This window comes from Phaseolus vulgaris, chromosome 1 (assembly GCF_000499845.2).
Source record: "Phaseolus vulgaris cultivar G19833 chromosome 1, P. vulgaris v2.0, whole genome shotgun sequence".
Taxonomy (NCBI): domain Eukaryota; kingdom Viridiplantae; phylum Streptophyta; class Magnoliopsida; order Fabales; family Fabaceae; genus Phaseolus; species Phaseolus vulgaris.
In genome coordinates, this window is record NC_023759.2 from 47,265,069 (window position 1) to 47,404,966 (window position 139,898).

General features: G+C 32.7%; 18 protein-coding genes, 4 long non-coding RNA genes and 1 pseudogene across 28 annotated transcripts in view; 17 read left to right on the top strand and 6 right to left on the bottom strand.

Annotated features, from left to right (window-relative positions):
- The window catches only part of LOC137814822 (uncharacterized), a 12,159-nt gene extending 332 nt beyond the window's left edge, over positions 1-11,827 (top strand). Inside the window, exons 2-20 of the mRNA XM_068617740.1 lie at positions 1-245; positions 340-457; positions 536-618; positions 1,591-1,808; positions 1,902-2,016; positions 2,932-3,014; positions 3,667-3,867; positions 4,008-4,367; positions 4,802-4,973; positions 5,460-5,651; positions 5,807-6,013; positions 6,131-6,223; positions 7,548-7,762; positions 7,836-8,396; positions 8,512-8,592; positions 8,726-8,811; positions 9,566-10,273; positions 10,637-10,787; positions 10,860-11,827. The exon at positions 1-245 is cut by the window's left edge and continues 9 nt beyond it. Of these exons, the coding sequence (XP_068473841.1) occupies positions 1-245; positions 340-457; positions 536-618; positions 1,591-1,808; positions 1,902-2,016; positions 2,932-3,014; positions 3,667-3,867; positions 4,008-4,367; positions 4,802-4,973; positions 5,460-5,651; positions 5,807-6,013; positions 6,131-6,223; positions 7,548-7,762; positions 7,836-8,396; positions 8,512-8,592; positions 8,726-8,811; positions 9,566-10,273; positions 10,637-10,787; positions 10,860-10,923 (3,953 nt within the window). The 3' untranslated portion in view covers positions 10,924-11,827. The remainder of the gene's footprint in view (positions 246-339; positions 458-535; positions 619-1,590; positions 1,809-1,901; positions 2,017-2,931; positions 3,015-3,666; positions 3,868-4,007; positions 4,368-4,801; positions 4,974-5,459; positions 5,652-5,806; positions 6,014-6,130; positions 6,224-7,547; positions 7,763-7,835; positions 8,397-8,511; positions 8,593-8,725; positions 8,812-9,565; positions 10,274-10,636; positions 10,788-10,859) is intronic.
- Positions 11,828-17,054: 5,227 nt separating this feature from the next.
- Positions 17,055-19,407, top strand: LOC137814823 (S-adenosylmethionine synthase 1-like; annotated as a pseudogene).
- A 7,310-nt stretch (positions 19,408-26,717) lies between these two features.
- LOC137814824 (S-adenosylmethionine synthase 1-like) lies at positions 26,718-29,441 on the top strand. Its single transcript, XM_068617741.1, has 2 exons — positions 26,718-27,059; positions 27,954-29,441. Exon 2 carries the CDS (start codon positions 27,962-27,964, stop codon positions 29,144-29,146), a length of 1,185 nt encoding a protein of 394 aa, XP_068473842.1. The 5' UTR covers positions 26,718-27,059; positions 27,954-27,961; the 3' UTR covers positions 29,147-29,441.
- A 3,193-nt stretch (positions 29,442-32,634) lies between these two features.
- On the top strand, positions 32,635-35,904 carry LOC137814825 (pto-interacting protein 1-like). Of its 3 annotated transcripts, none has more exons than XM_068617742.1 (8): positions 32,635-32,807; positions 33,353-33,448; positions 33,572-33,822; positions 33,902-34,028; positions 34,256-34,529; positions 34,832-34,964; positions 35,070-35,156; positions 35,604-35,904. In XM_068617742.1, the coding sequence occupies exons 2-8, from the start codon at positions 33,364-33,366 to the stop codon at positions 35,730-35,732; spliced, it is 1,086 nt and encodes a 361-aa protein (XP_068473843.1). In that variant the 5' UTR covers positions 32,635-32,807; positions 33,353-33,363; the 3' UTR covers positions 35,733-35,904. The 3 variants fall into 3 exon arrangements, with proteins under 3 accessions (XP_068473843.1, XP_068473845.1, XP_068473844.1); XM_068617744.1 differs by having other exon boundaries at positions 32,641-32,807; positions 33,297-33,448; XM_068617743.1 differs by having other exon boundaries at positions 32,645-32,807; positions 33,356-33,448.
- Positions 35,905-38,938: 3,034 nt separating this feature from the next.
- On the top strand, positions 38,939-46,974 carry LOC137814826 (probable sugar phosphate/phosphate translocator At3g17430). The gene is made up of 10 exons (XM_068617745.1): positions 38,939-39,069; positions 39,898-40,006; positions 40,120-40,227; positions 40,414-40,445; positions 40,523-40,573; positions 41,543-41,604; positions 41,724-41,985; positions 45,024-45,289; positions 45,375-45,460; positions 46,440-46,974. The coding sequence occupies exons 2-10, from the start codon at positions 39,905-39,907 to the stop codon at positions 46,593-46,595; spliced, it is 1,125 nt and encodes a 374-aa protein (XP_068473846.1). The 5' UTR covers positions 38,939-39,069; positions 39,898-39,904; the 3' UTR covers positions 46,596-46,974.
- Positions 46,975-48,787: 1,813 nt separating this feature from the next.
- Positions 48,788-51,176, top strand: LOC137814829 (uncharacterized). The gene is made up of 3 exons (XM_068617747.1): positions 48,788-49,182; positions 49,262-50,252; positions 50,491-51,176. The coding sequence occupies exons 1-3, from the start codon at positions 48,924-48,926 to the stop codon at positions 50,693-50,695; spliced, it is 1,455 nt and encodes a 484-aa protein (XP_068473848.1). The 5' UTR covers positions 48,788-48,923; the 3' UTR covers positions 50,696-51,176.
- Positions 51,177-52,775: 1,599 nt separating this feature from the next.
- Positions 52,776-54,410, bottom strand: LOC137814830 (uncharacterized). Of its 2 annotated transcripts, none has more exons than XR_011081684.1 (6): positions 54,230-54,410; positions 53,979-54,071; positions 53,405-53,515; positions 53,301-53,324; positions 53,075-53,207; positions 52,776-52,983 (listed from the first exon to the last, which is right to left on the bottom strand). XR_011081684.1 is itself a non-coding variant. In XM_068617748.1 (6 exons), the coding sequence occupies exons 1-6, from the start codon at positions 54,293-54,295 to the stop codon at positions 52,929-52,931; spliced, it is 402 nt and encodes a 133-aa protein (XP_068473849.1). In that variant the 5' UTR covers positions 54,296-54,410; the 3' UTR covers positions 52,776-52,928. The 2 variants fall into 2 exon arrangements, 1 of the variants encoding a protein (XP_068473849.1); XM_068617748.1 differs by having other exon boundaries at positions 53,485-53,515.
- A 1,791-nt stretch (positions 54,411-56,201) lies between these two features.
- On the top strand, positions 56,202-58,164 carry LOC137814828 (probable pectinesterase/pectinesterase inhibitor 13). The gene has a single exon (XM_068617746.1). The coding sequence runs from the start codon at positions 56,315-56,317 to the stop codon at positions 58,031-58,033; it is 1,719 nt and encodes a 572-aa protein (XP_068473847.1). The 5' UTR covers positions 56,202-56,314; the 3' UTR covers positions 58,034-58,164.
- Positions 58,165-63,443: 5,279 nt separating this feature from the next.
- LOC137814831 (putative pectinesterase/pectinesterase inhibitor 28) lies at positions 63,444-65,400 on the top strand. The gene has a single exon (XM_068617750.1). It carries the CDS (start codon positions 63,551-63,553, stop codon positions 65,267-65,269), a length of 1,719 nt encoding a protein of 572 aa, XP_068473851.1. The 5' UTR covers positions 63,444-63,550; the 3' UTR covers positions 65,270-65,400.
- Positions 65,401-69,433: 4,033 nt separating this feature from the next.
- Positions 69,434-71,388, top strand: LOC137814832 (probable pectinesterase/pectinesterase inhibitor 13). Its single transcript, XM_068617751.1, has one exon. It carries the CDS (start codon positions 69,542-69,544, stop codon positions 71,258-71,260), a length of 1,719 nt encoding a protein of 572 aa, XP_068473852.1. The 5' UTR covers positions 69,434-69,541; the 3' UTR covers positions 71,261-71,388.
- A 1,512-nt stretch (positions 71,389-72,900) lies between these two features.
- LOC137814834 (peptide chain release factor 1, mitochondrial) lies at positions 72,901-77,380 on the top strand. Its single transcript, XM_068617753.1, has 11 exons — positions 72,901-73,128; positions 73,324-73,424; positions 73,716-73,814; positions 74,423-74,606; positions 74,735-74,783; positions 74,872-74,950; positions 75,151-75,225; positions 75,311-75,388; positions 76,112-76,270; positions 76,797-76,892; positions 76,977-77,380. Exons 1-11 carry the CDS (start codon positions 72,996-72,998, stop codon positions 77,166-77,168), a joined length of 1,245 nt encoding a protein of 414 aa, XP_068473854.1. The 5' UTR covers positions 72,901-72,995; the 3' UTR covers positions 77,169-77,380.
- A 3,092-nt stretch (positions 77,381-80,472) lies between these two features.
- Positions 80,473-81,579, bottom strand: LOC137814836 (uncharacterized). Its single transcript, XR_011081686.1, has 2 exons — positions 81,501-81,579; positions 80,473-81,029 (listed from the first exon to the last, which is right to left on the bottom strand). It is a non-coding gene; the product is annotated as an uncharacterized lncRNA (long non-coding RNA).
- A 1,330-nt stretch (positions 81,580-82,909) lies between these two features.
- LOC137814833 (pentatricopeptide repeat-containing protein At2g13600-like) lies at positions 82,910-85,083 on the top strand. The gene has a single exon (XM_068617752.1). The coding sequence runs from the start codon at positions 83,028-83,030 to the stop codon at positions 84,711-84,713; it is 1,686 nt and encodes a 561-aa protein (XP_068473853.1). The 5' UTR covers positions 82,910-83,027; the 3' UTR covers positions 84,714-85,083.
- Positions 85,084-85,326: 243 nt separating this feature from the next.
- On the bottom strand, positions 85,327-86,726 carry LOC137814835 (uncharacterized). The gene is made up of 3 exons (XR_011081685.1): positions 86,461-86,726; positions 86,162-86,318; positions 85,327-86,079 (listed from the first exon to the last, which is right to left on the bottom strand). It is a non-coding gene; the product is annotated as an uncharacterized lncRNA (long non-coding RNA).
- Positions 86,727-89,360: 2,634 nt separating this feature from the next.
- On the bottom strand, positions 89,361-91,851 carry LOC137814837 (two-pore potassium channel 5). The gene is made up of 2 exons (XM_068617754.1): positions 90,702-91,851; positions 89,361-89,837 (listed from the first exon to the last, which is right to left on the bottom strand). Exons 1-2 carry the CDS (start codon positions 91,805-91,807, stop codon positions 89,690-89,692), a joined length of 1,254 nt encoding a protein of 417 aa, XP_068473855.1. The 5' UTR covers positions 91,808-91,851; the 3' UTR covers positions 89,361-89,689.
- LOC137814838 (uncharacterized) lies at positions 89,833-92,330 on the top strand. The gene is made up of 2 exons (XR_011081687.1): positions 89,833-90,515; positions 90,641-92,330. It is a non-coding gene; the product is annotated as an uncharacterized lncRNA (long non-coding RNA).
- Positions 92,331-94,943: 2,613 nt separating this feature from the next.
- Positions 94,944-96,545, bottom strand: LOC137814840 (uncharacterized). Its single transcript, XR_011081688.1, has 3 exons — positions 96,406-96,545; positions 95,148-95,629; positions 94,944-95,060 (listed from the first exon to the last, which is right to left on the bottom strand). It is a non-coding gene; the product is annotated as an uncharacterized lncRNA (long non-coding RNA).
- On the top strand, positions 94,961-97,339 carry LOC137814839 (acyl transferase 4). The gene is made up of 2 exons (XM_068617755.1): positions 94,961-95,458; positions 96,278-97,339. The coding sequence occupies exons 1-2, from the start codon at positions 94,961-94,963 to the stop codon at positions 97,157-97,159; spliced, it is 1,380 nt and encodes a 459-aa protein (XP_068473856.1). The 3' UTR covers positions 97,160-97,339.
- A 2,982-nt stretch (positions 97,340-100,321) lies between these two features.
- LOC137814841 (ABC transporter B family member 11) lies at positions 100,322-107,333 on the top strand. The gene is made up of 13 exons (XM_068617756.1): positions 100,322-100,479; positions 101,795-102,131; positions 102,315-102,369; positions 102,488-102,663; positions 102,808-103,029; positions 103,156-103,394; positions 103,474-103,999; positions 104,100-104,373; positions 104,708-105,567; positions 105,665-105,931; positions 106,007-106,270; positions 106,367-106,660; positions 106,816-107,333. The coding sequence occupies exons 2-13, from the start codon at positions 101,817-101,819 to the stop codon at positions 107,170-107,172; spliced, it is 3,849 nt and encodes a 1,282-aa protein (XP_068473857.1). The 5' UTR covers positions 100,322-100,479; positions 101,795-101,816; the 3' UTR covers positions 107,173-107,333.
- Positions 107,334-108,071: 738 nt separating this feature from the next.
- On the bottom strand, positions 108,072-110,541 carry LOC137814842 (uncharacterized). The gene is made up of 7 exons (XM_068617757.1): positions 110,358-110,541; positions 110,154-110,228; positions 109,963-110,020; positions 109,661-109,716; positions 109,330-109,392; positions 109,076-109,144; positions 108,072-108,466 (listed from the first exon to the last, which is right to left on the bottom strand). The coding sequence occupies exons 1-7, from the start codon at positions 110,412-110,414 to the stop codon at positions 108,209-108,211; spliced, it is 636 nt and encodes a 211-aa protein (XP_068473858.1). The 5' UTR covers positions 110,415-110,541; the 3' UTR covers positions 108,072-108,208.
- Positions 110,542-111,879: 1,338 nt separating this feature from the next.
- On the top strand, positions 111,880-117,940 carry LOC137814843 (protein transport protein SEC23 A). Its single transcript, XM_068617758.1, has 7 exons — positions 111,880-112,238; positions 112,342-112,406; positions 112,571-113,056; positions 113,183-115,003; positions 117,057-117,173; positions 117,256-117,327; positions 117,498-117,940. The coding sequence occupies exons 3-7, from the start codon at positions 112,589-112,591 to the stop codon at positions 117,633-117,635; spliced, it is 2,616 nt and encodes an 871-aa protein (XP_068473859.1). The 5' UTR covers positions 111,880-112,238; positions 112,342-112,406; positions 112,571-112,588; the 3' UTR covers positions 117,636-117,940.
- Positions 117,941-119,685: 1,745 nt separating this feature from the next.
- Positions 119,686-124,321, top strand: LOC137814844 (proline--tRNA ligase, cytoplasmic). Its single transcript, XM_068617759.1, has 13 exons — positions 119,686-119,902; positions 119,987-120,051; positions 120,141-120,226; positions 120,382-120,474; positions 120,649-120,765; positions 121,124-121,311; positions 121,838-121,904; positions 122,245-122,367; positions 122,454-122,606; positions 122,689-122,973; positions 123,080-123,298; positions 123,778-123,871; positions 124,059-124,321. Exons 2-13 carry the CDS (start codon positions 120,009-120,011, stop codon positions 124,121-124,123), a joined length of 1,533 nt encoding a protein of 510 aa, XP_068473860.1. The 5' UTR covers positions 119,686-119,902; positions 119,987-120,008; the 3' UTR covers positions 124,124-124,321.
- A 9,099-nt stretch (positions 124,322-133,420) lies between these two features.
- Positions 133,421-137,314, top strand: LOC137814845 (probable polygalacturonase). 4 transcript variants are annotated; one of them, XM_068617760.1, is made up of 8 exons: positions 134,023-134,163; positions 134,271-134,379; positions 134,692-135,006; positions 135,249-135,369; positions 135,442-135,616; positions 135,761-135,831; positions 136,093-136,767; positions 136,869-137,314. In XM_068617760.1, exons 2-8 carry the CDS (start codon positions 134,299-134,301, stop codon positions 136,889-136,891), a joined length of 1,461 nt encoding a protein of 486 aa, XP_068473861.1. In that variant the 5' UTR covers positions 134,023-134,163; positions 134,271-134,298; the 3' UTR covers positions 136,892-137,314. The 4 variants fall into 4 exon arrangements, with proteins under 4 accessions (XP_068473864.1, XP_068473863.1, XP_068473861.1 ...); XM_068617761.1 differs by having other exon boundaries at positions 136,872-137,314; XM_068617763.1 differs by lacking the exon at positions 134,271-134,379 and having other exon boundaries at positions 133,421-134,163; positions 136,872-137,314.
- Positions 137,315-139,898: the final 2,584 nt, after the last annotated feature.

Below are 139,898 nucleotides of genomic sequence, written 5' to 3' on the forward strand. Positions count from 1 at the left end.
CTGAAATTGCGGTCTATGATTTGGAAATGAGTAAGAGAATTAGGTCCTTCTCCGTATTTGAAGGAGTTCGCGTCCACGGAATCGCTTCTAGTTTTCCTCGCGGGACAATGGTTGCTGTATTTGGGGAAACGAGAGTGAAGCTGTTTAGCTTCGAATTTGATGGCGTTTCGGGGAGCGCTGAGCTGACGCTAGTTCATTTGTTGCCGAAGTTTGGTCACTGGGTTTTGGATGTTTGCTTCCTCGAGGTCAGTCAGAATAAGTGCTTAACAGATTTGGTTTTGAATTGAAATGATGAATGCTTGTTCTTCTTACTTGTGTTCGTTTTTTACGTGGTAGTAGGGAAGCTTACCTCATTTCAATTTGGAGGATCGTTTTCTTGCTGTAGGATGTAGTGATAATTCAGTTCGTGTTTGGGATATTTCTAACTCCGTTGCGGTTCTTAAGGTTCAATCTCCAGGTTAGTTTCAACTTGGATTGTTTATATTTTTTTTTTTGTAATTTTTTTAATGAGGTTATGTTTGTCGTTGGATAACAGTACGGTGCCTTTTGTACTCAATGCGATTATGGGGTCACAATCTTGAAGTTCTCCGAATAGCTTCTGGTACAATATTTAACGAGGTGAGAAATCTGCTGATGATTAATCTTTACAATTGATTTTGAAAATGGCCGACTAGAGTCACAAAAATTATGAAGAATTTATTCTGAACATTTTTGTATCCACCATGCAAGTATATTATTGTTTCTTTCCTATATAGAGTCCTGATCTGACTAATCTGTAGCGGAAGCATTTTTGGCTTATGTATTTCATGCCAATTCACCAAAAGAATTCATTCACCCTTTGTTTTTCTTTTTAAATGATGGTCAATGCTTCGTATCCTCAATGATGGTAGAGAGAGAAACTGAATTCACAGATCATGCTTTTGAAGACAATCATATATACCCATAGAAAGATATTTTTTTCCTTTATGTTTAGTCTCTATCAAATGCTGAATATCATGTTGCAATCCAACATGGAAAGGTTAGGTACGTGGAAGAAGTGAACCAAGACTGAACTGATAATAACATAAATCCCCCTTTGTCCTCATTCAGGGAGCATTATTACTATTATTTCATTATCTTCCATCTGCTTTGATATTTGTTACTCTGAATTCAGCTTCTGAAGATCCACTAGGCTAGTTGCTGGAAAAGCCTTCATAATACTGATTAAATAGAATCTTTGTACTATCAATGCAATCCTGCTTGCAGACTAGAACCAAAGACCTCATGTGAAAAAAACTCTCAAAATAGTTAAAGACAATCCCAATTATCATCTTGAAGGATAATAAGTATATAAACATAACTGCTGTAATATGAGCATAATATAATACTATATGATTACATTAATTATTTTTATTGAAGCACACACATGAAGGATCTTTTTTCTGCAATGTATGTATCTCTTTACTTTATGGTTTTCTCCATATTAGTATTGTACTTAAAATACTTACCATTATTGTTTTTAAAGGTTCCTTAAGCTTGTTATGGCCAGATGTTTAATTTGTTGATGTTTCTATTTTCTTTTAATTACTTCAAAGAGTTTGGTTCGGGCAGATTATTGTTTGGAAAGTGACCCGTCAACAAAATAAATCTTCAAGTCATCAAGAAAATCATGATCACGAGAGCATATCATCTTCTGTTTGCTGCCAACTAAAGGATAAATTGTTTGAGGCTACTCATGTATGTAAACTTATTGGACATGAAGGTTCAATCTTCCGAATAGCATGGTCGTCTTGTGGATCTAAATTGGTATCTGTTTCTGATGACCGGAGGTGAGCTAGTTCTTGAGTCCTACTGTATCACTAATTTATGTTCACTCTTAGAGATAATGACGTGTCGTGATTGGTCTCCTTTTGTTAATGCAGTGCACGTGTCTGGGCTGTTTCTATTGAAAGGGAACATACATTCTGCCAGGATTCCATTGCCCTTGTCTTATTTGGACATAATGCTCGGGTTTGGGACTGCGCTATTTCTGATAATGTAAGCCATTCAGTTTTTATTTTCTTAGGTTAAATAGTATGTTTCAATAAATAAAACAACCAAAAAGAAAGATGCCCTTTCATTCATATATATGTGAACAATTTATCTTCAAGAAAAGATCTTTACCTCTATCTTTAACTTCCTATATTTTTAATCATTGTATCATATTGTGCTTCTTCATAATATGTAGTATCATTTCATAAAATTTTCCACTTTGTATCAATCTTACTGTTTTCCAAATTTTTCCTTCCAATGATCACTATTAACTAATAAACCCATTATTCTGTTTTGATTTATTTGATTTGATTGGAATGTCTATTTACCTTTGAGGTAAAAGCTTCTCCATAGACATATCTTATTGTCAATGTAGACAATTTTTACTTTTATTTGTCTCCCTTATTCTCTGCAAGTGACTTAGACTGTGGTCTTCTTGTTAGCCATTCCTTCAATTATTGCTGACTGGGAAATGCTTAAAAATTGAAATGCATAATAATATTTCTAAAGATGTTCATGTGCCACTAGCTTAAAGTTTGTGGATGGTTATACTTATTGAGTTGTCATTTTGTGACCTTTTGCTACTAAGAAGTGAGTTATTTTGACATAATCAATTATTATTTTCACCTGTCTGATAATTTTTACTGATACTGATAAATTTCACTTATTGAAATAATTTTGATAAGCTATTTTACTTGTTAATGTATTTTTAATTTTCTAGTGACTGTTTCATAAATATTAATACTATCTTTTACAAATGATAATAGCATCCCTCATAATGTGGTACACTTGTCCTCAATTAAATTTACAAGCATCTACAGCTGCACCTTTTTTTAATTTATTTGACTTGACATCATAAAGATTGTACTGATACCGTGTTTGCTTTGATTTCCATTTATATTGGTCTTTTTATTTGTGCAGTTTATTGTCACTGTTAGTGAGGATTGTACATGTCGAATTTGGGGAGTGGACGGTAAACAACTGCATGTCATTAAGGAGCACATGTAAGTTATGTTATGAACATGAATTCTTGATTGTCGAGTTAGAGTATTAATTGCTACTATTTGTAATTTACTGTGGTCCTAATCAAACAAGCATTGAAGATTATATGGACTTTTGACATTCTGTGAACTGAGTATCTGCAGGGAACAACCATCGGTAGTATGTTATCTTGAGTAACTTTGAAATTGTGATAAAAAGGTGCTAATCATATATTAACCCTTAAAAGACCTGACTCAAAAAATATCTCTTGCTTCACTTTATTTTGAAAATTGTCTTCTATACGAGGTTTAAAAGTGAACCTAGAAATTTCATAGCCTGCATTTTGGATGTTCCTACATACAGATGTTCCAATTCTGTCCTTTTTAAAAGTAAAATTAATTGGATGTGTGATACAATGTTGCACAAGCAATTTCTGTTTGCTTTGTATCTTACAATTCTAGCATTCTACAACTCTGGTAACACAACTGCGTAGGTATGTCTTCACAGCTTATCCTTGAGGAATCTACTGCTTCACAGGAGTCATAATCTGAGTAGTTGTTTTCTCTGTTAGACAGTACATATGTCCTTATTGTCTCGTCTTTAAGATTCTCATAATTTCACTTATAAAAGGAATCAGAGACATGATCAAATATTTGCATTCTTTGCTGTATACAGTGGAAGAGGTATATGGAGATGTTTGTATGACCCAAATTCATCACTGCTTATAACTGCTGGGTTTGACTCTGCTATTAAAGTACATCAACCTCATACATCTCTGCCCATGGGCTTGGAAGCAGTACAAGGATCCCCTAGTAGAACAGAGTTGTTTTCGATTTGCATCCCTAATGTGTCAGAGCATATTGGATTTATAGACAGGTTGGGCTATTAAAATATTATGAACTCACTTGGGGCTTCTTACTAACTTTACAAAATTTGGAGCTGATTTTGTTGTGTTTGTCTATTATTGTGTATGCTGATTTCCATGTTGACTGGCCTTGCCTCCTTTTTTGTTGTAGCAAGAGTGAATATGTTCGATGTTTGCGCTTTTCCTGTCAGGATTCTCTTTATGTTGCTACCAATCATGGTTATCTCTACCATGCTAAATTATGCGATACTGGAGGTGCTCAGTGGAATCAACTTGTCCAGGTCAGCAATGGGGCACCAATTATCTGTATGGATTTATTGTCCAAGGACTCTGTTGAACATGACTGTGGTGCTGATGATTGGATTGCTATTGGAGATGGTAAAGGAAATATGACAATTATTGAAGTTGCCAAGGATGATTGCACTCCTACAGTGAGATTGTGCTTTACTTGGCCAGCTGAAATGGAGAGACAGCTCCTGGGTACTTATTGGTGCAAATCTCTGGGATGTAGGTAATGCATTTCTTAAATCATGCTTAGATACGCAATACCTGTTGATAAGGTGTGAATCCATCCTTTGGTACTCTTCGATGAGTGTCCTTCCTGGCATTCTTATTAAAATGAGTGTAATTATAGAAAAAAATATACTCCACACCATTATGAAACTTTAGTCAGGGAAGAGAATTGCACTTGTTGCTAATGTAGTTCAAGTTGTCCCTCTTTGGTTGACAGGTCATAAGTTCAAGTTTGTACTGTGTTAAGCATACTTATCTTGTAGTCTCATCTCACCATATATATCACACTGTACTATCAAATGGGAGATCCTAATATATTACACCCTTCTTTAGCTTCTCCTTCCATTTCTTAAACTTTTTTTTATTTGATTTTTATTTAATTTTTTTCTATATAATAAAGTATTATGATTCTCTGGTGACACAACTGTGTAGGTATGTTTTCACAGCTGATCCTAGAGGAACATTGAAACTCTGGAGATTGCCTGATCCTTCACAATCTGATCTTCAGAGCTCCATGAGGAGTAACAATTTATCACATATAGCAGAGTTCGTATCAAATTATGGAATGCGGATAATGTGTTTGGATGCATGCATGGAGGAAGAGGTATTCTTCTATCCTTGAATTAGGATCTTCTCAATTTTTTGGTCATGTTATGAGAGAGGCATAGAATAGTTATAGCATAACCCACCATTGTGTAGGCTTCATAATTTTGCTAGTGGCTCTCTCTCATAACATGACAAATTCATGAACTTGCTAGCATGAAAGATCCAGATCCACCTATCCATATCCTACATTTTAGCAGTTTATTCTTTTTGGGGGTGAGTAGATTAAATTTTAATGTGTTCATTGTTGCTTAATTATTCTGTGGAAGACTATAAGATACTTGATAGAATCTGATTTTATAATACAACTAAAATATCATTTCAATTTTTTTTTCGTAGAAATGGACCTTAATTTGAGATTATTCGATAATTAATCATGTGGAACAGAGGCATGGGATGTTTTTCATTTTGAATTTTAAAATATTATGATATGAACATACTAGTTTGCAAATTAAAAATGGAAATTTATCTTGAATCCGAATGGCAGGTCCTAGCATGTGGAGATGTACGGGGTAATATGGTTCTGTTCCCTTTTCTAAAGAATCTGGTCCTGAGCATATCTGATGCAGAAGAAAGGAAGATAGCTCCAGTAAATAATTTCAAAGGAGTTCATGGGATTTCAAGTGTCTCCAGTGTTTCTGTGACTAAGCTTGGTTATAATCAGATAGAGATACGCTCAGTATGTTCAACTTTTCACCCTTTAGATATAGTGACCTGTTGATCCACATTTAAAGCATTTGCCAAATATAATATTGAGAGAACTCTTAATATTCTAACCTGCAAGTGCAGTGTGGTCAATCTTGATTCCAATTGTTGATTTGTATTCTTGTTCAGACTGGAGCAGATGGTTGTATATGCTATCTGGAATATGATAAAGAAATGCATAATTTGCAATTTACGGGAATGAAACAAGTTAAAGAATTGTCTTTGATTGAGTATGTTTCTGTGGATAACAAGTCCGGTGATAGATTGTCAAGCAGCTATGCAGCTGGTTTTGCATCGGTGGATTTCATAGTATGGAACTTAGTGAATGAGAATAAGGTACTTTGACAATCTTTTCCTTTTACTCTACTTAGTTAATATTTTACATTCACTTCTATGTTGCTGCATACCATTAGCACCTGTTATAGATTGGATGATAACAAATGGTAGTAACAGGTGGTGAACATTCCATGCGGTGGATGGCGACGTCCTCATTCCTATTATCTAGGTGATTTACCAGAGATGAAGAACTGTTTTGCCTTTGTCAAGGTTTGCTTTCTGCTTTGAACACTTAATTATTAAATCAGGAAGCATTTAGCATTTCCTTAAGCTTTATCTGTCCTAAAGTACATTTACACCTGCTCATTAGTTATTCAATCCTGCTGCTCAAGCTCAAAGTAGTTATCATTAGTGTTTATTTCTATTTAAGATCATTTAATGAACAGAACTTGTAGATGCGTTCTTGAGATTTCAGAATTTTCCCAATCATGTCTAAGGGTATCTGAAAGGAACTTTTGATCATCTTTGTTTGGCTTCGCTATGTTAAGAAGTTCTAAACCTTGTGTTTTCTGTAAGAACAGGGGTGATTTATATATATTGAGAAAAAGAAATTAGTTAGATAAATAGAGGAGATTTCATATCCTCTGATAAATAAGATATGATCATAGAATAATACGGACATGATCTTGATATTTTTTACTATAAAGATAAAGAGAAGCATTATACAAAACCGTGAGTTTTGTAATAACATGGGTGATTTATTTATATTGAGAAAAAAAAATCAATTAGATAAATAGAGGAGATTTTATATCCTCTAATAATAAAGATATCATCATAGAATAATACAATATGATCTTGATATCTTTTATAATAAAGATATTATAACAATAGGATCTTTTTATATATAATTGTAAAGATATGATATCCTTATTTTTGTAATAATAACAATTACCATCTTGGAATGTTGGTTTGGATTTAACTTAATCTTTCAAAATGAACTTGTAAGGTGAGCTTTGAATCTCACTTATATATTCTATTTTAGCCATATCACTGGTCATCACCCTTAATGTTGCAATAAGACAACTTCCTAAGGTGGGTTAGGGGTGACTGCAATCAAAGAGACTTTTTAATAGTTTGGGATAGTTGTGAAATTAAATTATTTTAATAATCAATTATAATCAGAATTAATTTTCTCTTGAGTAAGTTTATTGATAAATGGTTTTAAGATAATTAATTTTGTTTGGATGTAACAAAGATATCGACTTTTACATAAAAAAGAGCATATATGAAGTTGAAAGGGAAAAAAATTGTTCAGAAATAATTATAAGCTACATTTTCAGACTCATAAAATCAGGTTATTTTTTAAGAAAAAACCTTAATAAATTTCAGCTACTGTCCCAAATATTTAGCTGAAATTTAATCTTAGAAACAGCTGAAATCCTTGAAGTTAATATTTTCAAAACATATTAGCACATTTTTAAGCTTGTTCTGCTGTCACTTTATTAGCTAGTAAGCCTATTTTGTCCTAGATGATTGATTTCTGTTATCACAATTTTTTTCTGAAATACCTAACAAATATGGCCAATTGTTACAGGACGAATTGATACATATACATAGACACTGGATTCATAATAAAGATGGGAAGGTATACCCTCAAAATTTGCACATGCAGTTCCATGGTAGAGAGATACATTCCTTGTGCTTTATCTCTGATGATGTGCTTATTGGAGATAATTTCAAGTGCACCTTATTTTCTAAATCAAGTTGGATTGTAACTGGATGTGAGGATGGAACTGTGAGGTTGACTTGGTAAGACCATTGTTGTCTGCTGTCTGTAGATCTTGCTTGAATGCTTTACACCTAACCTGTCTGTTTTATTTAGGTACTCTCCAGGCACTGAAAACTGGTCCATGTCAAAACTGCTTGGAGAACATGTTGGAGGATCAGCGGTGAGATCAATTTGTTGTGTGTCGAAAGTACACACAATCTCATCAGATATGGGTGATGCAGCTGATGAGAGGATTGAACTGAATGCTGCTGTTCAGAACAAAGATAATCCAACATTACTTATATCTGTGGGTGCAAAGCGTGTCTTAACTTCTTGGATATTAAAAAATAGGAGGCTGGACTTAGAAAATGACTTCCTAATCAATCATCAATACAAATCAGAAGGAGTTGATGACTGTTTTTTGTCAAGTTTGTCCTCATCAATGACGTTCCAGTGGCTTTCCACTGATATGCCAGCCAAACATTCAATTACACATAATACTTCCAAAATTAATTTGGAGAAGAGAGTTGGTGTTGCTGAAAATGTTTCTCATACAAATAATGATGCTGGGATGATTTCTGAGAGTGGAATGGCAAATTTGATCAAAGATAAACATGAAGATGACTGGAGATATCTTGCAGTCACGGCTTTTCTTGTTAGATATTCTGGTTCCAGGTGAGAAAAGATGCCCAATATTTCCTTTCTCGATCATGTATTTGGTTCAAGTCTAACTACTTTCATGCAAAAACAGAAAAACTGAATCTAACCTTCCACTTTGTGTACGTTTCAGGATAACTTTCTGTTTTGTTGTCATTGCATGTTCAGATGCTACACTTATGCTACGGGCTTTAATTTTACCCTTTCGCTTGTGGTATTTTCATTTAATCCTATCAAATTCTATGATATTTTTTTCTCTGCTTTTCTTATTTTTGTTGCTACATTTCACATGCATCTTTCTCTTTCACCTTTTCTTTTATAAGCTTTTCCCTTTTACCTGATGGCAGGTTTGATGTCGCTGTACTGGTTCCTTCTCTGGCACCAGTTTTGTCATTGCAGCATATCATATTTCCCGTGTGTAGGCCTTGTAAAGGTTTGTATTACATCACAGTGATTCCTGGCTAGAGTTCTTCTGTACCTCCCAATTCCTTCCTTTCACGTGGATGTGATATTTTTATTACATTAGCACAAATTATTCTAACTTTGTCTCTTCAAAAGTTAATAGGGTTTTGTTGCATGATAATCAAAATTAATGGTGAAAAACTTAATTCACAATGTACTGGCATTGAGAAAAACCAAGTTCAAAGATGAAATTGTCTCAATGTTGGGTTTAATTTGTGATCCTGGGACTTCTTTTAATAGTCCAAAGGCCATTATAGAGTATAGTTACATGTGTTGTGATAATATTTATGACTAATTAATTTGGCACTCGGTGGTTAGGATATTTCAGCAATTTTCTTGTTCCCAGGTAATTGGGTGTGTTTGGGAAGTCAGCTGATTATATATAGGTATTGGTGGGTTTTCTTTTAGCACATAAGTTTTCTTATTGGTTGTTAGTAGATTGAAGTCTTAAGCTTATGAAGCTTTGATTTATTATATCTTGTGTACAAGTTATAGGAAGCCTAGTCATAGGTTTGTAATACTATCAATAAATTATCAGTTTTTTGCTTTTTGGATGTGCTTTTCCCTTTTGTAGAATGCCCCAACTACAAGCACACCCTGTTTGAAATGATAAATTTGTCATGTAATGACATCATTATAATTTTATGGGCTGTTGCTCATATTTTTGTGTAACACCTGTTTCCTGTATAAATTTGATTCATCTTATGTCTGAACATTTTTTGCAGAAAACATCCAAGCTGGAAATGTTTATATTGTGATTAGTGGGTCTACTGATGGCAGTGTTGCTTTTTGGGACCTAACTGACAGTGTCGAAGCTTTTATGCGGCGGGTTTCAGTTTGTAATGTTGAAATGCTTTTTGATTGTCAAAAACGACCACGCACAGGGAGAGGAAGTCAGGGTGGTAGACAGTGGAGATCCCTAAGCAGAGACTTGTCAAAGAAAAAACAAGACAGCAGTCTGGTCACTTTGAAAGCCAAAGAGAAGACCCCTTACGTGCCAAGTGATTCTGAAGACAGCAAGATGGATTGTTCTCAATCCTCACATATGGCTTCCCCGGAGTTAGAAAGCAAGACTGATGATTCCTCGATGGAAATATGTGAAATACAGCCTCTATGCCTTTTGCGAAAGATTCACCAATCTGGTGTCAACTGTCTCCATGTTTCAGAGATAAAGAGTGGGCAAAATACTGACAGTTGTCAAATGTACAGCATAGTTAGTGGGGGTGATGATCAAGCACTTAATCATCTAGTGGTTGAATTATCACCTAAATCTATAAATTTGAATCATGGGATTTTGAGCCCAGAGATCACTCGTATTGTCTCTGTGTCTGAATATGGAAAGGACTTCAATTTTCAAAATCCGAGCAAGAAATTTAAGATTAGATTCTTAAATAACGAAAAACTACCCTCTGCCCACAGCTCTTCTGTCAAAGGTAAAGAAGCTGTGTAATTATACTCTCTCTATTCCCATGTTTTGTTTGCTTCAGTTATAAAGAATAGTGGAGGCATAGGCTTTCATTGTTTGATTCAATAATCATCTTTTCCCCTAAAAGATATTAGCTACTTCATGTAACACCCATCTTAGAATGTTGAGTTAAGCGTATCCCCATATAATTGTTTTAGTTTACTATACAAGAAATAGATTTGTCTGGTAGATTTGCCAAAAGATTGCATCTCGTTTGGTAAATATTAACATACTTGCGATCCTTGAAAACTATATATCGAGTTTTGAATCACTTAATTAAATTGAAGCTAATATCTGAAAATGCATCATAATCAGCCTTTATTTTATGAAGGTGTCTGGACAGACGGATCTTGGGTGTTTTCCACTGGACTTGATCAACGGGTCAGATGCTGGCATCTTCAGCAGACCAAACTCATAGAACATTCATATCTAATAGTTAGTGTTCCGGAGCCAGAAGCGTTATCTGCTAGGGCCTGTGGCAGGTGATTGTTATATATGGTTGGATGATCAGGTTAGGTTATATATTTTGTTTGTCTGACTCCTGTCTTTTGCAGGAACCAATATCAAATTGCTGTTGCTGGAAGAGGGATGCAAATAATTGATTTTTCTGAATCTTGAAACAAGATTGATGACTGGCTTGGAGAGTAAAGTGATTTTTGTTGTGTTTTTTTAATTTATACGTCCAAATAGTTTATGGGGAGTGCAATGTTGCCAACCTCGTTCAAATGAACCGAATCCTGATGGTAAATTCTCCAGTGTTGGCAGACTGGTTACTCCATCCACCTGAAAAGTGAATTATATTCGTACCAAGTATGGCTATTGATTTTTGTGTGCTCACCCTCATCAGGACATCTCCCCAACTAACAGTGCAGTCTGTCAGGTTAAATTTCTGCTTTTAGCCAAGGGACCATTATCAGTAACATTGGATTTATGCCCTTCTCATAACAACCCCCTCCGTCTATGAGCTTAGGTTCTGCAAATGTCTCTGTATCGAGGTCCAAGGATCGAAGTTGTAACCTGGATACATGGGGGAGAACCAGTCAAGGGTTAAGCAGACTGACCAACAATGACTCAAGTTGCACGTATGGTTTGCTCATTGCACTAGACATTGAAGTTGGGTTTTCAATGTGATGAATTGGTCTCACTAACTTTTGAACCTCGTTCTTGCCGAGGAAATTAGTAATAGCAAGGCGATTGCTTCTGCCCCTTCCGGTGGAACTTGCATCGTTTAATAGATTGCTAGTAGTTTTCCCCGTGAGCTCTCGTTAAGCTTCTAGAAAAGATGGTTTTCCAAAACATAATTTAGGAATATTAGCAATCAGTTTTGTAATTTCACTAGTGATGCTTGGGGAACCAAGGAATTTTTCATGGAGAAAATGATTCCTCTGGTTCTCATTCCGAACACTCCTCGCCATAATTTAACTATCAATTTAGATCGATGCCCGTGTAATGTGTCTTATAAATGCATTTTCAATGTTGTAGCCGATAGACTGAAGTATTTCCTAAATGAGTTCGTCTCTCATTGCCAGGCTACCTTGGTTCTTCGCAGGAATATCATCGTGAAAACATCATCATTGCGCTTGAGCTAGTGCACTTCATGGAGGATGAACGCAATTAAATCTAGTGAAATAGATTCAAAAAGCATATGATCGAATCTCTAAACCCCTTATTCATGATTGTTTGGAGGAGCCAAAGTTCCCCATGCGTGGGAAATATTATTATGGCCTCCGTATTTTATTTTTCTTTTTAACGATTTTCATGAGGAAATTCTCATCTGATTCATGATGCTGTGCACGAAAATCTGCCAAAACCTACTCATTATGTTTGTTGACAATATCCTTATTTTGAGAAAAACTTCGACTCAACAATTGGAAGTTATCTTAAATCTTAAACTATCCATGGGCACTGTGTTCCGCGTAAGATCAGAAGTTAAAGAAAACAGAATATCACCATGTAATTTTTTTTCAGGAATGTTAAACTGGAGAATTAATACCTCATCACTCAAAAAGTGGATTCTTGATGGCTGCATGTATTCTCCTGGACCACTCCCTTGTCTTGAAGAAATGAAAAAGGAAACGTCAGAAGCACCCTTCCGAAGTTGGAGAAGTAGCTTGTTAGATGAAAAAGACAAATGGTTGGTAGAGTCATTTTAATTTTCAGCTGAAACACTCCAAGAAAGTTCTTGTTGGAATTTCCAATGAAATTGGAAAAAGGTAAGAAGCAAAGAACCAATTATGTAGAGCACATAAGAAAACTACTCATAATCACTGACTATGCAAGTGAAATAATGGAAAGAACCAAGAGCATGTCTGCTGATCATAGGGGATTTCCTGGCTCCCTTTCTTAGAACAGGTGGGACATTTTCTGCATGGCAACATTTTTGTTATAATATTTGGTCTTAATGCCTTCTTGGTCAAAGGATGTTGAGCTTGCCTATATCCTTGACATTTGGAAACACATTATGGAAACGACTATTCTATTATTACCAGTATTTTTCAGCAATCACACTTTCACAGGATCTCTCAAAGCAGAAAAATATCATTAAGACATGTATAAAGTGATTAGCCAAGAATTGGAGTACTAAAGTAAGTTAAGATTATGATATTTAGATTAAATTAAAAATGTTTTTATTTAGTATCTTTAAAAAAAAGTGATGTTATTTTATTTCTGATGTGATGTATGTAGAGATACATCATAGTTTTAATTTAACGTGTAGAGGAATTAAATATTTTTTTTAATCTTTACTCCACGTCTAGCCATACATCCCATGTGGATATCACACGCGAAGATTTGAAAAAAAAGACTAGTGTTTAAAAGGGGAAAATGTTGAAGATGGCATCACTCAGCCAAGGATTAAAAACGAAGCACTCGAACCATATTTTGCGACAGCTTTTTATAATTATTGTTTACCAAATTCATGTCATTTTATACATAGAATAAAACATACTAGATATTAATAATTGTTTTTAACAATAATAATATCTACCATAAGAAAATAATTAGTACACCATAAGAAAATGGGCACAAGTTGTGTGTGATGGGTGGTCGCTGGCATGTTGCACGTTACCACATTTATGGTTTTGAGATCCATCCAGAATATCAGATCTACACCTTTGCGTTGAAAAAGAGTAAGTTGGCAGCACTAACACACCTTCACATGCGGAAACAAATGGGACTCTCTATCTCTGTCCACAGAATGTAAAGTTCATTCCTTCACTTCTTCTTATATTTTTCTTTTTCTTTTTCTTCTCCACTTTTGTTCTCTCCATCTTTAAGTATAAGAAGAGACATCATTACATATGTACATTAAATATATGTAATTATTTATAATTTGTAATTTGGAGAATTAATTCTTCTTCTTCCATTATGTTTTTTTATTTAGGTTTCAATTCTAATATATTTGTAAAATATTTTTCGATACTTAAGTAAGTATTAAATATTTGCGTGTTGTTGATATTGTAATAAAGATATAATTTATTATGTCTAATGTGTTTATTTATATAATTTGTAATAGACTCTATTATTAATATGTATTATAATCATAAAAATTGAATGATCTGATTTATCCGTATCCTTATTATCTTAAGGTTTTTACACTAGTCGGATACTAAATGTTACTTGTTTGATTTCGATGATGTATTTAGTATAAATAACGTATATTAGGGTGGTAAAACTTTTCACTACATACTTATAACTTGAATTCCATATTAATAATACTGAAATTAAACACAATTTTTGCATATATTAATCTGCATGTTTGATTGCAAATGGAAAAAGAATTACGATGAGTACCTATTGTTTGTTAAAGAAGAGCAATACCCATTGACGTTCCTTTTATTCTCTCTCGTTCTTTTTGGCTGTGTTGGAGTGGAGAGTAGAGAGCAGCACGTGGTCTGTTCTTTACCCATGAAAGAAAGGAATATAAAATGAAGATTAAAATTAATGATTGTGATTGCGCATTACTATTCAAAAAACGTGACGTTGGTTTTGCTCTGATTGATACAGAGAAATGGTGTCACACTGAAAATGGTGATACTTTTGAATATGATAAACGATATGAGTCTTACTTAAATGTTGTTGGTTGGTCGCCAAACCAACCACTTTTCAAATAATTAACAACCACATAGGATTATGGTTTTTCCACTTGCATAAATGTGTCGGTTGTTTAAGTTAAGATTATTTCAAAGCTTTCTCATTTTTTCTTCTTCTTCAGAAATTGATGAAATACCAAAAAATGTTATATGTGCTTTCTTGCCCAACTTTCATCCCTATATGTGTGGGTTTGTGTTTTAGATATTTTATTTTGAGGTTTCTACTATGAAAAATTATAACAGTCAAATTTTATTATTTTCATAAATATGAAACTGAAAAAATGTTTCTCTTCTATTTACTTTATAAAAAATAACATTTTCCAGCAAACAAGATTTTCGGGAAATTAATTTTAGTTAAGATTTCTATTAAAATATCCCATGGGGCAATGGAGGTGGAAGACTAACTTTTTTTCATTTAAAATAAATCTTTTCCTAAAACAATACTATGCTATTTTTATTGAATCGTGTAATATGGTAAATTAAATATTTTAGTAAAAAAAATACATGATATTTTTTATTTGGCTAAAAGTTATATAAATATTAAGTACACCAACCACGTATTAATTCGCCGTTCCTAAGAATCATAATTCCTAATATTAATCATAAATTTGGTGTATGAAAGAAGAAACTTGGCTAAATTGAGTTAGTCGTTTAGAATTCAACCCGTAATAATACAAGACTACTTATAGGTAACAAAATAATAAAAGAAAAAAAATCATTAAGTTTTATACCTTAAAATAAAAATGACAAATAAACTTGTATTCATTAATATTAATAAGATATTAAATAAATATTTTTAATAAATATTTAATACAAATATTTTAATCGATTTCTTGGTATAATTAATAAATATAAGTATATGGTGTATTGTTGGTTGTTGAGTGATAGGATAATAGATGGTCTTTCAGTTAACTTAAGTTTAAACATAATCTTTGAACATTCATTTAATCAATGTTAAGTCAGTATTAAGGTATAATTGAATCTTTTTATGAACCCAATAAACGAGTCTATGACAATAAGGATCTAACCAAAATGTATAAATAGCAGAAACAGTAAAACACGGTCAAATAAATTTTTTCTCAACTCTAACCTTGACTTCCTTGTAAGAAGATATGATATTTAATACATAAATATATAATATCCGTTACATTTTAAAAAATGAACTTTATTCCTTTTTTAAAATTAAAAATTCAAATGATGAAACTAAAATCTGTTGAAGATCTCAAGTCAACTAGAAATAATGACATTTCATTATATATAAATGGGTGCAAATCTCACCCTCATGAGCCGATTTTATGAGGTTGAGTTAGACTTAGTCCACTTTGTAATATGGTATCAAAGTCTTTGTTGGGTTTATCAGGTCACCTCATCTAACACGTTCACATCCTACACAAAGGAAGTTGGGTGGAAGGGAAAAAATTGTTACTTATAATTATTATTCACGAAAATCAGAAATTTTGGGAATTACTTTTCTTAATAATAAAATAAAGTTCCTTTTGTAAGTGAAAAAAATCACATATAATTTTTAAAGATAAATTTCTTTTTTATAAAAAAACTTAATTTAACTTTAATAACTTAAAAAAATAGCATAATATTTATTAGTTTAAAAATTGTTTTAACTCATGTAGGAAACTTGACCAAATATTATTCCTGGAAAACTTTATTTCCAGAAAAATGTCTATTTTTTAAAAAAGTAAATCAAACATAGAAACCTATTTCTTGATCCATATTTTCACGAACTAAACATTTTTCTTCTATTAAACTAAACGTTTTCAAAAAAAATCAGAAAAATATATGATCGAAAAACACTATATAAGAAAGTCTTAAAATATCTAAGCAAAACACATTAATCACTCATAAATTGATTTCTCAATATTTGTATTTTATATTTTTTTGTTTTTCATTAATGTAAAACTAATGATTCAGATAATTCACGAAATCAAGATCATTATTGTTTTCATTATTAATATTTTTATTGTGGTTTTTCTTTTATGCACAGATTGGTCACAATTATTTTCCCAGATATAAAATATTTTACCTATACAACTTCATTATTTGATTATTTTATGTAACTATTAACTAAAACGATTAATATTAATGAAAGGACATTCTCAATTTCTTATTCCGTTAAAAGCATGAAAAAGAAATCAAAATGACATCTAGGAATTGAAATGTTATTTATTATATTATTAAAGAAATTCATTACGTAAAATTACTGTACTGTCATTAATTAAAGAAAATGCATTCCAAATATAAAGTGATATTCGTAGTTAAATCGAAATATTATTTTCAATAAATATAAAAAAAAACTTTAAAATATATATTTATTATATAAAAGTGAAAACGTTAAATAAATTTAATTACATATTAAAAATAGAATAATTTTGCCTACAATTAGATGCAAAAGTTACATTTTATTAAGAGTATTTTAAATTTTACCAACGATGAGGGTGGGATCTACCTGTATCCTACTGTGCTACCGACACTGACACGTTTTCGGTTAAGGTTTGTGAGTGACCGGCGGTATTCGGTTGTAGACGCGCTCTCGCTGTAGCAAATCGCAATCTCACCGACCCTTTTGATTTGGGTGTCAAATCTAACGCCTCACCGCCAGTTCCGGTATCCAGTCACAAGAGTGAGGCATTGATCACTATAAATAGCGAGACAACGTTCTTTCCCTTACCCTCATAACAATATACCCAGTCACAGGCTGCTTGGTTCTGCACTGTGGTGACTCTGGTTTACTTCCACTCACTGAATTTCTTTCTTCAAAACCTATTATTTCATTCTTTGGAGGTTCGTTCATCACGCTTATCTTCTCTTCTATTTTCCTACTTTTACTTTTCTTCTATAACCTTGTTTTGCTTACAATCCATAATTTATATATGTTCCATTTCCGCAACTGTAAGTAGTGTTTTATTCGCAATGTCTTGTACTTGACTAGACCCTTACGATTATGGATCTGAATTTTATTTATATTATTTTCCTTTTCTTCTATGCTTTTCACTATTGTAGTTTGATTATTTGAAATGGTATGGTATTTCTGTTGAATTTTCGTCTTTTGTTGTATAGATCTGACGTTTCACGAGAATAATATGTTCTAGCTTATTCTGTCTCTCTGTGTCTGTCTGGGTCTAGTTTTTGTGCCTCATGTGATACTGTTCATTTAGTTTTTTCTTTGCCCTTTAGCGTTCTCTTAATTTAAAATGACTTCTTTGAGGGCTAATTTTTCTTCTTTCAGAAATCCAAGATTCGTTTCAACTTGGTGGCCGCAAATCTTTGTGTATACTTTCTTATCGTTTTGTCTGCAATTGGTTTTTTAGGACCATAAGTTTTTTCTGAAAGTAGATCAGGATGAACTATTTTAATCCTACTTGGCATAAACTTTGGTGATTTTCTATCAATTTGTTGTAGGGATTTATGCTTTAATTTATTTTCTTTGGACTATGATCTCGAATCTCAGCTTCCATTATAGCACCGACATAAATTTTTTGCTCAAGCATATGTAGTTTGTAAGACTAAACATTGTGTTTTCTGCAGCTTGATAAATGGCAACTGAAACCTTTCTATTCACATCTGAGTCCGTGAACGAGGGTCACCCCGACAAGCTGTGCGACCAGATCTCTGATGCAGTGCTCGACGCGTGCCTTGCACAAGACCCTGACAGCAAGGTTGCCTGCGAAACATGCACCAAGACAAACATGGTCATGGTCTTTGGGGAGATCACAACCAAGGCCGAAGTAGACTACGAGAAGATTGTCCGTGAGACATGCCGCAGCATTGGCTTCATCTCTGATGATGTTGGTCTTGATGCTGACAAGTGCAAGGTGTTGGTCAACATTGAGCAGCAGAGCCCTGATATCGCCCAGGGTGTGCACGGCCACTTCACCAAGCGCCCGGAGGAGGTTGGTGCTGGTGACCAGGGTCACATGTTTGGCTATGCCACTGACGAAACCCCTGAATACATGCCGCTCAGCCATGTCCTTGCAACCAAACTTGGTGCTCGCCTTACCGAGGTTAGGAAAGATGGTACCTGCGCTTGGTTGAGGCCAGATGGTAAAACACAAGTAACTGTTGAGTACAACAATGACAACGGTGCCATGGTTCCAATCCGTGTTCACACTGTTCTAATTTCCACCCAACATGATGAGACTGTGAGCAATGACCAAATTGCTGCTGACCTTAAAGAGCATGTTATCAAGCCAGTCATTCCCGAGAAGTACCTTGATGAGAAGACCATCTTCCACCTTAACCCATCGGGTCGGTTCGTGATTGGTGGCCCCCATGGTGATGCTGGTCTCACTGGAAGAAAGATCATCATTGATACCTACGGTGGCTGGGGTGCTCATGGTGGTGGTGCCTTTTCAGGCAAGGACCCAACCAAGGTTGACAGAAGTGGTGCCTATATTGTGAGGCAGGCTGCAAAGAGCGTTGTGGCAAATGGGTTTGCCAGAAGGTGCATTGTCCAAGTTTCTTATGCCATCGGTGTCCCTGAGCCCTTGTCAGTCTTTGTTGACACCTATGGAACCGGAAAGATTCCTGATAAGGAAATTCTTCAGATTGTGAAGGAGAATTTCGACTTCAGACCTGGAATGATCACCATTAACTTGGACCTCAAGAGGGGTGGCCACAGGTTCCTGAAGACAGCTGCTTATGGACACTTCGGAAGGGATGACCCTGACTTCACATGGGAAGTGGTGAAGCCACTCAAGTCAGAGAAGCCTCGGGTCTAGGCTTATGGTCAACTTAATCCCTCCCTTCAATAGATGTCTTGCTAAGTATTGATGAATAATTTGCGTGTTTCATTAGTACTACAATCCTAGGTCTAATGCCATTTCCTTATCATACAAAATTTGTTTTTTTACTTAACATTTATTTTTTTGTTCATTCAATATTACTGTTTTGATGCAATTAAATTTTATCTGAATCCCTATTGATTGTAATTTGAAAGGGTGAAAAAGCCCTCTGCAACGTATTTTATATTTCACAAAATTGAAATATTCCCTCTCAAGCTGTCTCTCTCTACTTGGTTCTGATTCGTCTCTCTTCCTCTCTCGGATCTCTGCATGTCTTCTCAAATTAGATAAAGGGTTTGATTCTTCAGTTTGTGTTTCGGCTTTTGATTTTTTTATTTTATTTGTCCGATTTGATTATGGAATTTGCCAATGTTGTTCTAAAATTGTAGTAATCAGGATTTGGATGGTGTTTCAATGATATTTGTTTGGAGCCGAATAATCTGGCAAGCAAATTTAAAAAACTGAATGATATTGCTTTCTGTTACAATCGAAGTAAGAGCAAAATATGTAAATGTTTTCTCTGAAGAAAAAATTGAAATTGCACAAGTAGATCAAATATTTTCTTGACATATTTTTATCCACACATTAAGAACCCAATCTTGTCCATGTGCTTTGATGCATTTTGAATTTAATTAACGTTGCATGTTTTTCAAACCCAAATAAATTATTGGTTGTAATAAAGTTTACAGTGTCCTTTCTCTAAAAAAACACAATTATTATACCATAACAAAATCGTGACAAGTTGTGTGATGATAGCATGTTGCACGTTACCACATTTATGGTAGATCCATCCAGAATATCAGATCTGCACCTTTGCGTTGAAAAATAGTAAGTTGGAAGCACTAACACACCTTAAACGCGGAAACAAATCAGACTTCAATAATAATATATTGAAAAGATTAGAGAGGCATGTGGCCCAATTCTTTACCGATGAAAGGAATGTGTACATATCCTAATTACCACTACTCATACATTCATTCAGATAATACTCCTAATTACGATAATTATTCAATATTTCTTATTAATAGTTTGAGTCCAACTTTTAAATAAGTGATGACTTTTTCCGTAATGGGCACACAAGTGATGACTTTTTCCGTAATGGGCACACTAAATTCTATCTCATCTCATACTCTTAATTCTTTTATTATGTTTTTTTTAACTTAAACATAAAAAATGTATTTAGTTAGAGACTGATTGAAAGTTTGTTTATCAAAGAATATCTTGGCATTGTTGAATTATATTTTTCTGTTTTATTTTTATAAATGAAGATTAATGATTGTGATATGAAGCTCGAACACTTCTCTTAAATAGCGTATCGGTGTCAGATATTCGTATTGACACCGAAATTCATATGATACTTTTAAGACACGTATCCGTGAAATGTCTAATTCAAAAAGTATTTATTGAATTTTTAACAATTCTAATACGATTTTAACACAATTTTAAAAAGAAAAAATACATTAATTTTTGAAAGACTCAAACTTATTGTATAATTTTTTATTATAATTATAAAAATAAGAAATAAATTATTTTGAACCAATAATGAAAAATATCTTTTTATTTTAAAATATAATTTGAAATATACTTGTGTACATAAATCTTTATTTTCAATTTATATAATTAATAATTATATAATATATAGATTTATGTCTTTATGTCTTACATTTTAGAAATTATATGTATCTCCATGTTCCAATCGTATTTATGTTACATAGATCGTGATTATGCGTGATTAATAAAGTGTTTCTATGCTACATACATCGTGATTACGCGTGATTAATAAAAAAACATGGCCTTGGTTTTGTTCTGTTTGATACAGAGAAATGGTGACACAGTGAGATGGTGATACTTTTTAGATGATAAATTAGGCTATTCTTAAATGTAAGAAATCATGAACCACACACTTGACTATTTTTGACCTAGACAAGGCTCATGGGTCGCGGAGTTCATTCTTGTTGGTTGGTCACCACACCAACCACCTTTCAAATAATTAACAACCACATAGGATTATGTTTTTTCCAGTGTCGATTAATTAATAATATCTCTTATCACCCCCACTGTAAACAATAACTACAACTTTAGTCAACACTTCAAATTGATTAAGTTAATTAAGATGATTTTAAAGCTTTCTCATTTTTTCTTCTTCTTCGAAAAGTGACTAAATACCAAAAATTGTTATGTATGCTTTCTTACCCAACTTTCATCTATATATGTGTGGGTTTACGTTTTAGATATTTTATTTTGAGGTTTTCTACTACCAAAATTTATAACAGTCAAATTTTATTATTTTCATAAATATGAGACTGAAAAAATATGTTTGTCTTTTATTTACTTTATAAGAAAATAACATTTTCCAGCAAACACTGTTTTTGGGAAATTAATTTTAGTCATGATTTCTGTTAAAAAATCCCGTGCTGCAATGGAGGTGGAAAACTAAATTTTTATTTAAAATAAATATTTTCCTACCAAAAATACTATGCTATTTTTATTGAATCATTTAATGAGGTAAATTACATATTTTATAAATTACATATAATTTCATAAACGTCAAAATTATTTAGAAAAATACAGTTTTAAAGCATCATTTCGTCTTTTTAAACTTGTTATAGGTATTTTGTCTTTTTAAATTCCTTATGTCTGGAGCTAGTGTGTTGTCTAGACCGAATGATCGAAAGTTGAAAGGTCGGTAACGAGATGAAAAATTAAACAAAAATGAATAAATAATCAAATAATAAAATATTGTGGCAAAACCCATCAAATAGGTTCAAATATGTACAATATGTTTAATAAATGTAAGGTATGAAGAGTAAAAATTCAATTGGGTCCAAAGTCAATAAGTGAGTACTATAAATAGGTGATCAACTCAATAGGTAAGTAAAGTGAATTTTATCGGGTAATTAAGCAAAATCGATCTTGACTTTATTTATCGGAACCCCTTGCATACGTTCGAGAGCTAATTTTGAGCCCACAAGAGTTCAAGTCAATCCAGTACAACAAGTGAGAATCTATAACCTACATCTAAATTCAAGCCTAAATCAACGAATAATGTAGTCGAAAGTCCAAACCCAAACCAGTAACTAGTGTAGTCGAAAGCACAAATCCGAATCAGGAGACCATATGAAGCCGAGAAGTCTTGGGAAAAAAAAAATTTCTTCTAGGCCTTGTAAGAGCATTTAGGAATATGGTATTTTTTTAAAAAAAATACCATGTGTTATTTTTATTGAACCACTTAATGTGATAAAAAGAAAAAGAGTTATGAAATAGCCTAAAGTGATTCTAGTGCTGCTTTCCTACCCAACTGGTGATAATATTCCATTCATTTAGTGAATAGAATTTTGGTATTTTGGCATCCAGTTAGAATATGACTCCTCAGACTCCATTCCTATTAAGCCATCATCTTACCAATCACCTATCAATAACTATTCACCATTCACAATTTGTTAGAATTTTAAAGATAATAGTATTTTATAATATATAAATTAAATACATATTTATTTATAAGGTAATTTTATAAAATTAAATTAAATTTAAAGTTATTTTTTAATACAAATTAAAATAAAACATTGGTAATAGTTTTAGAGAGTTGGTGAAAAAGATAATTATTTAAAAAATTAAAATTGTGAATAAAATAAGTTTTTTTTCATTAATGTAAAATTTCAAAAATATTAAATACGTTCCTAAAAAGAATTTACATCATTCTCGTTCCTTTAAATTCCAAACAAATTTTTAATATCCTCTAAAATTCGAACATGTTTTTTAAATATTTATTAATAACAATCATATAAAAAATATATGTAAATGACTATCTTAGCCTGATATTATTATTAAAAAATAATTATAATATCCATATATTAAAAAAATCATTAACATCGATTTTTCATTTATCGTTATCGTTAATTATGATTTAAGAAAAAATAAAGAAAATAATATATTTTTTTCAATGATGTATTTAATATATTAAAATTTTCATGGACATGTAGATAGTAATTTATCGTAAAATTATTTAATTAATATTTTAATATTTGTACTTTTTCTTTTATCAAAATAAAAATTGAAAACAACATCGTTAGAATTGAGGAGGGAATTTGGACGAAGAGGAATGAGTGAATTTGTGAGAATTAAAGAGGATGTGTAAGGTTATTTAGATTGAGAGATGATAAAGTCAAATTGTAAGGACAATTTATTGAAATTTGAGAATGAGAGGAAATTTAAAAATTATTTTAAAAGTATAAAATGTAAGTTTATAAATTTATCTTTATTTTTAAAAAATATTTGAATAATAAGTATGATTTTTTTTTTAATGTTTGAGTTATGATACATTTTATTTTTTATTATTTACTTGGAAAATTTATTTTCTCTCAAGTCAAACACTCTTCCGATCTCAAAAGAGAGAGAGACAAATATCTTTGATGTGTTTTGAATAAATAAAATTGATTTTTTTATATTTTAATAAAGTAACATACACATATTTCATTTTATTTAAAATTTTAATATTCACAAAACTTAATGAAAGAAATTAAAGTGTTTTATAAAAAATTAAATAGTTTAATAAAGTGAGATACAAGTTTTGTTTTATAAGGAATATGTTTTAAAGACTAATTTTATTTGAGATATTGCAGTTATTGCTGATCTCGTGAGTTTTCACTTACATTAAAAATTGAACAAAAAAAATCAGTTAAAAATTGAAAAATTGAATACAAAATCTCAGTTAAGTATATGGTTTAAAACAATATAAAAAAATAATTTACAACATAAATAATATTTAATATAAAAAAAATAAACATAAAAACAGTAAACCCTAGACCCTACATCAAAATAAATACATAAAACAATGTATATTTTTAAAAAAAACATCACATGATTCTATCAAAACTTACATCTATAAACAATTTTTTTTTTCATATCAAACAGTAAACATAAAACAAAAAAACTATAAAAATTAATGAACTTAACTGTGAAGACTAGTGTCAAACAGTGAAGAAAAACACCACCACCTCAATCACAGAACGAGATCCAACTTGAAACAAGATAAAAAAATAATTACAATTTTTTCAAACTAAAAAAAGAAAAACAAGACAGCTGTATACATTTAAAAGGAATTCAATATCGAGGGAAATACTTATATCCTACTTCTCACCCGGAAACAACTCTCAAAAGATCTCTACTTCTCACCATACCAACACTCAAATGAATGAAAGCACAACATGTTCACGGGCTGAAAAAATTCAAGTCAAAAGATTCCTCAGTGTATGGTGCAGTGTGTGTTGCATTCTTTCGTGCATGTGTTGCGTTCTTTCGTGCATTGATTTCTCACAGTGGTGTCAGTCATGAGACCAATTTTATTTCATGCATTCACAGTTGCAAAGTTATGTTAAGGGTATTAAGGTAAAATACTTATATCCTACATGGACATCTGTGATCATCTCTGCATATATAAGAGAAAAGCAGAATGCATCTAACTCGCCCGTCTGCACCCTCACCTTCAAACACAACATCCTTCCACTCGTTCATTCGCACTGCAACTCCATCAACTGATCCAAACACAGTGTTAATGGAATAGTTTTTATACAGTTAATTTTACCTTATTAGATAAGATAAATATAAGTGTGATGTCACTTATATATTAATCATGAGTATATTTTATAATGGTATTTAAAAGTGCTAGTTAAATAAAATGATATTTACATTATTTATGTATTATGAGTGGGATATATTTCTAATGAAAGTAAAATTTTCTCTAAAATCATAATTAAACACATTTTCTTATTTTTTTAATAAGAATTGACTTCTACAAAAGAAAAGAAAAATTAAATGTGAAAAATGATTTCATTTTCTTAAATATTTATGATATACACACATAGTATTTTAAATATCATTTTTAATATTAATTTAGTAAATGAAATATTGATATTCTTTTCGTTCCTAATAATTTTTTAAAAAATCTTGAAAACTCCTCTTTCATTTTCTCTTGTATCATTTTTTTCTTTTTTACTACTCTAAAAGGCTATAATGCTTTTCTTGTTTTTCTTAAGAAGATTAAAAAATTAAAGTGTTTATTTTATAAAAATGTAATATTCTTAATTGTGTTTTCTACAAATTTTTCTGTTAATAAACAAATAAATGCCATGTCAAACATGTAGTCAAAATAAAAAATCTAACATAAAATGAAACAAAACAAAACATACAAAAACCACACCAAACATACATTAATACTATTATTTGATGGGATTACTAATATTTTTAAATTAAAATTTACACTACAAAGAATAATGATTTTAATACAGGTAAAAAATAATCATAAATAAAAAAGTGGACATTAAAACGTGATTAACGTTTACCTTTCATTCATTAAAAAGTTTACATTTTATACGTGAAAGCTATTAAATCTTCTATATCGGTATATGTAGGAGACGTATCGTGATCAAATAGAGACAAATTATACGATTAATATTTAATAATTTATTATTTTATGTACAAATAGTTAGTCACAATTATTCTCTCATAGATATAAAATATTTTACTTATAACACTTCATAATTTATTTATTTTATGTTACTTTTTTTTTCACTTCTATGTACACGGATAAGGAAAGTTATTAATATTAATAAAAGGAAAAGCTCAATTTCTTATTCCCTTATGAAAAAAAATAAATCCAAATGACAAGTAGAAATTCAAATGAAAATTATTCTAGATCCCAGAATACAGAAGTAAACATTTTTTATGTAACCATTTAATTTATTTGTAAGAAATATTTTTTTATCAGCATTTGCAAGAAATTTTCAAATTCTGATTCCATTAAACACATGAGAAAAATCGGAATGCAAAATAGAAATTTATTAAATACACCCACTAATTAAATTAAATGACCATTTAGACTATTACTATTATCATTAAAATAAAATAGGTACACACTCATGAAAAATAGATCATATATTCCAAAATATAGAAACTACTGTTTGTATATATTAATACAGTTATTGATATTTTACGTGATTATTTTATATTATTAAAGGATTTCATAATGAAAAAAATACTGTACTGTCATTAATTAAAGAAAATACATTCCAATTATATCGTTTAATTAAATAAAATAATATAATTATTTAAAATATTTGTAATACATTTACAATTTTAACCTTTGCAGCAAATACTACATTATATAATTTAAAAAAATATTGTAATTACAGAAAATTTAACATTATTAATTAAACAAATAAATACTTTTTTAATAAATATAAATTAATCAATAAGATCTCACGTATAAGCAGAAAAGATAATATTCTCTATAAACTCAAATGTAAAAAAAGATAATATTTAAACTTTTTAATACTAGTATTCCTAAAGTATCTTTTTATTTAGTTTTAAATATTATTTTCAATAAATATAAATAAATAAATATATTTATTATATTAAATAAAAACTACATGTTTTATCCATATGAAAAAGAGAATAATTTTGCTTACAGTTAGATGCAAAAACAATATTTTAAATTAAAGAGTATTTTAAATTTTAGCAACGATGACGGTGGGATCTACCTTTATCGTACGGAGCTACCGACACCGACACGTTTTCGGTAAGGTTGGTGAGTCACCGGCGGTACCCGGTAATGGACGAGCTCTCGCTGTAGCAAATCGCAATCTCACCGACCCCTTTGATTTGGGTGTGAAATCTAACGGCACAACGCCGGTTCCGGTGTCTAGTCATATGAGTGACCATTGATCACTATAAATAGCGAGACAACGTTCTTTCTCTTACCCTCACAACACTAAACCAGTCACTTGCTGTTTGGTTCTGCACTGTGGTGACTCTGGTTTGCTTCCACTCACTGAATTTCTTTCTTCAGAACCCATTCTTTCATTCTTTGGAGGTTCGTTCTTCACGCTTCTTCTCTTCTCATACGTTTTTTTTTCTTCTATAAACCCTGTTTTGCTTACCATCATAATTTATATATCTTCCATTTCCGGAACTGTAAGTAATGTTTTATTCCCAATGTCTTGTCCTTAACTAGACCCTTACGGTTATGGATCTGAATTTTCTTTATATTATTTTCCTTTTCTTCTATGCTTTTCACTATTGTAGTTTGATTATTTGAAATGGTATGGTATTTCTGTTGCATTTTGATCTTTTGTTGTATAGATCTGATGCTTTAACGGGAATAATCTGTTCTAACTTATTCTGTCCGGGTCTAGTTTATGTGCCTCGTGTGATACTGTTCATTTAGTTTTTTCTTTGTTGAACCCTTTAGCGTTCTAATTTTGTAATTGAAACTAATGTTTGAGGTATATGCTGTGCTTTAATGTTTCTTGAAAGGACAAAAGTTATGTGTAGATCTTTTGCGCTGTTATTGGAGTTTCGCTAATTTATGAAATAAAGGGTAATGGTGAACATAGATTACTAAAATTAAATTCAAATTCAGATTGAAGAACAACGCTAGTAAGTGCATCTAAATTTTCTTCTTTCAGAAATTCAAGATTCGTTCCAACTTGGTGCCCGGGAATATTCGTATATACTTTCTTATCGTTTTGTCTGCAATTAGTTTTTTAGGACCATAAGTTTTTTCTGAAAGTAGATCAGGATGAACTATTTTAATCCAACTTGGCATAAACTTTGATGATTTTCTATCAATTTGTTGTAGGGATTTATGCTTTAATTATTTTAGTTGGAATATGATCTCGAATCTCAGCTTCCATTATAGCACCAACTGAAGTATTTTTGCTTAAGCATTTGTACTTTGTAAAACTAAACGTTGTGTTTTCTGCAGCTTGATAAATGGCATCTGAAACCTTTCTATTCACATCTGAGTCTGTGAACGAGGGTCACCCAGACAAGCTGTGCGACCAGATCTCTGATGCAGTGCTCGACGCGTGCCTTGCACAAGACCCTGACAGCAAGGTTGCCTGCGAAACATGCACCAAGACAAACATGGTGATGGTCTTTGGAGAGATCACAACCAAGGCCGAAGTAGACTACGAGAAGATTGTCCGTGAGACATGCCGCAGCATTGGATTCATCTCTGATGATGTTGGTCTTGATGCTGACAAGTGCAAGGTGTTGGTCAACATTGAGCAGCAGAGCCCTGATATCGCCCAGGGTGTGCACGGCCACTTCACCAAGCGCCCGGAGGAGGTTGGTGCTGGTGACCAGGGTCACATGTTTGGCTATGCCACTGACGAAACCCCTGAATACATGCCGCTCAGCCATGTCCTTGCAACCAAACTTGGTGCTCGCCTTACCGAGGTTAGGAAAGATGGTACCTGCGCTTGGTTGAGGCCAGATGGTAAAACACAAGTAACTGTTGAGTACAACAATGACAACGGTGCCATGGTTCCAATCCGTGTTCACACTGTTCTAATTTCCACCCAACATGATGAGACTGTGAGCAATGACCAAATTGCTGCTGACCTTAAAGAGCATGTTATCAAGCCTGTCATTCCCGAGAAGTACCTTGATGAGAAGACCATCTTCCACCTTAACCCATCGGGTCGGTTCGTGATTGGTGGCCCCCATGGTGATGCTGGTCTCACTGGAAGAAAGATCATCATTGATACCTACGGTGGCTGGGGTGCTCATGGTGGTGGTGCCTTTTCAGGCAAGGACCCAACCAAGGTTGACAGAAGTGGTGCCTATATTGTGAGGCAGGCTGCAAAGAGCGTTGTGGCAAATGGGTTTGCCAGAAGGTGCATTGTCCAAGTTTCTTATGCCATCGGTGTCCCTGAGCCCTTGTCAGTCTTTGTTGACACCTATGGAACCGGAAAGATTCCTGATAAGGAGATTCTTCAGATTGTGAAGGAGAATTTCGACTTCAGACCTGGAATGATCACCATTAACTTGGACCTCAAGAGGGGTGGCCACAGGTTCCTGAAGACAGCTGCTTATGGACACTTCGGAAGGGATGACCCTGACTTCACATGGGAAGTGGTGAAGCCACTCAAGTCAGAGAAACCTCATGCCTAGACGTGTTGTGGACTTAATCCCTTCTTTAATGGATGTCTTGCCAGGTGTTGATGAATAATTTGCGTGTTTCATTACTGCTACGATCCTAGGTCTAATGCCATTTCCTTATCATCATACCTAAACTGTTTATTTTTACTTACCATTTATTTTTATGTTAATGCAGTATTACTCTCTTGATGCAATTAAATTTTATCTGAATTTTGCCCCTATTGGTTGTAATTTGAAAGGGTGAAAAAGCCCTTGCAATGTATTTTATCTTTCACAAAATTGAAAAATTGCCAATGTTGTTCTAAAATTGTTGTAATCATTATTTGGAGCCGAATAATCTGCCAGCAATCTTAAAGTGCCAATTAATCTGGTCTTAGTGGTGTTCTTAATTTTCCGATTTTTTATATCTCATTTTCATGCCTGAACTTGTGAATCAGTTCTCACCATCCATTGTTACACCTTAGCTTGATATTTTTAGTTTTGGCCTTGAAAATCAGACAGTACGAATTTGAATTACATTCTATAGCCATCTGTAAATAATTAAGAATACATTTTTCCTTGGCTTTTCATCGTTTCTAACTTCTCATTCAAATTCAAGAACAAGAAACCAGCGATTCAAGATTGACAATCTTTCTTTTTCCTCCTTGAACCCAACTTTTGAGTAGTTTTTATTTTATTCCGAGTAGGGTTTTCAATATATAAGGAGGTAATTTATGCATTGAGTGTGATAGATCATAGTTAAATAACCATGTAATCGTTTGTACATTATCATTGAATTGTAATTAAGATCAGAAGTATAATGCTCAACAAAATTGTTATCAATTTTGTATTGATTCTGTGAGAACATTTACATCAGGGAGATACAGTAACTGGTTTTATAAGCTTCAGAACTTCTGAAATTGGTCTTTTTCTTAAGAATAAAGTTCCACATAACTTGTATTATGCTTGGACATATTCCATTTCTTCAACAATTCGTCCATATCTAACCTGTGGATAAGCTAAGCAATCACAAAGCAAGCATATTATGTAAGAGAAGGATATGATACCATGTGTATATATGAAAATGGGAATGGTCCAACAGCATATTTTCTAACAATTTTTTTAATGGATTGAAATTTATTAAAAAATATAAAACTTTGGGGTTTATTTTTTTTAATAAGTTTTACTCGTTATTTTGTAACTTTTTAAATAAGTTTTAAAATGTTTGTTATTACTAACCCTTTTATATGAAGATATGCTCAATTTTAAAAAGTATAATTTTTTACAACAACTTTTTAAAAGTGTAATATACTATATATTATAAATTTATGATCTTTTTAGATACTTTCTGAATTTAAAATAAAACTAAAATAAACTCTGCACCTGTATAAATATTGCTTTATATCTATCTTATCTAAAATTTCATTGGTGAACATTCTTTTCTGCTTTAATTCAATATTTTAAGGAATGAACCTTTCAAAAATATTTTAATTAGGAACTTTAATTTGAAATAATTTTCCCTTGTTCGTTAAAATAAATGTAGGGGCAAGGAAATGATAAAAGGGGTGTAAATACTTAATTCGTGTTCACATCAGCAAAGTATATTTTTATTTTAGAATTATCAGATACTTTTTTTTTATTAAAACTATTATTACAAGGTGTTTGAATAGTAAAACAATTTGTTGCGATTTTAAATTTGAAAGAGAAAAATAAAAATAAGAATTAGAGGTTAGTTGTTTGCTCTGGGCTCAGATGCAGATCAGGCCCATTTTTGTTTACTTGTTTATAACTAAGAACTCTGCAATTCCATTCTGCATACAATGGTTTTGAACCTTCCATCCAATTAATTTTGGAAATTTTAAAATTATCCTTTATTCTGAAATTGAAAATCTAAAATTAAAAAATATAATTTGAAATATATTTTTTACGTTCTGGAAATAAAATTCCAGAAAACAAAATTCCGAAATATATTTTAAAAAAATATGGAAAACAAAAATTTAGAAAAGTGTTTTTAGAAATCCAAAATTCTGAAATATATTATGGAGTTTGAAAGTTTGAATAATTCTTTAGCAGTGTTAAATTTTAAATTATTATTTAAGAAAAAAAATCTGAAAGTTTTGAAGTCAATGTATGTAGTGAGAGATAAAATAAGATTATTGAACATATGGAATAGTTTGTTTACTTCACAAGTGATCATTATCTGGAAGTGGAACTAAAATGATGATCACTGGTTATATATGTTTTGACTAATCAATCTTTATTATGAAATATGGAGTTTATTTGACAAAATAATACAGAAAAAGGGAAGGTATATTTGGTCTTATTCCATATCAATTGACTTTTGAATTCCTAGTTTAATATTTAAAATTAAATATTCTTTTAGTGGACTAGGGTTGGTAAAAATCGAAGTAAATGTATGATTTATTTGAAATTTAAATATATTTACATTTTAGAGACAGTATATTTATAGTTAAACACACACAGAGATAATCAAATCAAAAGAAAATATAGAATATTTTTTTTAATATATATACTTTTTATTTTGACTTTTCACACAAAGTTTTCATGAAACATAAAATGCTTAATTACATATTTGATCACTTTATGAATTTTACTACTGAATTTTCAATTGATTTGGAATTCAAAGTGAAATTTGTATTACATTATAAATTATATACTTTATTATTGAAATTTTGCATATTTTGTAAATTTTATTACTGAATTTTTAATTTGAATAATTTCTTTTTTATCATCTAAACTTCTGTGCATATTTTGATCCACACAAAATTAAAATGTGATTCTTAGTCCTCACGATTGAGAGAGAAGTCATTAATAATATTGAAGAGTTTCAATAAACAGGATTTGACTTTTTGTTTATAAGAGTAGAAAAATTAAAATGTGTGAATGATTTTTTCTTCCCATACAATCTCAAACATGTTATTTCCCTCCTATTGGTGGATAATATTCAAATTTTCTCCTCCACATATGTCAATTATAATTCTTTTAAGTAATCTTCTGCACGTCTTAAAAATTAAAGAAAAAAAGAGATTTATTCTCAATTTTATTTATGAAAAAACATTAAATAAATATTACATCTAATGCACGTTCTTATCAAATAAATATTAAGAACTATTAAAGAAACAAGTAATTTAATCCGAATAGTATTTACACAGGACAATTTTTTATTAAAGTTACTAATCCAACCAATTTTTTTTTTTAAATACTGTTTACACGTGTGATTCCATTTGTCATATAAACGACTATATTTGATATATTTTAGTTTTTTTACCAAAAAAAACACACAAACATTTATTAAAAGACTAAAATAGAATATTTTTTTGATTATAGAAATTATAAATATTAGTGATAGAGGTGAAAGGAATGAATTTTTAACATACATGAGCGAATCAATTACATGTTGTGTGTGTAGGTGTAAAGAAGGTTTGTTGGAGTTAAATGTTGGTGTATGTAATATAATAATAATAATAATAATAATAAATAATAAATATCATTACATTCTTACTCTCACCTAATTATAATGATTTCAATTCCAATCTAGTCAAAAGCTTGGACCGCTTTATCCTACGCCCTTCGCCCTGATTATCCTGCGCATATTTAGCAGCTTTCCGCCGAGATCATCCTCCTCCGCGGCGCTATCACTTTCTCAACGACACAATATCCTGTTGGATTTCAGGTATTCTTCGATCTATGTTATACTCTCTTCAATGTCTCTTACTTTTTTTTATTTAATTTCACTATTTATTTTAAGTTTTAAGTTTTTTTAGTGAGTAAGCATTTTCTTCCAAAACTTGTGATGAACATGTGATAATTGGTTTTATTTATGACCGATCCTTGTTGGCTTCCAAAGTCAGTTGTAATTTTACTCTGATTGATGGGAAATTCCTTCCTAGTGATTTGCCAATTAGGAGTAACACTGGTTTTTGTCTTAATATTTACATGCACCAATCGTATGAATGGAATGGAAGTTCAATTACTGGTTCAAGATCAAATTGTGGTGAATTGATAATATTAATCGTTGTAATTGGACAAAAAAAAGCTTTATTATTGCTTTCGTTGTTTATTTCTTTTGAATATTTTAATTTTGCTATTGTTGTCGTCATGGTCTGTCTACGTGGGAGTAGTATTGTTTTCTTTTGATTTTGAATTTAGGCTTTATATTCAGGCTTAATATGTTAGCTATTAACTAGTGGAATTGATGGAGTGGTGAATTATTATCAGCAGAAAGAATCATGAGTTGTTTTAGCTGTTGCGAAGAAGATGACTTCCAGAAGCATGCTGAAAGTGGAGGACAACATCTTGTAAAAAACTCAACAGGTAATTGGGTTTATATTAGCTTGAGGAAGGCCTAGGCATTTAGTTGTCTAGACGCAGTGTTAGTTGATGTTATATTACCTGAGTTGCATTCGATGTAATTAATGTGAGAATTGTGTTGTGCAGGAAATGATGGAAATGGTCGTGCATCTGAAACTGCAAAGCAGGGCATTCAAGCTGTTAAAATTCAGCCCATTGAAGTTCCTGAATTACAAGTAGATGAACTCAAAGAAATTACTGATGGTTTTGGAGAAAGTTCTTTGATTGGAGAAGGATCCTATGGAAGAGTGTATTACGGTGTTCTGAAAAGTGAGCAGGCTGCAGCAATCAAGAAATTAGATGCCAGTAAACAGCCCGATGACGAGTTTTTAGCCCAGGTTCGTGTAAAACAAGGGTTACTATTCAATCATTGAGGTTGTTGAGATCAATACAATTATTTGGTTTTGTAACTTTCAGGTTTCCATGGTTTCACGGCTGAAACATGACAATTTTGTTCAATTGCTTGGTTATTGCATTGATGGAAACTCCCGAATTCTTGCTTATGAGTTTGCATCTAATGGGTCTCTTCATGATATTTTGCACGGTATGTGCTTTTATTTTTGTTTCATGTTATTTTAAATGGGGTATGTGGTTTTATTCTTGCTTCATGTTATTTTAAATGGGGTATCTGGTTATTTGCATCTTATGAATATTTTGATTTTTCCCAGCTTTTAAGGAATTAAGAATATTTTGAATTTTGACATTAGTTGTGCTTTTTATTCCTTTTTTCTTATATATTTTTTATGTTTTTATCATTGTCACTACATGAAGGCAGAAAAGGTGTTAAAGGAGCACAGCCTGGTCCTGTTCTAACATGGACTCAAAGAGTTAAAATTGCCGTAGGGGCAGCCAAAGGACTCGAGTATTTGCATGAGAGGGCTGATCCTCACATTATCCATCGGGACATCAAGTCAAGCAATGTACTCATCTTTGACGATGATGTTGCTAAAATTGCAGATTTTGATTTGTCAAATCAGGCTCCTGACATGGCAGCACGACTCCATTCCACCCGTGTCCTTGGAACCTTTGGTTATCATGCACCAGAGTAAGATATGCATACCAGATTATCAAGAGATATTGCGTGACATGCTTTATTATTTTTTCTACTGGTTAACTTATCATAGACTTCTTGTAGCTCTTGAGCATAATAGGAGGTTATGGAGATTTATTGGAAAAGTAATAGAAAGTTTTCCCACTTCCTAGCTGACTAGGAGACATTGCCAATTTCCATACATTATTTTGAGTGTTTCTCTATGTATTTTGATTAATGATCAATTTGGAAAAATGAAACTATTCTTACTTAGTTTGCTGGCAAATACCTTGATCTGTCTAATCTCGTGGATGCAGATATGCAATGACTGGTCAATTGAATGCTAAGAGTGATGTATACAGCTTCGGTGTCGTTCTTCTGGAACTTTTAACGGGAAGGAAGCCTGTTGATCATACACTACCACGTGGACAACAGAGCCTGGTTACTTGGGTAAGTGCAAACCTCCTCATTATTGTAATATAATTTCCCGTTATTGTAAAAGCAGAAAATTAAAAGTGTTGGTCAGCTATCTGATAGCAGTAACTGATGTTTCAGGCTACTCCAAGACTCAGTGAGGATAAAGTTAGACAGTGTGTAGATGCAAGACTAGGAGGAGATTACCCTCCCAAAGCTGTTGCTAAGGTATTCACTGTGTTTTAGGGTATTTCTCTTTTTTTTTGTTTTTTCTTTTATTATGCCATTTGCCCTTGCTCAGTTGTTGTGGGTGGACTGGTTTGAAACAGATGCCTATGAATTAACAAACTAATCAAAAGTACTCTACATAAGATACCTGAAGACATATGAATCTTAAATTTTGTTCTAATCATAATTTTTCTATGGGAGAAATATTATTGAATAATTTAGTTTGTTGAACAATGGGAAGCTAATGTCTTTCACTACAGTTTTGTTCTCAGTTTTTTAACTTGAGAGCCAGTAAAAATACTTGCATATAAAAATAGTATACACATTATAGTTGGACTGTCTTAGGAAATGGCAGACAACCAGGATAACTGTTCTAGGAAAAATTGATTAATTACTTAGCAAAGACAAATATTAATATATAACAGCAAGATACTTTCTTAATTACAGATGGCTGCTGTTGCTGCCCTGTGTGTACAATATGAAGCTGATTTCAGACCAAACATGAGCATTGTAGTCAAAGCTCTCCAACCTTTGTTGAATGCAAGACATGGACCTGCTGGTGAAACTTCAAACTAATCTTTGACTGTATTTCTGTCTATCTGTATCAATTAGTATGTGCAAAGTGAGCACGCGAGATGTAAGAAAGTGACTGCTTCAGAAGCGGATGGAAGATTGCTTGAACATGTTTATATATCCTATTGTTTACGCAACATTCATTTTGTTCATAATCCATAGGTACTGAGATTTACTTGGTTCTTTTATTTATTTATTTTTATTGTTACCTGCCTATGCTGGGATTATTGCCATCTTACTTGAAATTTTAAAAAATACTTAAGCTAATATTAGTCATCAATTTTTATATTAATTGTACATCTCTTTTTATCATTATTAATATGATTTTTAATTTTATAATTCAATTTTAGTGGTAAAGCTATATAGTGAATTTTATGTACCCCTTGGGTCGACCTAGTGATGTAGTTTGGATAACTAGCATTATATCTTATGTCTTGGGTTCAAACTTCTTTGTCATCATTGTAAAAAAAGGAATTATACTTTGTAAATTGAAAATATTTGATTGTGCTTATTATTAATCTTATCATTGCAAGAATAACAAGTAAGACTATATGAATTAAAATGAAACATTTATGATGAGCCATAAGTTAAAGGAGCAAAGGAAAAACAAGATAGGATTAACAGTTAAGAAAGCATGTATGAAACTAGACATGAGTATCAACCCATTTTTAACCCTCAATTTGTATAAGAGGTTTAACATGATAATGATTAATATGTTCGAAGGTGAGACTAGTCATATTGTTTTATTCTTCGTTATAAGTGTACTATGTACTTAGAATGATACATGCAGTTGATATATACTTTTTTTCTTAATTTCAAATTGCTGCAGTAATTTGTTATATTAAATTATACTTTACTTAAATTTTGACCAACCTGAGTTAAGCTCAATACTATGCAATTTAGCTCCAATGTATGGGACATACAGAAATCTTCCACATTTTCATAACCTCATCATATAATTGATGTAAGCAAAATGATTGAATTAATTTTAAGTTTCTTATGTATGATATGATATAAAATATTAAATTTATTTATGATGATTAAAAAAATAAAACATTATAATTAATGATAAATTCAATATTTGAACATAAAGAACGACAATATTTATGTGTGTGGATTAAAACTATATAGTAAAGTGACATCTTTAGAGATAAATATATTTCATCTATAAAAGTGAGTCATTTAATGAACTAATTTTGTAATGATGAACTAAGTTTAAAGTTATTTTTTATATGTATAAGAATAATTCATAACTTATTATAATAAAAGTTTGTTGGACTTTTGTTATTGAACCACCTATAAATAGTTCCATCAACAAGTTGACAGGTTAGTGTAAAAAGTTGAGTTTATATTATGATTTTATTTGGACATCATCATATTGATGTTGAATCTTAAGAAATTAAACATTTATTAAACATTTTAGACTATTTTTTTTAAACAGGTCAACTCTATAAAATCTTATACAATTAAATTAGTTAACTTTTTTTAACATATAAACTACAAGTAAATCTTAACTACAATATTATATATATGTTGTAAAAAATCGTTAAAATTATATCTATAAGAAAAGCAATCAAAAGTATGTGTCCTAAACTTATATAAGAAGGAAGTAAGTGGACTATTTTCTATATTTTTTTTTCAATCATAGTTTACGAGCTTACAACTTTAAAATTTGACACGTTTAATTTAAAGCTATTAATTATCTATAAGAATTCAATTTAAATATGTTATCAATATCTATATTATCATTCTATTATAAATGGTTAACTATAGAAATATTTTATTTATTTTGGAGAGTCAAAAGTTTTTCACTTTTTCGTTACAGTAGCATATGCACATACAAAAATTGCAGCAAGTGGAGTCCTTAGCCATAATTTGGGATAAGAACCTTTGATTTTCAACTGTAAACACACACAAAAAAGTATCTAATTTGTAAGTAAAAAAAATCATAAATAAAATATTAACTATCGCATTTAGCAGCTCTCCTTAAAAAAACCAGTATTAATAAAATAATATTTTATTTTATTTTTTCAAATTAATATATTTACTTTTTACTGTAAATTAGAATACAGAGTCTAAAAGTGAAATTCAATTATACATTTTTAATATTTATGTTTTAGAAATCTATCTTACACACTGCTTCATAATTAGTAAAAAAACTGTTTTCTCAACTATTTGTAAAATATTAATTTTAAATTGTAAAAAAAATTTCTCTTAAAAATATTTTATACATTGATATTTTTTTATTAACCTACATATATTTTCAATTATCGTAAGATCAGTTACTTTTTTGGTAGTCGTGGTAAAACTTAATTGTTTTTTTATCCTTTTTTACCACATTTTGTTGTCTTTAAAAATATATTTTGAATTTTATTATTATGTAACATTCTTTAAGTATTTCATAAAAGATTATCATAAATAGCACTTACTAAAATTTAAATGCCGTGTTAACATTGGTTTTTTAAAAATTTCAAATTTTTAAATAAAGAACAAATGATATTTCTCTTTGTACATATATGCAAATATTATACTATTATGTCCTGATATGTTAAATACATATTGTAATAATTTGACTTAGCACAGTTAAAAGGTTACCCTCGTCTTGAAATAAATTTGTATTACAATGTTTTCTCTCTTTATGAAAATATAAATTAATTTTAGCATAGTTCATAACATTTATTTAAAAAAAATAAAAGTAAAGATTAGAAGATAATTTTGTATACTTATCATTATATATATATATATATATATATATTAATATTATTGAGTAAGATATAATATAGTTATATTTGTTGGAAAAAGAGAGTGTACATTTAAATGTTAACATAAAAAGAAGATATAGATATAATAATTACATTTATGAAAGATAATGGTGTTAGAAGATATTTTAGTAATAATTTTTAGTAAAACGTTACGATATTTTAATAGAAAAGGAAAAAAAAGTAAAGCACAGTTAACTAATAGGTAAAATCTAGTAATAAAGAAGAGTTTAATTTATTCTAAAATAAACGTTAAATATAGCGATTTTAAAATTTAAAAGATTAAAACATTAAGAAAACAAAAACTAAATTTACTTGCAAAAATAAAATAAAATTTGATAGGAATAAATAAAAAATGATAAAAAACTAGAAGAACTAAAATAAAAAACATTGCACTCCTTTTACTGCGATTAAAAAATATTTAAACCTTTGATTGAAATCTTTACCTTTGAAGCGAAGGACAAAATCTCGGATTTATCGGTTGTGGCTCTCGATGTGGTATTGGTTGCCTTGCTCTGATTCTGATTTTATGTGTTCCAATCTCTGCATTCCCCATTCTTTTTTTCAGATCACCATAGTCGGTAAAATCTCTTTCCATCTTTCTTTCTCCTTCTTTATCTTTCTTATTAATGTTTCCTTTCGCGTTTTTCGTTCAATTTCTTAGCGTCATTCCCAACTATGAATCTCACTCAACATTGCATTCTCTCAGTTTTATTCCTAATTTCTTAATAATGACTTTGTTTATGCCGTCTGAATTCAGTATCACACCGTTGAATGGAAACTGTGTCGGAAGATTCTTAACTTTGTCCGCACATAACGAATCAAACAGTACCCTCGTTCTAGTTCTTCGACGTTAGGTCGTGTGAATGTTGGTCGTTGCAACACTTGGATGATTTCCTCTCAAACAGACATTAGTTCCAAATATATATTAATTTAGGAATCAGTGCGGACTGTGCTTTTCCTAATCCGAGTAAAGCACTTCAGTTCTTGTTTTTCACTTTTTCTTTCGTTTGATTTGCTAATGCATTTTTAACTAAGGAATTGTGACTAATATTGAGCTGCTTGTAAGTCATTTTCATTTCCTTCTATTTCATATTTAATATTTGTTTGGGAGTTTGAAAGGGAAAGTTCTAATTGAGATCTGAGTTGATTATTTGTGGGAACTCATTTTAGTCGTCTCAACTATGAATGGCAATGAAAGAAAACTGTTATATTTTCGTTGTGTCTTTTCTTTCTCATGGTTGTCCATTATTTTTATTCCATTCCCAGTATACACTAACCCGGGTCTTTGAAGCGCAATGACTGCGTCAATGTAGTTAATTGTACAACAATAATAGTTTTTAAATTGTGATAACTGGCTTTCTTATGTCTGACAATTTTTACATGCTGGACTGCATCGAGTTTTGCAGGTTAGATATGTCAGTCACCATGGCAATAATGACCAAACAGCATCTGCTAACCTACATCTACCTTCTAGTTTACATTTCGCTTTCATCAGGGGTTATTCTTTACAACAAGGCAAGGCACAACAGATATGGCAATAAATTCATTCGTTTATGTCTTGTGATTAACCTTGTTTGTAATATATTTTGCTCAATCTCTTTCCTCTTATGGACATTGGTTTATTGCAGTGGGTCCTCTCTACATTATATTTTAATTTTCCATTTCCAATAACACTCACTATGATCCATATGGCTTTTTCTGGTGGTGTGGCATTTTTCCTTGTCCGTGTTTTGAAGGTACAAGTTTGTTGGATTTCCTAATGTCATTAGTTTTAGATTTTTTTTTTGTATTTCCGTAATCTCTCCTTATCATTCTGTTAACTTCTTACTGTTATTCTCTTATTAATATACATGGGTTTTTTTGAGTGTAAAATACTACTGAACTAACCAGATGATGTCTTGTCCCATTTTCAATTGATGCAGGTCGTGTCACCGATTAAAATGACCTTCAATATGTAAGAATTCTACATAGACATTCTGTTTCACTTTTTATTGAATATTTCTGGCTTCACACAAAGTGTCTGATTTGCAGATATGCAACTTGTGTGGTCCCGATAAGTGCCTTCTTTGCAGCTAGTCTGTGGTAAGTATCTGATGTACTTGACCTAAAGTTGTAATTTGAGCAAAAAAATTTGTAAATTCACTAAATTGTAATGCCTGTGTCTGTGTCTTAGAAACTCGTCCATACTGAATTATTCAATTTTAAGCTTAAGTTGATGTCAATTTGAAGTTTCCATCATTTTAGCAAAGTTGAGCTCAACTGTTTCTGTCTTGGTCCTTCTCTCTCTCTTTAATGTTTGATGGGGATTAGGGTGATGTATGTACTCCTACGACTACCCTTATTTTGATTTCAGTTTGTGTTCTTCATTCATATAAATTCCATTTGGACTTATGAAAACCTTTTTGTGTATTCACACTTGGAAATGTGGGGCTATGTAGTATTGTGGCAAAAAATGATAATTATGAATTTTATTTGTAGATACACAAATATTTAACCAACATCAGAGTTTTACAATGTATTTGTTATTTATTCTGTTGTTACCTTCTGTCTTGTTGGAAATCTGCTGATAAAACAAATGGTTTCATCACAAACTTCTTGTTCAAGCAAAATAGTTCCGCACAAATACTATCATCAATTTCTGTTTGCTGATATGAAAACTAAGAAGATTTAACTATGTTTTTATGGGACATGTATGATATGTTATGCATTATGTAGACAACCTGACAATCTTAGGGATTTAGTAGGATATTAGCTGACAAAACTAATGATTGCACAAGCTTTTCTGAGGTTGACAAATTATTTTAAAATCGCTTATTCTATATCATTCAGATTGGATTTTAATGCATTGGATGACTTTTATTCTGGTATCATAGTTTATTTATATAAAATCAAACAGAAATTGAGGTACAGTTGTATTAATAGTGATTATGTATTACATAGCCTTCAAATGAAAAGTTCTATTAGTTACTTTAAAAACTAGTAAAATGCCTCTCAGTCTTGTTGCACGACTGTATTGCATATATTCATTAAATTACTCTATTATCTATTTAGGTTTGGGAATACTGCTTATTTGTACATTTCTGTGGCCTTCATCCAGATGCTTAAAGCCCTCAGTAAGTTAATTTTTGTGTATCATCTTTACATCTGACATTTAAAAAAAAAAAAAGAATTCCTTAGTGAATGATGGTCGCTTACCTGTTCTTGGTTATTTCTTTTAATTTACACTTTACAGTGCCAGTGGCAACATTTCTCGTGGCTGTAACATGTGGAACTGAGAAATTGAGGTGTGATGTATTCTGGAACATGGTGCTGGTCAGTGTTGGAGTTGTCATTTCCTCATATGGAGAAATTCAATTTAATGTGCTCGGTACAGTTTATCAGGTCACAGGAATAGTTGCCGAAGCTTTGAGGCTAGTATTAACTCAAGTTCTTCTTCAAAAAAAGGGCTTGACACTAAACCCTATTACCAGCTTGTATTACATAGCACCCTGCAGGTAGATATGTTCTTAAGTATTTGAAAGCCCATATATAGTTCTGCTTATGCTGGTGGGAGTAAAGAAAGCAAATGAAACCTCTTTTCATCTATATGGGATCTGATGTTGATTTTGATATGTATGTTTGGAATGCCACTGAATATTATGGGATTTGCATCCCTGCCTATGTATTTTGACAAGTAATTGTTTGAATTAGCTTATTGTGTTGAGACAAGCATATAGTCAAAATGCCACATTCATATCAGTCATACCCGTCTGAGAATTCTCTGTGCCTATTTTTCATCATGTCATGGGATAAAGAATGCAATGGTGTAATGGGTTAGACCAAGGATCACAGATAAAGTAATTTAGGAAAAAGCAAATCATAATGATTTTTTTTTGTAATCTTTTGATCTCATTATTCATTTAATTTTAATGATTTTTTTTATCAATATGACTTTTTTCGGGAATCTTTGATTAATTTGGTGCTTATTCTTATGAATCAATGGAAGGCCTGTGGTTTGATATTCTGCTTCACCTGTAAATGATTGTTGTGCTGCTTTCTGCTTGGGTGCTTTATATTACTGCACTGATGGGCTGCCAGCCCAAAGCCTTCAAAGGCCAAAGCACGTAAAGATAAAACCATATTGGGTTAAGGATTTTTGTGGACTGCAGTAAAATTAGTTGCTGTATAGTACTGTTTGTGTCTCCCCAAAAGGGCCAGCTCCCAGGCCCACTAGCCAGTAGGTGCCGTATTTATTTTTTGAAGCTCTGAAGGAATGACATGAAGAAAGATATTTTGCCTCAATTTTTCCATTCTCTTATTGCTTCATATGGTAACCCTAGACGTAGGTACATATAATGATATAACTGCTAGTTCTCTTTATCATTTTGGTACTATCGTCATCGTCTCCACTCATCCTAAACACCTCCAAAGAAATGGATGGAGCCCTTCATACCATTACTGAAAAACTATCCCAACCTAGACTCAGCTAGACACCCAACAACAGGTGAATGACAATTGTCATTCTCAACTCTAACAATTGACAAAATCTCGTCAAAAGCTCCTAATCTTTCCTTAATGATTTCCATGATCATGTCACCACCCAAATCCTGAAAGCTAATGCAGCTAGACCCGTATCATCTACCCTTAACCACTACGCTCACAACCACCCCATTTTTTACTCTTGTTGGATCAAATATTTATCAATAAGCTACAAATTATAGGTGATAGTTAGAGTACAACCTTTCATATTTAAGAGTGTAACAACCAAAAGCTATTATTTGATAGTGACTTGGCTCACCTGGCCTTCGTAACAAGATAATTGATGCAATCCGCGATACCTCTCATCATCTTGGCCTCCCCTAAACACCAACATTTGCAACACCAACACCCACCACTACCTAGTACCCCTACCACCTAGACAAGCCCTACCCCTTTCCCCCCTTTTTCCTAGCCCCAAAATTTCCATTCCCTTCACCACCTTTTCTTTGCTCCCTCAAAATATAACGCAACCATTTTTAAGGACTATATCTCCTTAATTGGATTTTTTAGGCATAAAAACTTTCCAGTTCTACTAAGTTCCTATGGAACAACGTCTCCACATGACATCTTTCTACATGAAAGGTGACACACTTAACTAGTTCAAGTGATTAGCTAAACAAGCCAACTTTGTGATTGTCCTTCATTCGCCCTACCTCGGAGCTACGTTTCGAACCTTCCACCTATGCCAACCACTAAGTAGAACTCTTCAAGCTCCACCAAACATCCATAATCAGTGACTTCCAAGCATCTTTCGAAAAGCCATCTAACAAAGTCATTTACAACAAGCACGAAATAAGAACACAAAAAATTATTTATAACTATTTTAGATTCCTTGTATTCATGCACTCATCAATTACTATTGTGATGAAAAGTTCTTGTTGGGGCACCAATGTGCCTCAATCAAACTCCTCCTCATGGTGGCTAATAGGAGTCCAATCCCCCATTCGTGACACCTTAAAACAAAGCTCCTACAATAACCTCCTTCCACTTACTTCACCCACAACATGAAACCACACCAGGCAACCCCACCTTATCTCACCTTGTCCATTTCCAACTATCTCCTCAGGCACTTTGAGCCAACCATCTCCTAAGTGCCTCAAGTTTGGGCACATCCTCAACCTTTCGACCATTTTTTGATTGACACTGAAAACCCCCACAACATCTTACACCTTGTTTTGCTTCCCTCTTCCTTAGCTTCTTCTAGCGATAGTTGCTCAAAATACAAGGTGTGAAACTCTAGTTCAATATAATACAACCCATCACCTCGAGACAGATGAACACACAAAGGTTGTGAACATGGGATTAGAAACATACCTCAGGTATTTTGTTAGTGACCAGCTACACATCCAGGTTCATTTCCTTCATTTTGTTGAGTATTGGTACAACACTACCCATGACAATGTCATTGGCATGTAGCTTTTCCAAGCTATGGTCAGCCACCACCAACACTGCGTGATTACACCAAAGGCTCAACCAATAACATCAAGCTCATAGCATCCCTCTTTCTATGACAGCAAGTGCTTCATGAACTCCACCACAACTGTGTTAGTACACTAACCCTCCTATCCTATCATACCATGCCATGTGAACACTAACCTTGAAGACAAGGTAAACATATCAACATTGGGGCATTGCTGTGCTGCCATCCTAAAGCCTTCACAGGCTAAAGTGCGTAAAGATAAAATCATTTTGGCCAAGGATTTTTATAGACTAAAGTAAAATCAGTTGCTGTTTAGTATTGTTTGTTTAAGCTCCCAAGCCCACTAACTAGTGGTTGCCCTATTTATCCTGTAAAGCTATAAACGAATGATAGGAAGAAAGATCATTTACCTCTCAATTTTTCCTTTCTCTTATTGTCTTGTAGGGTAACCTTAGACGTAGGTATAAATGGGGCTTTGGCTGGTACATTTTTGGTATATTTGTGTATTGAAAAAGTAATAGTTTATTAAAGTTCAAGTTTATATTTTTGTTTTATCTGCTTGAATAATGACCATTTACACTTTTCTATATGCAGCTTTGTATTTCTTTTTATCCCATGGTACATTCTTGAGAAGCCTGAGATGGAAGATCCACATATGCAGTTTAACTTCTGGATATTTTTCTCAAATACTGTTTGTGCTTTTGCATTAAATCTTTCCACATTCTTAGTGATTGGTAGAACTGGAGCAGTGACTATTCGGGTGGCTGGTGTTTTGAAAGATTGGTTACTTATCACTCTTTCAACTGTCTTATTTCCTGAATCAAAGATTACCGGACTTAATATTATTGGCTACGCTATTGGTATATGTTTCTTCGTTTATAGCAGTTTAATTTCATTCATTGCATGGATTTATTCTAAGCATCTCTTAATATATTTAATTGGCAGCTTTAATTGGTGTCGTTATTTACAACTACCTTAAGGTTAAAGATGTTCGCACATCTCAACTAAGTACCCAAGATGGATCAGCAAAGGTGAGCCTTTTAAGTAACTTGTCTTTGTTTTGTTGTTTGATCAATATTCATGCATTATTTATTGTTGGCATATTCTCTTTGGTTAGAATTGTTGAATGGTGACTCCATTTCATACTTTATTCCAGAAAAATAGCAATTAAATACATTTAAACGTGGGTTTACTCAAACAAACACCAATCTCTTTCTTATATAGAGACCGGAGGGAGTAATAATTATGTAAATATGTAAGTTATAAAACATATAAATATATTGTGAAACTTAATTATTATTCATAGTATCACAGAAAAGTATATGCAGTATTTTTTTTCCCCGAAAACATTGTTCACATTTTTTTTAATTTTTCTTAAAATTGGAACAGTTTCCTCCTTTTGTTAACATTAATTTGTTAGTAAGCTATTAAAAAGTTGAATTCATAGACATTATGCGTTGCAAATTGGGTCTATTTGAGTAAGACTCCCCATAAGCACTTTTAGAAAAATAAAATAAGAAGAAAATTATAAAATAAATTTCTCAATAAGCTGAAAACTTATGCTTAAGTTAAAAATTTAAGTTTGTAGAAGTTAAATAAGGGATTTTTTACCAATTAGCTGTTAGTTTTAATGTTTGAAAATGTATTTAATTTTTAAGTTAATTTTAGTTTAAGAAAACATTTCATTTTTCCTTCTAGGAGTGTTTACAGAGAAGTTCTACCTATTATGGAGTGATTTGTATCATTCAGATGAAGTTTGATCCATTACACATAGTTTTATGTATCAAACAAATGAATAGCTTGGAAAGTCACTCCATTTCATTCCATACTTAGTGAATGAAGAAATTGAGTAAAGTTTTATTTCATAATGGCTTCACATGTGATTGTTGATCTGTTCTCTTTTCTGTCAACGAATTTGTTGCAACTTTTGCTGTTACATTATATTTTGCATCTTTGGTTTATTAGCTCTTCGATCAAGTATGATTTTAACTTTTGTTCCAATAAATATAGGAGCTGCAGACAGAGAAAAAAGCAGTTGATGACATGGACAACAGAGAGGAGACTTTATGGAATGATTCAGTTTCTGTTCCTAATTTTGATGAAGAAGCACCTTTAATGGCTTCGTCACGGATGTCTCATTTTGGAGTTGGACGAAAACCAGCATAGGGGGCAATCTAGCTTAGATGCTGTAAAGAACATCTCATATTGGAAGAAAGCCAGCTTAGCAGCAACCTAGCATTTAGAGACAGAGCTTACAGGAGAGGAACCAAATCAAAGTATGTCTTAAACTTTCTTCCCAAAAAGAACTCAAACGCCTCCTTCCAAAAGAAGAGGGAAAAACCAAAGGAGAAAGAAAACAGAGCCGAGGAAACACACATATTCTTTTAGTTGATTAGTTTCATGTTTGAAATATATCCAGTAGTAAAGCGATTCATTCTTGTATAGGGCTTGGCTTCACATGCTGTGTAGGTTCTGTTTCTTTCAAATGGACCTCTTTTAACACTGCTAATTTTAGTTAAAATTTGAAAATTATATGCTTCAACAACTGCAATGTCTCACTTTCTCCATGATCTGTCTGTATCGTACAATGGTAATTGAAATGTAGCACAAAAAGTATCCCTTGGCGCATTTCTCGAAAATCTTTGACAGCTACTCACTTTCTCGCTGTTTAGATTCCTCCAAGTAAATTTCTCTTCTGAAATTCATATGGAGGAAAGAATTTTTTTGACCTCTTTCCTTCAAAGGAATTAACTGTTTGTTTGCTTCTAAATTTCTCAACTTAGGATGCTTTCTAATTAATGATAAATGGACAACGTTTATTCCAACACTTGTAGATGGTCTTCGAAAATTGAAACAATTAAAACCTAATGACTTTTACTTGGAATTGGTCTAGCATTTGACTTGTTTGGTGTTATGAAAAAATTATTCTTATTAATGCTTTGAAATTTTATTATAGTCAGTAATTTGCATTGATTAAATAATAAACTTAACTACAATAATGATGTTTTACTTAAGATTGGGTTATAGTATTAATTCTCGATACTATATAATTCAATTAATATGATATATTTGCATTGTTTAGGGCTACTGTAAAATAAACTCCCAAGTAAAATATGTACACAACTTGATTTTATGTTTCAATTTTTTTCATATCTTCATGGATATAGTACAACTAAATTGTAACCCAAAACATTGTGGAGTAGAAAAACAATAGTTTGGTCTAAATTATATCAACAGTGATTTAAAATTAAATTTATAAATAATAAATCCAATATAGGTAACTTATTTTGGTATCTGTTATAAATCCAATATAGGTAAAAGTGAATAGATCATTAGAAGCTTATTATTTAAAATTAATAATATTTTGAATTTTTTTTTATCAAAAACACGTTAATCTTAAATTTCTTATTTTAATAAGCAAAATATTGAACCGGGGTTTCTTCTGTTAAGTTAAAGTCAGTTTTATTAAAAAAAATTGTGTGAATGAATTTGTTTACCAAAATTCTGTTCAAAATTTAATTTTAAGAATAAAGTAAATATTTAATTCTTTTAATAATTGATTATAAGTCTATTTTCATTTTCTACTGATATTTAATTACTTTCCATTTTGGTGATTTTTGCACACCTTGTGATCAACTGGTAATACAATAAAGCATGTTTTTTAACCAAAATACTTTTTTTAATTAATTTTTAAACATGAACGAATTAACACAAATTCTAAAACTACATAAAAACTTTTTTATAGAAGGAACAAAACTTCCAAATCCTACAAATATATCAATCTAATTTTATTGCTAATTTTTTTCACATATTGGCACACAATTTATTTTTACGATAATCTTTTTGAATTTTAAGTTTATTTTTTTTAAAAGTACATGTTTTATAAAACCTATCACATAAAAAAGTGAAGAAGCCTGTTTAAAGTTCAGACATTGACTAGATTAGAAAATCAGGACATATGAAAAGACAATCACAATTTAGTGTCACATATGTTTATGGTATGTTAACATTAAAGTTTGACTTTAGCTATAACTCAATTCATATAGAATCATTTAAAAAGAAGTTCGGCACAAAAAGTCGATTGCATTGTACATTGCAAAACATGTTTATGTTTGCTTAATGTTAAGACAGAATAAGATGCCTTAAATAATTAAAACTTGTTATACAAAACAATGGAAGAAATGAAAAAAAGGAAAATTATCGAGAATCAATCAAAATAAATAAATAAGCTAAATATGAAATATAGACATTAATTATTTGAATCCTCGTACTTGCTCATTAACTATTTAACAATTATTCGCAAATTTATTAAAACCGCAGAATGGTTGGCACTTGGCGAATTGAAGAAATCAAGAAAACCGAAAAGGAGCAGTGATAGAAATTAAAAGAAAAAGGAAAGAAAAAAAAAGAAGAAGAAGAGAGGGAGAGCTATAAAATAGGTTGTGACAGTGGAGAGAAAAGAGTGAGTGAGGTGAAGAGAAGTTGTGCGTGTGGATGGGTGGCCATGCAGGCGCAACCAACTTCACGGCGTACACGGAGGCCAAGATTTCGGTGTGGTGGGACCTTCACAACTGCCGCGTTCCAAACGGTCAAGACCCTCACTCCGTCGTGCAGAACATCAACTCCGCCCTCATCAACTCCAACTACATCGGCGCTGTCACCATCTTCGCCTACGCCGACACCACACGTGTTCCCTCGCCCATCATAAACGCCCTCTCCAGCACCGGCGTTGTCCTCAACCACGTTCCTGCTGGTAACAATCACACGCGGCGCACGTGCACACGCGCATACTCTGGTGACTTTTTGTTTGACGGTTTGATTGTGTTATTCAGGTGTGAAAGGGAGCGACATGAGGATTCTGGTGGACATGCTGCTATGGGCCGTGGACAATCCCGCTCCCGCTAACTACCTGCTGATATCCGATGACAGAGACTTCTCCAACGCGCTTCACCAACTCAGTATGAGAAGGTACAACATTCTCTTGGCGCAGCCGCCGCAATTTTCTCCCTCCCTCTTCGCCGCCGCCAAAGTCGTTTGGCTCTGGTCTACTCTCTCCGCCGGCGGCCCCCCTCTCCACATCGTCGATTCTGACTCCGCTAAACCCTCCGTTCAATTCAAACCCAAAACTAAATACGCAATAAAAAGTACCACGAAACCCCCAGTTCCGCCTCTTCAAATACCTGATGAGAGTAGGAGTATAAACAATGATGTACCTAATCCGGAACCACAGAGAAAGTTCTTTATCGGAGCTCCTCATGAGTTCTTTGCTAGTAAATGTAACCAGTCCGTAAACCCAATCCCAGTCCCAATCCCAGTCCCAATCCCAAGTAGTTCTAAGTTGAATAATGAAACTACGATTCCTCAAGATTCACGCCAACATTCTCGGAGGCAAAAGCTAATTGAAATTCCTCGTGCTGTGGATGTTGTTAATCATCAGTGGGATGATTCTAGACCAAGCATTGGCCAGCCTGAGTTCAATGTGGAGGGGCTTATTGATGTTATTGTGAGAACCCTAAACTTTCTCAAGGTTGAAATGATTGTGCCCACCGAGGCGAATATAACCGATTCCATTCGTTATGGGGATCCCGTGTTCCAGACAATTGATGTTAGGAAGGCCTTGGATTTTGCCATAAGCCAACGTAGGGTGCAGAAACGAGTCGTTGGGGCGATGCATTTGTATATTGGAAGAAATGAGGCGCTCTGGAAGTGTGTGAACCATGCAGGGGGGCATCCCGGTGATTACCCGGAAGAAACATGGTACAAAGTTAAGCAGTTCCTTACTTCATCAAAAGGGAGATCGTTGTTCTTGATTTCCCGTTGCAGGTATACTTTGGTTGTTCTCAAGGGTTAGTTTACTTTTGAGAAAATGTTTGCTGTGTTTCATTTTCTGCTGTGTCACTTTGTGCTCTCAATCTATTTCTCGGTTTTGAAGATTTGTGGAGGGAAATATAGATAACGAAAAGTTATTGAAAGTGAAATCAGAAAATGTTTTCTCAAACTAAACGGCCTGGCTTCTTGAAGCCTCATTACTGATGTATTGACCTTTACTTTTCTTAATTAGATTTGAAGCATGTTTGATTCTAAAGAGATCGTGCCTTGAAGAGGTTGTATTAGGGGAGGTGCTTAAAATTCTAGAGATGTTGATCACAGTCAAGAGATGGATTATTACACATCATCATAGTGGTTGGCAGCCGATTACCATTGGAGTTAAGGAGAGTAAAGGTGATGCAAATATTGATTCTGGTGATAACCTAGATCAAATATGATGCCAACTTATTTTTTTTTTACAGTTACAAAACAACATAAAAAATATAGTAGCTCGATTGACATGGCTGAATCATGAACGGGGACAAGTTATATACTTTTTGTGCATTACTATATGTTTGCTGAAGGGCTTTTTGTTGGCGGAGACTGTTATCTGATAGTATGTTTTTTCACCAATCTGGTATTTGGTTGGAGTGAATGCTTGCTTGCATTTAGACAGTGGTGAAGAAGTGGCAGACTGTCTTTTAGCAAGATCAAAATTAGGTGTTTTTTGGGAAAAACTCATAGACGCAGAGACATCATACACATACACCTACGGATTCTAAGTATGTAATCGGTAGGGTCGGATACTACTTTTTTTTTGGAGACAGACTTGGAGTTTGTCTGAGATATGTAGAATTGATATTGAAAGAATTGAGGATGAAAAATTAGATTTCGTTTGGGGAAAGATATTTTGAATAGAAAATTTAATATTGTTTGGATGATTGTGTGCGGGTAAATATTTTGCAAGCTTGATATTGTTGGGTGACTTTTATTCTGCGATGCTGACCCTGAAAAATTCTCTGTTTCATAAAATAATATCAGTTACTCAATCTTGATTAAAACAATGTGGTCGCACATGTTTGTTTGAGATTCTAATTGACAATATCTGGGAAATTCAGCGTTATGGTGTACTTTTTTTTATCAGCAAAACTTCATTCTTTTCCCGAACGGAGTTTAATCTCTTCCAGTGAAAAAAAAATCCAATGGGTGTGTATTACAATATGAGTTAAATAAAAATAAAGGATATATAAATGTACTAGTCGAGAGACTGAGTGAACCACGTAATCCAATATGGGAGTTGGCTTAATAAGAATATAAATTAAATATAATTCATAAATGAGATAACTTATTATAAACACGATTATACAAAATAATAAGGTACACTTTTATCAATATATTCAGTGAGTAGATATTATCTAAACCTTATTAAACCTTATATAAGTACAATAAATATTTCATTTTTCATTATGTTATTATGAAGTTGTTCACTTGGTATATTTCATTTGGTCTTTTGGCAAATATTACTTTATGGTTTTAAAGATTTGTCTATATGAATTGACCCTGATTGAGATGAACATGTTAGAAACTTGATGACTTTAAGAGTTAATTTGTATTAACGAAAAGCATAATACATACAGTATATAGTATACCCTTTGATTCACTAGCAACTATCCAACACATGAAAAAAAAATGTTACTCAAGCGATCAACGCATGGTTCTCAGACGGCATTGATCAATTTCACTCTTGAACTAGCCAAATAATCAATACACGGATAACATGCTAGATCACTATGTTCAAGAATCAATGTTGGATACGATTTAGTTTGACAAAATCAGTTCAGCAAAAAAATTGTGGCTATTTCTATCTATATTTTTATTCTTTATCGTGATACCTTCATAATTTATTTCAGTTACCTATTCTAGAAATAAACAAAAAAATGTAATTATTCTAGATTATTCAAAATATAAAAAAAATATGCTTTAGACTGTGCCAGAATTTATGAGCTGATACTAGGAAGGAGGGTGCAAGAAACAGCCAAAATTATACTATGGGTAAAGTTGACTGAGCCAGAAAAATTCGTTGAGTGATTCCCGTGAAAAAAAAAGTGAAATGCATTTGTATGCCTATAATGCAAAGAGCTCACGGCCCAAAATATAAAATAACAAAACAAAATAGTTAAATTAAAGAAGAATTAAGGAAAAATTTAAATTTATTTGATAAATGAAGACAACCCCATTTTGTAATAATCATGTCATATAAGCTTGTAGATATAACTGATATTGTAAATGTTGAAAACACAAATAGAATGTACTTACCATATTAAAATCACCAAATTTATTTAATACCTATATTAGTTCGAGTAATTGAAAATGTTAATTACTGCATCACTGAATCCTTAATTAATTTCATTGCCAATAATTGTTGTTATGCTTTGAATTTGTGATCGTAAACTTAGTATTACTTATATATGTTAATCTAGTCCTAAGGGTGTCAACAGATAAATGGTATAAACTTCATCAACGTCAAGATGCATGACATCCTTTCAAAGAATCAGGTTGAATTAACATCAAGATGGAATTCAGTTTACAATTTATGATAAAATCACATAACTTGTATTGGTTCCATTTCATTTATACATGGTATACACAAATTACAACAAAGAGGTGGTTACCGGATTGATCGAGAAGAAATCAAGGTAGAAATGGATTATGTGAAGGGTATTCCTCCTTTTGCTTTTTGTAAGCCCTGCGACACAGTAGCAGAAAAGATATCATTATGTGAATAAACACCCATTCAGTTTCTTGGTTAAACATAGAAAGAATGAGGAATCAGCCACCTCGAAGCATTAAATCCTCCAAGCGCGAAAGTTCCCAGAATGATTAAAACGAATGGGACTTTAATCATTGCATGATTTTTTCTTCTTCCATGAGCCCTCGGAAATCCAGTTCTCACAACATGCGAATATCCAACTGAAAAGGATCATGCCACGTTTAGATAAGAAAAAGAAAAACAGAAGTATAAGTTTGAAACGACACACAGGAGGGTGCGGATTACAAATTTACCTGAACCTGAAACATCTCTCCTACCTGTGTAACTAAATTTATTCAGTACTTATAGGGAGTGGCAAGAAAAATATAAACAAATGCAGTTCTTGTTTTTGTTAAACCCTTATAAGCAGTAGGACAATCTCAAGGGAGATTAGAAAATTGTAAAAGCGCAGGGGGTCTGGAGACTCTGGACAGTTACCAGATTGCAGGCATGTGTAAGCCTCTGAAATCTGCAGAAATCCATAAAGAGTTCAGTTGGTCCTTCTATTTAACAAGGGGAAAATATGGCAAAGCCAAAGGAAGGACCATCCCCTCTTCAAGAAAATCAATTTCCTTCTCAGTAGTCAATCTAATTTAACATAAATTTGTTCCTTTATTATTAAAGGCAGAAAAAAAAAGGTTTTACGATGACAATTTTCCCTCCACCAAAAATCATATAATGTGGCAATTGTGACCTTGGCCTAAATCTCTAAAACAGGTTAAATACCATCATCTTTATTCTGTGGACAATATAGCTCCACAAAATCAGATTATACATATTAGTTTACACTTTACAATGAACAAGTTCTGAAGAAAAACACACTGAAATACTAGGCTCATGAGAAATGTTTACACCAGGTCAAGCCACCAACCATCACAGGAATTCGAGCGATGATTTAGGAAAGGAATTAAAAAAGTATATGAACAGCTCACCAGTTTAAACTTAGACTCAGCAAGAGGCTTTTCCTGAGATGGAAATCGGTCAGGGTGAGATTCCCACACCTTCTTTATGTAAGCTGATTTTACCTAAAAAAACATAGAAACAAACGACAAAGCACCTGTTCATCGTCCAAGTTCAACAGTACTTTACGAATTGGGTGAATTGATGTAAGGTGGATTTGATGTGACAATCGCGATGGAAAAAATAAAAACCCTAGACATTGGGAATGAGAAAATGAAAAGACCTGGGAAGGAGTTGGACTTGAATTGGGAGGGAAACCGAGCAAATTTCTTGCTTCATGAGCATCCATTTGTGAAGAGGAGTGAGTGAGTCAAGCTTTGAATTTGATCGCAGTGTGCAGAGTCAGAGGCAAACATGGTAATTTTAAGCACTCACCAGAAATGCTACCCAGCCACTAATTTTAATAAAAGTATAGGCTCGGACACTCCTTTAACAACACAATTTAAAAAAATAAATACATTAATTTAAAAAAAAATCAAATTTTACTGTATAAATTATTATTATAATTATAAAAATCAGAAACAAATATTTTAAACTAGTTCTGAAAAACTTTGTAGAAAAATAATTTCATACATAAATCTTTATTATCAATTTATATAAATTATAATTATATTTCACATTTTAAAAAATTTACATATCTTCGGTGCTACATAGCACGTAAATCGAAAAGAAAATTCTAAAACATTTTGTCAAGTAAATTCATTCTTTTTGGTGAACTTTTTTTCTTCGATAAACTCGAATTTAAAACAAATTTCTCAGATCCTCCAATCACCAAAATATTCAAATACTCTTTTACTGAAAAGTTGACTTTCAGAAAGTTATTTAGTAACATTAACAACAAGAAAATAGGTTGGAAATTAATTTTGGACCTTATTTCATTTTAAATCTTTTATAGAAAATATTTAAATATTTAAAAAATATCAATTCGATTTTTTTAATGTAAACTATTAAACTAAATTAAATAATTAATAGATGTTTTATTGTTAACAAATTTATGAAACAAAAAAAGTTAACCATTACTGAAAATTCTATTCGAAAAATGGAAATATTTTTTTAAACATAAATGGAAAATAAATTTAAAAAATTGATAAATTTGACCAATAATTGTATATTTAATTTAATTTTAGAAAATCATATATAAAATTTATAATTATTAGACACGATTTTTTAATAAGAATGAAGTGCTTATAACTATGATTATTAATATTCGGATTGAATTTATGAAAATATTATATAAAATACAATCATGAATATTAATTATTAATAATTGTAAAATTATACTAAGATAAAATTATACTAATATTTAAAATAATAATAAAGGTTTTTTTGAAATATGAAAATTTCAATATTAATTTAAATTATTATATAATAAGTTGAATAGTTGATCAATAATATTATTTTAAATCATACTATTTTTAAATTCTAATAATTAATATAATTTATTTACATATTTATAAATTAAACTAAAATTCAGAGTGAAAAATTAAAAAAAAAATCTCCAGTAAAACCAAATTCAAAAATTTATTCCCAATAACCAAATATTTCCAAAATAATAAATTTACTCGGTTTTTCTTATATAAAGAATAAATTATAAAATTGTTCTCCTTATAATAATAATTTTAAAAAACAATTTATGATGACAATTGTTAAAAACAATTGTATCTTGTATTCTAACTTAACTAGAAGTATCTATATCTTTTTTTTTATGTATTGTGACATTTGCTTTCTAATTTTATGATGACAATTTATAATGCAGAACCATTTCTGTATGATTTTTCAGCTTAGTGTCTTGATTCTTTTTATTATCTAGTATGTCTCCCAAATCAGTATCACTGTTTAAAATGTATGCAGAAAACACTTCACAACCTTAATTGTAGCAATGAATCCATAGACAATGTTGAACCTTCAAATCATATTCTACAAGTGCAACCTTCAAATCATAATCTACAATTGTAAAGTACATAAATTATTATTTTATTATAATATTTTTATTTTATTTTATTACGAATAACAGTTTCAAATGAAGGTCGATAAAAAAGCAGAGTCAAAAGGATATTTTTATATACAAATATAGTCTCTCCAAATATAGGTTGAACCATAATTAGTGAAGGCTAATTATAGAGTTTGTTAGATTTTAATGGTGGAAAATGGTGGAAGGAGCAGTATATAAACTCACCCCTAGCTCATCATTCTTCACCAGCATCTCAACAAAACCTCCCCCATATTCAAAGGGGAGGAGTAATAAGCCTATAATCTTTTTTTCCACCATCGTTTTGGAGAAAAGAAGATCCAAGGCCAAAAATAAAAGATGTCTGGAAAAATAATTATCTCTGCGGTTTCTCTCATCCTCGTGGTAGGAGTTGCAATCGGTGTTGTGGTTACCGTTAATAGGAGAGGTGAGGAATCCGGCATCCAAACCAACCAAAAATCTGTTGAGATTATCTGTCAAAACACCGATGACCAAAAACTCTGCCATGGCACTCTCAGCTCCGTCAAGGGTCTTGACACCGCTGACCCCAAGGCTTACATCGCCACGGCAGTGAAAGCCACCATGGACAGCGTGATCAAAGCGCTCAACATGAGTGACAAGCTCACAACCGAGCACGGAGACAATGCCAGCGGCACTAAGATGGCCCTTGATGATTGCAAGGACCTGTTGCAATCCGCCATCCAGAGTCTTCAGCTCAGCACTGACATGGTGCAAAATAACAACGTCCAAGCCGTGCATGACCAAACTGCTGATTTCAAGAATTGGCTTAGTGCGGTTATCTCGTACCAGCAGGCGTGCATGGAGGGTTTCGATGATGGCAACGAAGGTGAGAAGAAGATCAAAGAGCAGTTGCATACAGGGAGCTTAGACCAGGTGCAGAAACTCACCGCCATCACTCTTGATATCGTGAGTAGTTTGTCACACATCCTCGAGAAGTTCGGGTTGAAGTTAAACCTTAAACCGGCCTCCCGCCGTCTTCTTAGCAAGGATGGGTATCCCTCTTGGTTCTCTGCCTCAGACCGCAAGCTCTTGGCTCAGCTTGAACGTAAAGGATGGAGATCAAACATCACACCCAATGTGGTTGTTGCCCAGGACGGTTCTGGTCAGTTCAAAACCATTGCCGAAGGACTTGCTTCTTACCCCAGCAACTTCCAGGGTAGATATAACATCTATGTTAAGGCTGGTGTCTATGATGAATACATCACTGTTCCCAAGAGCGCCGTCAATGTTCTCCTCTACGGTGATGGTCCTGAAAAGACCATTGTCACAGGTCACAAGAACTTCCGTGATGGTGTCAAGACAATGCAAACTGCCACTTTTGCCAACACTGCTCAAGGCTTCATTGCTAAGGCCATGACCTTTGAGAACACTGCCGGACCTGATGGACACCAAGCCGTGGCTTTCAGGAACCAGGGAGATATGTCAGCAGTGATTGGTTGCCACATTTTGGGTTACCAAGATACCTTGTACGTCCAAACCAACAGGCAATTCTACCGCAACTGCGTTATCTCCGGAACCATTGACTTCATCTTCGGCACCTCACCCACTGTCATCCAGCACTCCGTCATCATCGCCAGGAAGCCCCTTGCCAACCAGTTCAACACCGTTACAGCCGACGGCACATCCGCAAAGAACATGGACACAGGAATCGTTCTCCAGGACTGCGAGATTATACCCGAAGCCGAGCTCTTCCCAGTGAGGTTCCAATTCAAGTCGTACTTGGGCAGGCCATGGAAGCAATACTCAAGGACGGTGGTGATGGAATCTAACATCGGTGACTTCCTTCACCCCGAAGGATGGTGCCCTTGGGTAGGCGAAAACTTCGAAGACACCTTGTACTATGCTGAGTACAACAACGCTGGACCTGGTGCCGCCGTGAATGGAAGGATCAAGTGGAAGGGTTACCGTGGTCTTATTTCTCGCGAAGAAGCTGCCCAGTTCACCGCTGGCCAATTCCTCCAGGCTGGACCTGGCTCTGGAACCGACTGGTTGAAGGCTCTTCGTGTTCCTCATGTCCTTGACTTCGCCAAAGCTTAAAACCCAACACATTTTCCATTCCTTCAGTTTTATTACTGAGAGTGTGTGATGATGAAGCATAGACAATTATTATTCTTTGTAATATCTTTTATATTAAAATATAGAAGAAATAAAACATAAAAATTCTTCCACTTTCCTTTTTGCCTCCTATTTTTTTTATGTTATAATTTAGGAATTCGATTATCGTACACTTAATTTGCTTAATTCCTTTCAACCTACACTAACAATAATAATAATAATTAGTCTTAAGAAAAAGCACAAAAATATTGAACTTGTGTATCTAATGTTGTTGATTTACTATAAGAAGAATGGATAGCTTGAAGTCATTAATATCGGAATTTTCCGAGGATAAAGTTACTCTTATTATGGCTAGAGAGGATGATGCTGACTATAGGGATTGCATTTTGGAGATGAGAATAGGTAAATTATCATGGCTGAAAACAAATATTTATTATTATTGTTAGTGAAATAAATGTTTCAATGAATATATATGACAAGATGTGCCTCCTTCTCAACCCTTGTTATTGGCCTGCCCTTGTTTTCCTAATGGTAATATGTTAACACCACAAACAAAACAAGAACAAACATATACTTCACAAACTAATAAAATAATATTTTAATTATACTTAATTTATTATTTAATTAAAAATATTATTATATTAATATAATGTGTTGTCAAGTATATTAATATAATTTTCTTGGCCTCAAACTACATAATTACTCCACTAAGGGTTATCAAACTGATGTGTCCCTACTTTTTCTCAAGTTGGTAACTCACAGTTATGCATGCGTCATATGCAGGTGGATGTTCACTTGAAATCTTTTTTATAGATAAACAGGAATATATATTTAAAAGTCCAATAACACTCCTAAGCATAATTATTGAACCACTTTTCTTTGACAAACAAAAGTAATAAAAGAAATCATATTTTGAGGTGTATATTAAGTGATGCATATGAAATCATAAAATTAACAAAATTTTCATGAATGTAGTCATGGATGGGTTGGAAATTTTTTGGGTAAGTAAAAAATGTAGACATGGATAACTAATACAATTATAAAAGCCTCTTTCTCATAATTAGCTTTAGTTTTTGAAGATTGATTCTAACTAGTAATTTATTACTAATTCTTAAATTAATTTTTAATTAAAGTAATTTAGTGTTAATCAATCTAACACAAATATAGTTTTATTTTAAAATTTATTTAATTTAGCGTCGACAACCAAATATATTTTTAGTGTTGATGTAAACTATGTCAATGAGAATAATTTAAAAAAAATGCTTCTTGTAAAATGTCTAGGCCTCCATCTTTAACAAAAATAAAAACAAAAATAACACAAAAAACTTTTGAATCGAAAGAAATGAGTGTGGATAGAGGAGATGGATGTGCATGAAATAATAGATGGATGTGGATGAAAGAGATGAATGTGAGTGAAAGAAATAAGTGTGAATGGAGAAAATAATGTGAGAAGATTTATATAGAAAAGTGAGAGAAAAAATTTGAGAGTAAAAAAATTTGTTATCTTTAAATCTAAGATTTTGGATTAAGAATAATTTATGGTTTGTATTTGTTGTCAAAAAACATACAAATTTATAACTTATAAAAAAAGTGAGTATCAATTTAGTCAATAGTAACTTAAATATTATATATTATATTAGTGTCGTCTAATAATGTTAACTTAAATACACAATAAATAAATAAATAATATTATAAATAAATATCATTAGCGTTAATTTTATTTATTTTTAATATTTATTTTAGTTAGCATCAACTAAAACAATATTAATCTAACACTAACACAAATATTTTTATTAAATATAAATATAAAAATAGTTAATATTAACTTAGAATTATTAAGTCGACTCTATTAATATTTAATATTAATGGAACTTTATTAATTTAAATTTAGTTAACTCTAATCCGACATTAACACAAATACTTTTATTCATTAAAATGTTAACGTTAACTTAGAATTTAATAAGTCGACTATATTCTTTCAGTGAATGTCGTTTATCCCATATATATGTTTTACACAATATAAAATTAAATTTAAAATTATTTTATACTTTTTAATTTAAAAAAAAAAATAACTTTTGCATCAAACTCAAATAAAGTTAAATTTTAACCCACATTATTGTTTGAAAGTTTACTTAATACTTTTTCTAGTGGTTTTATATAGATTTTGGTACTTTCAAAGGCAGAGATGGTCTCATACACAAGCTAGAAAGGATGAACAAAGAAGTATAAAATCATATCAAACCATATTATGAGCAGAAGACATTGAGATTGTTTATTAAGTCTGGGAGTACCAATGGACTAGATAGAACCTAGATTGGATCATTAGGCAGAAGCAACGAAAATTGCGAAAGTTTTTTCGTACGAGGAAATTAGTAATAATAGAACTTTTGTTTGCATTGGGATTTGTCTTTTAAAAAGAAAATAATGTCCCTTTAGTGCTATTGTTTTCATTTTGAATTTGGTTTTAGCTAAAATTACATTTGTATGATGCTTAGGGATTTTAGGTAGAGTATTCAAAATTTGGTGTTTTTATTCATAATAACTAATATTATCTAATCTTAAAGTCAATTTCAAGTAGTATAAGCAAATATCTCTTTATTTTTGTTTTTATTAAATTTCTCTATTAATGATTACTAAGTTTTCAACTCGATAAATAAATTAATTTTTTTAATAGACGATCAAACTAACTAACAGTATACAACCAGATTCAATTCTTTAAAGACGAAGAGCCTAATTATACTCGAGTTTTAAACAAATTAAACCTTAAAAGTTTGTTAAGTTGAAACAACATTGAGTTTTTTTTAAATGAAAAACATGGAGATAAAACCATTTTAAAACAATGTGACATTAAAATAGATTAGTATAGTTAACCAAAACATTTGAGCTAATAAAGACCCATTAGCTTATAAGCTAAATAAATTAGGGTTGATTAGTCATTAATGCATGGACTAATAAATCAGGGTCGATAAGTCACTTAGAACTGGGTTGATAAGTCATGTCGGGATCAATGATTCACCTTTTGCATAACTAGATAAAGAAGTTGTATTTGAGCCTACAAGTCATGTTGTGCAAAACTTGACAAAAAAAAACATACTGGGGCCTATGAGTCACCTCAAGCATAACCCTGCAAATAAATCGTATTTGAGACTACAAGCCACCTTGTGCCTAACCCGACAAAGAAGTTTTATTAGGGTTTATAAGTCACCTCGTGCATAACTCGACAAATAAGTCATATTGGAGCCTACAAGTCACATCGTGTATAACTTGGCAACGAAGTCGTATTGGAGCCTGAGAGCCACCTCGTGGATAACCTGACAAAGAAGCCATATTGAAGCCTACAAGCCACCTCATGTATAACTCGACAAAGAAATCATATTGAGGACTAGAAGTCACCTCGTGCATAACCTCGACTGACGAGGACTATAAGCTTCCTCTGCTCACTATTGTGTTGTCTCAATCTGCCTTCTTAACTCAACTACCTAAATTACGTGATGCAAGACTATAGAATCTCCTTCTAGGACTTGGAGTTGAAGATCTCTCATGATGAATTTATAATTTGGCTTTTTATTCAATATGGTGTATGACCAATTTTAACATTTCTTGCAAATGATGTCAAAATGTTCTAACAAAAAGTACTTCGATTTGATTCATAAGGCTTATGGATAGAACATTCAAAATTTTGTGTGTTTATTTATAGTGAGAGATATATTTTATAAATCTTAATTAGTTGATATGTTATTCTTCGGATCTTAATTAATATTATCTAATTTTTAAACTTCGTATCTTTCTTAACTAATTTCAAATAATACAAACAAATATCTCATTTTTTTTACATAAAATTATAAATAATTTTACATAAAATTCTAAATAATTTTATTGAATCCTTCTATTATTAATAATTAATGACTTGTACAACTAATTCGTTGCATAATTTCTGAAGAGTACTCGGTGCTGGTGCTGGGTCTGATAGAGTGTTTGTGGCTTGTAGTAATTACTTGTTTCATTATTTAAAATAAATGTATCTTAATTACTCTTTTATAAGTATATAAAACACTGTATTGTTAAGAGTTACCCAGACTCCAATAGTTGAGTAAACAACTTGATCCATTTTATCATACACTAAATGTTTTTTCAAAGATTTTTTTATCACAAATTTTCTTCTATCCAACTGGTACTAGGTTTTAGTTTTTTTTCCTTTCAGACTCAGATATGTTCAGAGTGGAAGAAAAGGATCAGATAAAAAAACCCAAATAATCAAACGAATTATGTGACTAAGGAAAATATGTAGAGAGAAAATGTAAAAGGAATATAAGAAAGTAAACGTTAAAAATCCATATTAAATAAAAGAAAAATGAAAATCATAGTAATATCATCTTTCGTTTTGATATAATTATGTAATTGATGAAGATTGTTTTGATTTAATTATTCATTTTATTCCTACAAGTACTTTTCCACTTTATTCATTCATTTTCCCCTTTCCCCTTTATATTTTCTGTTTGTATAATGAAAGCAGCATATAAGATATAAGATGGGATAATTTAATTTTAGTCATATGATAATTGCGCAGGAAAATCTAAACAAACACCATTAAATAAGGCGTAAAAAGATCAAATAACTTTTTCTTGGGTGCCCAATTAATCAATTAAGTGTAACACAAAAAAAGTCAAATTATTAAATAAAGCTAAGAAAAAGAATTGTGGTGATTTTTTGGGTACATAAACCACTTAAATTCTTTGAGACACTCCTAAAAATAACACGATTATAAAAATAGGAAACATTAGGTAACTTTCACTTTACAACCTAATATAATAATATAATAATATTTTAGGTTAAAAAATAAATGAGTTAGCCCATTAAAATGAGTTGTTTCCTCGCTAACAGTTGGACTAATATAACACATTAAAATCAGATCCTAATTTTTTAATTAATCTTTAACAATCATGTAAGTCGAATTCATTCCTATTACTACGATTATTATAATTAATTATCACCCCTGATAATTGGGAGTTTCAAACAAATTTTCAGTTTTAGTTTCCACTATGCTGGGCTCATAATATGACAAAATTAAAATATGGATAAAAGAGATAAGAATTAAAACAAAATGGTTAGAATAAGTTTACACATTCTACCGTAATACTAGTAACAAAATGGTTGTCCATATATCATTCTTCTATGAATAAATGGGTATAAAAGTTTTCTACATTCTTCTTCTGGTACGACAGAGTCTACGTTCCTAGAAGAACGGATTGGATCAACTACAAAATAGTCTCTCCAAATAAAGGTTGAACCATAATTAGTGAATGTTAATTATAGAGTTTGTTAGGTTTAATGGTGGAAAATGGTGGAAGGAGCAGTATATAAACTCACCCCTAGCTCATTATTCTTCACCAGCATCTCAACAAAGCCTCCCCCATATTCAAAGGGGAGGAGTAATAAGCCTATAATCTTTTTTTCCACCATCGTTTTGGAGAAAAGAAGATCCAAGGCCAAAAATAAAAGATGTCTGGAAAAATAATTATCTCTGCTGTTTCTCTCATCCTCGTGGTAGGAGTTGCAATCGGTGTTGTGGTTACCGTTAACAAGAGAGGTGAGGAAACCGGCATCCAAACCAACCAAAAATCCGTTGAGATTATCTGTCAAAACACCGATGACCAAAAACTCTGCCATGACACTCTTAGCTCCGTCAAGGGTCTTGACACCGCTGACCCCAAGGCATACATCGCCACGGCGGTGAAAGCCACCATGGACAGCGTGATCAAAGCATTTAACATGAGTGACCGGCTCACAACCGAGCACGGAGACAATGCCAGCGGCACTAAGATGGCCCTTGATGATTGCAAGGACCTGTTGCAATCCGCCATCCAGAGTCTTCAGCTCAGCACTGACATGGTGCAAAATAACAACGTCCAAGCCGTGCATGACCAAACTGCTGATTTCAAGAATTGGCTTAGTGCGGTTATCTCGTACCAGCAGGCGTGCATGGAGGGTTTCGACGATGGCAACGAAGGTGAGAAGAAGATCAAAGAGCAGTTGCATACAGGGAGCTTAGACCAGGTGCAGAAACTCACCGCCATCACTCTTGATATCGTGAGTAGTTTGTCACACATCCTCGAGAAGTTCGGGTTGAAGTTAAACCTTAAACCGGCCTCCCGTCGTCTTCTTAGCAAGGATGGGTACCCTTCTTGGTTCTCTGCCTCAGACCGCAAGCTCTTGGCTCAGCTTGAACGTAAAGGATGGAGATCAAGCATCACACCCAATGTGGTTGTTGCCCAGGACGGTTCTGGCCAGTTCAAAACCATTGCCGAAGGACTTGCTTCTTACCCTAGCAACTTCCAGGGTAGATATAACATCTATGTTAAGGCTGGTGTCTATGATGAATACATCACTGTTCCCAAGAGCGCCGTCAATGTTCTCCTCTACGGTGATGGCCCTGAAAAGACCATTGTCACAGGTCACAAGAACTTCCGTGATGGTGTCAAGACAATGCAAACTGCCACTTTTGCCAACACTGCTCAAGGCTTCATTGCTAAGGCCATGACCTTTGAGAACACTGCCGGACCTGATGGACACCAAGCCGTGGCTTTCAGGAACCAGGGAGATATGTCAGCAGTGATTGGTTGCCACATTTTGGGTTACCAAGATACCTTGTACGTCCAAACCAACAGGCAATTCTACCGCAACTGCGTTATCTCCGGAACCATTGACTTCATCTTCGGCACCTCACCCACCGTGATCCAGCATTCCGTCATCATCGCCAGGAAGCCCCTTGACAACCAGTTCAACACCGTTACAGCCGACGGCACATCCGCAAAGAACATGGACACAGGAATCGTTCTCCAGGACTGCGAGATTATACCCGAAGCCGAGCTCTTCCCAGTGAGGTTCCAATTCAAGTCGTACTTGGGCAGGCCATGGAAGCAATACTCAAGGACGGTGGTGATGGAATCTAACATCGGTGACTTCCTTCACCCCGAAGGATGGTGCCCTTGGATAGGCGAAAACTTCGAAGACACTTTGTACTATGCTGAGTACAACAACGCTGGACCTGGTGCCGCCGTGAATGGAAGGATCAAGTGGAAGGGTTACCGTGGTCTTATTTCCCGCGAAGAAGCTGCTCAGTTCACCGCTGGCCAGTTCCTCCAGGCTGGACTTGGCTCTGGAACCGACTGGTTGAAGGCTCTTCGTGTTCCTCATGTCCTTGACTTCGCCAAAGCTTAAAACCCAACACATTTTCCATTCCTTCAGTTTTATTACTGAGAGTGTGTGATGATGAAGCATAGATAATTATTATTCTTTGTAATTATCTTTTATATTAAAATATAAAAGAAATAAAAACATAAAAATTCTTCTACTCTCCTTTTTGCCTCCTATTTTTTTTTATGTTATAATTAAAAAATTCGATTCTCATACACTTAATTTGGTTAATTCCTTTTAGCCTACACTTACACTAACAACAACAATAATAATAATAATAATAATAATAATAATAATAGTTACTCTTAAAATAATTCTGACTTTTAAATTATCTCAAGTATTTATAATTTTTCAAAAATAGTTATTTCCTTCATTTTTCATTAAATTAAAATGTAATTTATTAATATTTGATTTTAAACATTGACTTCAAAAGTAATCAGCTAGTACTAACTGAGGAGCGTGAATCAAGAAATAAAACGAGGAATGTCAGCTATGAATGTAAGTTAGAATACCATATAAAGTTTTTCTACTCCATCCAAAAGAGATGCTATCATCTTTCTTCAGGAACCGCAATTTTTCATGTGCTCATCAAATCATCGAAATTGGGTGTTGTGATCAATGTTAGAAATACTCTAGAGGACTTCCTACTCAAGGCATCCGAATGGAGCTGAGCTTCTTCTTCTCCAATTTCCCGAATGATCATGATGAAAAAAATATGTGGAAAAATGCTGCAGACAGTAAAAGAGAGTTTCATCATGGAAGGTTTCAGCTTCATCAGAGTAAAGGGAGAAATATGTTTTGTTGTCAGGGGAATCTGAAGGTATGGTTAAGAAGACTTACGAAGAGAATAAGGAATGGCTTCAATCGATTTTTGAATCGGTGGAACCATGGCAAAACAGTTTCGGAATGGAGGAGGAAATAGTCTGGATGAGTTGCAGAGCTATTCCTCTGAGGTTTTGGGGCCGACAGTGTTTCGAAAAGATAGTTAAAGAATTGTGTATTAATGGTTTTCAATGCAGGGTAGTCTTGGAGGAGGAGTTCCCCTGCTCGGAATCCATACGCTTTTAACATCAAAGCTCTGCGATGAGCCCAGAGGACTATAAAAAATGAAAGAAAAATTTATAAATTTTTTTGAGTAATGAGATAGATATGATTAAACTATAAATTGAGAATGTAGATTAAGATTAAAATAAATTTTAAAATATTTTTTATCATAAATTTTAATAAATAAATAAAAATATTTAAAAATAAATTACCAAAATTTAATTAATTTTATTTTGTTTATTATTTTAAATTATTTTATTTTATTTATTTATTTAACATTAAACATATACTAATAAAAATATTAAATTTATTTTTATTTTATTATAAATTTAATTATTTATTATTTTAAAATAAAAGAATCAATATTTTTTATAATTATTCAATGTAATCGATCTCTTTTTATGGTTAATTGATTATAGGTTAAAAAATTAACTTTCTTCACATTTTTACACTGGCCAACTTTCCATTATTAAATCCAAATACACTGTCAATGTGTGTTTGGATGAAAATATGAGTAGAAAGGGAAAGAAAGGTGGAAAAGACCATGCAAAGTTTTGTATAGATTTAAGAAAAGTGAGTAGATTTGAGTGAAAAATTTGTAGATGATTAAAATAAAGATTTTAAAATAATGGAATAATTTTGAAATTTATGAAAACACGTTTATCTTAAAGTTGTAAAAGTTAATATATATTTTTTGTTTAAAATAAAATATTTATATGTATCAATGTTTATATAGTTATAATTGTTTTTAGTTTGGAGTTTGTAATTTAAAAAAAAAAGACTTAAATTTTGGTAGAACCAATATTATTAATTAAATTAAATATAATTTATTTGGATCATAAAAAAAATTGTGAAAATATGTGTCCACAAAAATCACAAGTACAATCACATATAAAAGTTAAGTGAGTTATGATATGTCAAACGGTTAATAACTTAAGTATCAAAATAATACACATGAAAAATGACAATACATATTAAGTAAAAGATTGTAATCGATTATGCATGAAAATATAATAAATTATACACCATCATGTAATCGATTATGTATGCATAATCAATTACATGATGACGCATAAACGGTTTTGCTCCTATATGAAAAATTCATTACATCATAACCACAATCATTAGACACATTAAAAATATGTCATACATAACAAAAAAATTCATGCATCTATAATAGGAAACAACAAATAAAACTAACCTACAACGTTGCTTTGTTCTTCAACTTATAGCTTTTGTGGTGCAATTTTACAACCTTCACTTTTGGTCACATTCTACACATAAAAAAATCATTGTCATTCTCACACCACACAACAAAGAAAAGGGAGCTAAGACCACTTACCTCCTACTGAAAACCAACAATTTTTTCTCCCCTCAAACATGAAGTCTTTCTTTAAAAATTTCACACTCACATAACCATGACTTAGTTCCATATATGTCCAAAAAATGCCACAGTACACAAAGTTCCCATAATCAGCTATGTCATGATGTTTAACCGATTATGAGAGGTGATTTCGATCCTTATAAAAACACTCATTTAACTATTTTATTAATTTTCTACTTTTAGGAACAAAAATGGTAGGTAGTGAAATTAAGAAAAGTATATAACGTGTCCTTTGGAGATTCCAAGAGATTAGAGTCTTTCATTGTATATAAGTGGGTGTAAACCTCAATTCTATGAGCCGGTTTTATGGGGTTAAGTTAGGCTTAAAGTCCACTCTTTTTCGTAACATGATATCATAGCCATTTCGAGCCTATCCTAGCGAGTATTTATTGGGCTTAAAGTCCACTCTTTCGTAATATCCTTATTTGATTGACAAAGAAATAAGATGCGAAAGTGTTTGTCCTACCATTTTTAGATACACTTCCATATTTGATTTAGAGATCAATGCTTATTGTTTTTAATTTAAAAAGTTAAATTTTGTGTATTATTTAAAAAATAATAAATAATTTTTACATTAAGTAAAAGATAACGTATTCAGTGCTCTTTTAATCAGTATAAAAAATATTTTTAGCCAATTTTTTTCACTTTTTTTATCATTAATCATATAAGAGAAAAATCCTAAATTCAAATTGATTATTTCACTAAAAAAATTATTAAATACAAAAAATATTTAGAAAAAAAATAATAATTAATTATTATATGAATTAAATTAAATACTATTTTAAAGAAAAAAAATATTGATAAATAAAATATTTTCTATTATTAATAAAATTTATAAATTAGTTTTTAAAATGGTATTTAATTAGTTACTAAGATTTTAAAAATTAACTTTAAAATCTAAATTAATTTGTAATAGTTAATTATATACCAATTAAAATATAATTTATAAATTTTATTAATATTTAAAACTACTTTAGTACCAATAACTTTTTTGCAGTCTCTAAAATATTATTTAATTTAGTCATAACAACAATTTTTTTTAAAAATTGGTTTCTAATTAATTATATTCTTGTAATGTTTAGTTATCACAATAATTAAAAAAAAGAGTAGTAATTACACTGTAATAATATAATAATATGAATTAATGTTAGATGAGTTAAAGAAATTGTAATCTAGTTATATGTTTAAATAGGATTTTCAAAATATAATTGCTTGACTAAAAATAAATTCATTCTTTCAACATCCTTGCTAAATTATACAATCAATGCAAATAGAAAGAAATCCCTTAATCTGACCAATTGTGTTTAATTTTATTATTATTAAATCTAATAAAATTATTATTATTATTATAGCAATAATAATTGAAATACAAATGTAATAAACTAAAATGTGTATGATTAAATTATTAGTAATATTAATAATAGTTATAATACCTATTGAATTTGATGGATTAACTAATAGTTGGAATGAGACTGAAAATCCAAGGATTTTCCTAGAGAATAGCAGGAATTGAGTTTGAAGAAATGGTCTCGATTAAGTGCTACTTATAAATAGTAATTACTAAAATTAAAAGAAAATGGTTAGATTTGTTGTAAAAGCTTCCGTAAATAAAGTAGTTAATGTACGCACATATCTCTAACAGGTTGACAAGGCAACAACAATTACGGATGACCAAGTATAGAGTTTTTTTAGATTGAATGGAGGAGAAAGGTGAAAGTAGCACTATATAAACCCACCCCTACCACATCATTCTTCACCAGCATCTCAACAATAGCCTCCCCAACATTCCAAGGGGAGGAGTAATAAGCCTATAATTTTCTTTTCCACCATTATCTTGGAGAAAAGAGGATCCAAGGCATAAAATAAAGATGTCTGGAAAAGTAATTATCTCTGCTGTTTCTCTCATCCTCGTGGTAGGTGTTGCACTCGGTGTTGTCATTGCCGTTAATAGAAAAGGTGAGGAAAACGGCATCCAAACTCATCAAAAATCCGTTGAGATTATATGTCAAAACACCGATGACCAAAAACTCTGCCATGACACTCTTAGCTCCGTCAAGGGTCTTGACACCGCTGACCCCAAGGCTTACATCGCCACGGCGGTGAAAGCCACCATGGACAGCGTGATCAAAGCGCTCAACATGAGTGACAAGCTCACAACCGAGCACGGAAGCAATGCCAACGGCACTAAGATGGCCCTTGATGATTGCAAGGACTTGTTGCAATCCGCCATCCAGAGTCTTCAACTCAGCACTGACATGGTGCAAAATAACAACGTCCAAGCCGTGCATGACCAAACCGCTGATTTCAAGAACTGGCTTAGCGCAGTTATCTCATACCAGCAGGCGTGCATGGAGGGTTTCGATGATGGCAACGAGGGTGAGAAGAAGATCAAGGAGCAGTTGCATACAGGGAGCTTAGACCAGGTGCAGAAACTCACCGGCATCACTCTTGATATCGTGAGTAGTTTGTCACACATCCTCGAGAAGTTTGGTTTGAAGTTAAACCTTAAACCGGCCTCCCGCCGTCTTCTTAGCAAGGATGGGTATCCCTCTTGGTTCTCTGCCTCGGACCGCAAGCTCTTGGCTCAGCTTGAACGTAAAGGATGGAGATCAAACATTACACCCAATGTGGTTGTTGCCCAGGACGGTTCTGGTCAGTTCAAAACCATTGCCGAAGGACTTGCTTCTTACCCTAGCAACTTCCAGGGTAGATATAACATCTATGTTAAGGCTGGTGTCTATGATGAATACATCACTGTTCCCAAGAGCGCCGTCAATGTTCTCCTCTACGGTGATGGCCCTGAAAAGACCATTGTCACAGGTCACAAGAACTTCCGTGATGGTGTCAAGACAATGCAAACTGCCACTTTTGCCAACACTGCTCAAGGCTTCATTGCTAAGGCCATGACCTTTGAGAACACTGCCGGACCTGATGGACACCAAGCCGTGGCTTTCAGGAACCAGGGAGATATGTCAGCAGTGATTGGTTGCCACATTTTGGGTTACCAAGATACCTTGTACGTCCAAACCAACAGGCAATTCTACCGCAACTGCGTTATCTCCGGAACCATTGACTTCATCTTCGGCACCTCACCCACTGTCATCCAGCACTCCGTCATCATCGCCAGGAAGCCCCTTGACAACCAGTTCAACACTGTTACAGCCGATGGTACATCCGCAAAGAACATGGACACAGGAATCGTTCTCCAGGACTGCGAGATTATACCCGAAGCCGAGCTCTTCCCAGTGAGGTTCCAATTCAAGTCATACTTGGGCAGGCCATGGAAGCAATACTCAAGGACGGTGGTGATGGAATCTAACATCGGTGACTTCCTTCACCCCGAAGGATGGTGCCCTTGGATAGGCGAAAACTTCGAAGACACTTTGTACTATGCTGAGTACAACAACGCTGGACCTGGTGCCGCCGTGAATGGAAGGATCAAGTGGAAGGGTTACCGTGGTCTTATTTCTCGCGAAGAAGCTGCCCAGTTCACCGCTGGTCAGTTCCTCCAGGCTGGACCTGGCTCTGGAACCGACTGGTTGAAGGCTCTTCGTGTTCCTCATGTCCTTGACTTCGCCAAAGCTTAAAACCCAACACATGTTCCATTCCTTCAGTTTTATTACTGAGAGTGTGTGATGATGAGGCATAGACAATTATTATTCTTTGTAATATCTTTGATATTAAAATATAAAAAAAAAACATAAAAATTCTTCCACTTTCTTTTGGCTTCCGATTATTTTTATGTTATAATTAAAAAATCGATTCTCATACACTTAATTTGCTTAATTCCTTTCAACCAACAGTACCAAATAATAATAATTAGTTTTAAGAAAAAATACAAATAAATCAAACTTGTTATCCAATGTTGCTGATTTACTAAAAGAAGGAATTGATGGCTTTAAGTCATTAATGACGGAATGTTCCAACGATAAAATCACTCTTATTATGGCTAGAGAATATGATGCTGACGAAAGGGGTTGCATTTTGGAGATGAGAATAGGTAAATCATCATGGCTGTAAATAAATATTTATTGTTATTGTTACTTTCACTTCTTGCATCAATTTTTTTTTTATCTTGTGAGTTATTTCACTTCCTATATCTCAAAAATATAATATGCTCCTATCTTTACAAAAGGAAAAATCTCCAAAATCTAAGAATAGTTTTTATTCCATTGTGACTACATGCAACATTCCTGCAAGGTTTCAAGGACGCTCTGATCCACATAACCCACAAGGTTCCAAGAAATGCCAACACACAGTATTCATGGAGATAGTTGGAGCCATTCTGATGTCCATCAATTTTCACTAGAGAAGATTTCCTGTTCCTAGATCCACAGTAGTCTTTCTTCCCTTCAAAATGGGTAATTCTTGCAAGCACACACAAATGAAACAAGTGTGAATTGTGGCTGCCATGTTCACTTACATGGCAGTGTTTCAGTGTTTTCATTAGGGAGGAATGTACTGATATTTTTCCAGAGCTAGGTAACTAATGCGGTTCAGTTCAGTAAAGTAAGTTATTGCCATTAAAGTGAGTTTCAATTTTTTTTCCGTAAATAAATTTCAAAGTTCAGTTTAAAGAAAGTACCATATGATTAGGGTTCAGGGATATGCGCATCAGGAAATTACTAATACTAATATATCAACTTCAACACTCTTCTAAAATAGCGTCTACATGTCGGATATATATATCAGACACCAATACTCAGAAAGACATTCATACTACACGTATTGGTGAAGTGTCAAATTTAAAAAATATTTGTTAAATTTCTGACAATTCTAATAAGATTCTAACATAATTTTAAAAAGGAAACAACACATTCTAAAAACTCAATCTTATTGTATGAATTTTTAGTATGATTATAAAAATAAGAAACAAATTCTTTTGAACTAACCATGAAAAATATCTTTCTCCTAAAAAAAATACTGAAACATACTTGTGCACATAAATCTTTATTGTCAATTTATATAATTTATAATTATATAATATATAAATATGTGTCCCTGTATCCTACATTTTAGAAATTATACGTATCTCCATGTCTGTGTCGTATCACTGTTAGCTTCTATACTTATAAATACTAATGCGTTTCCAATGGGCTTTTAAAAACTTCAGGTGTGCGTGAAGAAAGTAGGAAGGTGTAAGAAGTAAGGTAAAGAGGGTGGCCCAATGGGCTTACGTAGCGGGTCGACACGAACTGTCAAATTTGCAGTTCTCCCTTTCACCTCAATGTCCCTACTGAAACGTGAAAGCAAAGCAGAGAAGAGAACTTGCCTGCGGAAACTATTCATTTCGCCTCATCCACACAGAGAAAGGTATTAACGATGAGATTTCGTGGGAGCTTTATATTTCGCCGTTTTCTTTCTCAGTTTCGAAAGCAATTCGATTCAAAGTCCGAATTCCCAGTTCCCAATTTCCGGAGTCGAGCTCCGTTCTTCCTTCGTTCTTATTCTTCCGGTAATTCTTTGTTCAATCTATTTACGCATTCAGGTTTTTGGGTTTATTTTAATTTCATGTAAAATGCTTATATTCATTCATCAATAATGGATTGTTCAGAGCAAGCGATGCTTCGTAGTTATAATTGGTTTGAAGTTATTAGAAACAGCGATAGGTCGTTGTGTTTAGTGTGTGTGTAACTATTGTTGTTAACAGAAGTGCAAGCTCCACTGTCCCCTCAGCTCTTGAACATAATGGAACAAAGACTCTCCGCAGTTGAGCACAGGACTGCATATCTAAACAAACTTCTAAATCAGGTAATGCAGTTGCGATTTTCTTTTTTTCAAAAACTCTCTTTCGACGTTTTCAGTGAGTAAAAGTGAGAATTTGATGGTTTTATGGCAGAGAAAAACCAGTGGAAGGATTTAATTATATAACAGTTAAAAAATTAAAGGATATTAAATTTGAGCAAAAAATTGTGAAGGGGTCATAGTCATCCTTCAGCCGTAATACAACCAAGATACAATTAAGCATAAGTTAATTTTTATAATTGGATTGTGTTTTAGTTCATTATCTTATGTTTAATTTCTGCTTCTCATTGAAGACAGCCAGAAGCATCGCCATCAGAATACGCGAGAACTAACAAGGAGCTTCGGAAGCTAAGTGGTTCTGTGGACCTTATTAATGAATTGAGGACCATACAGAAGGTAATGAGGTCATGCAACTTTACATTACCAAACAGCAACTTACCTGAATGTCAAGTGGTGTTACAGGACCGTTACTTTTTAAGAATAACAAAGATGTAGAGAACAACAATATGTCTTGTAATCAGTGTATGATTTTCTAAAATGGTTTGGTTACACAGATTATCTTTCTTTGGAACGGGACTTCTTTTTCCTTAAGAAAACATTAAATTATGTAGTTAAGCTGAGTTAAAACTGAAAGTATTTTGTGTCTTAATTTTAAGCTGGAGTTTAACCTTAATTTGAAGAGGGAATTTTTACTGTCGAAATCTGTGTGTTATGACTTCATTCTTATAGCCAGATATTTAGTTAATCATACGCGCTTAGCAAACATAAAGTTGATGGTGTATAATGGTATCAATTGTTCCATTAAGTTGTCCCCACCTAGCGGGAAAAGAAGCACATAGGATTTTTTTACTAAAATAAGTGAAAACTACTTATTTTTAAAAAAGTAGATTAGTCAAATACATAAAAATCTACTTATTTTATTAAATAAGCAATTCTTTTTAAAAACAAAAATAAGCACAAACAAACCAACCCATTATCTAATGTTACTGATTTACTGTATTAAGGAAATTGATGGCTTGAAGTCACTAATCGAGGAATGTTCTGAGGATAAAGACATGCTTAATATGGCTACAGAGGAAATGGCTCAGGCCATAGAAGAAGAAAGAAGACTGCAAAATTTGCTGCTGAAGTCATTACTTCCTAAGGACGATGCTAATGAAAGGGATTGCATTTTGGAGGTACGAGCAGGTAAAATATCATGGCTGAAAATAGATATCTATTATTATTGGTTATGAAACTATCTTGTTCTTCACTTTATTATGGTATTGGTATGCTTTTAACTCTGCTTTCTTTTTTGTTATACCATTTTTGTCCAGGTACTGGTGGGGAGGAGGCTTCCCTGTTTGCAATGGATATCTTTAGAATGTAAGGTTTCATTTTTTTAACTGGAATTTTGATAGATTTAGGAACTGTAGTTGGTTTTCTAAATGCGATCTTGTTTGACATAATATAGGTATGAGAAGTACGCTCTCAAGAAAGGCTGGAAATTTGAAGTAGTAGATATAGCTCAATCTGATCTGAAAGGGTACAAGGTACATATTTCTTATATTATTGTAGTCAATAAATATGAAGAGGTTTTTGGTGCTTTCCCCCTATTGTTTTTGGATTATTGATTGTGGCATACACCATACATTGCAACTTTCTGTTTGTTTTGTACTGTGTGCCACAAGTTCCTGCTAGTAGAATTGAATATCATCCTGCAATTGATGTAGTTTGGACTATTCTTTCGCAGGAGGCTAGTGCAGCAATTGCAGGAGTTGGTGTTTATGGGAAACTAAAATTTGAGAGTGGAATCCATCGTGTCCAGGTTTTAGTTACCACCTCTCAGATATAATCTATATGACTATAATTACATCTACTTTTGTCAACCACTTACATTCTACTTTTTACAGCGAGTTCCTGTGACAGAAAAGTTGGGAAGAATTCATACCAGTGCTGTTTCTGTTGCAATTCTTCCTCAGGCTGATGAGGTAATTAGCAATTTCTTCCTTTGAATCAATGGCCTGTGATAAGAAACTTTAAATGCTTGTTGATTTTAAGAATATGAAAAAGTATATTCAACTGTTGGTTACTCTAAAATAATTATGAAGAAAAAGACTTCACATATGATTTATGTCTCTATTTTCGTCCTTTGGTTCTGTTAGGTTGATGAATGGAATTACAAAGGCTTGGTTAAGACCTTAGGAGAACCATACTGTCATAGTTGAAGACTTAAGGCCTTATGAAACCCATACACCTAATGTGAGGGTCAACTCCTATATCTTACATTTGAATCCTAACCTAACATTTGCCACGCTCCTCAGCCCAAAGCTAGCTCTTTAACAAGTCCCAAACAAATGCTACAATACCATACACCACTTGTTTGCAACCAAGATCAAGGTGGAATGTTTTGATACCAATTGATAGAATTCTGGTATCTTTATTGAAAATACAAGGATGAACTTCCTTATTTACAAAATAGAACACTCACTCATTCTTCAAGGGAGTGCACCTCCCGAGCCAAAAGGCTCTAATTCCTTACAAATGACAAGATGTGCCTCCCTCTGAACCCTTGTATTTATTGACATGCCTTTGTTTCCCTAATTATCTTGGCCCCAGGCTAACTAATTATTCGGCTATGGGTTATCTAACTGACTTGTTCCTACTTTGCTCGTTCTGGTGACTCATAGTTATTATGCTTGTGCCATATGCAGGTGGACGTTCAATTGAAGAATGAAGACTTAAGAATCGACACCTATAGATCTGGTGGTTCAGGTGGTCAGCATGCAAATACAACCAACAGTGCTGTTAGAGTAACCCACATTCCAACAGGGATTATGATTACTATACAAGATGAGCGGTCTCAACATATGGTAAGTGGTTCAAAATATTTGGCATGATTCACATTTAATATTTTTTTATTGGCAATGTGCATTTTTTTTGGTACACAGTCTCTTTTTTTTAATTTATAGAGTGCCTCAATTAACTCCAAAATTCTGTGAGCTGGAGTTTATAATACTGCTTCAATTCCTCTTGATTGACATGCAATTTAACTCACCCTGAATAACTTTTTCCTATACTTGAAGAGATTAATTATTGAGGCAATATGTTTTGGTGTGTGTAACGACTTAATTTCTTAATTAGTTATGCTTTTCCTATGACATGCTAATGTATGTGGATAGGTAGCTTTGTCAACTAGTTGAAAAGGCAGAAAAAATCATTATGCAAGTAATAAAAAATTCTTGTTTCTGTAATTAGAATATTTTTTGTAAGGGCGGGCCTTTCTTACTCTTTTGACGAGGCAGACTTGGTTATTTATGGTCTGCAATAAATTCACTGTTTTTGTTTCTCTGTTCGTTGTTCTTACACTCTATATCGGCCATTTTCATTTCCGATTAGAACAAGGCCAAAGCTCTCAAGGTACTCTGTGCAAAACTATATGAAATGGAAAGGCTAAGACTTCATAGAAGTCGATCAAAGCTTCGATCAGAGCAGGTAGAAGAGTTATCATAATAAAATTGTTCAATTTCCATACCCTTTTGCATTCTGGAATGACTTGGCGTTTGTCAAACTGTTCAGATTGGTAGTGGGGATAGATCTGAACGCATCAGAACGTACAATTTCCCTCAGGGCCGGGTAACTGATCATAGAGTTGGTATCACTTATCACTCGGTAGATGATGTGATGCAAGGTGAAAATCTTGATGTCTTCATTGATGCCCTTCTACTACAGGAAGAAATGGATGCAATAGCAACTTTTAGTTCGTCTTAGTAAAACAAGCGGATTCAAGTTTTCTTGATTATTAATATCTTATTAGTGTAATTTGCTTCTGAAAAAAATGAACTTTCATATTTTGCGTATGATGCAAGGCAGAGGAATAAGTCGAGATAATATATATCACTTACATGAGAGAGGCTTGAGAGATGGTGAAACATGAAATGTTAAAAGACCTATATTTTTTGTTTTTGCATTGGTTGACCTGAGTGAGGTTTCTCGTTTTTTAAATTATTTAATTCCTAACATAAGAGTAGGGTTAGTGTGGCCAATCTGCATAATTTCATCTCCTTGGAATGGCTATTTTAACTATTGGAGTTGCTTCATTCTTAGGCAGTTAGACCATGCTCGGTGGACAAGAATATAGGGGGTGACAATTCAGGCTAGCCTGTTCCGAGTTTGACCTTCAAAATGTAGGTTGGGTTGGTCCGTCTTGCGTAAGGAGTACGAGCTCATTTCATTCATCCTCGATTCATGGCTTGCCGGTCAACCTATATAAGAAAAATATTTTTTTTTCAAAAATTAAAATTTTATTTAATTATAAAAAAAACTTATTCCTACTACTAATTCAAATCAAAATATAAATTCAATTATAATGGTGGTTAGAAGTTTTGATTAAAAATAATTAAAATTTTGCTTTGCATCTATTTTTCGTATATATGTATGTAAATGTATAAGAATATTTTATCAAAGTTTTGTTACAAAAATATTTTAATAAAGATGATTAATTTTTTAACTAATTGAAACTTTTTCTTTATATTATATTTTTATTAAATTTTTTTTGAATATAAGACTTTACTTAAAATTAAATTTTTGTCCCCCATTCATATACCACTTAGACAATCTTATCAAAGAATTCCAATTTTTGACTGATTTTTTTTTCTAAATTCATAAAAAAAATTAATAGCAAAGATGATAAAAAAATCCAATCTGACAAACTTTTGACAAAGAATAATAATGATAAAAAAAAATCTTTATGATAAAAGAGAGTATGATTGACACTGATGTGGATTAATGTTAACTGAGAAATATAAATATTCCAGTGCTTTCAACGACAAAATATAATCGACTTTGTTTAAACGTTTTTGAGTCACTATGCCTTAACCTTCACCATTCTGATTAAAGTTGAGATACTAACTAAACTAATGAGATAAATATAAAAAGAATATACAGAAATATAAGGGAAGATAGTATGAAAATTTCAAAATTTTATGTTGAAAGAAATATGCCAAATTAAGTTATTCTCGTACGTTTTAATTTCTTTTAAAATTTCTCATCTAAATAACATATTTTACGATAAAATACTTCAATTTTTTTTTTATAAAAACCAAATTATTCTCAAAATTATTTTACTCTAGCCACATAGATATACTTATCGAGAATGAAAAGGTTAAAGCTACTAAATTTACGTTTGAAGGGTTATTTCCCATTACAACTTTTCCATAAAAAGACTTGATAGTTACAAACAGTAAATTCCAATATAATTTTATTATTGAAAATTGAATGTATCAAATTTGACTTTGTAGTCCTGGCCATGGCATGAATTGTCCTTGAGTTTTCATTTCAATGTTCCAGATCTCAGTCTTGGTAGACATAATATAGCACTTGAAAGTGACCCAGTTATACATGGCGAGTCAAATAGTGTCGAATCTTTAAGAAGGACAAAACATTATTGAATCTTAATTCCTTTTCTTGCAAGGCAGAGAGGATTGAATTTTGAAGGAAAAAAATAAAATAAAAATGATTGATAGATAGCTTGCCATTATTCCTGTTTGTTAATCTTCCAAGTTGCACTTACAAAATAAAAAAAAAATATATATAAAAAGTATTATAACGCATGTAGGTTTCAAAGTGTGATATGGTGTAGCTGAAGATGACATGAATTGCTAGATTTGGACCTCTATAAACAAATAGAGATCCCAACTTGGGCAAGAAATGGATAACGAGGTGCTTTATTTAATACATTGTTTATATTATGCTTCCTGTTTGGGTGCCATAGGATCCACTTTTCATTATCACACGTTCTATCATAACTGCCCAAAACGTAGATCTAACTTATAAGAGGGACAATATTAGTATAATGCAAACACTTTTTTTTTTTTCTTTTGGGTAAAGAAAGAAATATCCTTGTAAAATGACTGTGAACATCAATAAATGCGAGATTGTTTTGTATGTTTCAATTAAAACTTTTGTAAGAAATGTTTTTTTTTTAATATTCAATTTAAAGAAGATTACTTCTAGTAAAAAATACCTCTAGTTTATGTAAAAATAAAGAAAAAAGACCCATTTAAATACTCCAAAGAAAACTATTTGGCACGTCATTGCAAACATCTAACTCCCCAGACATCATAAGGGGTGTCAGATTTTGTCTGAGAACACATACCATGAAATCATCTAATGTGAAAGAATTACTAGGAAATCCTCAATTTCCTCAGAGTGCCCTGAAGGGATCCAGAGTGAGTGAGATGGAAGATTTTGCTAACAGCTTGTGTGGTTGGAGTTGGGAGGAGAACAAGTTGTTTGAGCTAGCTTTGGCAGTGGTAGATGAGCAACACCCTGAACGGTGGGAAGTGGTTGCAGCCATGGTTGGAGGACAAAAAAGTGCAGGAGATGTTCAAGAACATTATGTGATCCTTCTCAAGGATTTACTAGTTATAGAATCTGGAAAACTGGACCATAAACTTGGGGAAGTTATGCCTGTTGTCCTAGTTGAGTGTAAGGAGTCCATATGCTTGTCCCACAACGATACAAGCATGTAACTCCCTTTTATTTGGTTGAACACGATATTCTTTTAGAATGGAAGCAACCAATATCTGTTATGAAATTGTTTGGTCTCATGTTTCTGTTTATCAAGCTGTTTGATTTGATATGTTGATTCCAGCTTGGTCATTCAATTGGAAATAATATGATGTAAGGTTGCAGAACGCATCAGTGGATCAACTTGGCTAATGGTAATTCATTTATGTTTCTCTTGTTCTTTTTCTGTTTGATTCTACCTCTTGATCTTTCTGAGGGTCGTACTTGATTTTGTGTTCAAATCTCTAGAGTCTAGCTACTCAGATTTCGTTTTGTAGCTTCTGTTTTTGGTTCTTCATTGTATCTATGGGGCAATCAGGTTGATTCTGGATGATGTTTTTTCCCATTTCATTGTCTGATTCAATTAGTTCATGTCTCTTGCTGTTGTTGGATATTCTCTCTCTAGATTGTTGAATTAGGCCAAAACACACGTTCTGCTAGAGAATCGTATCCATTTTAAGCTGCAATCACATTGGCTACTTGGAAGTGATAAATAACTCAAACATGGATAAATATAAGGTTACTATTTCTAAATTTTGAAACATTTTAAAATTCATATCATGAACAATATACAGTACTACAGCACAAAGGTCTAAAAGAAAAGCCTGACATGATTTCAGTGTCCATCTTTATACACAGAAATTTATGTTCATTGGAATCCAGAATGTGGCATCACTTGAATCTTTCCTTCAAAATTGGCAGATAAGCTGTCCTACAATTGGTCCCAAAATGTAATCACCCGGGAGGGCAGCTTGTGTTGCAAGTGCTATCAATTATCAATTATTCATTGGGACTAAAAATCGAATTGCTGTGCATGGATTAGTCCTCTCTTGACCAAGGAGTTGTCTCGTGACTTTCACTTGTAACTTTTTGATGTAGTGATAAACGCTTGATCTAATATCAATTTGATTCAAGATCACAAGTTCCGTATAATTGTTCAGGAAAAGATTGTTGCAAGTTACATAATCGAGTCACGATCGAAGAGTTTGATTTTTACTAATAAATACTTGATCCAAGAGGATGGTTGGTTGAGAATTCTTTCTTCCCCCACTTGTCAGAAACCTAAAGATCTTGCCAATGAGTTAACACAGTGGAAGCAATTATTAACCTTAAAAAAAACAGACATAAAAACAATCACAACCAGACAACTGTGAATGTATGGAACTTGACAATTGTGCATGAGATACCACATTAGCAGTAATAGGAGTGGATCCAAAAGAGCTGATGCAAAGTTTAAAAAACATTGCATCAATCAGAGCATTCTCCAGCTATAGAGCCAATCAGATTGCTTAGTAGATCACACACATGATTAAAACCCTTTTTAATAGTAAATACATAAATAAAAGAAGAGGGAACAAGAAAGAGAGAGAGCCAGGGAAGAGGCAGTGCATGAGCGTAGCCACAACAGATATCTCTCTCCTCTCATTCTCACTTCACCATTTCTGTCAATAGCTACATTCTTGCTCTGCCTTTTCCCAGCCTTTGTCCTGTCTCTTCTCTTTGACCCCTCAAACTTTGGATAGACTAACTTACCTCTATCCTCATCAACATCATTGACCACCCTCTAAAAACTGGATTTGCATATTACTTTTGCATACATTTCATACAACCCATCTCTATATATAATACTGGTAATTATAATTATAAAAAGTGTACCAGAGAGAGAGAGGAATGAATGGTTTGTAGTACAAGCATGTACTAACAAATTTCAGTCCAACGTTGGCCTGTACTACTTCATGATATTGGTAGTACACTAATGCTAATTCCATTTCAAAGTGAAAAAGAAACTTCAAGGAGACCTACCTTTCACCATGTGTTATCACCACCACTGTGCTTTTCTTCTGCTGGGGAGATGCTAAGTTACCATTCTAAATTATCTACTGTCAAGGTAAATTTTTCTGTACAGTATCAATCCATCAGCTAATGTGACAATTTGCAATTTTTAAATTGTCAATGTAATGACAACTCATCGAATATAATGACAATCGATCTACTCATCTGATGGTGAAAGCAAGTGTTCCTTTTTTAGTAAAAGTACAACTAGCAGAGTCCAAATGTTACTGAACAATTTCACCAAACATAACTACCGAACATGAACATGATCCTTTGTTTGAGTTTTCTTGTGATAACATAAAAGTGGATAGTTAAACAAAATGAGGTGGTGGTATGAATGGCAATTAAGATAAAACTTGGGATGGTGGAAGGAAGGAGAAACACATGGTGGGTCCTTCTCCCTTCTCAATTTCTTTTCATCAAATACAAAAAAGTATTGGTTTACAGTGAGGAGTTGAATGGAACCACTGAACCTCCACAATAAAGAAAAATACATTTATATGGTTTTGTTACATTTCCAAACATAAACCAAACATTTCCAAGGAAAGCAATCATTTTCATACTTTTGTTATTTTTCTTTCTATGGAGAGGGTAATTAAGTTGTCAATAATATTATATATGGAAAACTTTTCTTTTTTTAGGGTTTATGGTTGAAATCTTAAATTTTGTAGTGTCTCATTTCAGCATATTTGCATGTAAAAGAAATTTTTAGTTTCCTCCTTAAGTATGGTTGAAGTTTGCTTCTTCGAGATTGGAGAATACAAAAACTTTCATATTAATCAAGATAAGAGATTTATTCTATAACGATTCATAAGGGGGTTTATTTTTTGAGATGTGAGACAACAAAATTCCAAAATTCTGTAAATAAATTGGCTTGCAAATAAAGAGATTTAGAAACATTTAATGTGTTGATTTTTTTTTCAGCATACCATTTTATTGAAGGGTTTCTACAAAAATTTAGTTTAAAATTCCTTTAGCTTTAGAGAAATATTGCATCAAGAATTTAGATTAATTATCAACATGTCAACATGCAAAATCGTTGTACTACATTTTTTTTACTATTATAATTAAAAATGATTGAAAATCATAAAATTAAGTATCCAATTCTTTCTTTAACAGGTTGAAGTAGATAAGTGCTCACAAACTGGTGACAATTCTAACAGGTTGAAATAGTTGAAGGATGCTGAAACTTGATCGATTAACATAAAATTTAAGGTTCTATGGATAATGATGTTGCGGGTGCAGAAATGTGTAGTATCCAATTGTCAAGTGTATTTTCTTAGAACAATAAAGCAACACGAATTCATTGTGAATAAAAGAAGAAATGCAGAAATGTTTCAATTGTTGTCGCGGACACCATGTTTCTGCGCACACAACATGTGTACGGTCACATCCGCAAAGCTGAATTACATGATCGACGCTCACATACAAGACAACAACATAAACCAGGCTCGTAAACTGTTTGACGATAATCCCTCATCCCGCAACCTTGTTTCCTGGAACATGATGATGACTGGGCACGTCAAACACTATCAAATTGAACATGCCCACAACCTGTTTGACCAAATGCCCCTTAAAGACACTGTTTCCTGGAATATCATGCTCTCTGGTTTTAGTAGAATCACGGACTCTGAGGGGTTGTACCGCCATTTCTTGCAAATGGGAAGATCTGGTGTTGCCCCGGATGACTATACCATCTCCACACTGCTCAGAACAGTTATAAGTACTAAGTTGGATGTTTTGGTTCCCCAGGTTCATGCTCTAGCGCTTCATTTGGCACTTAACTTGAGTGTGTTTGTTGGTTCTTCATTGATCAGAGCTTATGCGAATTTAAGAGAGGAAGAGGCTTTTAAGCGTGTGTTTGATGATATATTGGTGAAAGATGTCACATCTTGGAATGCTTTGGTTTCTGGTTATATGGAAGTGGGAAGAATGGATGATGCACAAACAAACTTTGATGCGATGCCCCAGAGGAACATAATTTCCTGGACTACTTTGGTGAATGGTTATATCAGAAACAAGAAGATAAACAAAGCAAGGTCTGTTTTTGACAAAATGAGTGAGAGGAATGTGGTGTCTTGGACGGTAATGATCAGTGGGTATGTGCAAAATAAGAGATTTATGGATGCATTGAAGCTTTTTCTTCTGATGTTTAAGTCAGGAACTCGTCCCAATCATTTCACGTTTTCAAGTGTGTTGGACGCATGTGCTGGTTGTTCCTCTCTTGTGGTGGGAATGCAGGTGCACCTGTGTGTTATCAAGTCTGGCATACCAGATGATGTCATCTCATTGACCTCGCTTGTGGATATGTATGCTAAATGTGGGGATACGGATGCAGCATTTCTTGTTTTCGAGTCCATTCTGAAAAAGAATTTGGTGTCATGGAATTCCATAATTGGCGGCTTTGCGAGGAACGGGCTTGGTAACCGAGCACTAAAGGAGTTTGATCGGATGAAAACAGTTGGTGTTAAACCAGATGAAGTTACTTTTGTAAATGTGTTGTCAGCGTGCGTGCATGCAGGTCTTGTTCAAGAAGGTGAAAAGCACTTCACTTCTATGCTGTCAAAGTATGGAATCCAAGCAGAGATGGAACACTTTACTTGCATGGTGGACCTCTACGGAAGAGCAGGGCAATTTGATGAAGCAGTAAAATTGATCGAGAATATGCCATTTGAGCCTGACGTGGTGTTGTGGGGTGCGCTGCTGGCAGCTTGTGGCATGCATTCAAATTTAGAACTCGGGGAGTATGCTGCAGAGAGGATCCGCAAACTGGAAAGCAACCATCCTGTTTCTTACTCAATACTTTCAAAGATCCAAGGTGAGAAAGGAATATGGAGCAGTGTTAATGAACTGAGGGACTTGATGAAAGTGAAACAAATCAGAAAGCAGAAGGCAATTAGTTGGGTTCTGTAAACTCAGCCGAGTGATAATGGTTATGTGCATTGTGCAATTTATGAGTTTGTGACTCTTTCTACTCAATTGAATTCCCATGGTACATTAAAGCCCAAGAGGGATGTTGAAGTCTCTATCATACTCAAGCCCCTGGCGAGGGAACATTCCAGATGAAATGGCAATCACTTATTTCCCCCCATTGGCTTCTGAAGAATTAAATGCCCATTTTATTGGAGAAGAATGAAAAAATTGAATGACGTTTATAATAATTTTCACTAGCTGTTCAGTGGCAAATTCTGAGAGACACTTGACACCTTATTTGTTTTATTGGAAGGTTTAGGTACTTATTTAGATTTTATACTTCTACAATCTTTAAGTTTTAATTCCTATATCTTAAAAATTACTCATTAATATAAATTTGTTACAAATTATGTGCTACTGTATATTTATATATGAAAAAATCAGTTCAATCTCTCAATTTTGCTCAACTTCATAATGGATGGACTGAAAAACTCTTGCCAAAAGTGCTTTCTAAGGTGCAACGAGTGGATCGGTCACATTATGATGACAATCAACTTCTTCTCGACCTAACTATACAAAGCAACTTTGATTTTCTATTTCAACGGAATGCATATATCCGAAAGTTGGAAACTGGCTTCATGTCTTAGTAGTGAAACAAATTTGGATTATAAGGTACAACCGAAGATGCAGAATGATTAAGAAACTTCACTATTATTCTGGCCTTGCTACAATGAACTTAGCTCACTTAAACTAACGGCAATTAGTGGTCCTTCCAAATGTAGTAATTAAGGGTCAAAGGCTAAATTAGTGTGGATACACAATGAAAATTCAAAGTCCATTCTTAACTCCTATACTAATAAGAACCCTTGCCCTTTTGACTATTATCAGCTGTCTGATATCTCCAAGCCAGTTTTTCAATTTTGGACATTGGCTCTGCTAGAATGACATCAAAATTTCCGAGTCCACTTGCTACTTCAACTAGAGCACCAATAAATATCTCAGTTCCGGTATCAATAGAAGCCCCTATTCTTTAAGCAGGAGGAGTGTCAGGGTCCTGCTTCAAGAAATTTAAATAGTTTATCACACTCATGTGCTTCCAACACTAGAATAGAAAATCAATCACTGACATGATGGAAGTAGAGTCTACTGGACAGCCCCTCAACATCAAGTTCCCAAGTCCTAAGCATCTCCTTTTTTGGTAGGATATCCATAAGAATCCCATATAGGGTGAAGCAATAACTGAACAATCTCCTGTGCCTTAGGGTTGCTGTAGGGATCACAAATGCTTACAGGTTGCTCCAAGTGTTTGGCATTACCAGGAGCACACGACTAGGGGAAATGGACAGTGTCATTTCTACATATTCTCCTGTCGATATGAAATGGAGGGCAGTTAATAAAACCTGTGGGGCTGTACCAAGCTTGAGTTTCAGGATTATTGTTCATCTTACTATATCTAGTCACATCAGTTAGGGCATCTCCATCACAAGGAAGCATCATTGTCCTTCTAGCAGCTTCCCATATCTAAAGGTAGAACTGGCTCCTAGGTCCTCCCCCGTTTTTGACATCTAAGTTCAGCCTGACTCTACAATTTGGTGACTCTGGAAGCTGAATCATGAAACCAAATGGTTATTTGTTGTTGTTTCATATTGAAGGAAATTGAATGTTGATTAGCTTACAAATTTTATGACTTCAGTGGTTGAAACATTCATTATAAAGGAAATTGTGGACAAATGAAGACTCTGCTTACAGTTTTATGCATTCCCCTTGTGTCGTAATGGTAACCTTCAGAAAATCCGCTGGTTGCATCAGCTCCAAGGTAGAACATCAACCACGGATATTTCTTTGAAGTCTTGAGCTTGTGTTTGAACGTTCAACTTCCACATTAACTTTCTTCTCCCAAACTACCTCATAATAAGAGTGATTACCATTTCCAACTCCCTCACAGTCAGAATCCAAAATCATAAGAACCAAAGAATCTCCCTTTTGCATTGGAGCCATTGAGCTGTGTCTGTTGAGGACATGTGATAATATTGAAGACTTGTATAAAATCTTTTCACAATAACTAAGACATCTTTGAATAGTTAAACAAAAAAACAAAAGAGATAAAGCACAAAAATAAGTTTATATTAGCTCATTTTTACTATTAGGGTAATGTTCCATTATTGAAAACACATCAAATTTCACTAAATCACAAACAACTATTTCCAAATTCTTTAGACTTGAAGCCTTTTCACGTTTCCCCCAAGATCATCAATAATTGTTAAGAGACTCACAATCTCATTAACTTGATATATGGATATACAAATTGAATTTAGGATTTTTTTTTTTCTCACAAGAACAACATTAGATCATAGAATTCCAACAATTGACAACATTTTATTCTCTAAATTGTGCTTTTAAGACTATAAGAAAGTCCTTCTCTCTTCTTTCCTATTTATTTTAATCTTTGTTCGAGGTATTGACAAAAAATGTTTACTAGGAACATTATAACACTAAATGTGCTTCATTAATTAATCATCTTTGTACGATAAATTTTATTTTATTTTTTTATTTTCACATGAAAGTAACATGAACTAATGGGATTTTTTTTTCCTTTTAAGAGAATGAGTTTTTCATTTGAAGTTGATTTCTCTTTTGAAATTTTATAGAGCATAAATTTAAATAAATTGCTGATCATCTAACATGCACATTAACTATAAGAAGAATAAAACACGATATTAACAATAGAACAAGAAACACATAATTGCATCGTTTGATCACTAGACGAAGTGTATTTCTTTCATATTTAATTTTATATTTAGAGAAAATGTATTTTTAATTTGTTATAAATCAAAATAATCAACATTACTAATAAATCATATATTTCAAAAAAATTTAAATTATTTGCATTAAAAATGAAAAATGGTTTCATATAGTAGTTTCAAATTGTCCAACTCAATGTCTCAATATCAAATTATATCATGCCTGAATATTTTAGATTAAAAGTAAATTGAACTGATTTTGAGGTCCACCACACCTACATATGCAAATGACTCAAATTTACTTTTACTTTTTATTTTGTCTTTATAAAATTTTAATCACAAATTAGATCTTTAGATTTTTAATTTTTAAGCATTTTGATCTAATGTTAATATATAATCTAATTACTTAAAAATAATATATATATATATATATTGCTAGCAATTTAATGATATATTAAAATTAATTAATTTTAAAAATTAAAATAATTATTAAAGGATACAAATACCAAAGTTATAGAAGGATCATAATATTAATTGGGTGTGTTCTCTAATCATCAGTTGCTTCTCTTTGTAGAGGAGAATAATTAACCTTTATTTTGTATTTATGTGTTATGATTCTAGTATTTAATTATTGATTTTTTTTTCTCTCTAGTTAAACCTATAATGAGTGTACTACTTGTATATAGTCAAACCATTTGTTTTGATTTCAATAACAAGAAAAGACAGATATTTATTCTCATATCTTTTTACCTCTCTTTTACTCTTTTGTTCTCTTTTATCATCATTGTTCTATTTCGTAGTAATAATGAAATCTATAATTAAAGTTTTATTGAAACTGAAATATATAGTAAGCAAAATTACAAAAAGGGGCCATATAAAAGTTATACCAATCTTTTTGTCTTTGCAAAATACTACATAAGGCACAATTACAAAATGTCAAATAAGAAAAATAAATCATTTAACTTTTCTTATTTTTGTTTGTCACGTGCATGCAGGTTCTCTTTAGTGGCTGACAGAGCAAAAAGTATAAACCAGTTAGTCTGATTAGATATAGCAAAAATGTCATATTCCTGAATAAAATTTGTAATACTTTTAAATACATATCCACTTCCAGCTTTTGTTTCACTACAATTATATAAATATAAATATTTCCGTACTGATGTAATGAATTACTTTTTAATTAAAAATTTGGATTAATAAGATATTTTTCATTTTTTTTCATTTTAGACTCTTTAAAATTAAAAGTAACCCAAACTATATTGTGGAAAAAATTATCCATTTCTATTTTTCTTTTCCTAAAGAGTAATCTGTATTAAAATTCATCTTATTACACTTTTACTTTAAATAAAATAGCTTGTATTTAAATGTGTAAGTGTAATAACATGAATTTCTCGTATAAATAAATAAACGAAACGTCACCATTCAAGCAAGAAAAATGTGTGGCCAGAAGCAAATGGAGTTTCGTCTCTGCAGTTTTCTCTTTACGATCTTGTGCTCCTTGAATATGGCTTGTGGCACGTTTGGCTCCACACCGTTGACGGGTTTTTTCACGTTCAGCTACCAACAAATAATTGTAGCTTTCACGTTTTTCACTACTGATAAGTTACTTTCACGTGATTTCTCCGCTTTCCAGATGTGCCGTAAGTAAGTTGGAAATCAATTATTGTAACGTTTGTTTCAAACGTGAATTTTGACTTAAATGTTATATGTTAGCTTATATATTATAAGAGATTTGTCACTTTCATTAATTCCAATTTTAGATGGCTGGTTCAATAAATTATTATTTATATTATAGAAATTCCAAAAGTTTTAAATAATTATTGAGTTAATTTCCTTTATCCATGAATCAATATAGATAAATAATTAATAGGTTAAAAATGTTTTTGTGCATCGAATTAAAAATCAATTTAAAAGAAAAGAATTTTAGTATAATTAACAAAACTGACTTGTGATAATGCATTTTCATAGCTGCAACAACTTGAATGAGGTCAGAATGGTTGACCCCTTTCTTTCTTCTTCTTTTTTCTCCTTCTACTACTGTTTACTTGTGCTTGTTTAGGATAAAATTCAATTTTTTCATAATTGATTTTAATTTCATGTTAGGAAAAGGCTTTATCAACAATGGCAGAACTTTTTCAGCTCCCTGGTTCTTGTGCAAAAATGGTGGTTTTCCCCTTGCAAGGTTCTCTTCTGGAACGATTATGTATTCATTCATACATACACCAGCTGATTCGCCTAGAAAGTGTCCTCTAAGAGATGAGGTAGTGTTATCTTCCCACAGTTAGAGGGGTCAAGCTTCCTGAATTGGTCACAAATTTGCAACACATCTTTTTCATGTATTTTACCCATTTCTTTCAGCTTGAAGATTACATACTCAGACTTGCTGAAAACAAAGCCAAGCAAGGGGGAAGATCAATGGCAGACACGGAATTACAGTAAGAACACCTTTCAAATAATTACCACATAAAATAATCAAATAATTCATTGATGACTCACACTCTCTGCCCCTACCTGTACTATCTTTATTTAGAAAATGACATTTTCTGCAACAGATGACAGTTCATGAACGGAAACAAGTAAAGGGGAAAAAAATTCCCTGCAAACCATAATGTTTAATCAAATTATAGTTATGTCCGCACATGACTACTGTTTTTATATTTTTGTTAAGAATATTTTAATGCGGCTCTTGATTTCACGAATATCCGCTCCATAACCAACATATGATGTTAGCTAATTGAGGTGCGTTGTTAATTAGAATATCCTAATCATGGCATCCTATGTATTTGGAGCTATTCTCCGACTAATACTAGCTAGATACCAATAATTGCAATAACTCCACTGTTTACTTGTCATAGGCAATAGGCAAAGTGTAAATTACCATGGTAACTAAATTATTAGCGATTGCTAAAGCAGTTGTGGTTTCATCAAATCTTTAAGGTTATGCAAAACATAACTGATGCAGACACGATTGTTGTACTGCTATCACACTCAGTCAAAAAGATTTCAATGTTACAGTCTCTCAATTGCGGTTGAAGATGTTCTTTTAAAGCCATGATAATTGGTAAGAAGGCATTTTCATAATATCACTATCAATTTTTTAGACTTTTTGGCGAGCATATAGCAATTATCGATCGTGTTTTTATACAATTTCTTAGCATGCTAAAGATCGTGATGAAACTGTGACAGATTAAAAGCTTGACAGGTAGCAAAGAAAAAGAGATGATAGGAGGTGAAATGACGATAATACCTGATGAAACCAGTGTGGTTGATATCAGCAGCAAGCAAATCCTCAACAGTAATTTCTCTTTGCAAGACCTTGTTGGCCATTCTGCGATGCCTTCTATTAATTCTGGCCTCTGCCAAATAAAGGAAAGCCCGTGCCACCATCAAAGTAGAAAAGAGCAACCAAATAGCAGCAAATAAGCGACCGGGAAGTGTCTTAAACGCCCTGTCCCCATAGCCAACCGTTGTGACAGACATAACCGACAAGTAAATAGAATCAACCCAATCCAAACCCTCCACAAAGTACAACACCAAACTCCCAATCCCAATACACAGCACCACAACCCCAAGCGCCAAACCAACCTTCAACCTGATCCTCATCCTCCCCTTCACCACATCAACTATGTAGTTCCTGGCAGAAAACCCCTCCCTCCCAGTTGCACCCATTTGGAGCCCCGTAAGGATCATGTTCTCTTGCACATCCAAAACAAAATTAACAAGCCCACTGAGGAGTATGTCTATGAAGCCGAACCCCACCAGCACAAACACGCAAGCGAAGACCTTTGTAAGTGGGGTCAAGGGAGCGATGTCTCCGTATCCTATGGTACACATGGTAACTATACAGAAGTAAAGAGCATCGACCACAGGGTGGGTCTCGATGCCGGAGAAATGGTCCCTGTTGAAAGAGTAAATGGCGACTCCGACGCAGAGGTACATGGCGAGTAAGCACATGGCTTGTCGGATTATGGAACTGGACTGAGGCTTGGGGAGTTGGGGCGACTTGGGTTTGAGGTCTCGCATGGTAACCATGGCGGGTGCTGTCTTGCAACGACTGAGTTTTTTCTTCTTGGGGTGAAAGGGAGAGGGTTGGGACAGGTGCTCTTGAATCTCGGCGTTACGGGCGGCGCGTGGGGCGGTGACGTCGTCGAAGGACTTGGAAGATTGCAAGAGGAAATCGGCGCGTTGGGAAGTGGTTGTGAGAAAAGGGTCGTCTTCCATTGCAGAAAACAAAAGAAGAAAAGAGAACATAGAGATGAGAGGAGATTGGTGTGCGTGGATAGATTTAGATGGTACGGTCTCTGAGAAATGGTTTTTTGGTGTTTCGTTCATTATTGTTCCTTTCTGACTCATCACTCAGCCACCAAAAACACTCATCACTTCCACTGGACCCCACGCCACGTATGCTGATTGCGACCCTTCTCCTCCTTCTTCTTATTCATGCTACAACCAAACAAATTCAGCATCGGAATAGTGAATTAACAACCACCAATCCCACAACTCATTTACTTCTTTAATTACCATTTTCATAATTATTACTTTTTTTAGAATATTTTAAATCAATTAATACTTTTTATGCACATGATTTTCTTAAAGAATGGGTTTATACTATTTATATTTTAAAACAAATTAAATCACCTAATTTCATCCTATTTCGTTTTTCAAGTTGAATCACCCTTAAACCATTTTGTCACTATTATTATTATTCTAGTTAAGAAAATAATGATGGTAAATTTTAATAATTTTATGCTAATTTAAAATATAATAATATTATCCAATAAAATAGATTTCTTGTTGTGATGGTGAGGGTGGCTTTCACTGTTCTCCATGTCGTGATGTGAGGGTTTTAGTTTTATAAAATAAAGTAGTTTTGTTTTGTTTTGTGCTTTGCGTCAGGGAGCATACCATATTATCCAGTTAAACACAACTTGATGACTAAATTAAGCTCAATTATACACAAATAAAAAACAAAATTAAAGTCCAATTATTGTAGTTTGGCAATTAGGAACTTTGCGCCGGAAAATCATTGCAATAAAAATAGCAATAAAAAAGAATTCATTGCGGTAGAGTAAAAAAGATAAAAGCAAGAAGAAATACACAAAAAATTTAAGCGAATTTTTTTCTATTCATACTTTAGACTTTTTAAATAGCTATAATAAAAATTATTAAAATTTATTATTTTCAAATTTTTTTCATAACCAACAAAATTATAATATAAATTATAATATTAAAATATTTCATGTTAACTTATAATTGATTTATAATATAGTTCACACTCAAATTTTATTTGTTATGTTAAAATAAAAATTAATAAAAATATATTTAAATATTTTTTTATTATAATTATACATATGTAGAATAAAAAAAATTAATTTCATGTTATAGAACAGAAACACAAAAAATATATTTAATTTTAATAAAAATAAAAAATAAGATGAAAAGTTAATAAATATTTACAAATTTCATGAAAAAAAAGGTGTTGGGACTCACATTTCTCATTTGAAGCCATACTTTTTTTAATACAAGATACAACATTTATATGTAAATAATTTCTTGAAAAAGTCAAAAACTCAGACTACTGTCTCCATAAAGTGATGATTTTTATGACTAAAAATAATCAACTAAATACCCAAAATAAAACAACAAATAATTATTTATACCTTAGCGTAGCATTATAATGATATTGTATTTAATAATTAATTTTTTAATGTTAACTAAACATATTGACCTTTTTTTAACTATGAGAATGTATAATTTCATTACAAGATATTATTATTATTTGGAAAAAAATTAAGGCAAACAATACATTGTTTTCTTGAATACAATGACGTTTTAATTTTTTAATAAATTTTGTTAATATATATACTCACATCTTTTTTATAAAAAATTTTATGTTAAACATAACTATGCAACTTGACATTTTTCTTAAACTAACAAAGTAACAACAAATATATATAATCGCATTTTAAGCCTTTATTAATTAGATGAACATCTATTCTTTTAAAATTATGTGTGTTTTAAGGATAATTATATTTTATTTTCTATTTGACCTATGAGGTGGAATTGGAAGACAATTTAGATATGTAAGAATCAAACTTTCCTTAATTATGTAATGAAGATTTATTCTATTTTAGTTTACCCCAACATTTATTTATTTATTTTTTGATTTGAGACTCAAAGATTGGAGAACTACAAAAACCTAAAAGAGAGAAAAAGATGGCCCAATCTGCATTACAAAGCCCGTGAAGAAAGACCAACAAACTGAGCTTCAAGTTACGGTCTTCTTATTTGGGTTCTTTTATTCCCACCTAATCATTTTGCTATTTAATTCTATATTCTTCTATGTTGTTTTTAACTTTTTTTATGGACTTGTGTTCAAAATGGTCATCATATGGTCATCCCAAAGTTCGTCCCAAAACAAAAAATAAAAAATAAAAAATATATATATATATATAAATACAATTTTTTTAAGAAATACAATCAATTAATATTTATTTAATAAATTAATATTTATTTATTTTTATTTATTTTTTAATTTAAAAATAATATTATATTATTATAAACAGTATCAAATGTATGTTATTTATGATTATGGTGTGAACAAAACTTTTCTCTATATTTGGAGTAACATAAAGCTTATTGGCCTGAGTAATATATGTTTACGACTCACATTTTTTTATACAATCAATCATAACTCTCAATACTATTATTTTAATATCTTTTATATAATTTAATTCTAAATTTATCTTTTAATAAATATCTTTTATATAATTTAATTCTAAATTTATCTTTTATTATATATATTTATGGGTGATAATATTTTCACATCCTGCTCCACTTTACACCCACAACAAAATATTTTGTAATAAAAAATGAAAAAATCTTCTTAATAAAAATATAAACAAAATGTAAAATATTAAAATAATTTTCAAAAAACAAAAATAAAAAAAAATAAAATTAGAGAAGTGTCGAAAGGAGAAAATCTAATTAACTCTAGTTCATGAAATGTCGAAAGGGATCGATCCACTTTATTTTACTATAAGTAAAATTGAAAGTCGTACAACATAAGGTGTAAAAAACAATTTTCCTATATTTATTTATAAATTCATCACATTAAAAATTGTATCCAATTTCGGATATTTCCCTTAATCAATGTAGTCCTGCAATAACAATAAGTAACCTTATAAAACATCACTATCTGTTTCATCTGTCTCTTACTCATATATAAATTAACCCTAACGTAAAAAAGGAGTCTCTAACTGCTCCATTTTCAATCCTTAACTAATGCATAAACAAATTAACATTACTTTTATACATCATTTTAAAAATAATATATGCACTCTCTCCATCTTTCTTAAGAAAACATACAAAATAATACTCTTTAAAATATAAAGCATTAAATTGTATATATGTGACTGTATGCTTGAAGGAATAGTTCTCTTTCTCTTTTCTACACCCACCAAACAAAGTTTAGACTTAAAAGCCAAGGAGCACAAAACATAAAATATGAATCTATTCATTTACAAATATAAATCCTATTCACAGTACATCATCATACACTACCATTACCAAATCCATTTTCTTCTGCATAGCATCATGGCATTGTCTGTCATAAGAACAAAAGGAGGCCTAGTTAAGCCAGGCAAGGAGACTCCCTTGACCACACTAGACTTATCAGTGATTGATAGGTTACCTGTTCTAAGATGCAACGCTAGAACCTTGCATGTCTTCAAACACGGTCCTCAAGCAACAAGAGTAATAAGAGAGGCCCTCTCCAAAGCACTCGTTCCATATTACCCTCTTGCAGGAAGACTTCGAGAATCGCAACCAGGGTGCCTTCAAATTCAGTGCACAGGTGATGGCGTGTGGTATGTTGAGGCATCTTCTCATTGCACCCTTCAATCTCTTCATTTCTTTGATGATGTTCAGTCTATTCCTTATGATGATCTTCTTCCTGATGCTATTCCCGAGAGCCAAGGTATCGACCCCCTCGTGCAGATGCAGGTATATCATTGTCACGTTACATATTTCTTGATAGGTCAAAAAAATTCATTAAACAGGCAATCATAGTGCTTACATGGTTATTTTAAGACACATATTTTTATCTTCAGACGATAGCCATCACAGAAACTCTCTCTGCATTCTGGTAATGAGTTTTGCCATTATGCAAGTCACCTTATAAAATGACAGAAAAAACAGTGACAGCTAATGGCATCAGTCTTTTAACAATGTTTCAGAGTTCAAGTTAGATAATGATATTTTGAATGTAGAATAAATTATAATTTAAAAAATACTCACCTTATCTACCTTAAAGTCTGATCTTTAAAGGAAGACTAAGGACTTTGAAAAAGTTATCTTTTTTTTTTTAATTTAGTCTTTAATGTCATGTGATCTATTAAATTACCCTAGTGGGATATTACTCCATTGTTATTGTATTAGGTGTTAAAGATTATCTTTAAGATCTTAAAATTTAAGATTCTTAGATGCTTAATAATAATGATTAGAGAAACTTATCCAATACATCATTGATAATGAAAAGTCTATATATACCTCTAAATTCTCCTTTCTTAATCTGCCTGTTCGTTTTTTCTTTTCTTCTCAAAAACTTTCTGAAGTAAAATTGAGAAAATCCTACTAAGCAGACATAGAACCTTTTCATTTATAGACCAACTCATCAGATTTGGTGGTTAAACAGATAATAATAATCTATGATTATATTTCACGCATTCTAACATTAGGTTAATGGATTCTTGATGCAATTAGTTTTGTTATCTTGGAGTGTACATGCCAATCAATGAACTATGGAATGTTGATTTCGTTCAGGTGACACAATTCGGTTGCGGAGGGTTTGTGATAGGCCTCATATTCTGCCACAGCATATGCGATGGTCTTGGTGCTGCACAGTTTCTAAATGCAATAGGGGAACTAGCTAGGGGTCTGGAGAAACCTACCACCGAACCAGTGTGGCACAGGAACTTCTTTCCATCTTCTCAAACCCCTCAAGAAACTGCATTGCCACCAATACCACTCGCTCCTCCTCAAATGCCAGAATACAAACTAGAGCATGCTAACATAGACATGCCCGTGGATCAAATCAACCGTCTGAAGAGAGAATTTCAACAAGTGACTGGACTCAAATGCTCAACCTTCGAGATTGTAGCAGCAACATGTTGGAGCAATCGAACAAGGGCAGTTGAATTCGAGCCCAATACGGAATTGAAGCTAGTGTTCTTCGCAAATTGCCGTCAACTGATGAACCCAGCTCTGCCCAATGGCTTCTACGGCAATTGTTTCTTCCCAGTGACGATCACGGCTTCGTGTGAGTCACTTAGAAATGCAACAACGGTTGGTGTGGTGAAGCTGATACAGGAAGCGAAGGGGAAGTTAGGCGTGGAATTTGACAGGTACCTGAAGGGTGAGCATTTCAAAAATGGAGAAGACCCTTTTGCGCCTCCACTCACCTACACCACTCTCTTCGTATCTGAGTGGGGGAGGCTGGGATTCAACCACGTGGACTACCAGTGGGGGCCACCCGTCCACGTGGTTCCCATCCAAGGGTCTAGCATTATACCAGTGGCCATTGTGGGGTCAATGCCTCTTCCCAACAAAGGGATTCGTTTGATGACGTGGTGTGTGGAGGAGCCACATCGCCTTCCTTTCCTTCATCAGATGCATGGGGCCATCAATCAGGAACTCAGTATGTAATCTCTTTGGTGAACAAGATCTAGGGTTCTAACAAGAATTAGAACCTCTCTCTGATTCTCTTTGTCTTCTGTTTCTTCATGTTGCCATTTGAAATAAATTGTAATTTCCTTCAAGTTTGTAGGAATATGGAATTTCTTTTACTTAATAATATGGAAACTCTATGAATTTCTTTTACCCAAATTCAAGGTTGTTTTAGTCAAACGCTTTAGTGAGATGGAATCTTTGATTTCATGGTGCATAAGCCTTGTTGTAAACAAATAAGAAAGATAAGCATGAGAGTGAATGGAGGTTTTCACAACCCCTGGGTCACGACTGCGGGACGATGAACAAAATGGATATAACATTTAAAGTGTTTCTCATCAAAACTTATACTTAATGAAAATTGGAAAAATTGGAAGTTGGAGTTGCGGTTACGCAGACTGTCTAGCGACCTCTTGGTGAGTAACAGTGTATAGTCATATTATAGGTTAAGAGTGTTCTTGGTGAGTAGCAGTGTATAGTCATATTATAGGTTAAGAGTGTTAATTTCGACTAGACCTCTTGGTGAGAAGTAGTGTATAAGTCACATTATAAGTTAAGAGTGTTAATTTCGACTAGAGATTATAATAAAGTGTAATTAAATGTTCATTATATATGTAATCCTTCTTACAGAATAAAATACGGAGAAAGTGACTCTCATAGTGAAAGATAATGTTATTTTAAATTTTGAACTAGACCACTCAATTAAACTCTCCCTCAAACATCCAAAAGAGGAAACAAAAACTAATCAATATGAAACATTTGTTTTCAAAAAAGTCTCTTGTAAGAACACTACCTATTTTCATTTCATACGGGAAAAATCAAAGTTTACATCATAAGTATAAAAGATTAAACTATTTAAAAATAATTGTACCAATATGAAGTAGACTTTTGAGAAAATAAAACCGAAATTTTTTTAAAAAGTTGAAAAAGTGAATGGACAGAAATGAACCTTGCTCATGACAAGAAATCAGAAATGAGGTAAGTGTGGAGTGAAAAGATGTTTTTTTGAAAAAAGGGTGACAGGCTTACCTAAATGAATGTAATGTGTTTTGGGGTGGGCAAGTCTACAGTATATGTAAGACTGGTACAGTAATATAAATTAGTGAACAAGAGTTCTGTTTTAAAAAAACATACTTAAAACGTGAGAAATATATGTTCACGTGATTTATATTTTTAACTATAAACAATAATAAAAAGTAACAGCACAGTGGAACATACTGTTCCAATATTGGGGACAAACCTTTTGTAGTATGCACAGTTCATAAAAAAAACTTATTTTTTTGCTAAAAAGTAAGAACATTAATGAGATCATGAAGTGAGTGGTGGTTTTTCTAGCATCGAATTGAGGGAGATTATTGAAAGCTTACTGGGACTTTTTCTTACCACTTCAATCATTTTAATGAAAATGGAAATAAATAAATAGAACTAACTATAATTTTTGTTCATTAATGATTTTTTTCCATAGAGTTTCCATAGAGTGTCTACATACTGTTGATTGTGGAGTATTGCAAATAATTGAATGTTAAACTTTTTTCCATGATTTAGATGTGATTGAAAATAATTGAATATCTTTAAATAAATAGCTAATATTGAAACTTTATATCATGTTCGTTTTTATTATTTGAGAAAATTGTGTGCTAGTTAAATCCTCTGATATTGACGTTCTAGTTATCGTAGAAAGACATATTCTTTGTTAAATGATTTTAAAAAAGATTAATTGAGCATCACTTAGATATAACTCAAATTTATATAAGAGATTTATATTATTTTTAATCTAAAACTTTAAAATAATAGATTTATGGATTTTTTATATGTTATTTTATTTATTTAAATTCATATTTAAACTCTTAATATAATTTTAGATTTTTGAATTACGCGTGAAAGTGTTTGATAAATTAAATTTTTTACACAATAGTTAGGCTAAAATTATTTTTAATATTTAATATGCTGTCTTTGTACACTCGTGTCTTTAACTTGACTGTTCAATGTTCTACATTTGTTTTAAATTTTCTTGATTTGATTATAATATTAGTTGGTGTATCCTCGTATGACTACATAAAATTATTATTGCAACGAAAATTAGTAAGAGAAAATACGTCAGGATTATATTTATATCATATTTTTTTGCAAAGTTATATATTATTTTAATAAGAGAACAATTTTGTCATTAATTTCTCACTAATGACCAATACAATAAATAAACAAAACTTGTGTTGAGTGAGAAAATAATTCTTGACCTATTTTACTAGCACTCATTCAATGGCAAAGTGTCGTAAAAATATATTAAAAAATAATCTATATTAGTTAGGAAATATTTTCCTTACAAGTCCTTCGCAAATTTAATAATGGACTCCTCACCAAATCAATAGGCTATTAATTATGGTGTATCAAAATTTATATGATATACGTTATTATTGTACAAATATTTTTTTAATTTTAATTATATTCATTTATGAATTACATAAGTTAATTAAGATATAAATATTTTTAATTTATGCCATATTAATCAAGTTAGTATATCTTAATTAACTAATGAGTACTTATATTCAATTTTACCACTATAATTGGTCAAGATATTCGTAAATGCAAAACAAACATTTTTCACTCTTGTTTTAAATTTTTATTGAAAATTAAATAAGAAGTGCACAAACCAAGATCCTCTTATATTAACACAGAAAGGAACATGAGAGTTTTTCTAAGACAAAACTGCTAAAAAGAAATAATTATCACTGCATCTTTCAGAATGAAGGAGAAAGCATGTGATTATAGACAATCTTGAAGCTAAAGCTCAAAGAATTCATAGACTGAATCTTCTTCTTCTTCTTCTTCTCTTATCAGCACACATGAATTCATCAACATAGCAAATAACTGATTCACGTCTCAGACTTTGCTTTTAACAAAAAATGTTAAATAGTTATAATAGAAAACAAATTTAATGCATTTGTGTTTGTACGCAACTAAATAGGAAAACAATAATATCACTTTAATAACTCCCACAATATTTTTGAAAAATCAAACTAAAACGTATAAAAAGACAAACAAACTTCCTGAATGTTAGCAGCATTGAGCTATCATGGAAAGTATGCTTGCACAATGAACACATAGATATCGTATTTATTTATACTTTCTACGTATTTTTGTATCGATATAACTACTCATCATGATACAATATATTATGCACTAGCTGCTATAATAAGCACCCACACGGTATAACACAAATCTGCAGACACAATAGCAGAGTTGTTTATCCTCGTACTCAGTGAAATACCAGAATCTGGTTTCAGACTTTCAGATTTGAGGTACCACTATCAATCTTTTTCAACGAGGAAAGACAATTATTCTTTTTATATTTGTCTGCTTTCTTTCATTTTCTGCATTCACTTTGGTTGATTGAACGATTATTTGATAACCCCTCGTTTTGTTTCTGGTTTCTGGTACACACAGGTTTGATATTGCTCATGTTAACAGTAGTTTTGTCATGCAACGTTGCTGGTATTTAATTCTGTGACGAAGATAATCTTTTTTTCAAGTCTGACCAAGTGTGGTTTTTAAAAAATATTATTTTTAAAAGTTCATTATATAATTATGTGTATTAGATAATCGTATAATTTGATAAAAATCTTTACTTTCTAAGAACATGTTAGAAGAAGATCCTTTTATCTTGCTTTTACTGAAAAATAAGTTGTTTGCATAAATCTGAAATTTTGTAACTTAAAATTATTTTTTCATCATTTTTTTTAGTTTTATTATAAAACTGATTTTTCTATTATTTCCAAACGAAATTAATTATGTTAACAAACTAGCTTAAAAAACTGATTTTTCGATTATAATCTATTGTAATAATAATTAATTAATTAGATTAATTATATATAATTGTAAAAATTGATTATACATATAAACACGTCTTAATTAAATTATTCTCATTATTGTTACGTATTTATTAATATCATGAGATGAAAGAACATCATTGAACAAAGCTTCATCTAAGTTTTTCATCCGGTTAATGGTCCTTTTCCTTGTTTTTGCTTTGTTTTCTTTCTATCTGTGGTGGTTGGTCACAAAATGATTTTTTTTTTTCACTGCCTGGACCATTCAACTGTTCTAAGAAAATCAGTAACTTCAACGAGGAATGTATAGTTGAGCAGAGTTTTCATACTAATTTATGAACACAACACGCTTTTTTTTTCACACAAAAATGACGTGTTATGAAATTCAGTGGGATAGGCCCATTGCAAATTTTCATGGGATGGACGTGGACACTTCATCAACCTTCGCTTTGTCGCACTTTCGGAAAACACTCATTGCAATTTTTCTATTTGCATTGTGATGCTCTACGCTTCTCAGTGTTTACAGTTTCGTAATTCTGTTATAAATATCCAACTGGGTCCCGGAGCTCAATTCTGAAGCTTTAAAAGGACTTATACCGCACGAGAACTTGGTGTCCACAAAATCTTTTCACTGAGCGTTTTAGCTCAGCTCCAAACTGTGATTCTGCCATTTTTTATTACTCATTTCAGAGTTTGTTGTCCTTGGCTTGGAAGTGTAATAGGACTCTTTTGGGGTGACTAAACTTTCTGAGTTGTTAATCTTTTGTATCACAACTTTGTTCCACAGGTGGAGAGTGTACCAGTCACTGATGTCTGATAAGATGAAGCATGGGAATGACTTGCCTGATGAAGAGCTTAAACATGATGAGAGAAGGGCGCCAGAGAGCACAACAAACGGGGAAAAGAAAGAAAAGAGACAACAAAAAGAAAAGGTTGAAAGGGTTCCATATCACAGGCTGTTCTTATTTGCAGACTCCACTGACATCATTTTAATGGTTGTTGGCACCATTGGAGCCATTGGAAATGGCCTTGGGATGCCTCTCATGACATTTATTTTTGGGGAACTCATTGATACCTTTGGCAAAAACCAATTTGGCTCCAACGTTGTCAAACAAGTTTCCAAAGTAAAATCTCTGAACCATCTCAACTTAGTGATGTACTACTAGTCTTACTACTAAAATGAACTTAATATAGATAAATTACCTTGGGTTTATTTCATAAATTTATGAGGTTAAAGAGTCCTCATAGCACATCTAATATTGCAATTTAACAATATCTCATGATTTGGTTGCTTGTCAAAATTGCAGGTCTGCCTGAAATTTGTGTACTTAGGAATAGGCACTGGAGTGGCTGCTTTCCTCCGTAAGTATATTATGTAATTAAGATCATTTCACTTTTTGTCACCTCAATATCTTGTAAGAATCTGTTTACATGAAAAAAAAATAGACACTGAGCTGGAAAAACAATTTTCGTTTTTCAGAGGTGACTTGCTGGATGGTCACAGGGGAAAGACAGGCTGCAAGAATTAGAGGCTTGTATTTGAAAACTATACTAAGACAGGATATTGCTTTCTTTGATAAGGAAACTAACAGTGGAGAGGTGATAGGGAGGATGTCTGGTGACACTGTTCTCATACAAGATGCTATGGGTGAGAAGGTACTAGTACTACAACTATATGTTGCAACAATTGCTCAAAGGAATTGACTGTAAAGTAGGAGCGAAAGCCACTTCAAATTTTGTTGATTTGATACTGCTTTTTTTTATAGAGGTCATTTACTGAAGTCTTTAATTCTTAAATAGGTTGGGAGATTTCTGCAGCTAACAGCAACCTTTTTTGGGGGCTTTGTGATTGCATTTATCAAAGGATGGCTTCTAACTGTTGTCATGTTATCCGTTGTTCCACTTGTTGCTACTGCTGGCGCTGCTATGGCCCTTATCATAGGAATGATGGCAAGCCGAGGCCAAACAGCTTATGCGAAAGCTTCACATGTAGTTGAAGAAACAATAGGCTCAATAAGAACTGTATGTTGTTGAGTCTGAAGTTTTTCTATGAAATTCTGTAACTTCTCAGTATGTTTGTCATGATACTTATCTCTTGCAGTGCGGTGCTTTGATATTCATTATTTTGTTTATCTGTGTTACTTTCAGGTTGCATCCTTTACAGGGGAAAAGCAAGCAGTGTCCACTTACAAGAAATTTCTTGCAGATGCTTATAAATCAGGAGTTCATGAAGGTTTAGTAGGTGGAATGGGTTTTGGGCTAGTTTTGTTCGTTATGTTCTGCGGTTATGCTTTGTCTGTATGGTTTGGCGCAAAGATGATAATTGAAAGAGGATATGGTCCAGGTGCGGTGGTCAATGTGTTTGTTGCTGTGTTAAATGCTTCCATGTAAGTAGATTCAACTTTATATATTTCATGCATACCTCAACTCATTTGCATAAATTTCATACTGGTATATATGTCCTAGGTCTCTTGGCCAGGCATCTCCTTCCATGAGTGCTTTTGCGCAAGGTCAAGCGGCAGCTTATAAAATGTTTCAGACAATTGAGAGAAAACCAGAGATAGATGCTTATGACCCAAATGGAAAAAACCTAGAGGACATTCACGGTGAAATCCATTTAAGGGATGTTTATTTCAGCTATCCAGCCAGACCCGAGGAGTTGATATTCAGTGGATTCTCTCTTCATATAGATAGTGGCACCACTGCAGCTTTGGTAGGACAAAGCGGAAGTGGGAAGTCTACAGTTATCAGTTTAATCGAAAGATTCTATGATCCACAGGCTGGTGAAGTTCTTATCGATGGCACTAATGTGAAAGAATTTCAGCTTAGGTGGATCAGAGGAAAAATTGGCCTTGTCAGCCAGGAGCCAGTGTTACTTGCAGCTAGCATTAAGGATAATATTGCGTATGGAAAAGATGGAGTAACAGTTGAAGAGATAAGAGGTGCAGCTGAGCTTGCAAATGCTGCTAAATTCATTGACAAACTGCCACGGGTTTTAGTTTCTAGCCATTTCTACTATTTCAAAGTTATTTTATGATCTGTGATCTTGGAATTTGATATGTTACATCTACCTTTTTACCTTCTTCGTTCAGGGATTAGACACAATGGTTGGTCAGCATGGAACTCAACTATCCGGTGGACAGAAGCAGCGCATTGCCATTGCAAGAGCAATCTTGAAAGATCCAAGAATTTTACTTTTAGATGAAGCAACAAGTGCACTTGATGCAGAGTCAGAAATAATAGTGCAAGAAGCTCTAGACAGGATCATGGTCAATAGAACTACTGTCATTGTCGCACATCGCCTGAGCACGGTGAGAAATGCCGATATGATTGCAGTAATTCATAGAGGAAAAGTGGTTGAGAAAGGTATGAAACAAGTCTAACCAAAACATGGCTTCTTTCATTGAGAAACGGTTGATCATAATATGTGCACGTTGCACTTTCACATACTGTAATCAGTGATCCCAAGTTTGTCTTTCTGAATCTCTCTTTATTTTTAATATATTATTCTTGTTATTTTTACCATATAAATGAAACAATTTAGTTACTACTTTGGGGATGATTATAGAAGAAAAATAAGGAATCCTTCGGTATCAAGACCGATCCTAGAAAATAACCAAGATGAAGATAGAGACTGGGTTTTAAATTATCACACTTTTGTTTTCTGTATATTTCACTATAATTAGTGTTTATTAATCAGGAAGACACGTAGAATTAACCAAGGATCCTGAGGGAGCATACTCTCAACTTATACGTTTACAAGAAGGAAACCAGGGATCAGAAGAAACAAGAGACAGCCAAAGCAAGAGGGAACTTTCCTCAGAATCCTTTAGAAAGTTGAGTCAAAGGCTGTCATTTCGAAAATCAGGATCATCTGTGGGGAACAGTAGCCGTCACTCTCTTTCAGTTTCATTTGGTTTGCCTACAGCAATTAGCATCCCTGATCCTGACCTTGAAAACTCACAGCCTCAAGAAAAATCGCCAGAAATTTCATTCCGGCGCCTTGCTTCCCTCAACAAGCCAGAGATTCCAGTGCTCCTGATTGGATGTGTAGCTGCCATAGCAAATGGTGTTATATATCCAATATTTGGTGTATTGCTCTCCAGAATTATCAAAACATTTTTTAAACCATTTCCTGAGATGAAAAAGGATTCCAAGTTTTGGGCACTCATGTTTGTGATCCTTGCAATTGGATCTTTAATAGCAGTTCCAGTCAGAAGTTACTTTTTCTCTGTGGCAGGCAGTAAGTTAATCCGACGAATCAGGCTCATTTGTTTTGAGAAGGTGGTCAACATGGAGGTTGGGTGGTTTGATGAGCCTGAGCACTCTAGTGGTGCCATTGGTGCAAGGCTCTCAGCAGATGCAGCATCAGTGCGTGCCCTTGTTGGTGATGCTCTAGGACTAATTGTTCAAAATATAGCAACAGCATTGACAGGTTTGATTATTGCTTTTGTTGCGAGCTGGCAATTGGCGTTTATTGTTCTTGTTTTGGTTCCCCTTATTGGAATGAATGGCTATATCCAAATGAAATTCATGAAGGGATCCAGCACAGATGCAAAGGTAGAGTACTTCTCCATGTCCAGACAATGCTACTTAAATAACTGCTTTATTTAGATTTTGTAACAGAGTCTAAGTATTGTAATATAAATTTATGCAGACGATGTATGAGGAAGCAAGCCAAGTTGCTAATGATGCAGTTGGAAGCATAAGAACAGTAGCTTCTTTCTGTGCAGAGGAGAAAGTTATGGAACTATACAGGAAAAAATGTGAAGGTCCCATGAAAGCAGGGATTCGACAAGGATTGATAAGTGGAACAGGATATGGTCTTTCATTTTTCTTGCTCTTCACTGTCTATGCAGTCAATTTTTATGCCGGAGCCAGACTTGTGGAAGCTGGCAAGGCATCAATCTCAGATGTTTTTTTGGTACTAACAACTTTTTGACACTTGTCCAACATTAAGTAAGGAAATGTTACATTTTCTTCTTGAAATGTTTTGCAGGTTTTCTTTGCTTTAACTATGGCATCTGTTGGAATTTCCCAATCAAGCTCCCTTGTTCCTGATTCTAACAAAGCCAAGATAGCGACTGCTTCAATATTTAGAATAATTGATAGGAAATCGAAGATAGACCCTAGTGATGAGGTCGGTAACACACTGGATAGTGTAAAAGGAGAAATACAGATTTGTCATGTAAGCTTTAAGTATCCATCAAGGCCAGATATACAAATTTTTCGAGACTTAAGCTTGACAATCCATTCAGGCAAGGTAAAGCTTAATGATACTATTTTTTTATGTTAAACTCAATTTGGGTTCACCAAGCATCTGAAAATGCATATTGCAACTAATGGTTTGACGTTCCAGACTGTGGCCCTTGTTGGTGAAAGTGGGAGTGGAAAATCCACAGTGATTGCCTTGTTACAGAGATTTTATGATCCTGATTCTGGTGAAATTACAATTGATGGGGTGGAAATTCAGAATTTAAAACTCAAGTGGTTAAGGCAGCAGATGGGACTTGTAAGCCAAGAGCCAGTCTTGTTCAATGATACCATCCGTGCCAATATTGCATATGGAAAGGAAGGCAATGCTAATGAAGCAGAAGTCATAACCGCAGCCAAACTGGCCAATGCACATGGCTTTATTGGTGGCTTACAACAGGTAAAAACTAAGACCCCTACTAAGCATTTTGTCAGCCTCATTATGTCTGTTAACTAAAGTTTCATTTCAATGTTGTCTTCTTTAGTGCACTGTTCACTTATCCAGATGTGATTAGCATTTAACATGTGTGTTTTGTCTTTTTTTCCTGTTATAAGGGTTATGATACAGTAGTGGGAGAAAGGGGAGTCCAACTATCTGGTGGGCAAAAGCAAAGGGTGGCCATTGCACGTGCTATGATTAAAAGTCCACAGATATTGCTACTTGACGAGGCCACAAGTGCACTAGACGCTGAGTCAGAGAGAGTTGTTCAAGATGCCTTAGATAAAGTGATGGTGAGCAGGACCACTGTGGTGGTGGCTCATCGTTTATCTACAATAAAAAATGCAGATGTGATTGCAGTGGTAAAAAATGGCGTTATAGTGGAGAAAGGTAGGCATGAGACACTCGTTAACATCAAGGATGGATTTTATGCTTCCTTGGTCCAACTTCATACAAGTTCAACAACACCATGACTCTATTTCTTCTTTTACTTTTCTGGAAAAGTTCTCCTTTTTTTCACATTGGTCTTGAAAAGTTCAATAAAAGTGCAAGACTTCACCCTTGTTGGAGATATAGCAACTTTTATTAGTGAGAACGTAATTCATGATAAAGAAGTGAATTGTCATTGTGGTAACTGGCCTATCAAATGTTAGTCTTGTCTAAATGCTTGCCAGTTGAAAAAATGTATCGCTTTTCCACCACTATTAATCACTCTAGTGTTAAACCTTATAAATAATAGATATTTTAATAAAACTATTTCAATTAATAATTTATTTATTATTGTTCGGTGTAAAAAAATCTCATATAAATTATTTTGAAATTGACAGAGGAGTATAAATAGTCAGCTTGTTCAATTCATAAAGTCCAGGTAGGTTAGGTAATATTAAATGAGAAAGCGTCACTTAAAATAATTGAATTCAATTTCACTCTTATTAAAATAATAACTGAATAACTGAATTCAAGATCACTTGTATTAGAAATATCATATTTCCCCCAATTTTCCTTTTTATCATTTAAATTATTAAATATTTTATTTGAAGTGTAAAATAATTAGAAAAAAAAACTACTTATTTTTTATTTCATAATTATATTTTTTTTCTCAAATCTCTCCTCACCACTACTATAATTACCAACATTACAACCTCGTTATCATTATATTAAGATAGTTATCCCCAAACTCATTAGATTTACAATTGTTTGGAGATTCATTCTATTACACTACTTAATTTTCTTAGAAAAGTGCACGCGTTTTAAGCTTTAGTGAATGTAGAAGCCTGTAATCTATTTCAAAAGAAACCGTTTCTATATTCTAATAAATGTTTAGTTTTTTATGCCACGAAGAAATGAATGCAGCTGATAAGTAATTCCGGGGTGATCACGACACGACATACTTTTTAATGGTGGTTTCTACCGTCCTGAATATATCCATGAGGGCTATTGAAAGGAAAATAAAGGCCACATACAAAAACTAATAGAAATCACGAAATTTCTTCGAATATATGCATCAAATCACAATTCATCGTCACTTTCGTCACTGTATGAAACAAGGCCAGTTAGGGCAACTTCACGGGACTTGTCAGCTTCGCTATTCGATGACTGTACTGGTTCCAAAGACTTACTCTTATTATTCAGAGGAGTGTTTCCTGCTTTTGAAATTTCCTCAGTATTTCCTTCATCCAATCTGGCTTTTTTAGCTTGGGGTTTGACTTTTATAATCATGCCTAATGGACGAGAAGCTGGATTCTTCTTTACAGCAGACTTTTGTTCCTGCAAGAGAAAACAGGGTGGTGAAAAGCATGAAAATCAACAGCTGCAACACGCGTGATTTTTTGTTTAAAACTGCATGCATTTTTGCAATAAAACTAATAAATTAAACACCCCTTCAAAGATTGGCAATTGAAAGATCAGCTGAAGGACAAATTGAAGCAAATCTAGCTCTTGGACGAGCTAAAAAACGAGTAGAGGCCATCAATGTGATTTCATAACAATCAAATTATGGCTTCTGAAGATTTTTTATGTGCGAGCAAAAAACAGTAGAAGTAACAACATAAACAAGACTTAGTCGGACTTCTAATCCTACTATAACAGTGTGTCCCCAAACAATTTCTTGAGAAAATATAACACCCATAATTCTTTTTCCCTCCGTTAATATTATTTTCTTTCTTCTTAAAACTATCAAGATCATCCCCTCCTGAGTAGTCTAGCATTCAAAGATCTTATTGAGCATATATGATAGAGCTCAATATTGGTCTATTGTGTAAAAATGTTTTTGTAGGTATTAGGAAATCAGTTGCAACATTATTGCGTGGGAATGAAACAATATTAAATCAAACCCTCACAAGAAAAGGTAGCAACACATGAAAGTCACCAACCAACCTGGACGACAGGTAAAGGGTTTTTTTCCTTAACTTCATGCACAATGTTGGACTGTGCTGCCACTGCTGCCTGAAATCAACATACAGGAGCAATTTGGTTAGAAAAAATCATTGACCAATAATAGACACATGGTTACTCTTCAGCAAGGCAAGTCCAACATAATCCAAGAGAAAATCAAATAAAAAGTACAAGGAACTTGCATTTTCAATTTAAATATAAGCAATTTTCTCATACAGTAACTGTAATGACTTAACCTGAAAGTCTCGGATTTGTTGAGCTTCCTCGTCTGCTACTTGTCTTTCATATTGCCGTCTTGTCTGAAAGGCAGATGAAAATTGATATTACAAAAAAGAACGAGCACTAGAATAAACTTTGCAACAACTTGTTCATGCATTTCTTTTGTTCTCTGTGATGTTGTCATCAAATTGTTTCCAAACTATATAAAATAGCTATCTTGCCTGTAATCTTACAACCATTGAAGCAAAAAGAACACGCATATATAAAATACCATGGTTTACACTTCCAGGACCGATAATAAGAAAAAATCATGAAACAAGACGCTGTAAAGAGAGAACCAGAACTCACTGCTTCATAATTATCGAGAAACTCGGTCTCATCTTCGTCTAAAGCTTTAGGTGGTCCTGCGATAATTAGACAGGTAAATTCAATTCAGGATACCAACAAAACAAACTATGCTTGTCTCTAAAGGACCAACACCAAGTAAGCATGGAAGAATTAACAGGTTCCATCTCACAAGCTTCCTTAGCAATTCGCATTACAACACACTATCGAATTCAATTACTATAAAAAACTAAAAGGCAGAAAGCTCCGTGGTACTCCTAATTTATTATGGTTAACAAATTACAAAACGATGGTTGAATACTCACTGTGCTTGAACCTTTCATTGAATTCCGCATCCTTTTTGTCCTTATTCTCCTTTAGAATCTGCAATTCAAAGCTTCATGAGTGAGTAATTCCCTCACAATCAATTCTACGCATTTTCTCAGAAAACCCTAACTTAATTCCTTCCCGATAATTACAATGCAAATTTTGCGTAAGAAGAAATGAGAAAACAAACATCGAAGAGAGGTCTATCTCTCTGGGCTGTGCCGTCCTCAACTCGTTCACCCCTTGTTCTTTTCGCTTCAACCAACTGTTCCAACACAGTATATTGAACAACGATAGAAGAAATCAATAATCGTTAATGAAACCCTAAATTATCATGCACATTTCGTGCATTCGAGATTGAAGAAGGAGCCTGAGACTTAGAGTATTGGTTTACTTGGTCCTCAGAGACAAAGTTCATAATCCTGATAGGAGGATCCCTAGTTTCTTCCATGGCTTCAAGCTTCAAGTTTTGCCAACTGCCACCAGACTTCAATCCTGCAAACACAAAAAGACTAAACAGCGGGGAATTTCTTTTTTCACCCTATAAATTGCTTCTGCACCCCATAAATTTCAAAATGTCCCCTTTTTTCTTCTTTTTGGAGAAACGTTAAAAAGGCATTTTAAATTTCACAATCCACAACACTAATTAATTAGTGGTACATTGACTATCCATGTAAGACATTGTTATTTGAGATCTTCACTATATTGTTCTGTTCAGGAAACATGGTTGTTAATCAAAACAACAAATGATGAAAATAATAATAATAATAATAATAAAAATAAAAATAAAATATATTATATATATATATACTCATTTTAATTTGTAAAAACACTTTAAAAAGTATATCCATGTATTCGTTTAATTTTAATTATTGAAACATTGTCTATTTTGATTTAGATATTTTGTGTTGAACCCACTCACTCTCTATCTAAATTAACACGTGCTTCTTTATAACTTGTTTGAAGTATAAGATTCTTATTATTTTATTATTTGAGGGTTTAAATTGGGAGTTCATGAGATTTATTAGCAGTAACTTAGTACTAAGTGAAATAACTAATTCATTGATTTAAAATATAGAGACTAAAACTAAGTTTATCATCTAAAATCACATTTTAACTTTATTAAATTATTATATCATATTTGAGTTATTTTGATTTTAAAGGACAAATAGTTATTTAAAATAATAAATATTAATATATTTCGTTTTAATACAATAAAAAAATTAATAAACATTTAATTTCTTTAATGAAAATTGAAGACATATTTAGTTTTTAGTTATCATCACATGTGTTTATTAAAAAATAATTAATATTTTAATTTTTCGATATTCAACTATCTCAACTAAAAACTATTCTAAATACTAGTATTATTCATCTTTTAAAATGTTATTATTAATTTTTCATTTCTTGCGATTCAAGGAATATAATGACAAAATAATTATTTAGTTTGCAACATCAATATAAAATTGTTAATGAAATTAACAAGATATTTTTTTATCCGATTTATCTCATAATTGATCTAATTATTTTAAAACCGTTTGCTAGTGTATGATTAATAAAACTGTATAACACTTTAAATATTTAAATTTTTGGACAAAACAGATAGTGTTATTTCACTGTAAAAATATACATAGTTTTGTGTAAAAAAATATTTTGAAAATGTTTACATCTATATAAATCAATCATAATTTTTTTTAATTAAATAAACCTAACTATTCTTGAATCATTCAGATTAATTTATAGTATAATATATATATATATATATATTCATATTTTTATGATGCTCACGTTTTAAAATAATAAAGTTTTAAATTTTATCGTGATACAGTTTGTAATCCATTTCGGCACGTGTTCCGTGCTTCATTGCGGTAAAGTAGTAACATACTTAAGGTGTGTTCCAGCGTTGAAGGTGACGTGAGGAAGTCCTTGTGGAGGAGTTGTCTTAGGTTAGCGAGTAGCAATGTGCCAACAAGGAAAGGAACACGTAAGATGAAAAACCGAGGTTTCACTGCGTAGCATTGTTTTTGTGTTTTTTTTTTTTTTTTTTTATCTGGCGTGTGAAAAATCTCAAACCCCAACCCTCTCCCAATCCAAATCCAATTACGAAAACAATGGGACATGAGTTTATAAAACAAAGAACAGCGTTTTTTCCTAAACCCACTCGCGGGACTCGGAATTAGCAAGAAGAGTGCCCAAAAGTCAACAATTTCGATTCTTGCCCCTTTCATCATTAATCCTTTTGTCATTCCCCCAGCATTTATCGTCTCTCTCTCAGGTAAGCAAATCCACACTTTCTTTAGTTCTGTTACACCAAATCTTGATCTCCATTCAAACCCTAACTCATTTCTTGAATTTGGGATCTGTTTGTTCCTCTGCAGAGGGGATCTGTGACCAGTTGATGATGGATGGTGACTGGGTACCCTTTGGTTGAGTATCTGAGCAGGTTAGGTAGAATTTAGTTGGGAATTATTATTGTCCTGTGAGTGGAATAAGAATCTTGATTAGGGTCTGTGTGCTTTCTTGGTAGTATTGATTTTTGTCAATTCAATTCTGGCTTTAGCACAAAGTCTGCTTCTTGATATTGTACCTGTGACTGTTTCTTGTTAGTGGCCTCCTTGATTTTCAATGGCTAACCCAACACAACCTAATGTTGGGTTCACCCCTGAGAGAGAGAGTGCAAACCCTGAGAAGAGTCCCATTCCGCCCCCTCCTAATTCTGTAGCGTCACCACCTGGTTTTCCTTCACCAAAACTGCACTTACAGCAAGATCAATCTTCTTCCCGTTCCGTTAAAACCCCTAGCGTTTTATCACCAGCCAATGGGGTTACAACTGGCAGTTCTATTCCTCACTTGAGCACCCCTCCCGGACCCCCGGTTTTTACGTCGCCGGTCCGTCCAGCTGCGGTTCCTTTTCGAACATCACCTGCATCGCCTCAGCCTCTTGCATTTTCTTCAGGTTCTTCTTTGCCAACGTCATCATCTCCGCTGCAATTTTCAAATGGATCGTTTGAGTTGCAGCAGCAAGTTTCTGATAGTATAGACGACAAGGTTCCCGTTGGAGAGTCATCATTTGTTCTTTTTTCAGCTCGTAAGGTATATATGTATGTTCTGGTTTATTTTAATTCACAGTCAAGGCATGAAATTTTACAAGGCATTATCATTCATTATTCTCAATTTTTTTAATATATAAATAACTTTTCCGTTCTATTTGCTAAGCAGATACTGAAACAGAAGAAACAAGCCAATGTGCCCAGTTTGGGTTTTGGGGCATTGGTCTCTCCTGGGAGGGAGGTTTCAATGGGCCCCCAGGTAATACAGCGTGATCCTCATCGTTGCCAAAGCTGTGGTGCTTATGCAAATATATATTGCAACATACTACTTGGATCAGGCCAGTGGCAGTGTGTTATATGTAGGAAACTGAATGGAAGTGATGGGGAGTACATTGCACATAGCAAGGAAGATCTTCGCAGATTTCTGGAATTATCTTCAACCATGTTTGACTATGCTCAAACTGAGAACAAGAGACCAGGTTTTGTTCCAGTTTCTGATTCTAGAATGTCTGCCCCAATTGTTCTTGTTATAGATGAATGTTTAGATGAACCTCACCTACACCATCTACAGAGTTCCTTGCATGCTTTTGTTGATTCTCTCTCACCAACAACGAGATTAGGAATTGTATTATATGGTCGCACTGTTTCAGTGTATGATCTTTCAGAAGAGTCAATGGCATCTGCTGATGTGCTGCCTGGGGAGAAATCACCAAGTCAAGAATCTTTGAAAGCATTAATTTATGGTACTGGTATATACTTGTCACCAATGCATGCTTCACTGGCTGTAGCACATTCCATATTTTCATCGTTGAGGGCATACAAGTTAAATATACCAGAAGCTTCTCGTGATCGGTGCCTAGGAACTGCTGTTGAGGTTGCTCTTGCTATAATTCAGGGCCCTTCTGCTGATCTGTCCAGGGGGGTGGTCAAAAGATCAGGGGGGAATAGTAGAATTATTGTCTGTGCTGGTGGACCGAACACTTATGGGCCTGGATCTGTCCCTCATTCTTTTAGTCATCCTAATTATCCTTACAGGGAAAAGACTGCAATTAAATGGATGGAAAATCTTGGTAGTGAGGCTCATCGACACAATACTATAATTGATGTTTTATGTGCTGGAACATGTCCTGTAAGAGTACCTATCTTACATCCTCTTGCAAAAACATCAGGTGGAGTTTTTGTTCTCCATGATGATTTTGGGGAAGCCTTTGGTGTTAATTTGCAAAGGGCATCTGCCAGATCAGCAGGCTCTCATGGTTTGTTAGAATTGCGCACATCAGATAATATTGTCATTACTCAAGTCGTCGGCCCAGGGGAAGAGTCACATGTAGATACCCATGAAACATTTAAAAATGATACTGCCCTTTATATTCAAATGCTAAGTGTTGAAGAAACCCAAAGCTTCTCTCTCTCCATGGAAACCGAAGGAGATATTAGAAGTGATTTTGTCTTTTTCCAATTTGCAATTCAATATTCAAATGTGTATCAAGCTGATGTGTCGAGGGTCATTACTGTTAGGTTGCCAACAGTAGATAGTATTTCTGCATATCTTGAGAGTGTTCAGGATGAAGTCGCCACTGTCCTCATTGCAAAAAGAACACTGTTGCGAGCCAAAAACCATTCTGATGCAATTGATATGCGATCAACAATAGATGAAAGAATCAAGGATATTGCTCTAAAATTTGGTTCCCAATTACCTAAATCAAAACTTCACAGCTTCCCAAAGGAGCTTGCTCTCTTACCAGAGCTTCTTTTCCATCTCAGGAGAGGACCACTCTTAGGAAGCATTATTGGCCATGAAGATGAGAGGTCTGTGCTGAGGAATTTGTTTCTGAATGCATCATTTGATCTATCACTCAGAATGGTAGCTCCCCGATGTTTAATGCACAGGGAGGGGGGAACCTTTGAGGAGCTACCGGCATATGATCTTGCTATGCAGTCTGATGCTGCTGTTGTACTAGACCATGGCACTGATGTCTTCATTTGGTTGGTATGCCTCCTGTTGCCCTTTTCTAGCTTGATATATTTTTAGTTTGATGTAGGTTGTTTTGGCACTTACCTCAGTCATTAGGTTATTCATGCTGTTTTCAAATTAAATTCATGTTAATGATATGCAACGGTGAGTGGTGCAATTGCACCAAGCCACAGAGATTATCAGTCCGTTGTTTTTCCTATTCTTTTTTTAGCCTCATTTCCTGTCTTGTTCTTCTCCAGTTTCCTCTGCTACTGGGCCACTGTTGCCACCAGCAGCTGAGGCTGGTGGCCAAATGGCTAGCCAAGGGTGTGGCAACTAGTAACCCATACTTGGGAAAAAGAAACGTTCTTTTATTTTAAATCTCTTGACTAAGATGGTGCATAACTGTTTTGAATTTGATAGACAATTGTAGAATGGGTTCCCATCCTTGAAATTTCTTCCTCGTATTTTGTTAATTCTTTTGATTTTGATTTTTTTTCTGATAAATGCTTGGTGTTCCCATCACTAAAATCTCTTCCTCGTATTTTGTTAACTCTTCTGACTTTGAACTTTTTTATGATAAATGCTTGATGTTGCATTTTTTTGTTTTTAAGCATTTGGACTAAGATTTACTTTTGGAGTTGAGTGTTATGTTTTAAGTCACATTTCATTTTATCACATCAGAAATGCTAGCAAGACGCCCTCTGACAGACTCTTTTGAACACATTTTCTCTACTTTTTATTGAAATTTATTGAAAATTACAAAATTTTATGGTTTCACATATTTAATGAGAGTCTCACACTTCTATGGCTTCTAATAAATTTTAACTAATTGTAGGTAGTGTTAGGAGTTTGTTGTTCTTTATCATAAAGTCGGTTGTTTTATTTGTATCGTTTTGTGCTTTGGATTATATTAAAAAATGTGTCATGTTGGAAATTACTATGGTTATGCTGGTGTTGCTTTTTCGTCCTCATGGTCGATGTTCCCTCAAAATTAAGGATTTAGTTATTTGTATTGTAATAGTAAGGGGGGAGTTCTCTTAGCCATTGGGGGTAGTTGATGGCTGGGGTCTATAATTTTTCATCCTTTTCTTTATTAGATGCCTGAATGGGTTTGTTGTTGAAACACACCCTATATTTAAAGCACCGTTTAAAGATCTTCAATTTTAATTTTGGTCTAAATTACACATTTGGTCTTCTTTAGTTTTTGTCTTCACAATTTCAATTGTAACAAAATGGGATGCCCAAGCCTAAAGCTGAATTGTCATCTCGTTGATGACTGATTGCTTACCTCCCCTCCTCTCTTTCTCTGTATAAAAGAATCCTTTCTCCCCAACCACATGTCCCACCTTGCTGCTTAGTTTCATGCTTCACCTGCTGAACCAGTAGTATTTCCTTATCCCTGGAATTATTGAACTCAAGGGTCTCATTTCTGCTTATGTGGTGTCAAATTTGATGCGAGTAACCCTTTTTTATTGACTTTAGTAATATGGATTGGAGATCTCACATCGACTAGGAATGAAGGCAAATTATAACATATAAGTAGGGTGCAATCCTCACTCTATAAGCCGATTTTGTGAGTTTGATTTAGGCATAAACTCTCTTACTAAGATGATATCAGAGTCATTCAGAATCTATCATAGTCAAGTTCTTTGTGGTTATGCCACCATTATCAAGTTCCTGTAAGATCCCACATCTACTAGGAATAAAACCAGATTAAAATATATAAGTGGAGTACAATTAGTAAGATGGATAATTAGAGATGACTTTAAACAATGCCTCATCAGCCGAAGTGTCTTTACGGCAAGCAACACTTCAATTGCATACTGAAAACATGCCAGTGACATTGTTGTAGTTAAACCGTGGATATTGAAACTGAAATTGATAAAATTAATGAGCCAAAAGTTTTGTTGATCCTATAATATGTGATTATGAATATAATATTCTACTCATGATTTTTTGCAGTTTGTATTTGACATTTTTGCTTGCCTTGTCTTCTGATTCTTTTCTGTTTACAATTTTTATTTTCTTGTACTGTTTGTATTCTCATAATATTTATTTTTTCTAAATATTGATGGATGGATCCTAGGGTGCCGAACTTGCAGCTGATGAAGGAAGAAGTGCTGCTGCTCTAGCTGCATGTAGGACGTTGGCTGAAGAGCTGACTGAGTGCCGTTTTCCAGCTCCTCGCATCCTTGCATTTAAGGTTAGTTTTCTTTACTGCCTGCCACATTCAGTTTCATATTCTTTTGATAAGATTTGAAACAATCAGTTTACATTTGAAACAGGAGGGTAGCTCCCAGGCTCGGTATTTTGTCTCTCGTCTCATTCCAGCTCACAAGGATCCTCCTTATGAGCAGGTAAACAGCACTAACACTTTATTCTTAATTCTGATACCAAGTAGATTGGTGGAAAAATTATTTTCTTGGGAAAAAGGCTTTTTACTAGTATTTCTTCAAAAAAAGTCAACGACATTTTAAGATTGCTCCAAACCTGTAATTGTATATTGAATGATGATTTTTTTTTGCAGGAGGCAAGATTCCCACAACTCAGGTCGTTGACATCAGAACAGCGGACAAAGCTGAAAGCCAGTTTTGTTCACTTCGATGATCCTAGTTTTTGTGAATGGATGCGAAGCTTGAAAGTGGTGCCACCACAACCAAGCTGATGATGAAGGGTCTTTGGCGCTGCATCTTTCAACTCTTTGGTTATTCTTTGTTAAGTTGGTCAAGCCAAGTTTGTTTGCGTGATTTGGGGTATACAATGTGATCTTGCAGATGTCTCCCCAAGACTTTGGCTTCAATGCCTCCTCCCATTCATTTTGTTCACTTCCAAGAATCCTCCGAAGAAGTTTTTTCTTTTTTTGGTTTGGGGCAGAGGGTGAGGGATGACTGTGACAAAGATTTTTTTTCACAATTTACGGTTAAGATGATACCATAGAGCAATAAAAGGATTTCTCGTTATTTATATTTATATACCACCTGCTGATTGCCAAGTGTATTCTTCAATTTCTGTGTTTTTGGTATGTTTTTCTTTTACCCGATTGTTTTAGATTTTGTACAGTTGATTTTAATTTTAAATATGGAACATGAATGAAATACGTCTTAGTATTAATTTTATTTACAAAATTTATTTTGGAATGTTATTCTGCGTGTAGAAAATTTATCTTGGTGACTGATCACAGACACAGGACATAGTCTCTGAGGATGTTTAGAAATGTGATTCGGTTTATAAATAATTTGTTTGATCGAAAATTTGTATAGGAGGTTGCTTATTGTGTTATGATAGGCAGGTGAATAACAACAAAGTTCATTATGAGATCAGTTTTATTGATCATGTATACTACTATTTTTCTAATGAAAAATATAAGATCTTGTATTAGAAAGATCATGTATGATTCAAATGAAAATCAAATTTTCATACATACTAATTATAAGATCTTTCTTAATAGTTTTTTCTAAAGTTTGTCTTAATATTTTTTTTCCCAAGGACTAAAACCATGTAATTGCTCTTTCTAATTGTGTTTGTAGTAGCATTTTTATGTGAACAATATTTTAATTAATTTTGTCATTTCCCCTCTCTCTATCATGCATTCTTTTTATGATTTTATGATTATGAGTATGTTTGGATAAAACTTATAAGTAGAAAAAAGAGATAAGTTTATCTGTAAATTAGAAAAACATGCTGATTATAAAAAAGGAGTGACTAAGTTTAGATGTTTTTAAATTTTAAAAAACAAATTTATTAATATAAAAGTGGACTAGTAAATATTTTTTTGCACTTTTTCATATATTATGCAATTTGAAAGTGAATTTATTATTTTATACCATAATGGTTAACAACATTTGAGACTAATGGAAACACAGGTACACTGCGACTATGTATTCACATTTTCCTCTACTATTCAACTTTTACTATAATAGAAATTTATCATATATATAGAAATAATTTTGAATGATAATATGTAAAAGAAAAATGATGAATTGATTAATCAACCTTTTTTTCTTTTCTTCTTTGGTTTGAGTTTCTCTTATTTTTTAAGTTTTTTTTTCCTTTTCTATTGGTGGTTTTGCGATTGGAGAGTATGATGATGTTCAGTTTAAGGTTAAGATCGACTTGATGGTAGATATAAAAGAATTATTGTTTTACCAAAAAATAGAATTGTTTGAAGTGGAGTGAAGAGAGTGATTGGAAATTGAGGTTATTTTATTTTATATGTGAGATTTGATGTGGAAACTAGTGAAAATATGCTCTCTTTCTTTAAGTTGCTGCTTTAAAATAAGAAATTAAGAAAAAAATGAAGAAGTTAGTTTTCATATAAAAATGGTTCATTAATATTATTTTAAAAAAATAAAAATTAATTTTTTAAATAATTTACATGAAATGACAAAATATTTCATTGTACTAATAAAATAAGATATATTAAACAATGGTAAAATTAAAAAAAAATTAAGTAAAAAAAAAGTTATAAAAAAATCATCTTTATATATAGGTATAGATGTATCGATTATAACTATTAATATAATTTAATAATAAACTAATAGTACAATTATACCTAATTTTAATAAAAATGATTTGTGAAGAACTATTTTAGTTTTATATATATATATAAGGAATTAGGAAAAAGATAAGGTATATATTATTATTTTAACAACATGATGTCGAGATTTTTATAAATAAATAAGTAGTATAATATGACTAATGACAAATAAAATAAAGACGTTACATAAAAGGGAAATATTTACTGAAACAAAGTACGTTACACTGAGTAGTCGAAGGTGCACAGTGAAGAGTAAAAAAATAGGAGTGTAAGAAATTAAAGAGGGCGGAAGGGGCACAGCTGAACACTTTATCTGAAAGTGAAAACCCTAGAGTCAACCGTAGCGCCACAATCGCTCTCGCGCGTTTCGTTCGCCTTCGGCATCTTTGCAACGGGTAACTCGCAGCCTGCATTTCAATCCCGATATGGTTTTCTGCTTCGCCTCCTAATGTTAACATTTCTCTTTTTGGCCATGGCAGGATCAGGTGCTCGTCCTTCACCATGGCGGGGACTGAAGCAAAAAAGCCTTCTGCTAAGCAATCCGGTAATTCGCATTATTCATGCGTATTCGCGTTTCGTGTTTGTGCATCTGTATGTTCTTTCTTGTAATGGCGAATGAACGAAGCCTTGCAGGTGCGAAGAAGAAGGAGGTGAAGAAGGAGACTGGCTTGGGTCTCACGCATCGGAAGGCGGACAACTTCGGAGAGTGGTATTCCGAGGTATTTTGCGCCGTTTAATTGCTTCTGTCTGTCGTTTTGTCCCGATCTGTGTTCGGTCAAAGCTGGTCGTTCATCCTGATATGGTCTTGTTTCACTGTTAACAATTTCGGCAGTGTGTTGTGTTGGTTGACTTTGGCTTTGGATTAATCTGACAGGTTGTTGTTAATGCGGAGATGATTGAATACTATGATATATCTGGTTGCTATATTCTGAGGCCTTGGTCAATGGCAATATGGGAGATCATGCAAGTGAGTTTCTTAATTCTTGTTTTGTTTTAGATAATGAGTGAGTGGATGGGTTTGCATATTGTGTCTGTAATTTCACTCAATGCATGAGTATTAGATTTCAAAATATTCCTTAGATTTGTTTCTTTTAGCCTTTCCATAGGTCAGAGTTGTTCTAATGTTGAAAATAATCTGCAGGAGTTTTTCGATCCGGAAATAAAGAAAATGAAAATCAAGAACTGCTACTTCCCTTTGTTTGTGTCTCCTGGAGTTTTGCAAAAGGAGAAGGATCACGTTGAGGGTTTTGCTCCCGAGGTGAGAGTTTGTGAATTTGTATTAAGTTTTTTTTTAACTTGAGAATATTATCCTTGAATATTAGGAAGATTGATTTCGTTGTAAAGATTTGGAGAGTATTGCATTATTAAATTAATTATTTGTTCAATAGTCTGAGACTTTCTTGATCAGGGGGCGTGCTATACACTGGATTGTTATGTACAACAAAGAAATTAGTTTTGCGACGTTTGTTTCATTTAGTTAATGACAGTTTCATGTATTGAAATGGTTATTTATTTCGACATGCAGTTTGATTATTTATATAACTCCATTTCCTCCCAGATGGACTATTTATTCTGAAAACAGTAGTACTTGTCTGATTGTCTTACTCATCCATCAGGTTGCTTGGGTAACAAAGTCCGGGGAATCTGAATTAGAAATTCCTATTGCTATTCGTCCAACCAGTGAAACTGTCATGTATCCCTACTACTCTAAGTGGATAAGGGGACATCGTGACTTGCCTTTGAAACTTAATCAGTGGTGTAATGTTGTTAGATGGGAGTTCAGCAATCCCACACCATTCATCAGGTAGTGAATAGTTTTTTTTCTTTTCTCCACCTTTTTCTTTTGGGCCATGATATATAATGATTTGTTGGCTGGTATGTATACAATAAAAAATTTCAAACTTAAATTAGAGGCTTCAAATTTTGGAATATTCAGCCTCTGTATGTATATCTTTGCACTATGCCTTAAATTTCTGCTTGTTTTATTTATAAATGGTTGTTCTCCTAGTGGTGATTTTGGTCTCTTATCTTAAATTTGCAAGAAGTAGTATATGTTGTATGTTAAATATCTTAACATTTATATATAGAGGGTGAGCATTGGTCTTCTGACCTAGTGTTCATGTGTCGGATCCAGCTTTTCCTTAATGTGGTAAGCTGTATACGTTTATCTTCCCCCAGATACACCAAGTGGGAGCCTTATGCACGAGGTTTCCCTTATTAAATATCAGATTGCCAATATGGTTTCAGATAGTTGCTGTCATGTAAACTAATTTATATTTTGGGACTTCTTTCTAGTCTATTGCGTGGTGCTTTATGAGTTCTGATTGCAGGAGTCGTGAGTTTCTTTGGCAAGAAGGGCACACTGCTTTTGCAACAAAGGAGGAAGCAGATGCAGAGGTATGGCACCAAATAGTTATTTTTGGAATTTTCCATTTTGGTCCCGTTGTAACCTGCCTCAGTTTGGGCATCTTCTAGCTTTGCATACTTAATGAAGAGTTGTTAAGGCTCTTCTCTCATCTTTTGCTATTTTAAAAGTTCCTTTTCAAAGGAGAACTATAAGCCGTGTCACTATGTTCCCTATCTTGGTGCTCTAATGGTACATGAATTAGTTATGCATTTCGTTTTTGCTTGTGTTGCACACTATATGCATATTACTCTGTATTCTCCATCTAAGCATGCCAATTTCGCATCTTTTGGATATTTTTTTCCAAAATATTCTAAACTATTACTGTCTCAGGTTCTTGACATCCTGGAATTATATAGACGTATATATGAAGAGTATTTGGCAGTTCCTGTCATAAAGGGTAAGAAAAGTGAGCTTGAGAAGTTTGCTGGTGGGCTTTACACTACCAGTGTTGAGGTACGCATCTGACATTCTTTGCATGATATGTTTTTTAGTGGTGTAATGTAAGCGTTTTATAAAATTTTGATGTTCTATTTTGCTAGGCATTTATTCCGAACACTGGTCGTGGTATACAAGGTGCAACTTCTCATTGTCTTGGCCAAAACTTTGCTAAAATGTTTGAGATAAACTTTGAAAATGATAAGGGAGAGAAAGCAATGGTCTGGCAGAACTCATGGGCCTATAGTACTCGAACTGTAAGCTTTGATCTCTGGAATATAAATGCATTGGAGGATTCCTCCACATCATATTGTATTTAAATTTTTTATTTTCTTACAGATTGGGGTCATGGTGATGGTTCATGGTGATGACAAGGGATTGGTACTGCCTCCTAAAGTCGCATCAGTACAAGTCATTGTGATTCCTGTGCCTTACAAAGATGCTAATACTCAAGGAATCTATGATGCCTGTTCTGCAACTGTGAATGCATTGTCTGAAGCAGGTATTCGTGCTGAGTCGGATTTTAGGGATAATTATTCTCCGGGATGGAAGTATTCTCACTGGGAAATGAAAGGTGTTCCTCTAAGAATTGAAATTGGACCAAAGGATTTAGCGAATAAGCAGGTATTCAACTTTGTCCCACTGTTACATCAATCCTCATATTTGTCATTTTTCTTTTACATTGCTAGTTTTCCATCGAACACCATATAAGTCTCAGGATTTTGCATAGGTTCGTGCTGTTCGACGTGATAATGGAGCAAAGATAGACATTGCCAGTGCTGATTTGGCTGTTGAAATACAAAAGTTGCTTGATAATATTCAACAGAATCTGTTTGATGTTGCAAAACAAAAACGAGATGAATGCATTCAGGTCATACACACTTGGGATGAATTTGTGCAAGCTTTGAACCAAAGAAAAATGATCTTAGCTCCATGGTGTGATGAGGAGGTATGAATTGTGTTTTGTTTAAATATAGTGTTTCTGGTGTCTTGATCTGATTTGATTTTCAAGGAATTTTGTTCTTTGAGTTTTATGCTAGTGTCACTCTTTTAATGAGGTCAATCATTTTTTTCAAATAGTTTATACAGAATATATTGAAACTGCTATTACGGGTTAGTAAACTAATGCTTTCTATTTTAAAACTTCCAATCTGTTGGCTACTGTAGAAGGTCTTTTGTCATTGTAAGATTAGCGAAATATAAAGCATTTGTCGTTGTCAACCTTAAAGAAATTACATTTTATAATTTATTTCTAGTTTGCTCTTTACTAGCTTGAATAACGTCATAAAATCCAAATAGAACTACTGCTCGTGTTATCAAATTATGTGCTCTTGGAGAAAAGGTGTTGATTTGATATTTTAGAACCACCATTTTTTATTAAACATTTTTCTTATGATGTGAGATTGTTTTTTATCTGCAATGCTTCAGGAGGTGGAGGCTGATGTCAAAGCAAGAACTAAGGGTGAGATGGGAGCCTCTAAGACTCTTTGCAGCCCCTTTGATCAGCCAGAACTCCCTGAAGGTATATAATCTTGTGCTTATGCAGGTGTTATTATTTTTTAATGCAACAGAACTTGAAAACTATATGCAGACTTTGATTCTGTATGAATTTACTATCTACTAATGTTTAGGTCTCTTATGTAATTTTCCCTCTTTATTAACATCACCATTAATATTTGTGTTGCTTATTAATCGTGGTTGGTTTACAGGCATTAAGTGCTTTGCATCTGGAAAGCCTGCAACAAAGTGGACATACTGGGGCAGAAGTTACTAGTCTACTGGCTGTTGATTGTGGTATTATATGGAGCTAGTTTGTCATTTACTGGTCCCTTGTGTACTAATTTGTGGATCACACAAATATTAGTTTTGTTTTCTTGGTATCTTTTTCAACGAATAGTTTTACTTTGATTTTTATATGGTACAATATTTATTTTTGGTTTAAAGAATGAGTATTGCTTTTGTTGTCGTTCAATTATATTGAGGGGCATATTAGACTCTTGGTTATTATTTAGGCATAAAATGAGACACTCAATTATACAAATTAGTTGCTGCAGGTTTAGATGGATGGTGGGAAGATATGAAAATGGGACGGAAAATTGGTTGAACAGTTTGTATAATGAAGAAGTAATGAATATGTGCGTGCATGTGAATGTGTATTATGCCTAACTAATTGAATTATTAAGTTATATGAAGTAGTGAGCCGGAATTGACTATTTAATGAAGATATAGTCTTGTAGAACTATTATTAATATCCTCATCTAATGCGTTCCTATTAATTCAATTATTAGTTTTATTAAGTGGTGAGCTGGTATTGACTATTGACATCCCTATTTTGGTTGATTTTTAGTCTGCTAGTTATCGTTTAAAGTTTCGGTCCTTCTGACTCAGATTATCAGATAATTTTAAGATACAATGAAAATGTAAAGTTAAATTCATATTCTGTATTTTGAAGGTAAATAAAAAATGGACTCTTTCTTCCTACACCTTCAGGAAGCTGTTTTTGAATCCGAAAGTGTTCTTGAGATTTATAAAATCTGGAACTCTTTTTAACATTTGAAATAAGTCTATTTGAAATAAGTCTATGGATTATGTAATCTGGATATATTCCGGATTACATAATTTGGAAGTCAATCTCATATTTAGAAAAGACTTCCGGATTATGTAATCCGGAAGCTAATCACTCCTCTGAAAAAAAGGTTTCCGGATTACATAATCCAGAAGCTAATTTTATGTATAGAAAAGACTTCCGGATTATGTAATCTGGAAGCTAATCACAAAAGACTTCCAGATTACATAATCCAGAAGCTAATTCTGGATCTAAAAAAAGACTTTCAGATTATGTAATCCGGAATATTAATAAAGAGTATTTTTGAAATATAAAAAATATATGGGAGTGGCACAAGAAGGTATGGAGGTGCAGGAAGAAGCAGCCTAAAAAATGAGTGTAGATGGCAAGTGCGTTTGGTTTTGTAGCGAGATTGCTAAATTTTGGGCTAAAATTCGTCACAAATGGGGATGCCCCTTTCTCCACGTTTGTTTACATATTAAGTCAATAAGTATCATCAGTGACAGCAAACTCCCACGGATGCCAATGGTTTCATTTTTGTTCCCAAGCACGTTTTATTCTTAATTCGTTAAGAGTTGACAAGTTGTATTTGATCTGATGAATCAGTGTATTTAAATGTGCAGTTTGGGTTATTTTAGTTCTCCAACCTGTACGATTTGGAGGGAGTTGTCCCGTTGGGTTTTTATATTTCGGAATTACTAATCTCAACCCTCCAACCTAAACCCATTTGTTTATTGTTTTATACTTATTTACAATTTTCAATATTATTTTCATAAACATATGAATCTCATCTATTTATGTGAGATTGTTTCAGTTTAACGAGTGCTTAATAAATGGTTCCGAGCTTAGATATAAATTTGTGGTTTGGTGATTTAAGTATCAGCAGTGTTTTATGTGCCTAGAAGGAGTTTTACCCAATCTTATCTCATCGTTTCTAAGGGTATGTTAGAATTCAGATGCAAAAGATTACATGCTATCGGCGATGCCAACCAAATTGGAAGTTTAGTAAAGTGATTAGTTGTCTGATCCTAATCCTAAAACCACTATCAGTTGAGCATGGATCACTATTTCTTACGAATGTATTACTGCCACACAGCTCTTATAAATATATGGACCACGTATGAAAGGTATTCGCTACATCGTGTGGTGAACTTCTCCAACATTTATCTACACAACACAACCTAAGGCTCATCTTGACTGGCCATGCATTATTCTTACACTATTTTTGTTCAAAATGTTAAGAGTCTTTACAGATCCTACTTTAAAACACATGTAGTTAAAAACACTTCTGTTAAAAATAGACATTTCTACTTAGTATAAATTTGTCCATATCCATGTTTGCACATCTCATTGTGCTATCTTCTCAAAAACTACTTTCCATGTCAAACATCCCATTTGAGTTTGCCCATGTAACACTTTAATTCATTATGTCATAGACTGAAATAATAAATGGAAAATTAAATGCTAGCAATCAATGTATAGGCAATAAGCTTGACTCTTTTAATCTGCTTCTAAACTTCTTCTTCTTTTTCTGTTTTAAAATAAATATTTTTTAAGTAATTTATTTGTAACAAATTAATTTATACCTCCTAACTCTTACCTTATCACAATATTCGATATTTTAACTCAGCTGGAGAACATTAATAAAGTAAAAAAAAATGATATAATCAAATGAATTAATAGTTTCTTATGAATGAAAATTATTTAACATTTTTTTATTCTTCATAACAAATTTTAAAGAAGTAAATATTTTAAAAGGTACTTATTTTTAAACTACAATAAATTTTACTATGCAAGCAATGGTCAAATGATCTGAAAAGCTGTATTTTCGATCTCGTGAAAACCTTCAAGACAAATGCGACTTAATCCATTGTATTTATACAGTTTTTTTACATAAATTTTATCAATTATTTAACTTTATTTCTTACATAATGATATGATTCCCTTAAATGGCTTGAACATAAATCTAACAAAAAAATATATATAAAATGAAATTGTGCTAAATAAATATAAAGAACCTCTACAAACAGACCTATAAATAGACGAATGTATGCAGTGGTTGTTCTGTGTCCGTCTTAGCATTGCATGTGGTTTGGTAGGGTTGTCTGCGGGTTTTAATAAAAATATTAAAAACGTCTGAACAACTAAAACCAAATTGAAAAATTATATATATAAAAAAACAACAATGAATAACTAACATCTTCTAACATCAAACGGTTTCAACTATCTTAATTATGCTTCCAAAAGCATTTAATAACTTTTCTTCTTAAAATGTTGTGCTGGTTAAATCGGTCCAAACCAAACGAGTTTGACCTGCAAGAAAAAAGTTAAGTGAAGTTGTATCCACCAATGTTCACTCTACACTATTAAATTTTAATTTTAACTTAACTATAAAATCAGTTTATAAGATAACTTTGTAATTACTTATATTAAAATATTCTTATTTTCAGTTGATATGAAACTTTTATAACACTTTTTTTACATCGATATCTGTTAATTCTTGTGTGACACTATGTATTATGGATGATTCAATAACGAATGACACACTAAATTCAAGAAATACTTATTATAATAAACTCTAAATAATTTTGATATCATATTAAGAATTTTATTTTTTTTAAAATAAAAATTTTCATGATAGACATCACCATGCAACTTAACATCTAGCTATGTTGAAGTTATAACAATCATTAGACAGCACATGAAATAAAAATATTATTAAAAAATACAAAAATACAAAAATTTAGAAATATCATACCAAAATTCATATGTTAACAAAAACGATACATATCTAGATTATAGCTATTCATAAAAAATTCTACGAAGAGACTAGATGATACCTTATTTTACTTACTTATATTATAAAATATTTTTTATTTCTAATTGGTATAATAAATATAGAATGTGGATCTCTAAAATAGGAAAAGAAGAATAAAAAATAATGAAGAGAGAGTTCACGTATAGCCACTCATATTTCACAAGGAATTAAGTAAGAAGCTTAATTGTATTTTTCAGCCTTTATCTCAGAAAACAGAATTAATGAATCTAGTAAGGGTGTAGGACATGCAGCTTAAAATCCAATGTCGGCAATTTTGAAGAAAGAAGAACAAATTTTCTTGTAATCTGGATGAACCCTCTTTATTATTTGTGCCAAACATCAAGGACATTTCTTTATAAATATAAACATAACAGATGATTTGTCAGATACATCTCGCGTTACAGTCAGCAGCTGCAAGTACATGAAGCAAACATAACTTAGGATATAAATAATTAATGTCTCTTCAGGACTCAATAAAATACCAGAACAAGCCATTTATTACTTCTGTTATCACAACAGTAGTTGCATATATTATCTGCTTGTTTTGATGTTTTCCTAACTTGGTCCTTTCTCACACAGCAAAAATAAATGCACTGTGACCAATCTGTTATGAAAATCACAAGTACTTGTATTTGCAGTGTAATACATCTGTGTATGTATATAGTGTTCATGCCAAGTTTTTTTTTTTTTTTTTTATCTTTTTCATTTGATCTTAAACTTTTTGTACTCCATTAATTCTTCATCTTCTCTAGGAATAATAAACTTTTAAAAATATATTTTGCATGTTATGAAAATTTTATTTTGAAATCAACAGTCAAAAAATAATGAGAATGGAAAAAAAAGTTTTCATTGAGGACAAACTGTGGCTCAAAATTTTCTGTGGGGCTTCATGACAGGTATATTTAGTGCAAGAGTCTGAACATTTATTTTCACCCCTGAATTTTAGTTGAGGCTGTCTCACCCCTTGTGGATGTGGAGGAAAACTTGGTGAAATAAAAAAAAAAATATAGATTTGGTCCAATCAAATGAATTTTGGTCAAATCATGCTCATGGTTTTTATATTTAAATTATGAAAACTCAAATACCTAAGAATGGTAATATATATCCAAAGTACACTAATATTTTAATTTCCAACTGTCCCGGTTCATTCATTTAAGTTAATAATTTATTAACTAATTCTTACTGGTGAATCATGAGTTGACCGGAATTGAATTATTTATGCATATATTTATTTAGATATAGATATCAGTGTATAAAAAAACTTAAATATTCATATCATTGTTCAATCATTTATTAAACTAAGAACATATAAATAGTAGAAGTCATCTGTCAATTATATGTTTATAGTACATAGAGTATATAGAGTGAAGATTGAATTTGAAAATTTCAACCTTAACTTTAAATAATAAATAGTGTATTTTATTCTTAAAAAAAGAGTAGAGTGAATGAGATGGGGAAAGTCATGAAAAAAAAAAAAAACTCTAAAGAGTTCTTAAAAGTTTAAATACAAAACTATACCATTGTTAAAGAATTATTTTATATGACACAGTTATATAGTTATATGAAGTTATATAGTTATATGTTAAGGTAGGAATGATCAATAAATTTTTTAAAATTATATTATTTTATTCATTTAAAGATTTACTTAAAATCTATGTAATTATACAATGTTATCAATGTATTAGATATACGGGCACTCTTTTATATTTGTGATATTTGTGTTGTATGTGTTTATTATTACAAGTGAAATATATAGAATAAAGACTCTGATACACATTAGACGACTGATATTTATACTACTATTTTTTTATTTTTTTTATTATAATAAAGTCATATTGGAAAAAAAAACTTTGTAGAATTGAAAAAAAAAATTAGATTATCTTTGTAAATTGACTTTGTTAGTCAGAATTATGTATATATAGAAATTAAATCAGAATGACCAACTACATATAGACATGCAAGCTTTAATAAGAAAGCTTTTCAAACTATCAAAACCAACTTTTTCCACCTTAATTTATTTCAAACATCTAATAAAAAAATATAAATGTTTTAATTCAATTTATTACAAATACTCAAGTTTGAAAGAATGTTTCAGTACTAAAACCAATTATAATAACAAATTAATAAGTAATCAAATAAATAATTCCCAAATAAATGACCCATAAAAAAAATTCAGATTCAAATTTAAACAAAAATCAAATAAACAATTCAATATCTTATATCTAATTTATGGTTCAAATCTACATAAATTTCAAACTGTTTTACCCGTGTGTGAACGTCCTTGTGCATCTTAAGAAATCAATTTATAAATTATTATATTTTAACAAATCAACTAATAAATTGCAGTTATATTTGGAGTTTACTTTAAAATATTATTGATGTTAAATATTTTTTTAATCAATTATAAATTAGTCAATGTATGAATTTTAAGATGATTTTTTTTTGTAATACTTAAATATTTTATGATTAGATGACAAAATTAAAAAAAATTATATGATTAATATATTATAATAAATTATTCTGATCATAGATTCTTCAATAAATTTTATTCTAACTATTAATAATTGTACATATGTCAAAAAAAAAAAATCATTCATCTCATAAGTGATCATAATTTTTGTAATGCATAGATAGGTATAAATCCTCTGCACATCTGTGACTAGTGATGTGATATTTCCTAAAGATTGATGTAAATACTATTTCGATACGACAAGTTTTCTCTTCTATATACGATAAGATTTTGCCTATGCTTTACCCTATCATTAGAATGTAACCTGATATAGTCCATAAAAAATAGCTGTGATTCTGTGACCTCTTCGAAATGAGGAAAAAATGATGAAAATATATAAAGAAGACAAATGTCCTTGGATCAAGTACTTTCATTTGTTGGTGACAATTTTTTTTTTAAATTATCAGTATAAATATTCATAAAATTTGGTTAATTATTAATATAGGTGAATCAACATTGATAGTTATTTTTAACCCCATTTTGTCTTTCATCTATCAAATTTAAACACAAAAATTTAAATATACTATCTCTACTCACTATTTATTAATTATAACTAATTAATATATTTTACTTTTTTATATTGTTAATTAAACAAGGTAGGAGTCATCTCATGGTGATAATATATTATTATTTTTAATTACAGGACAACTTACTTGTTTTATATGTTATAAGAAAATTATTTATATTGATTACTCCCTACTTAAATTATAATTTATAATTTTTAAAATAATAGATAAATAGTTATTCTCTTCTGAATAATTTGTCGTGGAGTATAAAAATACGACAACAACTAAGTTAAAACACACCGCTTCGATAAGAACTATGTTAAAGTATGCCACTTTGTGATGTAACCTTACCATACTAATAATACAATAGATTGTTATATGATAGTATAACTCAAAAGGTACCCGACACAGGTAAATTGACCTTATAGAAAAATATTTGTTTTATATCTTACCATCAATATTAAAATAATCAAATTTAACACAAGTGGATATAGGTGAAAAGAATCAAATTAAACATTTTAACAATAAAAAACATAGATTAATAAAATGGAATAATTTAACTACTGTTTTCCATTGTTTTCACAAAAGCACAGATTTGAAGAGTAGTTGATGGTTTATTACCATCTTTAATTATTATACTCCAAAGTCTAATTCACATTCTATCATGATTTCAAGATCTCTAATTATCTATGTTTCAAAAACCTAGGCATTGAATTTCAGGCATGTTTGAAAAATGTCGGGTGTTAGTTAATTCTGTCATTAATGAGAATAACAACACATGAAATGTGTATCTCATTCAAATCTTAAGTAACAAACTACTCAAAGTATAAACACTGTACTAAGGTTAATGATGCTGCACAAAACATGTTGATTACTGGTATTATTTTTTCTCTGCACAATACATTCAACTACAGTCAGCTTTGTACGGAAAGGTTCATGCAAATAATATTAAATACACCAGGTTATGCCACCATGCAACAGTGTAATCTTTACATAATTAAACATGTAAAAGTAAATTGCAACAACAACAACAAAACCTACTCCACAAGTTGGTTTATAATAATTACTCTAAAATTATTGTCTTTCTTAGCTCACAAAGAAACTATTTTAGTCAACTGTGAAGATGTTAACTAAAACAAATCAGATGTAAAGTGTGTTTAATTATTGGAAAATAAGATCTAAAGCAATACTTTGTTGCCCTATAGTGTGAGAGGTGTTTCTTTCAAGACTAATGAAAAATACTGAGTTTTACATTGAATGAATGTATGTTTGTGAATTCTTTAATCCCTTATTTATTATGATTATTAGTGCATAATGCTTTGCTGGTTGTTGTGTGGAATAAAATCATGTCAATTTAGTTAGGGTTTGAGTTATCCTGCATAGGATACCTGACTTTGGAAACCTTAACTTTTCACATGCCAGAGGGTGAAACTTAGGCCTTTGTGTCTCTGATATTGTCTGTTCTAGGACCTTGTCTCCTTCTTTCTAGACATGTATATTTTTAATACATTCATCAATATGTATAGTTGGTTGAAGAGATAGTTCACTGTAAGATTTTCTTTATATTTTTTTTTACATTTTAAGATTATTTTGGAGGAGAAGAGGAATAGGGCTAGTTGTTTCCTTGTGTGAAGCTCAAAGTTGTATCACAAACTAAATAAATAAATAAATGATGAGGCAACAGTTACAGTGATTTTGTTTATTGTGAAAATGTTGAAATGTTTCTCGAATTGCTCAACAAACAAACGACGAACTTCGTTTCGGTCCAATCACGTGACAAAGTTCAATTTTATATTACTATTTTTTATTTTAAAAATTAACATTTTTATCAGAATTTACCTTCAGCTAAGAACAATTTTATAAGGATATAGTTTAACTCCCTTTTCAAGAAGTTGTTTATGTATTTTATTTGAGTCTACTTAGCCGTTGCCTTTATACGAAAGTATTTTATTTTATTTTGTGTATGATTTTACCGTAGGAATCAGAACCTTTTGATTGATGTAAAAGTATTCATCAGACGTTGCATGATGATGACTGAGGAAAAAATTGACAGTGATATTCCTCTCAATCATTTTACATATTTTTATCATAGTATAAATACAAAATCAGTTTAAAATAACCATAGTTAATTAGAAAATTAAAATAGTCAATTTTATTTTATTAATTATATATTTTTCATCAGCAGTGTATTTTATTAATTAAAATAGCATAAATATATTATATTTATATTTATTTGATTATTTACTGTAACTGTGAAATATGAATTTGATCATGAACTCCAATTACATAAAAGAAGAAAAGAAGAGAACCTAGATAAATAGATAGACATGTTTGTTGAATATAGACAGTACAGAAAATAATGGATTAGAAAGTGATATATAGGGTGGTTGTTATCCTAGATTAAAATTACTGCACTCACTCACTCTTGAATGAAGCTAATATGTATGATTATGCTAAGGTTGTGGTTCCATGACATTGACAGCAGCCGCACTTCCCCATGCTCAAAAACACACCGGTTTTGCTTTTTATGGTTAAAAATTTGTCCCCTCCCATTCCTCCTTTCCTTTCATCCTTCCACATTTTACAATCACCCTCCATTTTCATGTCACTAATCACACAAAAAAAAAAGATATAGAATAACTAAATTAACCACTTTTTGGTGTTTTATTCTTATTAATAATATGATGTTGACTGGTATAGGAAACACAGAAGAGAAGAAATGATTAGCAGTATGAAGTGGTTAAAGTTAAAACATAGTATGATTAAAAATGTTGAGGTGAGGGAGTTTAGGAAATGGAAATTGGGGTTGGGATGAAAGAAAGTATTGTGAGTTGTCAGGAGCTACACACAGGGAGGGAAGTGGAACAGTAAAGTGAAGCTAGAAGACTACATGCAAAGCTAAATTATGAGGAAAGCTGTTACCTTAGCAGTTGGCGTTGTCTGAACTTGTCTGTGTCTGTGTGTAATGGGAGTCACTGTCTCCGCTTTAGAAATAGAACCGGTTACTTAGAAAACAAACGCAAAATAAGATACCACTCCTGTGATTAATGAGTTCATCACCAGTCCCATCTTCAAAATCATTTGAGTTTCTCTTTCCTCACCCTTCTGGAGAGAGAGTTTGGAGGACTTGAAGAAGCTAGGGGGGGTCCTACTGCTTATTGTTTGGAGGGCAGTAACAGTCCCTGTCAATGATTTTTACTTGGGTGGTGACTCTCATTGACCCACCCAATCAATATCACACTTGCTTATTGCTGGGGTGGGGATTTTAATCAATGAACCAAGCCTCCTCCTCTTCACATTTGCTCATTTCAGCCTTTCTTTTCTCTCTGGGTCTTTTTCATCTAGGAGAACTTGGAGTTAGAGTTGGAACATAAAGGGAAACCCGGATCTTAGTAGTATGAGGAGACCTTCAACAGTAAGTTCTCTATCATTACTTCTTTCTCTGTCATTTCCTCCATTCTCCCTTGGAGAGCTCCCCATCTCACTTTACCCCCTCACAAACTTAATACTGGATGGAGTAAGATCTGCAGGTGAAATCCTTTTCAGACAGATGAAGAGTAACACTGGTTTGATCATCCACTGTTCATCTTCTTTTATAAATTCTGGCACTTGGAAAGTGGAACACTTGGTGGTGATTGGTTTTTTACTTTTTCTTGCTCTTTCTGTGTTTAATTTAAATTTAAACATCTACTTGAGCTATTAACTGTGGAGAAAATGTAGCTGATGATCTGAGGAGATTTTCAACTCCTCTAAGTTGAATCGTGTGTTGCTGTTTCTAGATCCTACCTGAATTTCATAATTTTTCTGGTCTTCTTTGTTTTGGCTGAAGAAGCATGTGAATTACTGTTGTTGTTCATGGTTTAATAAAATTGATGAAATGGGAAAGTTACTCACATTCTCACTAGTAGCACATGGTAACTGATGGTGAAAGTTTCTCTTGCAGCTCGTGGATGTGCTTCTGGTACTTGCATTGCTCAGCTGTAGCCCATGGATAGTATGGAGCAACACACTTTGCCAAGAGACAAACGACGAAGTTCGACCTCACAGCGTCAGCATCACCGAATTTGGTGCAGTTGGCGATGGGGTCACTCTCAACACAAAAGCATTTCAAAATGCCATCTTCTACCTGAATTCCTTTGCTGACAAAGGTGGAGCCAAGCTTTTTGTCCCGGATGGTCGGTGGTTAACCGGTAGTTTTGATCTCATCAGTCATCTAACTTTGTGGTTGGACAAGGATGCAGTAATTCTTGGATCAACGGTAAGTCACTCTCTGTAAATAATGCAGGACAAAAGAGGAAGTTGCTTAGCTGGTTTGTCTTAGTTTTTAGTAAGTAATTTGCCATACAATGCAGGGATTGTATTTTAGCTTCTAAAAAGTTCGGCTAACTTGGGTTGAAGTCCTACAAACTTGATAGTGTAATCTGTTCAGACATTCGACGATGAACTTCTTTATAACTTATGCATGTTCCAATTTTGACATGCATGTCCCGCTTGTTACAGAACCCTGAAGATTGGCCAGTTGTTGATCCTCTACCGTCTTATGGAAGAGGAAGAGAGTTGCCAGGTAAAAGGCATAAGAGCCTCATTTATGGGCGCAATTTGAGTGATGTGATCATAACAGGTTAGTAACGTTCAACACAATCATCATATTCTCAATACATAAATTGGTGATATTGTCATTGTATCAATGAAGGCAATAACGGGACTATCGATGGTCAAGGGAGTATCTGGTGGAGCATGTTTAGGAACAAAACTCTGGATTATACACGTCCCCATTTGATAGAATTGATGAACTCAACAGGGGTCCTCATTTCAAATTTAACCTTCTTGAATTCTCCATTTTGGACACTCCATCCTGTGTATTGCAGGTTTGTCCTCCACTCAAGGATTGAATTTGTATTTTATTCCTTGTTTTCCGTAGTTCAAGTACTTCCATTGCATTTTTAAAACTGTGCAATAGTGGAGCTTTCATGATTAGGGGCAGATTTGAGACTGTTTTTCTGGATGAACAGCCATGTTACAGTTCAGAAAGTGACGATCTTTGCTCCTCTTGATTCTCCAAATACTGATGGGATTGATCCAGGTAAACTATTCTGCAATTGACAACTACCAAATATTCTACCTTAATTTGTCATAAAATGTTTTGAAGAAAAACTCACTTGAGCTTAAATGAAGGCAGAATATCTAAATTTGTATGCAATTGTGCATCATGGTAAAGGTAATAAATATGCTAGATTTAAAGCAATGTACCTATAAACAGTGGTTACATCCTCACAAGTCACAATTATTTTGCTTTAGAAGATTTATCAGATTCTCACACACATTACCTTTAAAATGCATCCAGATTCTTCAGACAATGTTTGCATTGAAGACTGTTACATAAGCACTGGTGATGACCTGATTGCGATCAAGAGCGGGTGGGATGAGTATGGCATTAGATACGGTCGCCCCTGCACAAACATTATCATCCACAGGCTTGTTGGTAAAACTCAAACGAGTGCAGGGATTGCAATAGGAAGTGAGATGTCTGGTGGTGTATCTGAAGTTCATATAGAAGATATTCAATTCTACGATTCACATACTGCAATCAGAATAAAGACGTCTCCTGGAAGGGGGGGTTATGTTAGAAACATCTATGTCACAAACGTGACCTTGGCTAATGTGGATATTGCTATTAGGTTCACTGGTTTATATGGGGAACATCCAGATGATGCTTATGACCCAAAGGCTCTGCCTGTAATAGAAAAGATTACAATCAAGGATGTGGTGGGAGAGAATATCAAAACTGCAGGTCTTATAGAGGGTATAGAAGGTGACAATTTTGTGAACGTTTGCTTATCAAACATTGTCCTTAATGTGAGCTCAAACTATCCATGGAACTGCTCCTATGTTAAAGGATATTCTGACCTGGTTCTGCCAGAAGCTTGTGAGCCTCTCAAAGAAAGAATATTCCCTGAGCATTGTTCAGATTGTTACTATTTGTCAAATCAAATTCAGAGTTCGAAGAGCCAAAATAGAGGTGCTTGGTTTATGTCTTGGTAAATTGTGGACTTTATAGCAGCATTATTATGCTACTAAAGCTCACTTTATAGCTGAAATTTGATTGGTGCATTTTTTCAGCAGGGCAAAGAAACTTCAGGTGACATAAGAGGTTGAGTAGAATTGCCGAACTGTGATTTTGCATCTTCAGAAAGATACCAAGAAATGATTGCTTTTTGTAGCTTGTGTGCAGTGACAAATAATTGAGTGATTTATCAGAAATAGGAAGTTGGATGATTTCGTGTCTTGCTTTCTCTAGCTACTATGGCTTTGGAAAGAAATTACAAAGTTTTGTGTTTCAGTTTATTTTAAGGGAAGGAGTGCTTTTGGCTGTTGATAGAGGTGAGATATGGTTACTCTGACATAACTCCCTTTTGCCAAAAATGTGATCCTTCATAGGAGATTTTGCAGTTGTACTAGTCAGGTGTTTGTTAGTTCTACATCTCTTTTGTTTGAATAAGGAATCCAAAAAATAAACTTCCTAGGAAGGTAAATTTACTCAATTAAATCCATCAATAATCTTATTACTTGCTGCTCTATTTTCATTTCTTTTTTAGGCTGCTACATAATCATCTCTAGATTCTACCTGGAAACAAAAATAAGAACATCATGCTGCAGATACAATAGAAAATGAAGCAAAAACATGGGTAAAGCTCAAGCTCACAAGTTATAGCCTTTTGCTAAGGAAATATTATGATTGTCTTAATAAATGAATTCCATTTTTTTGACAGGCTTAAGTGCCTAAATAAAGACTAACCCTATATTCTTTTAATAATCTTCCTACAAGCTTATAAGATCAAATGAAAAAAAAGTACATAAAAAACACGAAAAATAGAAAAATGAAATTATGAAATTGTCATTTAAGAAATATACCGGATTCATTATTGGGCTTCAAAATTACTTTAATGCAAAAATATTTTTAAGCTGGTCACACATGACGTATGATTTAGTTAATAATAAATATGGCTAGTAATTAGGTGATGGGGAAAATTTCTTCTCTCTTTTCACAAATTGAAAGTGAAACCTTCTCTTTCTTGATCAAAGGGAGAGCTCGAAAGTTTAATCCCATAGTTTAATTTAAAATCTCAAAAGAACAATTAAAAACATTATGTTAAATTATAAAAAAATGGGTCCATAAAATATGAAACTTGTTAACTTTTCAACATCCATTCCAATATCACTCTTACATTTATATATATATATATATATATATATATATATATATATTACATTATTTATTTGTTGTCAAAATATTAGATTTATTCAATTCAAAAATTCAAATTGATATCTTTGAAATAATTATTTCGTAATTTAATGTCTTTAATTATTTCACGCGTTACTGGTGGGGTACATGGCAGCTAAAAAAGTTGCCTAATTCTGACCAAATCCTTTTTTTTATGCTCTTTCTGATTCATCTCTATCCTTCTTCACTATTTATTGTTTACTATGTTTCTATGTATATCAGTTTTCTTCCTCCAAATTCTAAACACTTTTCTTTATTCCTCATGTACAAAAATATCACTATAATCTCAATGGGCCTTCACTCTTTTCGCTTTCGGGCTTTAACTATTTAGTTTCGGTTTAAGCTATTTGCACTCCCCTTTTCTTTTATTTAAAGTAACATATTTATACTTATTCTTCTTTGCATCTCTTTTTCAGAACACCCCTATCTCATTTTCACTCGTGTACTCCCCTGCATACTACAAACCCCTTTATATTTTTACTATCTCAATTCTGTGACAATGTTTCTGGTATCATAAAGATTCAATTAAAATATTTTGTTTATAGTCAATAAAATTAAAGTGTTTTTATAATTTGATTGGAACTACCTTTTTATAAAATATTTAGCAAGAAAAGTGTATTTAGAAAAAAAAGACATAAATGGTAGGACTCTTCTGTTTTTGTTCCAATTGTTTGGTTCTCTAAGGCCCAAACGTTGCCCAACGTCTGATTTTGTATTTCTTGAAGAACAACAAAGAATGAAAAGAAAAGAAAAGAAATGCATAATGTCATAATTGGGTCACAATTTGTAGAACTAGAACAAACGAATATAATTATTTTGTGATTGTACTTGCTTCTTTTGTGTTCAAAAATAACTTATTTTTTCATATGTTTTTTTTTTAAAAATTGTTTCATATAGACATTTATAAAAGTATGATTGGCGATGAAAAAGCCTTTACCTAAAATTTTCAGTAGTGATTAATTAAATAATAATTGTAAATATTCCACGTAAATTAACTGAGATCCAAACAATCCTATAATAGGAGATAAATAGATAATAAAAGAAGTGCACATGAAGGTGAAATGATTAATGTTTCTTATATGTCAGGTTTTAGATAAGTTTATTTAAACATGATAGTGGTCTTGACTTTGACTACACTGAAAACAACTTTAGGTTCACATTCAAACATTTATAAAATTTGGATTGAGATTTGAACTGGGGTATTTAAAATTAATAAAAAGAATCTGGCTAATGTTATCCTACCAAAACTTGCAAGTCATTCATACTGAGGAGTTTTATTGAGTTTGATTTTTGATATATCTATAGCGTAAAAGCTTATGTGTCACTTATGTGACAGTTTATTATAGACAGAGGAGTGATAAAAATATATTGATTTAATTTTCAACTTCATCTAAATATTCTTTTAAAGTTATAATTAATAACTTAATTATACATATATCTATTATAAAAAAATAAAAATAATGGTTTGGTATAAAAAAGAATTATTTTTGTTTATTAACAATGAATATATCCAAAAGAACTATGTAACTTAAGACTTAGTTGATAACTATTATTTATGTTAGATTATCGTTCCTCTTTGTAAGAAGATATATATCCTTATTAGTGTGTTTTACAAAAGAAACTTCAATGTTGATTGATGTATATATGAAGTAATAATAGATAATAAATTAACATTATTTGATATATTTATATTTTCTCACACACACACACACATATATATATATATATAATTATTTCATTGTATTCATTGTTATTGTTATCATCTATTAGATTATGTTCAAGATGTGGTCCATTTCTTAAAAATAATTGGTACCTTCTTGACTGAGGTCATTCTTATACAAGTATATTTTAATATCGTTTTAATAATA

What these genes read in the sequence shown, in the direction of transcription:
- LOC137814824 (XM_068617741.1), top strand. Translation starts at nt 27,962, where the DNA reads ATGGCATCTGAAACCTTTCTATTCACATCTGAGTCTGTGAACGAGGGT.
- LOC137814825 (XM_068617742.1), top strand. Translation starts at nt 33,364, where the DNA reads ATGAGTTGTTTTAGCTGTTGCGAAGAAGATGACTTCCAGAAGCATGCT. An exon ending in TCTTCATGATATTTTGCACG is followed by an intron (nt 34,029 to 34,255) that starts GTATGTGCTTTT and finishes CACTACATGAAG; the next exon opens with GCAGAAAAGGTGTTAAAGGA. An exon ending in CTCCCAAAGCTGTTGCTAAG is followed by an intron (nt 35,157 to 35,603) that starts GTATTCACTGTG and finishes TCTTAATTACAG; the next exon opens with ATGGCTGCTGTTGCTGCCCT.
- LOC137814826 (XM_068617745.1), top strand. Translation starts at nt 39,905, where the DNA reads ATGTCAGTCACCATGGCAATAATGACCAAACAGCATCTGCTAACCTAC. An exon ending in ATTAAAATGACCTTCAATAT is followed by an intron (nt 40,446 to 40,522) that starts GTAAGAATTCTA and finishes TCTGATTTGCAG; the next exon opens with ATATGCAACTTGTGTGGTCC. An exon ending in CCAGATGCTTAAAGCCCTCA is followed by an intron (nt 41,605 to 41,723) that starts GTAAGTTAATTT and finishes TACACTTTACAG; the next exon opens with TGCCAGTGGCAACATTTCTC.
- LOC137814829 (XM_068617747.1), top strand. Translation starts at nt 48,924, where the DNA reads ATGGGTGGCCATGCAGGCGCAACCAACTTCACGGCGTACACGGAGGCC. An exon ending in CCTCAACCACGTTCCTGCTG is followed by an intron (nt 49,183 to 49,261) that starts GTAACAATCACA and finishes TGTGTTATTCAG; the next exon opens with GTGTGAAAGGGAGCGACATG. An exon ending in TTCTTGATTTCCCGTTGCAG is followed by an intron (nt 50,253 to 50,490) that starts GTATACTTTGGT and finishes TTTCTTAATTAG; the next exon opens with ATTTGAAGCATGTTTGATTC.
- LOC137814830 (XM_068617748.1), bottom strand. Translation starts at nt 54,295, where the DNA reads ATGGATGCTCATGAAGCAAGAAATTTGCTCGGTTTCCCTCCCAATTCA. An exon ending in CAAGTCCAACTCCTTCCCAG is followed by an intron (nt 54,072 to 54,229) that starts GTCTTTTCATTT and finishes ATGTTTTTTTAG; the next exon opens with GTAAAATCAGCTTACATAAA. An exon ending in CTGAGTCTAAGTTTAAACTG is followed by an intron (nt 53,516 to 53,978) that starts GTGAGCTGTTCA and finishes GGATTTCTGCAG; the next exon opens with ATTTCAGAGGCTTACACATG.
- LOC137814828 (XM_068617746.1), top strand. Translation starts at nt 56,315, where the DNA reads ATGTCTGGAAAAATAATTATCTCTGCGGTTTCTCTCATCCTCGTGGTA.
- LOC137814831 (XM_068617750.1), top strand. Translation starts at nt 63,551, where the DNA reads ATGTCTGGAAAAATAATTATCTCTGCTGTTTCTCTCATCCTCGTGGTA.
- LOC137814832 (XM_068617751.1), top strand. Translation starts at nt 69,542, where the DNA reads ATGTCTGGAAAAGTAATTATCTCTGCTGTTTCTCTCATCCTCGTGGTA.
- LOC137814834 (XM_068617753.1), top strand. Translation starts at nt 72,996, where the DNA reads ATGAGATTTCGTGGGAGCTTTATATTTCGCCGTTTTCTTTCTCAGTTT. An exon ending in CATTTTGGAGGTACGAGCAG is followed by an intron (nt 74,607 to 74,734) that starts GTAAAATATCAT and finishes ATTTTTGTCCAG; the next exon opens with GTACTGGTGGGGAGGAGGCT. An exon ending in GTGGAATCCATCGTGTCCAG is followed by an intron (nt 75,226 to 75,310) that starts GTTTTAGTTACC and finishes TACTTTTTACAG; the next exon opens with CGAGTTCCTGTGACAGAAAA.
- LOC137814833 (XM_068617752.1), top strand. Translation starts at nt 83,028, where the DNA reads ATGATGTTGCGGGTGCAGAAATGTGTAGTATCCAATTGTCAAGTGTAT.
- LOC137814837 (XM_068617754.1), bottom strand. Translation starts at nt 91,807, where the DNA reads ATGAGTCAGAAAGGAACAATAATGAACGAAACACCAAAAAACCATTTC. An exon ending in AACCACACTGGTTTCATCAG is followed by an intron (nt 89,838 to 90,701) that starts GTATTATCGTCA and finishes CTTTGTTTTCAG; the next exon opens with CAAGTCTGAGTATGTAATCT.
- LOC137814839 (XM_068617755.1), top strand. Translation starts at nt 94,961, where the DNA reads ATGAATCTATTCATTTACAAATATAAATCCTATTCACAGTACATCATC. An exon ending in ACCCCCTCGTGCAGATGCAG is followed by an intron (nt 95,459 to 96,277) that starts GTATATCATTGT and finishes GATTTCGTTCAG; the next exon opens with GTGACACAATTCGGTTGCGG.
- LOC137814841 (XM_068617756.1), top strand. Translation starts at nt 101,817, where the DNA reads ATGTCTGATAAGATGAAGCATGGGAATGACTTGCCTGATGAAGAGCTT. An exon ending in TTGTCAAACAAGTTTCCAAA is followed by an intron (nt 102,132 to 102,314) that starts GTAAAATCTCTG and finishes TCAAAATTGCAG; the next exon opens with GTCTGCCTGAAATTTGTGTA. An exon ending in GCTGTGTTAAATGCTTCCAT is followed by an intron (nt 103,395 to 103,473) that starts GTAAGTAGATTC and finishes TATATGTCCTAG; the next exon opens with GTCTCTTGGCCAGGCATCTC.
- LOC137814842 (XM_068617757.1), bottom strand. Translation starts at nt 110,414, where the DNA reads ATGGAAGAAACTAGGGATCCTCCTATCAGGATTATGAACTTTGTCTCT. An exon ending in ACTTTGTCTCTGAGGACCAA is followed by an intron (nt 110,229 to 110,357) that starts GTAAACCAATAC and finishes GTGTTGGAACAG; the next exon opens with TTGGTTGAAGCGAAAAGAAC. An exon ending in TTCTCGATAATTATGAAGCA is followed by an intron (nt 109,393 to 109,660) that starts GTGAGTTCTGGT and finishes TCTGCCTTTCAG; the next exon opens with ACAAGACGGCAATATGAAAG.
- LOC137814843 (XM_068617758.1), top strand. Translation starts at nt 112,589, where the DNA reads ATGGCTAACCCAACACAACCTAATGTTGGGTTCACCCCTGAGAGAGAG. An exon ending in TTCTTTTTTCAGCTCGTAAG is followed by an intron (nt 113,057 to 113,182) that starts GTATATATGTAT and finishes TTTGCTAAGCAG; the next exon opens with ATACTGAAACAGAAGAAACA. An exon ending in CTGATGTCTTCATTTGGTTG is followed by an intron (nt 115,004 to 117,056) that starts GTATGCCTCCTG and finishes GATGGATCCTAG; the next exon opens with GGTGCCGAACTTGCAGCTGA.
- LOC137814844 (XM_068617759.1), top strand. Translation starts at nt 120,009, where the DNA reads ATGGCGGGGACTGAAGCAAAAAAGCCTTCTGCTAAGCAATCCG. An exon ending in AGGAGGAAGCAGATGCAGAG is followed by an intron (nt 121,905 to 122,244) that starts GTATGGCACCAA and finishes TTACTGTCTCAG; the next exon opens with GTTCTTGACATCCTGGAATT. An exon ending in CTCCATGGTGTGATGAGGAG is followed by an intron (nt 123,299 to 123,777) that starts GTATGAATTGTG and finishes GCAATGCTTCAG; the next exon opens with GAGGTGGAGGCTGATGTCAA.
- LOC137814845 (XM_068617760.1), top strand. Translation starts at nt 134,299, where the DNA reads ATGAAGAGTAACACTGGTTTGATCATCCACTGTTCATCTTCTTTTATA. An exon ending in GGAAAGTGGAACACTTGGTG is followed by an intron (nt 134,380 to 134,691) that starts GTGATTGGTTTT and finishes TTTCTCTTGCAG; the next exon opens with CTCGTGGATGTGCTTCTGGT. An exon ending in TACTGATGGGATTGATCCAG is followed by an intron (nt 135,832 to 136,092) that starts GTAAACTATTCT and finishes AAATGCATCCAG; the next exon opens with ATTCTTCAGACAATGTTTGC.